Here is a 134,767-nt window from a genome sequence, read left to right on the forward strand (position 1 = left end):
TATGCATTGATTTTAACTAAGAAGAATATAAGATTTATGAAAGTATTATTGGCAAGAAAGAAAAGAAAAGAGAGAGCTCTGTTCTAGTCAATAAAATATGCTTTCTTTGAGATGCAGAGACAACTTCTCATCAAATAAAATCAATGAAATAGTCACACATTGGGGGGACTGTATTTTTTGCTGTTCTTATTCTCTGCCATGTTAAAGGACTTTATTCTTTGTATTGTTCATTTTGGGTTTTTTAAAACTCCTACAGGATTGATAAGAAAATGGCATAAAACATGAAGAATTTTTTGTCAAAATGTAAAACTAGAAAATGTGACTTGTTATACTTTAATGTAATTTACATTCCTGTTTCTAAAATGGATCCACCATGTTCTCATTTATTTAAAAAAAAAAACAGGTCAACTTGTTACAGATAACTGCACTGCTTGTAACACATGGCAGGTTCTGCCTTCTAACAGCTAAGTGAACCACCTTCCAAAAGGAAAACCTTTGCAATTAAAGCCAGTCGGAACTGTTTTTTCTCATTACTTTCTGGGTGTCTGGACTTGATTTGCATTCGTTCATTGTATTCAAGGGTGCTCTACTGCTCTTATTAGAAAAAATTAATAAACTGTGGCATTACTTGTTTACTGCACAGAAATGAAATGCAAGTGGGGCTAATTAGTCATTAGCATTGTATGCAAGGAAGGGAGTTATTAAAAACATAAGTGAAAATTTAATTGAAGAAGAAATTACTGATACAGAAGGCAACAATCTCAATTATTTTGTATGCCTTAATTAGGGGTTCTAGCAGAGGGAAGCCTATAAAACCAGTCTCTGGTAATGGTATATTCATGGACTCAGATGCAAATACTCAGGCAGTATGTTTCTGAACTGTGCTAATAAATAGAATTTTTTAACTAAAAGTAAGAATCTCCTATTCAATTTCAGGGACCTTATCACACATGGGGGGGGGGGTGCAGCTCAGATCCGCAGTCACTCCTGTTCTAGCAATGCAAAGCGTGATGTTTTTCCACACCAGATCCAGAGTCAGTCCTCTCTAGCAATGCGGACTGAGGTTAAAACGTGATGTTTTTCCACACCTGGTTGCCTTGCTGTTGTCCTTCCAAAGTGAGGGAGAAGAGAAGTCAGTTTGATTCCAAGCAAGTCACGTGATGCGGATTCAAGGAAAGGGGAGTGAGTGCACATTGTATTACCACACCAGAGCATACTTTGAGGGTTCAACTATTCGAATCGGCACCCTTGGGCATGCTCAGTGGGGCTCTGGACGCTGTCCTCCTTCCCTGCCCCCTCCTTAGCTGTCATCCTTCATCGGGGGTCTAGGAGAAGGCAGGGGATGATGAGATAGCTCACTGGGGGTCCCTGGGGCCAGGATCAGGATTCAGGAGCAGCAGGGATGATGGGTTAGGTGGCAGAGGGGGCGAGATGGGGATGCAGGAGCAGTCAGAGAATGATGGGTTAGGTGGAGAGGGGGCGAGGTGGGGATGCAGGAGCAGTCAGGGGATGATGGGTTAGGTGGAGAGGGGCGAGATGGGGATGCAGGAGCAGTCAGAGGATGATGGGTTAGGTGTCAGGGTGAAGGAGTGGAGCAGATGGGGGTCTAGGAGGATGCAGGGGATGCAGGGGATGATGGGATCGGCTGGTTGGCAGAAAGGAGGAGATGGCATGAAAGAGGAGGAGGGGGATGACGTAGCAGGATGCAGGGGCCAAGGGGGGTGGCATTGGTGTGCTTTTCCACACCAGAACAAATTGCAGTGCAATCGAAGGCAACCTGGAAGCAAATTCTACTGAAGTCACTTTTTTCCTGTTTTTACCAAAATTAGGGGTGACTTCAGAAACACTGCTGAAGCACTTCGCAAGGGGCTCCCATAGAAATCAATGGTGTCTGATAAAACAGTCCCTTTATGACATGAAACCGCATCATTGGAAGTGCAATCACTTCAGAAGTGAGCTGGAACTGAGCCACAAAACCACCCAAAAGCTCCGTGTGATATACTCCCTGGTCACCAAAGACCAGGCAAACTGCATTAAACTCTGGAAATAAACAGAGCTTGGGCAGCATTTCCATATTTCTTCTTCGTGGTCTCTGCGAATCATACAAATGGGTTTTACTGCGCCTGCGCAGTGCTGCTCGGATACTTCTGGAATCACTGGGCAAAGTAGACTTTGCAACTTATGGCAACTTTTTGGCGGTAACCCCGCCCACCCTTTATAAAGCCCCTGCCTTCCCGCTCTTTCCTCAGTTCCTTTTTTCCGCCGCGTTTGTGCTCTTGGAACTTCGCTTGCTCTCGTTGATTGAATTGCTGGACTTGAGACCTCCCCTTCGATTGACCATTCGGACTGTTAGACTTCGCCTCTCTCTAATCCCTCTGGACTTGTTGCTGGTGCTTAACTGCTCCTCAGGCTTCGGAAGCCGTTTGCTACGACGATGTCTCCCCCGTTCAAAAAGTGTGACGTCTGCGGGGGCAAGGTTCCGGTTCAAGACCCACACTCTTCGTGCCTGTTATGTCTGGGAAAGGACCACGACGTCAAATCTTGCACCCTCTGCAGATCCATGACTTCACAAGCGAGAAAAAACCGTGAGTCCCACTTAACATCCGCGATTGCACAGGGCAAGTTTCGGGTGGAAGACCCCCGTCCGTCGTCGGCTCCATCGGTGTCTGCATCCGCTATGGCCTCCTCCGGGCCCCGGGATAGCCCGGCTAGCGCAGCCTCGGCTCCCCCCGTGGTGCCTGGTTCTTCTCATGATGTGGCCCGTGACCCAGATCAGTCCAGAGCCACCGACAAGCCTTCAAAGCGCCCCCACAAACAGTCGGGGACAGAGGGCTCGACACCAGCCGCTCCAGCCAAAGCACCCTCCGTCGTCTCCTCCGTTTCCTCAAAATCGAGGCATGAGACGGACCCATCGACCGCTTCGGGCTCGAAGCCGTCCAAGGCGTCTAAAAAGGGTGCTAAGGAGTCCAAATTGAAGGAAGCTGTTCTTGATACCACCCCCGACCAGTCCGGATCCATACCGAAGAAGGGTGATGGAGCCGCTGTAGCGAGACCGTCGGGCTCTTCCACCATCTCGGAGTTGGAGGTGAATCCATTCTTTCCTCCAGAAACCCCGAGAGCCCCAAAGAGGAAGGCTAAGACACCTGACCCTTCCAAGTCGACAGAACAGGCCGTAGCTACACCAAAGAAGTCCAAGCCATCGGGAGACTCAGCTTCTTCCAAGGCCCCCAAGGACCCGGACCATCCTTCCTCCTCTAAACGTCATCGGTCCCCAGACCGGCAGGCCTCTGAGGCAGACAAGAGGAACCGATCCCCAAGAAGGGTTGTCCACCCCGAGGCAACTCCAACTCCGTTGGAACTTGCCACACAGCCCTTTCAAGAACCAGGTCGAGGGCCACCATCGGAACGGGATCGTTCTCCCACTCCAGTACCAACCCGGCCCCTTCAGGGTCACTCGGAGGATGATCTCGATGAGGAGGACAGCCCCGATATCTTCTACGACTCGGAGTCGGGTCATTATTATATGGCTGTGACAAGGGACACGGCTTTCAAGAGGTTTAAGGACAGGCGCCACTTGCGTGCAACCTGTGAGCACCCGGTACCGACCACATCGTCCAGACCCTCCAAGTCTGTCCCAAGGGATCCTCCAGCATCCTCTGACCCTAGGGCCCGAGCAGCTGTCCCATCTCGAGCTCCTATGGAAGAAGCAGTCCTACCGAGCCATTCGGATCTGGATTCGGACACGGAGACGGTTCTTTCATCGGATAGCCCCTCAGTTGGTGACGTCTCGGTGCATGACTCCCCCCAAGACATGCATCACCCCGAACCGGCCTCTCCCACTGATGACCTCAAGACATTCAGTGAACACATCATTAAGATGTCTAGGGCTCTAGACATCGAGTTACAGTATCCTGAGGACGCAGCCAAGGATCCAGTAGAACGCCGGGTCCAGGACCGGGTCCCAACCCCTCCCTCCATCCCGCTTCTTCCATCCTTGGAATCCATCCTCAAAAGGTCTTGGGACTCCCCCACATCCTTGGTGGGAACCTCTAGGAAAGTTGAGACCCTGTACAGAGTCGCTCCATCAAGCTGCCCTTGGCTGTCCTCCCACCCGAGACAGAATTCAGCTATTGTTGAGGGGGCCCAGCTGAATTCAACCCACAAACAGGCCACTTGAAGGACGCCTACTTTCACGTTGCAATTCGAGAGGCCCACAGGAGATTCCTCACCTTCGCCGTTGGCTCCGACGCCTACCACTACAATGTCCTGCCGTTCGGGCTGGCGACGGCACTGAGGGTCTTCACCAAGTGTCTGGCACAGGTGGTCGCCTATCTGCACCAAAGAGGCTACAACGTATTTCCATACCTGGACGATTGACTCCTAGCGGCCTCCTCCCGAGAAGAGCTGCTTCAGACCATCGACTTCACAATCACACTCCTCAGATCCCTCGGCCTGGTGATCAACCTCGACAAGTCTCGACTCAATCCTTCCAAGCAGGTCCGGTTCATTGGCGCCGTCCTAGACTCCGACGCTTGCACCGCGTTCCTCCCTCGGAACCGTTTCCAGGCACTCGGGTGGGCTCTGCACCCTCTCCTAAGCTACAGAAGGGTCAGAGCCAGGGACATCCAAGTGGCTCTGGGTCACATGGCATCTACAACTTTCGTGACACCGTGGGCAAGGCTTTGGCTCCGACCACTGCAGAGATGGTACCTCTCGGTCTTCGATCCAATGACAGACTCGCCGCTCAGGTGGCTTACCATCCCGAGACCCGTCGCGTCTTCTCTCAGATGGTGGCTCGACCCCCAAAACGTCTGCGCCAGCTTACCTTTCTCCCCGCCGCAGCCGCAACTCACGATGACAACCGACGCTTCCTTGGACGGTTGGGGCGCTCACCTGCTCAAGTTGGTCATCAGGGAGAAGTGGTCCAGGACGGAGCAATTGCTCCACATCAATGCCCTCGAGATGCTGGCTGTAGAAAAGGCCCTGCGGGCATTCGAGTCAGTGTTGACCGGTCAGGTGGTACTTCTCAGGACGGACAACACGACGGTCCTCTTTTACATAAACAAACAGGGAGGCACCAGGTCAACGACATTGTTGGACATCTCGATGCGGATATGGGACTGGTGCATTCCAAGGCAAATCCATCTCCAGGCGATCCACCTCCCCGGAGAGGACAACTACCTGGCAGACCGGCTCAGCAGGGCCCCGTCGGTGTCACACGAGTGGAGGCTTCATCCGGAGGCTGTCAAAGATCTATTCGACCGGTGGGGACCCCCCCGGATCGACCTTTTCGCGACCGAGACCAACGCTCACTGCCTCCAATTCTGCTCCAGGACGCGCTGCACGAGATCCCTAGGAGACGCATTCGGCTTCAGATGGTCCGGAGACATGCTGTATGCCTTTCCCCCATTTCCGCTGATCGTCCGCATGGTTTCCAAGATGACCTCAGACCGCTCGGACGCGATCCTCATCACCCCGTGGTGGCCCAGACAGCCGTGGTTCCCATCTCTACTGAACCTGTCGGAGAGGACGTTCTTCCGGATCGAGTTCCGACCAGACCTACTCACGATCCAGGACGGTCGGGTCCGTCATCCAGACATAGAGAACCTACCTCTGGTGGCATGGAGGCTCCGTCCTTAGCGATGCTACCCGACTCTGTGAAGACGGTGATCCTGGCTACCCACAAACCGTCCACCCAACAGTCTTACGCCTCAAAATGGAAAAGGTTTTGCCGTTTCCTGTCTGACGAGAATATTGGCCGGGACCAGATTTCGACCCCGGTCGTGTTGCGTTTTCTCATGGCACTGTTGGAGGACAGGCTCAGCCTCACCTCCATCAAGTGCTACCTTTCTGCCATCTGCTCTCAGTTTCAATTGGGGGGCAAACCTTCTTTCTTCAGGGATCCTTTGGTTAAGGCTTTTTTAAGGGGATGCAACAATCTCTACCCCCCGGTCTCGGTACCGACCCCGGCTTGGAGGTTGGACGCCGTACTGACAGCTTTACAATCCAAGCCCTTTGAACCCATGGCCACAGCGGACTTGAGACTATTGACATGGAAGACTGCCTTCCTTGTGGCCATCACGTCGGCCCGTCATGCGGGCGAACTTTGTGCCTTGCGGAGAGACCAACCCTTCTTGAGATTCCATAAGGACAAGGTGGTTCTCCGTACCGATATCACCTTCTTGCCTAAGGTGGTATCGGCCTTTCATATGTGTCAGGACATTGTGCTGCCTACCCTGGCCTCGAACCCGACCACGGAGGTCGAACGGACGTTGCACACTTTGGACGTTAGGAGGTCCTTGGCCTTCTATTTGGACAGAACTGCGGGTTCGAGCCGTTCCGAGAAACTGTTCCAGTGTTACTCGGAACCTAAGAGGGGACTGCCCGTTTCGGCGCAGAGGTTTTCTAAATGGGTGGCTGGTACCATCCACCTCTGCTATGAGCTGTTGGGCAAACCTCCTCCCACCAGGGTACGGTCGCATGCAACTAGGGCGGTAGCAGCATCCTCCGCTTTTTTGACTGGGGTGCCTCTGGAGGATGTCTGCAAGGCTGCTGTCTGGTCTCAGCCAATGACATTTATCAAGCATTACAGGCTGGACACCAGGGCCAGACAGGATGCAGCTTTTGGTAGAGCAGTTTTGGTTTCAGGGTTGCATTGAAATGTGCTTCTAATGCCATGTTAAACTGTGTTGTGTTACATGCATCTTTTTCTGCTCTCAATATCTTGGTTAATCTACACTGAACAGATAATTCCATTCTTGTTCCATGTTCCATGGTACATTGGAGTTGCAGCTCCTAAGGTACTGCTGTCTATGTTGGACAAAAATATTTGACAAGACTGATGCTTAGGGTGGTTTCTGTTTTTATTGTTCACAATAAACCACTTTGCTTAGTTTACCTGGTGTCAGGACACTCCCTCCGCCGCTTACCTAAGCTTGTCAGTCTAAACCCATTTGTATGATTCGCAGAGACCACGAAGAAGAAGGACAGGTTGCTTACCTGTAACAGTATTTCTTCGAGTGGTCATCTGCGAATACATACAAATCCCGCCCATCCTCCCCTCAGTGTCCTGCTCTGGATTGGCTCATTCTTCGCTTACTTAGCGGAAAAAATATGGAACTGAGGAAAGAGCGGGAAGGCAGGGGCTTTATAAAGGGTGGGCGGGGTTACCGCCAAAAAGTTGCCATAAGTTGCAAAGTCTACTTTGCCCAGTGATTCCAGAAGTATCCGAGCAGCACTGCGCAGGCGGAGTAAAACCCATTTGTATGTATTCGCAGATGACCACTCGAAGAAATACTGTTACAGGTAAGCAACCTGTCCATTCGAAAGCCCTGTGTTCCTATCACCATGTCACTGTTTAATTCTCTTTGAAGGAATCCAAATGTTTTGCTTAATGGGATGGGGAAGGTGCAGCCTATAGGGTTCATGCGGTTCTCAAACTTCTATTTGTGGCCCTTTGGGCACCCTGGGCCTCTGTTGTTTCCTCACACCATTTAGATATGATGAACAGGGCTACAGTCCATGAAAATGACTGTATAATAAATCTATTAAATCTTTAAGGAATAACCAGACTTGTGTTGTTATTCTTTTATTACACCTTCACCATTTTAGTCACCCTTCTTTGGAGCGTGTCCAAAGGAGTGTGACTAAAATGGTGACGGGTCTGGAAACTATGCCCTATGAGGTATGTTCAGCTTGGAGAAGCAAAGGTTAAGCGGTGATACCATAGTCTTATTTACATATTTGAAGGGATGCTATATTGAGGAAGGAGCAAGCTTGTTTCCTGATGCTCCAGAGAATAGGACCCAGAACAATGGATACAAGCTACAGGAAAAGAGATTCCACCTCAACATTAGGAGGAACTTCCTGACAGTATGAGCTATTAGACAGTGGAACGGACTCCCTCAGAGTGTGGCAGAGTCTCCTTCCTTAGAGGTCTTTAAGCAGAGGCTGGATGAACATCTGTTGGGGATGCTTTGATTGAGAGTTCCTGCATGGCAGGGGGTTAGACTGGATGGCTCTTGTGGACTCTTCCAACTCTATGATTCTGTGACTTTGTCAAGTCTGTAGTCTGTATTCAGTGGGTCTCTCTCTGAGGTGCATCAGAATCAGAGCTTGGCAACATTACTCTTTTTAAAACTGTAACTTCAGAATCCGAGGGAAGAGTACAGCTTGAACATGCAGGGTAGGAAGTTATAGAAGCTAGTCTGAAAAAAGAACTTTTACAAGCATAATCTCTTACTTTTTCTTTCTTTAGATATGTTTCTCAAGCCTCTTTACCTACTTTTCACCTTTCCTTTAGCCTCCTTGACTCTGGGCCCAAAGTCCCTGGGCTACCCTAAATCCCAGGACCTAGTACAACAGATTAATTTAGCCATTTTGACTTCTAGGTAGAGTTCAGGCTTAATTTGCTCTGGGACTCATTTATTTGTCTTTTTGGTGGCTCATGGTATCCATAGATGGCATACAACAAGAAATAGACTTCCAATGGAAATTGAGGAATACCTTCAAAGCAACCTATTTGGGAAAAAGACATGCCCGGGTCTCAAGGCAAGCTTGGAAGATGGGTAGAAACAGAAGCTTAGGGGCAAAAAAGACCAGCAATAAGAGCCAGCTTGGGGGTGGTGCGGGGGCGTGGGGACTGCATGCCGCACGCCCCAACTCCATCCTCAATCTGGCCTCACGCCTCATGCCCAGCCAGATGGGGGGCAGCATGGGAATGCTCCTGCGGTTCAGCAACCAGACGTTGCACGTCGCAAGAATGGAGAAGAGCTGCAAAAGAGGCACCCTTTCCTCAGTGCTAAAAGGACGTCTGTCTTTGGCCTTAGATCTAGCCCCTGCCCCACTAGACTTAGTGGCTATGAGCTGCCACTGGATCTAGATATTCTTTTAATAACATGCAAGGTACATCATAATATCCAGTCTTAGCTGCTGTGATTATCTACTGTGATCATTCTACAGCAGGTAGGCAAGCTGATGTGGAACACTGTTTTTCTGGATTGGAAACATGACAAAATGTCCTCTCTCAGGTTTCCAATACTGGCAGTAGAGAGGTTGCAGTACCTTCCGCCACTGTCTGACATTTAAAAAAAAAAGCCCAAAAAACGGTTTACAAAACCAGAAGAGCACTTTCAGCTATTTTGTCATATTGTTTCCTTCTTATTTGGTCCATCCTGCCCCTTAGTTTCCCAGGAGTAGTAAACACAGGATTAACTTTTAATTTCTGTTATTTCGGAGGTCTTATTTTCTTTCAAAAAAAGATGTTGTTACTACAAATTAAACTGAGGACCTTATCATACTGAGGTTATTGGAGCTAAGATCAGGGGTGAGTGCGGGTCGAATGATTCGAATTGACGTTATAACGTGGCTGTTTTATCACACCTGGTTGCTGTTCAGTTGCCCTTCCAAACTGAGGGGGAATCAAATCCAAGGAAGTCATGTGATGCAGATTCAGGCAAAGCAGAGTGAGTGCACATTGTATTTCCACACATACCATGGGGGATTCAACAATTCGAATTGGGCCCCTTGTACATGCTCAGTGGGGCCCTGAAGGCATCCTGAACCTTTGCACTTCCGGGGTGAAGAAGGGAGCCTGGCTCCACTTTCACGGGAGTGACAGCTATTTTCCCTCCACTTTCACAGGAATGACAGCTATTTCCCCTCCACGTCTATATCTATCCTCTTGTCATTCCCCTCATCTATTTCAGCAACATATATCTATATCTATCCTCTTGTCACATCATCCCCTGCATCCCCCTAGACCCCGATCTGCTCCCTTCCTTCACCCTGACACCTAACCCACCATCCCCTGACTGCTCCTGCATCCCCATCTCGCCCCCTCTCCCACCTAACCCATCATCCCCTGGCCCCAGCAACCTATCCCATCACCCCCTGACTGCTTCTGCCTCCCGATCCTGGCCCCAGTGACCTATCCCATCATCCCCTGACTGCCTCTGCCTCCCGATCCTGGCCCCAGCGACCTATCCCATCACCCCCTGACTGCCTCTGCCTCCCGATCCTGGCCCCAGCGACCTATCCCATCACCCCGACTGCCTCTGCCTCCCGATCCTAGCCCCAGTGACCTATCCCATCATCCCCTGACTGCCTCTGCCTCCTGATCCTGGCCCCAGCAACCTATCCCATCATCCCCTAACTGCCTCTGCCTCCCGATCCTGGCCCCAGCGACCTATCCCATCATCCCCTAACTGCCTCTGCCTCCCGATCCTGGCCCCAGCGACCTATCCCATCACCCCCTGACTGCCTTTGCCTCCCGATCATGGCCCCAGCGACCTATCCCATCACCCCCTGACTGATGTGTATGTATGTATGTGAGTGTGTGTGTGTGAGAGAGAGAGAGGCAGGGAGGGAGGGAGAGAGAGAGCGCTGGCTGGCCAGGCTGCTCTGCAGAAGATGCAGTGGGGAAGGAGAGGGAAGGAGAGAGAGAGCTCCAATGGAGCCCCGGTTGCCCTGAAAGCAAAAAGGACCACCGGAAGCAAATGGGGCAAAATGCCAGCAGGGCATCATGGAAGATTTGCAACCCGGGGGTTCAAGAGCCTCAGCAGATTGGAATTCCACACCAGACCAATCTGCAATGAGTTTGAACCCAGCCTCAATGCGAATCCTGTCAATACACTTATTTAGCGCACTCGCCAAAATGAGGAGCCAGGAAGGATTCAGTTCGGAAGCCCTGCAGAAGCCCCATGGAAGGGGCTCCCATTGAAAGCAACCAGGTGTGAAAATACATGAACGTTGTAAAGTGAATCCACATCACTCAATTCGCACTCACCCTAGTTCTGAGCTCAAAAAACCCAGTGTGATAAGGTCCTGAGAATGTACATAAGCATTGGTGATTTGATGTAAAGTCCTTCACTTCTTTGTGAAGTGCAGTTTGCAGTGCAGATTGTGTATCAATGCATCCACTTGGGAAATGTCTAGTTAAATTTATGTCTCGTTCCATCAAAAGAGGCAACACCTATATGGTCAGTATTTTATAGCACAAATGTTTCCATCACACAGATCATGTGGTCACTCATTTAATATACTAGCAACAAGGTCATGGAATTTTCACCAACGCTCCTGGGGAAGCAACAGAGGCCCACATACAGGCCCAGTTAAGAAGAACGACTGTGTGGTGTTTTTATAAGTGGAAATGAAAACAGAAGCAGAGGAGCTACAGCCATTGACTTTATTGGTTGAGAACACGATTGGCAAGTGCTCAGGAGATAGGAAGCAAGGATGGCTTTCTGAAGAACTCAAACTTTATGCCTACAGCATTCTTAACATTAGTTGGCTTCATAAAATATACTGGGCTAAATCCAGTTGCTATTCCCAAATAGAATAAACACATTGAATGAATAGCTCTTGTTAAACTAGCACGTGTTCAAGTTGATTCAATTTAATTTATCCAGTTCAGTTATCTATTGATTCCATGGGTCTACTCTAGGTAGAACTAACAATTTGACTTACCCTCATTGTCTTGTTCGTTCTGAATTTATTTTTATTTTTTTAGTTCCTTGGGACACCATACCTTGTGATCTCATCCACTGCTTTGTTTTTACTTTATTTGCTAACTCTGGGGCAGGTGTACATCTCCAAATGTCTTTGAAAAAAGCCTTAAACACAATGGAGCTCGGCTCTTAACTGAGGTCTGCAAGGCCTACACTAAGATAAATATAAAAGAATATCAACAAGACATTCTGATGTTATCTACATCTGAAGAGAACTCTATACCTTTAGCATAATTTAATCAGGAGAATCTGCTTAAATGCAAACTAGTTCCCCAGGAGGAATAAAAGAAAACATATCTTATGTAAACCAAGAGGTATTGCAACATACTTGAAAGTCAACAAACTCCTTTGCAGTAAAGAAAGAGAATGTTTCCAAATCAAGAGCCCTCACCAGTGCTCTTCTAGTTCCTGAAAATCCATTCAACAAAATCTCTCCAAGAATTTCACACATTAACAAAAAAACAAAATAAAAACCTAGACTGAGTTTGATTATTCAACAGAACATTGCATAACTTCCTTACAGAAGCTGTAACATCAAAGACATCTTGTTTGGGGGAGAGCAATTTGTGCCCACCAAAAATGTTGTTGCCCTGTACCTCCCATCAACCTTGGCTAGTATAAAGAATGGTAAGGGAACGTGGCAACTACAGTTCAGTATTGGGGAGGAGGAGTTGTTGATCCCTGTTTTAGGAGTTGTCCACATGGGCCAAATGGCCTGGCTCCCCACCTCCCCATTGTCTAGTTTAGATAATGCGGGCTGAAACCTGTTGTGAGATCAAGCCCAATCCCACGAGTTCAGACATGAATGCAGAGGATCAGTCGGTGAAATACATAGTGTTGTTTTTGCATAGTTTCCAAGAAACTCCATAGCAAAACCAGGCTGTTTGGACAGACTCTCCCCCCCCCCCTTTTTTTTTTTTTTTTTTGTTCCTTAGCAGTGATGCCCAGCGATCCAACTGACAAGCCCCTCAGTCACTCATCTAATGCAGAAACAGGTTTCTGGAGGGTTTCTCAGATTCATTGCCGAGTGTTACAGGCAAAGAGAGGTGAGCCAGTCCTGGGTCAGTGCAAGGATGAGTGTGTGTGAACACCCACCCATCCCTGTGCCACCCCTGGGACTAAACTGGGTGAGCACTGAAGCAAGGATAGCAAGGGCTGAGGCTGTGCTATCCTTGTCCGTCTGCTCAGGCCCTTAGTGTTCTAACAAATCTAGTAGCTGTCAAGTTAATAGCTGTGCTGAACAAAGATAAAGTTCAACTGCATATGTGGATTTTGATTTCAAAGAATATTTCCTCTAAAATATTTGTTGTGACTCTATGTATCACCTTAGCTCCCTGTATTTTCTTCCTTTTTCTAGTTTTCTCCACATCTGAATGTATTCATGAAATTATTTTGATATATTTTCCCAAAACTATCATTATTTTACTCTCTCTCTCTCTCTCTCTCTCTCTCTCTCTCTCTCTCTCTTTCTCTCTCTCATATAGTGCTTCACATATTTACTTGGAAGTAAGAACCTCTACAAACCATGCCAGCATGTGATGCTGGTCTGTAGAGGCTCTTACTTCCAAAAAAGCCACCACCACTGTGGCTAGGGCACCCTTCCCACAGCATGAACGGAGCTGCTTTTGGAGGCTTCTTTTTGCACCGCTTAAAGGCCAGATCAGGCCCACAGCATGTAGTTGCTGTGGCCCCAATCCAACAAGGAGAGGGGCAGCATGGAGCCACCTCTTAGGTGCGGTCTGTTGAGACCCTGAGTTACATTGCTTCTCAATAGAACTTTCTCCCTAAAATGTATCACAAACATTTAATCTTGCAATCATAGGCAGCAGTTCCAATATACAGCCATCAGGGATTGTGTCATGCTGAAATCAATGTAACTTAATTGAGTTACTTATTAAGTTATTCAGCAACTTATTATTATTTTATTTATTTATATCCCACCTTTCTCCCAATATAAGAACCGAAGGTGGCTAACAACAAATTTAAAACAATACAAGAATAATACAAAAGCATTAAAATGTAGATATAAAGTTTAAAAACAATTAAACAATTTAAAAAGTTAAACTTATAAACTGCACATTAAAATATTAAAATGTATTAAAAACCATATACAGCATTGACAGTACAGCATTTAAAAGCCCAAAATGGTTTTTATTTGTTTATTTTGTATTTGTTTTGTAAAATGTATCCAAACTGACTGACATTTTAAAACTATAATTTGGAAGTGTTGTATTTTACTAAATAAAAAGGGCAATATTTCCAGAGAAAATAATTTCAGTGTTAAGCCTCTGCTACAGTCCCATGGTGTTAATGGACAGATATCAAACAGAAAGTTCAAGACCAAGGACTTACACAGAGGCATTAATTTTCATCCACAACCATCATTGAAATGTAGTCTTTATAGCGAACAGTATTAGTTTCTGGGTCTACAGCAGCAGAGAGCATTTCCTCCATTTCCTCCTGTGTGAATGGCTCACCTGCAACAAAAATAACAACATTTGAAATGTTCTGATCTTTCTCCTTCATAAGTATCTCAAGCTTTCTTTTTCTGAATTTTTTCAAATTGAACTAAGCATGTAATTACACAGGCATGGTAAAACACAGCCTTGAGTATTTTTAAAAATTTACTTATATCCTGACATATGGATGGCACTGTCACCTGCTTTCTTTTGCAGTTTTCTATTGGTTTTTCATTTTAGCAACCAACAATTTTATTTGACAATTACACTTATTTTTAAGACAGTTGGCTCTAAAAGAGCCTGTTGTAATAAAAAAATATATACTTTCCTGGTGATGAAAAGACAGAAAGGAAGCCTCTCTCTAAAGGGAATTGCAGAGCCTAACAAGCAACCACTGAGAAGACCCTCTCTCAAGTCTTCATCAAATGTGGCAATGAGCGAAGAGGGAAAAGTGTCACCAGAGATCGTACGGCCTTGGTAGGCCTCTGTGTGAGAACACATTCCTTCAGATAGCCTGGACCCAAACCATGTATAGGTCTAGGGGTGTAGCTACTGTGGGGATGAAACGAAAGCACTACTCCACTATTAGAATTTTGTCCCCCCAAATGAAATTTTCCTACAATCCCCAAAATTCTAGCATTGCAGTATAACTGAGGACTTGGAAATACAGTTTAGGTGTCCAAAGAAAGGGGCACAAGCAAAATGACCAAGGAACACAACAACTATAAGAGTTCTAGGAATTAACAATTTTCAGCATCACACGCTCTATAATGCTGGAAGGAAAATTGCATGGAGAGTAGAATTCTTACTGGAGCAGCAATGACCTCATTTTGCTCCACCATAGCTATACTCCTGTATAGGTAACTTGTTCCCAGAAATGATTGGCAGCCAATACAAATGTTGTATTAAGGATGTCAAGTGTTCCAGTCTCATTGCAGCTCTTGGGGCTTTTCAAAGGCAGCCTCACACAGAATGTGGAAACTGTAATCTAAATGAGATCTAATTAAGGCATGTGTCACCATGGCTAGATCAGATATCTCCAGGCATAGCTAGAATACTCACCTTCACTATACAAATACACTTATGGCCATCACATATGCCTGTGCATACAGACTCAAGGATCAACCAAGAATATGCCCAAAATGTGACTTTGAGTTTTAAATGTAAGTGTACCCCTTCCAGCACAGGCTTAATGTTTGTCCTGTTATGTCTTCTGGCTAACTAGCAGCACCCCTATCTCATATGGAGTAAGCTTTAGTTTCTTTGCCCTTATCCATCCCATTCAGAAACAAAACATACCCTATGGATTTATGTGGAAAAGAGAAGTAGAATTGGGTGTCATCAGTATACTGGTAGCACTGGACCCCAAACCTCTAGATAAACCCTCCCAGTGGTTTCATGTGTATGTTAAATGTAAATAGGGTGAAAAAAATTGAGCAGCACTATCTTCTGAGTACACTCGTCCCTCCACATTTGCTGGAGTTAGGGCACAGGACCCCAGGGAATGTGAAAAAAATGCAAATAACAAAAACACTATGTTTTTACCTGAGAAAACACCTCTCTAGGAATCTCTAGGTCCTCCAGTTCAACTCTGTGGTCAACATCTGCCAGACACTGACCACAGAATTGCACTGGAGGTGCTACAAATGCCTAGTGGAGTGTTCTCTCTAGGGATCTCTGGCCCCTTCAGTGCGACTTTTGGTTAAAGTTGACCATAGAGTTGCACTGGAGGACATAGACATTCCTAGACAGAACATATTGATAAAATCCATGAATAATCAAATCTGCAAAAGTCAAAGCTGCAAATATGGAGGGACAAGTGTATATTCTTGCAGGAAAGAACGGAACTACTGAAGAAGAACGCCTCCCTGTCCCATCCCATCAAGCAGGATATTATGGTCAATAATAGCAGATGTTGGTAAAAGGTCCAGCAGAACCAACAGAGATTCATTCCCCCTGCCCACTTCTCAACACAAGTCATCTAACAATGTTAGCAAAACAAACTTTGCCCCTTAACCAGGCTTGAAATAAAAATTAAATTATAACCTTCTCATCCAGAAGCTTCTGAGGATGGAACACAATGTGTTCCTTGATCCTCACTGTACAAGTGAGAATAATGCAGATTTTTCCTACTCTCCTGCAATTTTCCTGCAGTAGGATTCTAGGCTACATATGCATTCTATTGTAACAAAGAAAAAAAAGGAGGGGGTAGTTGAATGTCATCACATTATAACATAAGGGGCAAAGCAGGCCAGCAGCTTGAAGCAGCTTTTGGCTGCTCCAGCTCTGGTCAGCCCCTGATCAGCACAGGATCGCAGCAACTGGATGTGGTGGTACCAGGGCCAGCCACTATTGCAGCCCAAAATGACTGCTGGCAAGCTTCTGGCCAGCTTCAGGCCACTCTGGGGGCATGTGTCATTTGCACATCCCACCCCTGAAGTGGCTGGATGCTGCTCTTTCCTGCTCGTCTGTTTCAGGTCAGAGATCTGGAGGTTTTAATCTTCTTTAATACTGAATTGTGTCACCTTTACTCTTTAAGGTTTTTTGAATTGTTTTATTCGTTTTTAGTATTCTATCACTGTTCTAATATTCTTTTGTAAGCTACTTTGGGAATGGTCTGAAGAGCAAGAATGGTCTGATTTCTACAAAAAACAAAATCAATATATAGGGTGTATTCACTAGTGATCAGGGCTCTTTCTACAGTGGCAAACATGGGGGTTTGCTACCATGTAATAAACCAGTCATGTAGTTCTATTTAAAAAATTAAGACTGAAACCGATTCCAGCAGTTATTATGAAAAACTGACCAGCTTGTATAACAGGAATTTTTTTCCATGAGGTATTTCACTTGTACCTTCCCATGTGAAACAACCTTAAATGCAGAAGCTTGCCATCCAAAAGCGCCCCTACAATTGTATTTTCAGTCTACAAAAAGACTTCCTCACTATGAAAAAGGAAGAGCATAAGGGATTGAAGATCACCTGGCTTCTTGGCATTCAGTATCATGAAACAGTGCTTGTAAAGGCATTTTTTGTTGAAAATCTCTGAAATGTATTGTAATCAAAAGAATATGCATCTCAAAAACTGAAATGCACAATAATGGCTTCAAAGAAGCAAACATACCACTATAACTTATGTACAACAAAGTCATTTAAATTAGAAGTGACCACGAATGTGTCTGGCAATACTTTCAAAGATCACCTCATCTGCTGTACCCAAGTGTAAGAAGGCATGCAGAATGTAGCCTGTATTAATTATACTACGCATTCCATATCAGCAGTTGCTACTGTTATTAGAGAGTCACTTTGAGAAGAGAAAGGAAAGTGGTGAACTACGAACTATCCCACACTTCCCAAGTGATCTGCTGAGATGTTCCATTCCTCCAGCTGTTGCTGTCTCCTTTGAATTTGGGTTGGCAACTTAGGAGCTAGTAATATTTAAGAGGCTAGATTTATTCTAGGGCAGTGGTTCCCACCCTTTAGTCCCCCATTTTTTTTGGAGATCCAAAAAGCTTTAGCCATCTTGGTCAGCAGTCAAAATTAAGGGAGCTGATGTCCAAAACATCTGGAGGACAAAGGGCTGGAACCACTGTTCTAAGGCCTCTAGTTGCCAATTGCTGCTTCAGGTCTCAGCAACTTCCAAGGAGTGGGAGATTGAACTGAGCCCCCACAAGACCCTTAAGTGCTACACCCCACAATGTCACTCCTGTGCTTACCATAAAACTATATCTATATGCATATCTCCACACACACACACACACACACACACACACACACACACATCCCCTAATAGCACCCTTCCCAAGGCTTTGGAGCAACTAACCAAATTTCAGGTGTTTTGCCCCAGACTAGCTCTTTAAAGCCTCTATATACTTTTTAGCGCAAGAAAAGATAATGACAGCCAAAATTCACAAAAACATGGCAATATGGCTAACAACGCTACCACCCTCAAGGCTTTGGGGTGTTACTGGCCATTTGGGAGAAGCATCCTCCCCAAAGTTTGGGTTGTGAGTATGAAAACCCTTGGGGTCTGAAAAAATGGCATTGTTGAATAGATGTGGCTCATGACGGCACTTTGCCCACTCTCGCCCTATTTATGCTAATTGTCACACACATATACTTAAAATAGTATACAATGGCTATCTTATCAAATGTATAGCTAATTTTAGTACATATATTTTACCTTCTTCAGTCATATACTTCACCAACTCATCTTTAGTAAGATGGCCACATTTATTCTGATCTAAAACCTAAAAAAGGAAACACATAACATGCACTGTTTTACTTCCACTATCTCAATGCATGAAAACTATTTGCCTCCCCAAACACAATTTATATGATTCTATGATACATACCTCAAATGCACGTAAAAGAATATCTTCTGGAATTGGCCGGTATCTGAAATCATTCCGTTAATAAAATTAGTGTTACAATATGCATCTGAAAAGTTGTTCCACTACTTCAGAAACCTACTTTCCCTGCCCTGAATTGTAAAATTTAAAATTCATATTTACCTTTCCAATCAGCATAAAATCCTGGCTAGAAATACCATTTTAATGTCATGTTCTGTGAATCTGTATTGACTTAATTTATGGTTAACCCATATCTGAGAAATCCACTGACAAATAATAGCGGAAACATACGCAATTACAAATATTAAGGAGGAAAGGAAACACTTCAGTGAATGTTTAATTTAGGAACAGATTTTTTCCAAATTCCTTTGAAAAAAATATACAATATTAACAGAGAATTAAGAAACAGCTAGGTTTAAGTCCATCTAGGGCTTACAGGCTTTACCTTGTCATTCATTTTTACAGCTCAGTTTTCAAACATGTTGAATAATTCTAATAAATGTGGCCAAATTGAATTTATTTCCCCTGATGGCAGATATCACATGCCAGTCCCACATACATGAGACAAGTGGTACTCCTGGCAAGAAATGGCTTCAAGACAGAAAGTAGGTGTTGACAATCTTATGGTATCTGAAAATATGATTCTGGAGAAATGTAGACATTATTTGCAATATCCAATTTAGTTTGATAACCTTAAAAACTACACGTGCTTAGGGCAAAATTATTATTCACTTCATTTACTACTGCAAATATAAAATATAAATCTTTAAATTAAAAAAATACTGAGGGTCTCGATTTATATAATTCATACTTCATAAACTGCACTGTGGTGAACTTTTCTTTGGTCGATTTACTAATCTGTGTGAAGTGTTTTCAGCATATAATTTATGTTACATTTTAAAATGTATCTTGTATTTCCCATCTTAACCACTGCACCACTAGGGCTCCTTGGTGTCTTTGAAATCTCTATTATGCTATACAAATCTACATGCTTGATCACAGCCGCCCAAAACACAAGGGCCAAATGATTCAGCTTCTGGCCACATTGGATACACGCTAATTATATGATGCTTGTCTCCAATGTGGCCAGAAGCTATGCTAAGGCCACGCTCCATCCAGAGTCCAGTTTAAACCAGAGCAAAAAGAAGCCAGGATAATCCGGCTCCTAATGACATGGTTTGGGGCCAGTGGCTGCAGCCCTCTTTCGGAGCGAGCGGTGTGGACCTGATCCCCTCTCAACTGGAACAGCTTCAGGCAGCACCTTCTGAGCTGTCTGCTTCAACCCAGAGTCACCAAATTTGACTAAAAGAAAGACTTCAATAAGTTTTTGAACCTAATCTCACAAGTACTTTGGATATCTTCCTAACAAGCACTTCAGAATTCTATATTTTTTCCTCCAGAATACAGACTTATGAACTGATGCTGACCAAACTTGATATTTGTGTACACATGATTATGTCATGTGTAGAGTGACATTCTCAACATTTTTGTGCAAGTTTGGGAACAAATATGTTGATTTTCTTCTTTTTTGAAATTGCTGATTTTAGTCCAGTTTGATGTGAAAAGGTTTTAAGGATTAGTTGGTGTTACCTCACAAAACATTTGTTTTCTTCATACCATGAGAAAAATCATCAATATCAAGCTCAGCAATAGTGGGTAAATTTCCTACAATTGATAGATAGGCAAGTGGCAAAATCGTAATACATCTCCTTTCTAAAACAAAAACAAAAAAACTGTAGACCTTTAAATTAACATAAGACTTCTGCAAAGATATACAAAGCGCAGTCAATAAAGCAATACATATAAAATAAATACACTAGTTTTTACAGACTTGGTTTCCCTACAATCAGCATCCATTCTAGTGGTTATATAAATATAATTTGAAAACAAAAGCTACAACTTTTCATCATCATGAAACTTAGGGGCAGTACAGACGGGAGGTTCTGTGCCATCCCTGTAAGCCCCATGTCTGTGCTGCAGCACCCCCCTGCTGCAGCACAGACGTGCCTCAAAAAAAGAGCTGCGTAGAGCGGCTTCTTTTCTGTGACACCGGAAGCAGGAAGGGGCACCACCATGATGCCACTTCCTGCCAGGGATGTGACGTCTGGTTGCTGTACGGCAGTGGCGGCATCATGGCAGCCCCTGTATGGATGGGAGGCCACCATGATGCCAACGTTTGTACATATTAAGGTTCAGGAGCATGCAGTTGCTGCGTGCTCCCGAACCCTAATATCGCCACACCACAAAGCGCCCACATGTACCGGTCCTTACTTTTCAAAATGGATTTTACCTTTGCAGCTATAAATGAATCCTAATTAAAATGAACAAGACCTATATAAGTAAATTATGGCCCAGTACAGATAGGCCCTAAAGGGCGGGCTGTGGTCGCCTTTTGTTGCTGCACAGCAGCACCACAGCAACCAAATTGCATGGCGCTGCTGCGCAGCAAAAAAAAGGAGCACCAAAAAGCTGCTCTTTTTTGCACTGCTGCAAGCAGCCTGTGGCGGCACAAACACATCTCTGCTGGACTGCTCCATTTGGATGCAGCGCAGCAGCGACGTTATCGTTGCATGCGCCATCTATACAGCACTGCACAGCGATGACGCCCATGTCACATGCTAGGGTTGTGGGACATGCACATGACAAGGGCGTCATTCAGGGCCTGTCTGTACCGGGCCTACATAAATTAAAATCTCCTTTTTTCTATTACCTTCTTTCCATTAATACTCTAGTCATCATTGGAAGAAATTTTTCCAAACGAATAAACCCAGTTGGTTCTTCTTCTTCTACCTAAATAATTATAAATAACAAAAATCAGTATGTTCTATACGATATATACTCATGTATAACTAGAAATTTTAGTAAAACAATTGACCCCAAAGAGTCAATACTTTCACTCTAATTTTTTTTTAAAAAGGAACCTTATCCTGGTGAAAGGCAAGAGCGTAATCTGTCCTGGAAGCACTGATACACACACACACCCATTCTCTCATCCATCCAACCTTCAGTATGAACACAAACAGTTATACTTGTTGGAATTTTTAATGTTCTTTGGCATTCTTTTCCTTTACTTCACCCTTTAGATCCTTTATTATATATCTCTAAGCTTTACCCCCCCACCCCCCAGTTATCCATGGATCATATCAAAATCCATAATTTCTGGCCCCAAAATCTGTCCTTGACTTATAGATAAGGTCAATTTATAGTCAAGTATATACAGTAAATAACACATTAGAAAACTGAAAGAAAATCTAGTTGACTTGGAATTAGTCAATGGCTGCATGAAATATTAAAAACAAGGCAATCATCTTGTTCTCCACATAACTGTAGAGTTTCCATTAAATCATGCACAGAAATTTGTCATGTATACTATGCAATTTGACAAAAATAGGGAGTGAAGATCGTTAAGGTTATTCCTCATCCTCCTTTTTTCTCACTGGCCATAGATGTGCTTTATGCTTTTCCACAAGGATCACACAGTTGGTCCTAGAGGGCAATGATGGAAAGTCTGGGTCATTGAAGAAGACCCATGGAAAGAACATCTCAGGATGTCACGGTGTGGGCTTCATGTGCCAGGTTCTGCCTTGGTGGGATAGGGACAGACTCCCTGAGTAGTTTTAGAAGTAGAATGAGAGAATGTAGTTTTTAAAATCAGTGATGGCAAATGTATTACTCTCTAGATGTTTCTGAACTTTATTCTGAAACAGCCCTAGTCAACATAGTCACTGGTGACGGATGATTTGCGTGGCCCTGCCCACACCAGGCGCACATCCATGATGTGCGGGAGCCCGAGCACCCAAACTGCTCTGTGCGGAAGAGGCATCATAAGGCTGCATTGCAGCCCTTATGACGGCGCAAAAAAGGAACCACATAGAGCAGCTCCTTTTAGACAGCACATCTGTGCTGCAGCATGCAGATGTGGCAGCACAGATGCGGGGCAAAGAGGAGCAGCACGGAGCTGTTCATCTGTACTGCACCAATGAGAAACAAGGTGGAGAATACTTTGTCAGTAGTCAACCCTACGAGCTTGGTGTCAAGACACTGACTCCCCAGCATACTGTGTAGCATGGTTCTTAGGTGGATAAAAGATAAACCAAAATGCCCCATTTGCTAAATGAAATTCTTCTGTATCATGTTTCTAACTTTTTCTAATTTGGGGAAAAGAGGGCCAATTTCCTGTACAAAATTATAAAATAATGGAACTTATAAAATCATGTAAACATAAATTACCTCTGCAAGCAAATCATGCAGTTCCCCCTCACTTGGGCAACAGCCTAATGACCTAATGATTGTGCCAATCTCCCTGAAAGAAAATATATTTGTTAACAAATCCACAGTGTAATGCAAATGTTTTACAGCTCAGATTCTGAGCAATTCTTCTCTCTTCTTTCAGGGAGAGATTTACTGATTAAGGATGTACAAGGATATTCTCTTTAAATTCATACAGCTGTGGTTGTTAAAAAAGAGGTGCACACTTTGGGTATGGGTGTAAATCAAGTAATTTTTAAAAATAAATGGCTAACAGTACTATCCAACAAAATCAAAAAGACAAAATATTTGTTACCACAACAACTGAAAATGAAGGAAAGGATGGACATTTCTCCTTTAATTCTATTTATAAAGAAGCTATCCCAACATGCTGGCAGGGAAGTGATGAAGCTGAAACTTATTTCTACATATCGTAGGTCTGCAAGGTTACTAAAGATGATTGGATAAATTATATAACAAATAACATAATCAAATATAAGATAAATTACAACTCCAAAAGCATTACTACTGATTTTTGCCAGTAAAACTGTTGTGCCAAATAACCTTTTTGTTGATGACAAAAGGGAAGTACTTTAGTCAGACATCTTGCTACATGAAAGCACTGGCAAATCAACATATGGACAATGACATTAGCAAGAAATCTGAGTAGATAAAAATAGCAATAGGACATATCAACTTCACAGAGGCAAGTCTTTCAGATGAGGCTTTGGTTGCTTGGTTGCCTTGTCTTATTCACAAAATCTTACATATGTCCATATTATCTCCTTTACTGTACCCTGCTATGTTTTCTTCTACTTTTCCTATCTTTTTTTTTTTTTTCTGACCATAGAAAATCTGTTAAAGAGAGAAAAATGGAATAGGGGAATAATATATTTTGACAAAAAGCCATCTGGATGCACCACCCATAGAACTGCTTTATTGTTTGCCAAAAAAAAAAGTGAAAACACTAGGGATATAAATCACCACTGATCTCATTCTTATGAGTGAGCATGAAAAACTATAACATTTACCCACACCAGATGAAGTGATAAGAGGCTTTTGTACATTTTTGGAAAGCATCTAAATCTGTCAAGTGAATTTTTGCACAAACGATTTTTGATTGAATTATGATTGTTGCTGCCCTGCTATACAGACTTTTTTTTAAAAAAAATATACACATTAGCTTTGCTTGCTTAGTATGTATGTGCTTTCGCTTGACAAAAGGGGAAAGAATAATTTTGCAAAGAGGCTACTTGTGTAAAACATGAGGAAATTGACAGGAGGAGGTAAGCGTTCATCTTTTTACTTTTGCCCAAGAAACAGTCTTTTTGGAGTTGGCAATTTTTTGCCATGATGTCCCATTGTGTTAAGCAATTCCTTTTAGTCAAGGGTGAAACATGAAGCAAATATTGTTTAACACTATAAAATGCCACATATACAGTTCAGTTTACTAATTGCAACATAGTTCTATGTTTTTCACCTCATATTACCAATAGTATCATATCACATACTGCAAGGATTATCTAGAACTTTGGTTGTTCTGCATGCACCTGTTGTAAGTATCTCTGTAAAATAATTATTTTTCTTAACCATTATATATCAACCCTGGTTTCGAGCTATTAAAATTTACAGGATTGCCACTGTCTAAAACAGATGTGGAGAACTTTAGGCTCTTGGGACAAATCAGGCCCTCCAGAGGTTGCATTCCAATTCCTAAACATTTTGTACAGTTAGAGTTTTCCCCCCAATTCCAAAAGGCTGAAATACCTGTACAGCTTTGATACAGACAGCAAGAGCTTTGAGATGAAATATACTTGCATTTTTTGTCCAGTTATTTGGTCATAGACCCATCCAGCAATGGAATTCTCCCTTCTCCCCAGCTTCCTTGAAACTGAATTTGGCCTTTGGGTTGAAAGAGGCTCTCCACTATTGGCCTAAAACATCTTCCATACCTGACATCCACAGTTTTGTTGCACTCATGGTCGAAAACCTCAAAAGCATCTGTGATTTTCTTCTGAATGTCTGCTATTGCAGATTCTGCAAAAGAAAAGAAGAGTAAATTTTAGAAATCAATAATGATTTGTGTTTTTACTTTTTCTCAAAACCCACAGCAGGGCACTATCTTTATTAAGACCACCTAAATGTCACAAAATAGTGAACAATTTTTTTAGTTCACTGGAACTGCTCATCCAGTTGGATATTAAGCAAACTAAGGAATTGTTATGCAATTTATATTAATTCTAATTCTCTTCTTAATAATAATAATAATAATTTGTTTTATTTATATACCGCTATTCCAAAGATCATAGCAATGAACAGCGAGTAAGCTAATTAGCAAGTAAGCTAATGTGCCCCCAACAGTCTGGGTTCTCATTTTAGCGACCTCAGAAGGATGAAAGCCTGAATCGAGCTTGGGCCCTTTTGCTGGTCTTGAACTGGCAACCTTGTGGTTTTGAGTGAATGGCTGCAGTACAGGCATTTAACCACTGCGCCACCAGGGCAGCCTTGATCAGAACTATGTGTCAGGGGTGCAAAGATTTTATTTAATTCTTTCCCCCCATCAAGATCCCAGTCTAAACTGCTGGATCTCACACCAGCTATTTCTAATGCAATAGAACCAAATATACTTAGAGAAGACCCAATGAAATCAGTGAGACTCAAGTCATTCATCACGCTAATGCTCATATTTAGCCTGGAGAAGAGAAGATTAAAAGGTGGTATGATAGCCCTGTTGAAATATTTGAAGGGATGTCGTATTGAGGATGGAGCAAGCTTGTTTTCTGCATCTCCAGCGAACATGACCTGGAGCAATGGATGCAAGCTACAGGAAAAGAGATTCCACCTAAACATTAGAAGGAACTTCCTGACAGCAAGGGCTGTTCGACACACGCCCTCAAAGAGTAATGGAGTCTCCTTCCTTGGAAGTCGTTAAACAGAGGCTGGATGGCCATCTGTCGGAAGTGCCTTGATTGAGAGTTCCTGAATGACAGGGGGTTGAACTGGATGGCCCTTGTGGTCTCTTCCAATTCTACGATTCTATGGTTCTAAACATGACACAAATCTGAATCCAAAAGAATGGGTTTCTGACCACTGCAAATGGAAGACACAGCTTCAAAACCCTCAACTCTGAAGCTTATCACACCCATTTTTTCCACCGTTATGGGCACGGGAAGCGGACGCTTGGGGCCACACAAGTCTGAGGAAAAACGCATTTTACCGCACCTCTTCAGACGCTCCTCAGCACTGAATGGGGACAGCTTGGCACTGGGCAATGGAATGGAGCCATTTTGAGAACACTTTGAGGTGCGGCCCCGAGCGGCCCCTTCCTGTGCCCATAAGTTTCCAGGCTGTGATGAGGCAAAGGGTTATTCACCCCCACAGCTAAATATATTAACAGTGTTGCCTTTAGTCTGCCCCTTAATATCCTTTCTCCAAGACTTAGAATACCTTAAATCCCCGCACAGGAATGTATTGATTTGAAAGAAGTGAGTCTGGCTGTATCCTTCTTGATAAAATCCTGATTCTTCCAGATCTTTTATTCACAACATCTTTCACTTTCCACTTTAAGGGTAATTTTGTCATTGACGTGAAATGTACTTGGTTATTTTTTAAAGATCCAAATCATGCCTGTTATATTAATATTTTGTAAAGTTTGCTACTTATACAGTTTGTCAGCAGCTCCCAGATCTTTGTGGAATTTTGATTATATTTTGTATGCTATAGATGTCTCCTAATGAAGCAGAAAGACAAGAATTTGGAAAGAAGCTTTTCTGGCCATTAACATCTGTATAGAATAACTATGAGGCAATTCAATTCTATACCACACTTCTCAAAGCTGTGTTTGTTCTAAAAATTCTTTAAAATACTAATGATTAGCTTAATGAAGGGAAAATAAGCAATTATACAAGCACAGCAATAATAATTAGTACTTTTTTAAAGAAAGGGCTTGTTTTTCTACATTCATGTATATCATTATAATCTGTGTGAATGTACATTCACATCCCTTGTTGACTTATACTGACCCTATGTATTTCATAGGGTTTTCTTAGGCAGGGAATACACAGAAGTGATTTTGCCATTCTCTTACCCTGAAATATAGCCTACAGTTATCTTATGGCAACAGGAGATGTAGTTACAAGACATTGCTATGATAGTCTTCCATCCAGCTCCCCCAAATCCACCTCTTGTCAAGTGCAGCCCTCCAAAAGCCAGATATTTCCTGGTCGATGGAGAACACGGGGAGCAGCAGACAAGTGCCAAGCTCTGTTCCTATAGCTGGATGCACAATGACAGGCATCTGCAGGATCCTCAAAGGTCTCTACAGATGTTATTACAGTATTATTATTCTGCATCCAGCTGTAAGAAAAGGGCTGAATGTTTCTCGTTCTCTGCTCACTACTGACTAGGAAATCCTGGGTTTGCAGGGTTGCAGCTAAGAAAAGGTGGAAGGGTGGGAGATTTTGGTTCTTGCATCATTGATAGAGAATTTCAACCTCTGCAATGACTAAAAAAGTGAGTTACAAAGACATAGGTCTGATATGCACCACTGCACTCCAACAACAGGATTCCAACCTATATTTCCTAGATTATATCATTAGATTATATGGATTACATGTTCTAGATTGTATAGTTTCTAAACAGACATTTTTAGCACTACTTGCTCCATTATGCAGATGAATCACATCAATTTCAAATGCTGCCAATTCATTTCACCAATATTTTTTAAAGCTGACATTCTTTGATGAGATCAGGAATCTAAAGCCGGTTAACTGTATACACCATGTGGCTCTCAAAGGGCCATGCCGTCCTTCAACAACCGACTGTATTTACAATTTTGTTTACAGTAATTTTAAAAGGCTCCTCATGCCCTCTAGTGTAGATATTGAGCAATGTGCATGTTTTGCCCTCCGCCCATGAGCTCAAATGTGCTATTAACAGTGTAGCGGGGGAGACCTGTGATAACCCTGTTGCTTTAAACACCTGACAGAGCTCAACAGCTCAACTAAAACATGGGCGTTATTGAGTCGAAAGGACAAAACTACTTTTGAAAAGTTGGAATATGTGATGAGTAAAGAAGATAATTACAAAAAACTTAGAAACTATATTAGCAGTTTGAAGATGATGACTTGTATTCCTTATTTAGGTAAGATGAACATCTTATCTTTCTAGTTATACAAATAATAATACCTTTATGGTACATGTGTACAAGAGAAACACTTTTATTTAAATCCCCTTTTCTCAAGAAAATGAATGTTTTATCAAAATAACTTCCTCTTTAACAAAAGTATCTTATAATGTCAAACATTGTGTTCTTTAGAGTGCAGTCTGTTTGATAGTTGTAAGCCGCCCGGATTCCCAGTGATTGGGCGGCATATAAATAAATCCTATTATTATTATTATTATTATTATTATTATTATTATGTGGAAGGCCCCACTGCTGCATGTAGCCTCTCTGCATATTAACAGCATTGTCCAATTCCTTTTAAACCTCAGTCTGCTACCATGGTCCTGAGACACTCTCTCCCAGGGATTCATACTGTGTGTGACCATAATATTGGATCCACTTGTGTATTATGCGACATTTAGGATCCATAGACTAATGTGAGAAAGCAGTAAAGCACTTAAGAACTGTTGGCTTTAACATTTTTAATGGATATTATTTTAAACAATAATGAAAAGATGGACACATTTCAATTGTACATACCTTATATACTTGACTATAAGTCAACCTCATGTACATGTCAAGGGCAGGATGGAGGGGGGCAAAATTATAGATTTTGATATGACCCATAGTAGGGTTGCCATAATTCTCTACTATAAACCAGAACAAAAGGTAGGACAAAATTTAGACCAAAATGTAGGACAATTGTAGGATGAAATTTAGCCCAAAATGTAGGACATTTAAGGTCTTCCGTTTTTCTTAAATGTCCTACATTTTGGGCTAAATTTTATCCTACAATTGCCTAATGCACTAAATAATATACTAATTTAATACAAAGAATCAGAGTTGTGTTGTCAGAACTGTACAGGCAGCTGTTCAATCAATTTTTCCATTAAAGCTATTTTCCACAACTTTTCTATTCATTTTGTTATTGACATTTTGAGGTCAATTTCCATTTAGATGCTAACCTGATTCTAACCATTAGCCAAAAGAATGTTAACAGTTCTTTGTCATGTACTTCTTTGTTAGGTCTGTCATAAACTGACAAAAATGCAAGTGGAATGGTTAGTTGTTGTTACATAGTGTTCACATATCTCCAAACCTTTCTGCTCCAAAACTGTGTACTATTTTATGGCCCAATCGTAAGTGTTAAAAGTGACCAATCTCTTATTATTACTCCAACTGCATGGGTTTGCTGTCTGAAATATCTAACTTTTCCAAAGGCTTGTATGAGAGCCAAGGTTAGATAAAGAGTAAGGCAGGGACATAGCCAGGATTTTAGGAAGGGGGGGGGGGTCCAGACTAAGTGCCACCATTATAATGGGGCTTGGGCGCAGCAGCACGCACCATTCATTTTTCTAATGGAAGGGGGGGTCCAGACCCCAAGGACCCTGAGTAAGGCAATGCACATTTGAAAGAAGGAGAAGGCAAGCAAAAGAGAAAAGGAGGGGGGGAGAAATGGACAACAGAAAGTGCTAATGATTGGCTGGGTGTTACCAACGGAATCAAAACAAAGAAAATAAAGGGCCCATTCACATTACAAAAAAAAAATCGGTTCTGAAACCGATTCAATCACGTGAAGTTCCTACTCACCCCGAATCTCACACAAGCGAATCCGGGGCTTGCACACCCGTTCCGTGGTAAATGGCCCCTAGCGCGGTGTTTTTGAAATCGGCGCAAATACCGTTTCTTTTGGAAAACCCCGGGTCCTGGGAATGAGAACTTGGCCTCGATCACGATCGAGGCAAATTGAGGGAGGGATTTAGGTCAGAGGGTGGGCAAAGGGCAAGGCATTTCCTCCCCTCATCGGAGGGGAGGGGGAGGAGGAATGAGCCCTGGGAAGAAGGGAGCAAGGGAAGGCATTCTTTAGGAGCCTCTTTTCCCTGCATCCCCTGCCCAAAGCCCTCTGTCGCTGGGCATTCCTTCCCTTGCAGGAGGAAAAAATTCAGGTCACGAACGGAGCTCATGTCAGGCAAACCCCCCCCCCCCTTTTCAAATTCAAACAATTTTTTTGGAGCAAATATGCGCATTGAATACATTATGTTTGTATTCCAGAGGCAGATGGAGCTGGGCTTGCACTTTATATCCTTGGATCTCCTTGCCTTCTGCAGAGGGGGAAGCTACAAATGTTGCAAACAATCAATGTTACATTTTTAACAATTTTTTTGGAGCAATGGTTTGTCTTCTTGAGCAGATACAGCAAGGGAAGCAAAGGGAAAGCTAATGTTGCTTTTAAAAGCATAAAAAAAATGCATGGCAATCCCATCCTTTGCCTGGGACAGGGGCAGATCTGACCCAAAAGCCCACAGGTTTATAAAAAAAGAGAGAGAGAGAGAGGCATCTCTCTCCCTGCTTCAGCCGCTGAAACCCCTGTGCCTGGCTCTTTAAAAAGGGAGGACACTTTCCCCGATGCCCTGCAAACGTCACCATGACGATAGCTTGATTGGCAGCAGCCACCTCGCCAGCAGACACAGAATGCATTCGATTTCTAATTTGCAGGTCAAAATGCATTCGATTTCAAATTTGTAGTGGGCACTTGCTAACGGAGCGATTCGGGGGAGGGGCATCCGGATCAGCCCAGTTCCTTCCACGTCTTTTAGACCAGTATGAATGGGGCCATAGGATTGTTGTTGCATTTAATAATACTATTTTTAATTTATAAATTCACACTGAGGTTTTACTTTTGAAAGGCAGTATAAAAGATTTTAATAAAAAATAAAAAAGAACAGGTAATAATGGAGGGAGCTCTTGCTGTACTTTCTAACTGGGGGAGCCTTAGGGGTTGTCTGCATAAGTGAAAAGAAGCAGAGGCACTTTCGAAACTTAGCTGTTCAAACAATGCATATGGTCAAAACAGGAGGAAACCAAGTCATGCTTCAGGGCTAAACACCAGAGCAAAATAACTACCTGGTTTGCTCTGGTTCAAAATAGAAAGTGCAAAGTATTGCACCATCGCGGACTGCTCACCAATGTGGAGATGGGGGAAAGGTCCACATGGAGAAAGTGGTCAGAAGCAGGTGTCCTAGGCTAGTGAGCCATAGACACTATTGCTGACCATATATTATTTTTGCCTGCCCATGAATTGACCACACAAGTGCATAAGTGGTGAGCAGCACCACTGACCCATTGCACACCCCATGAAACAAAACAACAACAAAACAATACCAACAGTACAATGGATTTAATTTAAAAATTAACAAAATGGCTGGTCCAACAGGGGGCAATGTGGGCAAGGGGGAGAAAGGTGATATGTAGGGCGGGGGAGCTCCATGATCATGGTGTGCCAATGTATCACTGGGCACACTGGTGTGCCATATGAGCAGCCAATAAATTGTGTGACAAAATGGCCAATTATGTGGCCAGTCCAATGAGCTAGCGTCTGAATAGGACAAGGAAAATAATTAGTTGCTGCCGGTGGTGTGTTCATACATTTGTGCAGATGCATTTGGGGCAGAACAGAAAAAAATATTGGCATGGCACAGCTTTTAGCTGTGAATGCTCCATTTCAGTGGGTCTGTCTTGCAATGGGAGGGGGCAGTGCAGACTGCCCATCAATGTTTGGCCCATTCTGGGAGCTGGGAGCGTGGTCAGCAGGTTCTCCCTGAGAATTTGAAAACCGAAGAGGTAAGCTGGCTTTTCTTGCTCTGTCTATTCCTGGCCTCCGAAGAACAATCTGGCATTCGGAAGAAAGAATAGTAAACCTGTGTGTTAACCTGCAAGGTGATGATGGTGAGAAGAAATTGGAACTGAGTAAAAGGGGGTGAGATGGGAAGGTTTTCATCCTTTGAGGAAAGAGGACCAGAGGAAGCTTAGATAACAATACCAGAATAAAAGATGAAAAAGAAAGGAAGTAAAGGTAACAGCAGAAAACAATAGAACAGAGTCTCAAAAGGGGTCATAATTTGTACATAACTGCAATACAGAATATCTATTAAAAGCAACAGCACACAAAAACTGAGGTTTGAATACTTGCATTTTAAAAAAATTATAGAAACTCACTTGAAAACAATACTGCCTGGTAAGCTCTCTCTACAAAGGAGTACAGGTGCCATTATTGCAAAGGTGGCCTCTAAGGTTATTTACTCAGTTGTAAAATTCTATTGATTCAGGGTCTTACTTTCAGGTAAGTGAATTTATGACTGTGACATAAACCTGTATCTACCAATGACAAGAGCTCTATGCACCTCTATACAGTCAGGGTGTTTCTTTAACTACCAGAATTTCCTTTTGCTTCAAATGAAAGGTGCAGCTTTGAACATGGAAAGAAATGCACACAAGAAACTATCTTCACTGAAATGCACATAGAGTCTCTTATGCATTGGAGACCTTGTTAGTAGCTACTAGACAGAATCAGAGAGTTGGAAGAGACCTCAAGGGCCATCCAGTCCAACCCCCTGCCATGCAGGAATTCACAATCAACGCACCACCGACAGATGGCCATCCAACCTCTGTTCAGACATCTCCAAAGAAGGAGACTCGACCACACCCCGAGGCAGCATGTTAGTTAAAGATTTGTTAAGATTAATGTAATATGCTTATGCTATCCATACATAAACATAAAGCAGAACATATCTGAATTCAAAATACAATTTACAGTATTGCTACTACAGTCCCTGATTATTTTATAAAGGACACATGACTATGGTGGGTCCAGGGGTCACCTTTCTACCCCTGGGACCATCTAGGGCCACAGCAAATGATAAAAATGCCAAAAAGCCCAAAGAGAAGCCTCTGAAATTGCTCAATAATTTTGATGATAAACAGTGAAGGAGGTCGTGCAATTACTTTAGGGGATTTATAAAGTTCTAACCCTTTCCTAAATTAGGGTATCAACGATTTGCTGCAAAGTTGTTATTTTTTCTGATATTTTTCTACGATGTTGTCCCACGTCACTGTAACAGAAAAAAAACAGGCTTGTGTTGTTATGTGCCTTCAAGTCGTTTCCGATTTATGGTAACCCTAAGGCAAACCTATCACAGGTTTCCTTGGCAAGAATTGTTCTGAGAGGGGTTTAACCTTTGCCTCCCACAGAGGCTGAGAGAGTGTGACTTGCCCAAGGACTTGCCCAGTGGGTTTCCATGGCTGAGTAAGTGAGGATTCAAACTCTAGTTTTCAGAATTGAAGTCCAATGATCAAACTACTATCAGGGACATAGCCAGGATTTTAGGAAGGGGGGGCAGACTAAGTGCCAGCATTATAATGGGGCTTGGGTGCGGTGGCGCAGCAGCACACACCATTCATTTTTCTAATGGAAAGGGGGGTCCGGACCCCAAGAACCCCCCCCCCCTTGGCTACATCCCTGCTGCTATACCATGCTGGCTCTCCAAAACAGTCTTAGGAGTTTATCACACTGGGCTAATTTTAGCATTAAAGAAGAAATCCTGGCCATCTGTAGTTTTGTGAGGCATCAGTATTCTTTGACAGAGAAGGTTAAGACCCTGTAAAACTACAAATCCCAGGAGAGAGGGGGGGGAGAGAGAGAGAGAGAGAAACTCTGATGCCTCAACAAACTACCATTCCCAGAATTCCATAGCATTGAGTCATGGCAGTTAAATCAGGGTCAAACTGGATTATTTCTGCAGTGTGGAGGTAACCTGTGTTCACCAGGTACCAATCAGAAGGCTTTTAAGTAAGTGCCAAAACCCACTGCAGAAATAATTTAGTTTGAGGCTGCTTTAACTGCCCTGGCTGTGCTGGGGAATTTTGGGAACTATAATTTGGTGAGACATTTAGCCTCCTCTGTCAGAGAGAGCTCTGGTGGTGCCACAACAAGCTACAGTTCCCAGGATTCCCTAGCACTGAGCCAGGGCAGTCAAAGCAGTCTCAAACTGGGTTATTTCTGCAGTGTGTTTTGGACCTATATGACACACCCATACGCACCAGAGTGGGAACACACAGGGTGGGAATGATTGAGTTGTTCTGGAAAGCTCTGGGAGGCCTGTTCTTACCCGCAGCAGTTGCTTCTTTCTCCTCGGCTGCCATGCCGTTGCTGCAGGGGTCGCCATGGAGACGCCAAGCAATGGCGAGGCCTACCCAGACAGTGCTAGAGTTTTTCCCTCTCAGTACCTGGCTTGGCCTTAGCCACTGGGCCTGACCCAGCTTGCAGATCTTTCTTTCCTTGGCTGCATTCACACTGGAGAAATAACCCATTGGCACCAGTTTAACTCTTTGTCTGACTCTTTGCTATGGAATTCTGGGAGTTGGAGTTTGTTGTGGGGCCCAGAGCAGAGCTCTACTCTGCTCTGGGCCCCACAACAAACTCCAACTCCCAGAATTCCATAGCCTTGAACCGGAAAGAGTTAAACCGGTGCCAAACCGGGTTATCTCTCCAGTGTGGATGCAGCCCTTGTAGGCGTCCGAGGGAATTTTCCTGCGGTGTTTTGTTAGAAGGGAGCATTGAAACCAAGGGAGAGAGGAATCCCAGGCAACAACAAATAGATAACAGTCTGTTGAGAGATCTTGTAATACCTTTGAGACTCGCTGAAAAAAAGTTGGCAGCATGAGCTTTCCTAGAGACTGAAAAATTCTACTTCCTCAGATGCATCTTTCTTTCAGTGAGTCTCAAAGGTGCTACAAGATCTCTCTACATACTGATTCTACAGACTAACATGGCTATATCTTTGAATTTTAAAATTTTAAAATGCATGTGTGTGGAGGGTGACCAAACACGTCCTTCTTCTTCCAGGGCCTGTCTTCCATTTCTACCTTCTGGCCAGGAGGAATTCCCAAACGCCCTTTATTTTCAGCATGACGGAGAAGCATGACATTTATATTTACAGCTTTGAGCTTTATATTTGGCAACGTCCTCTGTTTATCTTGAAGGTCCTCCATCTTGCGGTGCCATGTCCTTCTTTGTGGTTAGAAGACATATGTTCATTCTGCACACTCTGGACATCCATTTACTATGCTGGATGGAAAATAAAGTCTCTACTTTCCATCTTATTTGAGTCTCAGTCTCTGAGGTCCTCTAAGATCTGCTACAACTAGACAAGTCCTCCTTTTTTAGGGTCTATCCTCCATTTCAACTTTCTGTCCAGGATGAATTCCAAAATGCTCTCCATTTTGAACATGATGGAGAAACATGACATTTATATTTGTAGGAGTGTTTTAACTTTTTATTTGGTCAGGTCCTACATTTTTCTTGAATAATCTCCATTTTGAGGTGCTTCCTTCATGGTGAAGACATCTGGTCACCGTGTGTGTGTGTGTGTGTGTGTGTGTGTGTGTGTGTGTGTGTGATAGAGCTCTGTGCCTTCAAATCATTTTAGACTTATGGCGACTCTAAAGTGAAGCTATTATGGAGTTACCTGGGCAAGTTTCTTCAGAGGGGGCTTGCTTTTGCCATCCTCTGAGGCTGAGAGAGTGTGACATGCCAAGTCAGGATTTGAACCCTGGTCTCCAGAGTCGTAATCCAGTGTTCAAACCACTACACCACACCTGCTAGCTATTGTTACTCTCTCCAGGTAGAATTCAAAGTCATAGACCTGTTAGTCTGGATCAGTGTAAAAAGGGGCTCCCTTGTAGCATCTTTGAGACTAACAGAGAAAGAAAGTTATTGGCAGCATAACCTTTCATAGACTTAAGTCTATGCACGGAATGAAGTTTCCACGGCTGAGCCAGGATTTGAACCCTGGTCTCCAGCATCCTAGTCCAATGCTCAAACCACTACACCAGGCTGGCTCTCTACGTGTGTGTGTGTGTGTGTGTGTGTGTGTGTGCCTTAAAGCCGGCTGTCGATGAATCCTGACCCCATTAATGTTATAGGGGTTTCTTAGACAAGGGCTACTCAGATGTGGTTGTGCCAGTGTCTTCCTCTGAAATGTAGCCTTCAGCTTCTGGTATTTGTTGGAGGTACCCCATCCAAGTACTAACCAGGGCTGGCCTTGCTTAGCTTTATGTACATTTCAGTACATTTCTGACTTACAGTGACCCTTTCATGGGGTTTTCTTCACAGAATTTGTTCAGAAAGTGTTTGGTCTTGCCCTCCTCAGACTGAGAGAGTGTGACTTGCTGAAGGTCACCCAGTGAGTTTCCTTGACTGAACAGGTATTTGAACCATGGTCCCCAGAATTAGTGGGGTGAATTTATAGGCATTTGTAATTATTTTGTTCTGAACCATAATACTCTTGGGAATAAGTCTTACTGACACAAAACACTTACATTTTTGCAATCACAGCTTTAACCTGATGTCAAAATATAAAAAGAGCTATGCTGGGTTAATCCAAAATTCCCCTGAGGATCAGCCATAAAACCCTTGGTCACCTTGGACAAGTCACATGCTCTCAGCCTCAGGGGAAGGCAATGGCAAATGTCCTCTGAACCAACCTTGCCCAGAAGACCCCATGATAGGTTCGCCATAAGGTTACCATAAATCGGAAACAACTTGAAGACACACAGCAACAACAACCTTCTTCTCACAGCACAGTGGAGGATTCTCTATTGCAAGATGCAATTGCAACTACCAAACTGAAATTCAACAAGTTCAGAATTCTGGATTAACCCAGCATAGCTCTTTTTATATTTTGACATCAGGTTAAAGCTGAGATTGTTGTTGCTGTGTGTCTTCAAGTCATTTCGACTTATGGTGGCCCTATGTGGAACCTGGATGCAGAGAAGGGGCATTGTATTCTCACAACCTGTTGTGCACTGCCATCTTATAAATCCCTTCATTGAAATGCAGAATACAAATCTTCAAAACAAGTTAAATAAAGTAAGTGAAGAAAGTGACCATATTTTACCTCAGCTAAATATACAACAACCTGGAATGACTAGCAACATTTAAAAAATATTTTTTTAAAAAAAAAGATCATCTGAAAAGAATATGGCCTTTGAACTTTGTAACACTGAAGAAATGTAGATCTAATACCAAAATTATGCCTACTCAAGAATAGCTGACAAATTATTATCCACTTCCCCACTTTCCCAAGCAGTGAGTTCCCAGAACAGTACTACCAGGTGTGGTTTCTTTTCAGTGAGAATGTCCTGGTGGTATACATTGTTTTTGTATTTTTATTTTAAAATATACATGTAATGTACAAATGGAAACAAGTACAGTATTGGAAATGAATAGCAGAAACCCAGAGATCAAATTAGGCTGTTCCTCTTCTATTCCCAGTTTCAGCTACATCCATGGATTCTGGAAAACAGAGGTTTTCTTTCCCTGCCTATTACAAATGCAAAAGTGTTGTTTCTTATGCATTCCTCTCCATGGCACAGGATTCTGCCCCATCCCCTCAGACAATTGCACATATTCAAGAAATCTCCACAGTCATTAAGAAGCATTAAGAATCTTTTGTTGAAGAATCTAGCTATTCATTAGTAGTGATCAAGCCATTCAGATTCACAACTCTCCTTGCCTTCAGAAGAAATTTGCTATCAAGCTGAAATAGCTGTTCTGAGAGCTGAAATGGGCAGTGGCTACAGGCTTCCCAAAGAGAAAATAAGTAGACAAATTAACAAAACATTTAAAAGCATTAAAAGCATATATTGCTGTTATGTGGCTTCAAGAGAGCCAGCATGGTGTAGTGGTTTAAGTGTTGGGCTGGGACACTGGGAGACCAAGTTTGGAATCCTTGCTTGGCCATGGAAACTTACAGGCTGAGTTGGGCAAGATCTTGGGGACACTCTTCCTTCCTTCCACTCTTCTGAGGAAGGCAAAGGCAAACCCTCTCTGAACAAATCTTGCCAAGAAAACTCCCCTGACAGGTTTGCCTTAGGGTTGCCATAAGTTGGAAACAACACTGGGAGACCAGGGCGTGAATACCTATTTGCCCATGGAAACTCACTGAGTGACCTTGGGCACATTCTCTCAGCCTCAGAGGAAGGCAAAGGCAAACCCTCTATGAACCTATCTTGCTACGATAACCTTGTGACAGGTTTGCCATAGGGTCCTGGTAAATTGGAAACAACTTGAAGGCACATAATAGTCACACATGTCTTCAAATTGACCCTGGCATGGTATAGACCACCCCTTTGGGGCAGCCTGCACCTACCTCTTTCCCCGGAGGATTGGGGAAAGTGTTCAAATGGTTACACTATGCTGCTTTGCTATTGTTACTCTCTCCAGGTTGAATTCAAAGTCATAGAGACCTGTTAGCCTGGATCAGTATGCAAAGGGGCCTGGTGGCATCTTTAAGACTAACAGAAAGAAAGAAGCTGGTAGTATAAGCTTTAGTAAACTTAAGTCTTCTTCCTCAGATGCATGAATGAAGTGACAGATTAGATTAGACCTAAGGAATCAGTTGCTAAATGGTGAGTCTTGAGACAGCGTGGTGTAGTGGTCTGAGCATTGGACTAGGACACTGAGCCCAAAGTTCGAATCCCTGCTCAGCCATATAAACACACTGGGTGACCTTGGGCAAATCACACTGTCTCCACCTCAGAGAATGACAAAGACAAATCACCTCTGAAAAAGCTTCCCTTGAAAACCCTATATAGGTTTGCCATAGGGTACCATAAGTAGAACTTGAAGTCACACAACTAAAAATCATCACTTATAGAAATCCCATTGATTCAATGGGGCCAGTGTAGCTGAGACTAGCAACTGAATGTAGGCACTGGAATTGTAAAACTTTAAAAGACAAAAACCATGTCTTTGCCTAAAGCTATTGTTTCACTCAGAGATACTGGCACATTTACATTAAAATAACATTCCTTTCAGACTCCTAGCTGCTTTTTCGCTTCTCACAAAAAATTATAATGTCTTTAATTGACCATTCTGCTCCTCAGTGACAGGTTTAGATTGAAAATGCCAAGAATTTCACTTTTTACCGTGTGTTTCTTCTTCCAGAAATAATATTCTAGTTCACCAAAGTATATAACAAATTCTAAAAAGCCTCTAGAAATATTTTATTTCTAGTTATCTGAAATCCATGGTGTCCTTATTATAGCGAGTGGCAAGTCATGCTCTCAGCCTCAGGGGAAGGCAATGACAAAACTCCAAGATAGGTTTGCTTTAGGGTTGCCATAAGTCTAAAATGACTTGAAGGCACATGGCAACAACAATAAATGATGATGGAGATTACCGCACTGGGGTAAAAACGTACCCCAATGCGTTCTCACGGGTGCGAGCACAGAGTGTGATGGGAACCCAATGGGGCCCAGAACGCTAGTTTACTGCTCGGCAGAACGCCGCTGTCGCCGCCGGGCATTCCCATCGGGTTCTCAATGTGTTCCAGGAGATGCCATTTCTGGGGTCAGTTTCAAAGCGTTCCCAGAAATGGCGTCTCATGGAACACATTGGGAACCCGATGGGAACGCCCGGCGGCAACGGCAGCGTTCCGCCATGCAGTAAACTAGTGTTCTGGGCCCCATCGGGTTCCCATCGCGCTCCATGCTCGCGGCCGTGAGAACACATTGGGGAACGTTTTTACCCCAGTGCGGTAATCTCCGATGATGATGATACCAAAGTAGGCTTTGCTCCTCTTTCTCTTGCAGCAGAAATTAATCCCAAATCTGTAGTTGTTTCCACTGCTTAGCAAAGAACCTGTAGGCACATTTTAAAGAAGATGAAACGACCAAATTGTTCTCCTTGTGAAAGTTGGAGGAAAAGGTTTTCCTTTCTTCCCTTTGCTACTCATGACTGCTTCCTTTGTCAATCTACTGAGTGTGTGTGCTGGTGTCTTCAAATCTGGCAACCTCATTCATTTCATAAGGTTTACTTAGACAAGGAATAATCTGAGGTGGTTTTGTCAGTTTGTTGCTCTGAAATATAGCCTAGAGCATTGGGAATTTGTTGGTGACTTCTCATCCAAGTACTAACTAGGGCTGACCCTGTTTAGTTTCCAAGATCAGACAGGATCTGGTGCCTTCTGGTGCCTTTAGTGTATCTAGGCCCCTCAATCTAAACTGCAGATCTATGTCCAGTCATATCAGTCTCCTAGTCTCTTGGTTTGGAAGGAGCAATCTATGCAAGCTTATGGCCAGTCCCATTTTTATTATCCCAATGATTGGGGATGTACAAAGGCATACATGTGGGGCAAAGGTGATGGTGAGGCAATATACTCAATTGCTGAGAACTGTGGGGTCCATTTACTAGGATATTAATCACTTCTTGGAAGTTCTGGGATACACAAACATTTTCACAAACTAGCAGCAGTATTTCATAGTCCAAGCTCATGAGTAAGTGTTTGCCTGTCTGCCAATATTCCCTTGAGCATTGCCAGCACTCCCTACAACTGCAAATCTGGGTAGAAGCTAGGCAGTGATGGGCCTTCAGAAAGATTGCCCACTCTTGCTCAGCTTCTCACTGTAGGCCCCTGATAAACTTTGAAAATTCACAAAAGATGCAATTCAAAAACCAATGATCTAGATCAGTTCAATGCAGGGTGCCCAACGTCACCCACGTGGGTTTCCATGGCTGAGCAGGGATTCAAACCCTGGTCTCCAGTCCTAGTCCAACACTTAAGCCAGTATACCATGATTTACTTTCTATTAATATGTCTAATTCTGAGATCAGCAAACTTCAGCCATGTATAACTCTCAGCCTAATTTTTCTTCAAAAAACAAACACTTAACAGCTTCATCCTCACTTCAAAAGCTTATTGGAAGCAGAAGTTTTAAATCCATGGAAATGCAATCTTCCTCTCCCCAACAGCTTGTGAAAGATCAGGAGGAGGGGAAAAGGAGTGGCAGAAAGAAAACAAGAGAGAAAAGTAGCTTGCAGAAGGAAAGAAAAGGAGCAATCCTGCTCATTACTGAATCTGGTTTCATCTACTGATGGCTTCCAATTGCCTTCTACCAGCATGAGGTCCCTGACAGATTACATCTGATTACCACCACCTCTAGTCTAATTCCTTCAAGCCAATAGTTCCCAAACGTTGATTTGGATGTCAGCTCCCAAACTTAGTCCCAGCAATTTTTAACCAACAGAAATTCTGGGAGCTGAAGTCCAAAACATCTGGAGAACCAAAGTCTGGGAACCACTGCTTTAAGGGATATATAAACTAATGGCCAATCATCATGTTTTGTGGTAATTAATTCTGAAAGCTAGTTAGGGACTGGATAAAGTTGTACTGTACTTTCTCCTGGTTCTCATGCTGGTCCATTTTGTTAGAAAACCCAAAAGGCTATTTTCAAATTTTAATATTTCCCCTAATTATTGTCAACCCAACACAGCAAGTATGCAGTTTTGTGTAAATGTATCGGGGAGCAGATGCTCTTAAAAACAATTGGATTTCTGAGTAGATGGGATCAGACTCTATACTGAATTTTCTGCTTGACACAAAAGATAATCAGTCACTATAGCAGCAGAAGTTTGAACCTACCTCTTCTGGAGTCCCCCCCCCCCCAGGCATTTTTCTGCCTTCATCACCTGCCACTCCTTTGCAATACTAGAGAGTATAACAATGAGCACATCCTATTTGTATACTGATAATATGGAGAGTTTCCATGTAGTCTGAAAAACTTAGTCAAATCACATTCCTGTCTTAGTCATCACACACAGACAGACACACAAATGTATAGAAGTTGAGGCCCAATGTTTTTCCCCCTGATGATTACTGGAATATCATATGTCAATAGGAACTACAGACTTACTGTTTACAAAGCCCCTGGAAGCCTCTTTTTGCTGTTGTTGAGAGCCTTCAAGTCATTTCTGATTTATGGGGAATATAAGGTGAAGGGAGGGGGTTTCCTTGGCATGATTTGTTGAGAGGGGTTTGCCTTTGCCTTCCTCTGAGGCTCAGAGTATGTGATTTGTCCAAGGTAGTGGCTGAGTAGGGATTTCCATGGCTGAGTGGGGATTTGAACCCTGAGTAGTCCAGTACTCAAACCACTATACCACACTGGCTCTCAAGCTCCCCTCTTACAAAGTCTTTTTAAAAGTCTACCCACTCATCCTTTTCCTTCTTGTCCTGTCTGGTTTTTTTTAGCAGCATCAGCATTGGAAGGATGGTGCAACAGCTGCAAAACAACAACAGACTTTTGGTGTCAGGTTACAGCAGTGTATCTGCAGTAAATGAGGCAGTAAAGCTCAGAAGGAATGTCATTCCACTGTAGGCGATATTACTATAGCTGTGTGTCTATATTTGTTGTTGTGTGGCTTCAAGTCGTTTCCAACTTATGGTGACCCAAAGGCCACCCTATCATGGGCTTTTCTTAGCAAGTTTCTTCAGAGGGGGTTTGTCATTGCCACCCTCTGAAGCTGAGAGAGAGTGTGACTTGCCTAAAATCACCCAGTGGTTTTACATGTCAAGTCAGTATTCACACCCTAGTCTCCAGAATCAAATCACTACACCACACTACTAAGCAGCTACTTCCTCCAGAATCCTTTACTGAGTATGTATGAACAGCAAAACAGCATGAAAATAGGAAAGCAGATAAGCACGCCCCACCAACTATGCCCCCACATCATGTTAAAAAAATCAGAGCTTGGCCACTAAAACAGAAATTAGAAGTGGAGAGTGGGTAAAGAAAAAAACATGATTCCTGGATGCATTTTGGAAAAAAAAACCTTTCAAATGTTCTATAGAAAGTTAAAAAGTGTTTTGTTTTGTTTTTGTTTTTGTTTTTTTACTTATGCAAGGCTTATCTGATCAAGTTGTTTCATTTCACATGTGTGTATTGTTAGTTTTGGATTTAAAAAAGTTTGCTGAAAGATGTTAAACAGTTTTTCTTTTTGTGGGTGTGTGGTGTAGGAGCCTATTCTTTCCATGTTATTTCAGTCAACTTTTCTGCTAAAGAACTTATACCCAGAAATACATTTACTTCATTAACTGAAGTATACCCTGTACATACCTAAAGTGCACCTATAGGTTGTCAAGTGAAGATCAAGAGACTTTGCATCATGAAAACCTCTGGATGACCTTGGGCACTTTACATGCTCTCAGCCTCAGGAGAAGGTAATTGCAAATCGGCTCTGAACAAACCTTGCCAAGAAAATGATAGGGTTACCTTAGGGCTGTTGTAAGGCAGAAACGACTTGAAGGCACACAACAACAAACTCATATAGAAAAATATAATTATGGTGCTCAAATGGACAAATAACCTCCCTTTCCTTTCCTGCCTGGTATAGCAAGCGGGACTCTAGTTGTACTTCAGTAAAGCCAAAGAGAGAGGCAGATGAGTGAACTGTTCTATAATTTCTTGTTGTCCTTGAGCTGTTCATGCAGTGTTAGGCAATCTGATGTTTTGGACTACATTTCCCAAATCCCTGAACAAATCTTGCTGGTAGGCAATGATGGGAGTTGCAGCCAATAAAATCTCAAGGCCCCAAGCTTGCCTACTTGTGTCCTAAAGCCATAGGCAGAGACACTGAATCTGTGCCAACCTGGCAACCTCGTTTGTGGGAGCAGCAATGTATCTGGGTAATTGCTATGCTTGTAAAAAGAAAAAGAACAAAGCAGGAAAAAAATGTTGGCACGATCTGGTCTATGAGAGGCATATTACCCATATGTAAAGGATCCCAGTTCATTTTCGTAAAGGTCCTTTGGTTCCATATTCATGCATGTGTAAACACTGCAATGGTCTATTTGAAGAAAAAGGAAGTCTGTTCAAATCTTCTATATACCCACTCAGCAACCATTCTGTGGCTACTACAAATTAACCTTTCCCTGAAGCAATAACATACACCAAGTGGAGAGGAAAACCTGCTTGTGGGTAACAAAGGGATGTGCCTACCTTCTTCCTGTAATGGTTTTGTATGTTTCCTACATTTATGTAGACGTGAATGGAAAGAGGAAAGAACACAAGGTTAATTTAAATCTTCATGGGATCTTCCACTGGATCATTCTGGATGATATTTAGTACACTAACATATGGTATAAGTGTTGTAAACTTCCACAGAAACTTTAATCTAGCAGAACACTAATCACAGTCAGTACACTATGAAATGTTAAACTTTTTGGATATCCTTTTCCAACATCTCTGAAGGATCTTATCTTCAAATATGAGCCTACGTTGACTCTTGAGATCTTTGGAAGAGTCCTTTTTGTCAGCACCACTACCTTCCAAGGCAGGTTTGGTGGGAACAACGGAGGGGGCCTTTTCAGTGGGTGCTCCCAGGCTTTAGGCTAGGATGACCCCCTACCTCTAGTCCTTCCATTGCCAGGAGAAAGCTTTTCATTTTTGACAGGTGTTTGGAAACTGACTGGTAGAGTTTCTAATAGTGAGCTCTTTTGCTATCTTATCTTTATGCATTTAATGAATTTGTTCTAATTGGTTTTAATTTCAATGCATAATTGAATTCTATTTTTAAAATTTCCTTTTGTATGTTTTTATTTATGACTCTATAGAAGATTTAACTGTGTGTTTTAGCTTCTGTAGGTTGGTCTGAGTCTCAGTACAGCAGAAAAAAGCAGAATAGAAATGAATTAATAATAGTAACGCTAACCTGAGATGGAGCAATTAAAAATAGTATTTTACCACCTTCTGTAGCTGCCTGAGTGAGGCCTATGAGTGTACAGTCTATGTGCTTATAGATTCGGGATCACTTTTTTATAGTACTATTTAAAAGACCATCTATTTGCCACATTTCTAAGTCTGCTTTCTTAAATTATGACCTTTTTTCACATTTCCTGTGACAAAAATAATTAAAAATCTACATGAACCTGATTTTAATACAGAAATTTCTTTCTTCATAGGCATCTTTTAAAATGAAACAGCACCAACTTTAAAAGTGTAATTTTTACAGAGCCTTTAAAATGTATTATACGCTTTTGTTATATATTTTCGAATAAAAATATATTAGATTTTCTTGGGGAGAAAGTCACCATTTTAGACTGTTGCAAAAATAATAATAATCTTGTATCACCTTAAAGAGTGACAGTCTAAATCCTTCATCAGAGGCTGCAATGTGTAATTTTATGATGATGTAGCTACATCTCTGACATGTTATGTAACCTTTTTAATGCATGAGCATGTGCTATCTGATTGTGCTACAGCACCCATAGAGCTATGTCCCCATAGTGCAATGGGACCATTGCACAATGGCCGTGCTGCTAACTCTGCTTGCACAATGTTCGTGATGGTGTAACTACAGCTTTCTCCACACATGAGCATAAGAACACTGCACAATGGTGCAGTTCAACTTGTTAGTTGCTTTGTTGCTTCATGACTGTTAGTTGCTTGTTGTTGTTGTTAACTTCCATCAAGTCAATCAACTTCCACTTATGACAACCCTATGAATGAGAGACTGTCAAGTCTTCCTGCTATTGTGCTATCATCTGCAGCTCTGCTCAGGTCACGCAGACCCAGGGCCATGGTTTCCTCGACTGAGTCTATCCATCTGGAATGCAGTTTTCCTCTTTTCCTGCTTCCTTCTATCTTACCAAGTATTACTTTATTTTCTAGTAAATCATGTATTCTTGTGATATGTCGAAAGTACAAAAGTCCCAGTTTAGTCATCTAAGGCGCAGTCCAGACCAGCACTTTGCGCCAGCCTGGCCACGTACTAGGGTTGCGCGAGGGCAGAGCAACCGCATGCCCCCAACCCTAGTACATGGCGGTGGTGGCATAATAATGGCGGTGCCCTGTGTACATGGGTGCTGCCATTGTTACGTAAAAGCCGCACGACTTTTCACGGGTTCTTTATCAACAAGAAAGAAGTCACGGTTTGGTGGCTGCGGCTTCGCTCCAGAGGAAAAACGGGTGCCTGCAGGTTTTCCGGCAGTCTGTACTGCACCTTAGTTCCTAGGGAGCGTTCAGGCTTGATTTGCTCTAGGACCCATTGATTTGTAATTTCAGCAGTCCATTGTATCTGCAGTCCAGAGTTCGTCTAGCTCCCAGTCAACTAGGCTGGCATCTTCAGAGGTTGGTAGCATGGAAGTTCACTTCCATGCCACCACCCTTTGAAGATGCCAGCCACAGATGCAGGTGAAATGTCAGGAATAAATTTGTTCCAAAACATGGCCATATAGCCTGGAAAACCCACAGAAAACTGTGGCGGGATACAGACCGCCCAAAAAGGGCAGTCTGCCAGCACCTCCTTTTCCACCAGCGGGAAGTCGCAGCGGATAAACCATGCAGTTTCCCACTGCAAAAAAGAACCCACAAAAAACAGGTTTTCTGGCACGTTTGTGGCATCACAAGTGCACCACAACATGCAGACGCCAAGCGCCCGTCGTGTCAAAATGGTGGCGCCCGTGTGTACAGGGCACTGCCATTTTGATGTACGGAATATGTATTAGGGTTAGGGAGCATCTGCATGGTGCGTGCTCCTTAACCCTACTACCGCTGCCACCACGCCACATTTTGCCCGTCTGTACCAGACCTGTGGACGCCAGCCGTAAAAGTCTTCAACTTCACATCTAACACACCTTATTTGGCATAAGCTTTTGTGGATCCCAACCCACAAGATTATGTTATTTTTATAGTGAAATCATTGCTAATTCCAGGCAAAGATCTCCAGAGAAGTTATCTCATATATGGGGTATCTTTTCCAAAAAGCCAAAACGTCATCATTATATATTTAATTTCTGATGGTGTGGATAGTGAACACTCCTGTACAAACCACAGACTTTGGATAGCCTTGTGTAATTGAGGTGTTTTTGAGATACATGACTGATGAGTTATTTAATTCTGGGTAACAGTCAGCCCTGTCAGAGGACCAACTAAATTCCATGGGATTAGGATTTCACCTCCACTAATTCATCTAGTCTGATCCTTTGCCCAAAGGCAGGCTATTTACACTATCTATGCCCACCCTTGCCTTGAAACATCCAAGGAAAGCAATTCCCTATCTCTCCTTTACCTCCAGTATAACCTTACTTGAATCCCATTATGTCAGAGGGAAAACTTCAAAGTAAGTTCCTGAAACTTGAAATATAAATACAAGTATTTGATTTACATACAAGAGTAAATCCAACATTTTTATTCTTAGCAGAATTTGCTCTATTTCCATGGGGGCCTTTTATTTTATCTATTTTACTTCTATGCTACAAAGCTAGAAAGAGAAAAGGCACCAGAAATCAAAATGGGTTTGCTTTTTCAAATGCACAGAATTTTAGGTCACATGCTTGCTGTTTAAGCATGATGTCCTTTATAGGGGATTATGCTGATATGGGGAGTGTGATGAATTTTTTGGGTTGTTCATCAGTTATGAAACTGCTTTGAAAAAGTATGAGATGATGGAATAAATGCTTAAAACAGAAAAGCAATGTATTGACTGCACTTATTCCCCTGAACAGATTGCCCTTAAGTTTCCAGGCAAAAGCCTGCAGAGACTCCTGAAGTATCTATTCAATTAGTAAAGTTAGGGTTTACCAAATTGTATATTTTGCTTATTTTTGCTTATTAATAATTTTAGGGGGAAACTGTATTTGGTTCATATGTTTAAATATTTTCACTTGATATCCTTCAGTATGGTACAGATCATACATTGTTGTTATCCACTCTCAAGTCGATCTTGACCCATGGTGACCCTGTATATGAGACATCTCCAGGACTCCTTATGCTCCACTGCTCTGCTCAGATCCTGCAAATTCATACCTATGACCTCAATAGAGTCTATCTAGCAGGGCCTTCCTCTCTTACTGCTTCTCTCTACCTTTCCGACCATTATTTCCCAGTGAATTGTGCCTCCTCGTGATGTGGCCAAAGTACAACAGCCTCAGTCTAGTCATTTTGGCTTCCAGAGAGATTTCTGGTTTGATCTGCTCTCGGACCCATTTGTTTGACTTCTTGGCTGTCCATGGTAACCTTAGCATTCTTCTCTGGCACCACATCTCAAATGAATTAATTCTCTTCCTATCTGCTTTCTTAACTGTCCAGCCCTCACATCCATACATGGTAACAGGGAACACAATGGCTTGTATGATTCTAACTTTCGTGCTCAGTTGTATGCCTTTACATTTTAGGATATTTTCTAGTTTTCTCATAGCTGCCCTGCCCATTCTTAGTCTTCTTATGATTTCTTGCCTGCAGTCCCCACTCTAATCAATATGTGATCCCAGGTTTGAACATTTTTTTTACTGTTTCTATTTCCTCATTGTCTAGGTTGAATCTGTAAATTTTCTGTGCTCATTATTTTTGTTTTCTTTATGTTCAGCAATAAGCCTGCCTTTGCACTTTCCTCCTTGAGTAGTTGTTCTGTGATGTTTTCAGCTAGTAGTATGGTGCCTTCTGCGTATCCTAGATTGTCAATATTAATTCCTCCTATTTTCATTCTCCCTTCTGTGACAGATCATACTACACTGGGTTAATTTCTGATATGCTTGTGTGATAATGTTGTTCCTTCACTTCCTTGGTGAATGAAAGCCATGGAGGCAAACCTACCTCTCTGTTCTAGGCACATTGGATGGAATTCAGAGAAAATCAAGCACAATAAAAAACACAAATACTATACATGTTCATCGAGAAGAAATCCCCACTCTGTTCCAATGTAGTTTCTCTCAGGGAAATGTATAGAGAATTGTATCCAGTTCCCGTTGTAACCAATATGAGTCACGATTTATGGCTTGTTGATTTCAATAGGAACAAAAGTGTATGTCAAAACAAGACAAAGTCACATACATAGAATTTTATGACACTGTTATTATATTTCATGCAAGTGAGCACATTAAAAGTCATTTCTATTTACAGCATTGCTGGCAACGGTTTTTCAGTGAAGGGCTTCCACACAGGGACACCTTTGAATAGGTAGGGCCACCCTTATTTTCTCACTTTCCCCTTCCCTTCTCACCAAATGGGTTGCCAAGAAAGGAAGGATTACTTTTGCCAGGGAGGTCTCTAATTATTGCATTCAAAATCTGAATTAAGAAATTAAGTTAAAATGTATAGGTTCTGCTCTACCCACCCACACTTACTCTAGAAGAAGAATCACTCTCACCTTTCCAAGTGCAGACTATTGGGCACACCTCCCTGTGAAAATATAATAATGCCCAAGGGTGATACAGTCTTCAAAGAAGTCTGAGCTTTGTGTCGCAAATAGAATAAAGTTGTGTAATTAATGATGATAAAAACTGAACACAAAGGTCATTACAGTACTGCCAAGAAAGATCTGGAATAATAAGGTGTTACATTGAGAGGAAGCGACAAGAGTGCAAATACAGATAAATGTATTTGGTTTGTATTACAAGACTGGCATAGTTTGACATAATGCTAGTGGTGTGAAAATCCCCATTAGCACAGTTCCAGTGGATGACACACTTGCACACAATGTACACAATGCAAAAATATGCCAAAATATTTTGGATACTTCCCTTGTGCTATCTCAAAAATACCTAGTACAGTGAATCTTCTTCCAAAGTGATGACCATATAGAAGGTAAAATACCTTTAACAAACTTTATTAGTGAAATGGGTGTCATGTCTGTGGCAGTATTGGGGACAAAAATAGGACAAGGAATCTTGAAGAGGATCCCTGGGGACACAAGGCATCCTTATTCATGGAGGACCATCTATTAGAAAGTTCTTCTTCCTCCTCATTCTCAAAATGACAGACTCCGAGTCCTGTTCAGATGGACTCTCAAATGCTCCCAGCAGACATTAGTAGTAGAGAACAGCATACAGGCAAAAGACTCTCAGTTTAATGGTGTCCCTTATATAAAATGGCAAAATCAAGTTTTGTTGTTTGGATTTTATATAAAGTATATATTTAAATATTTTAAGACTATGGTTGGTTGAATCCATAAATAAAGAATCTGTAAATACAGAGGGCTGACTGTAAGTGCATTTAAGCTGCTAATTCCTTTGCATCTCTTGAATGTGTATGAGCCATATGATTTTTACAGTGATAAACATTTGACACTGTACTGTTTTTATGATGCAGTTCTTAAATGATTCATATTACTGCCTACCATCAGGAAGTTATAAAACAAAGGAGGATATAATTTAAATTGAGATGAGCACAGTGCAGAGACGTTGTTGCACCTCAACTCTCGTCAGCTCTAGCCAGCATTCCTAATGGAAAATGGAGAAGAACACTGAGAGTTACAGTCCACAAACATCTGTAGTGCTACACTTTGCCACTCTTGATTTGACTGTATCTCCTGTGGTCTTCCATGAGTATAAATGAATCAGAGCATATAGGTTACTCCATAGAAGGTGCTGTCTGAATATGGCATGGTATCTTAAAAAGTGTTTATTCAGCCATATGTTATATGGGTTGAGAATTAAGCATGAATTTATCTGTATGCAAAGACACTTCAAGTGATTTAATTTTTCTGGATTACTTCACCTCAGTATCAATTATTAGCACACTACTAATCTTGCTGCATCACAGTGCACTGGGTTAGACTATTGAATTCACTATCACATAATGTAGTGATGGTTATCCATTCAGATGAAGCCATCAGTGCATTTTGTAATTATATATGTCGTTGTTGTTATTAATTGCCCTCAACTCAACACCGACTCGTGGCAATTCTCATCCACAGATGAGACATCTCCAAGACCCACTGTCTTCACATTCTCTGAAAATTGAGGCCCATGACCTCATGTAGTGAGTCTATCCATCTGGCATGCAGTCCTCCTCTTTCTACTGCCTTTTACTTTTTCCTAGCATTATTGTCTTTTCTAGTGAGTTATGCTTTATAAGGTGATCAAAGTATGACAGTCTTAGGTTCATCATCTTGGCTTCAAGGGAGAGTTCTGGCTTGATCTATTTTCGGACCCATTTGTTTGTCTTTTTGGCCATCCAAGGTATCCTTAGCAGTCTTCTCCAGCATCACATCTCAAACAAGCTGATTTTCTTTCTTTCAAACTGCTTTTTTCACTGTCCAGTTCCCCACATCACTACATGTTAATGGGGAATACAATGCCTTAGACAATTCTAACTTCAGTGCACAGTTGTATATTTTTATACTTCAGGATATAACTAGTTCTTTCACTGCTGCCCTTCCCATTCCTATTCTTCTTTGCATTTCCTGACTGCAGTCACTGTTGTCAATGTTTGAGCCAAGGTACAGGAACTCTTTAACTATTATGATTTCATCATTGCTTAGGCTAAACTTATTTAGATTCTCTGTAGTCATTATTTTTGTTTATGTTCAGCAGTAAGCTTGCCTTTGCACTTTCTTCGTTTACCTTCCTTAGTAATTGCTCCAAGTGTGATGTTTTCCACTACTACTAGTAGTAAGATTGTTGTTATTCCTTCCTCCTATCTTTACTCCTCCTTCTGAGTCTAGACCTGCTCTTTGTATATTTTCTGCATACGGGTTGAACAGATAGAATGCAGCCCTTTGCCAATTGGGAACTATTCTGTTTCTAGATATTCTCCAAGTAGCTTCTTCTCCAAAATACAGATTTCTCATCAGGACTATCAAATGTAATGGCACTCCCATGTCTTTAAGTGTGTTCTATAGTTTTTCATGATCTATGTAATCAAAGGCTTTGCTATAGTCTATGAAGCACACGCTGATCTTCTGGAATTCTTTGGTGCACTCCATTAACCATTCTGTGTTTGCAATATGATCCTTAGTGCCTCTTCCTTTCTTGAACGTTGCTTGCACCTTTGGGATTTCTCTCTCCATATATGATTGGAGTCTGTGCTGCAGAATTTTGAGCATGGTTTTGCTTTTGCTGCAGTCCTATAGTTGCTGCAGTCTTTTGTGTCTCCTTTTTTGTGGATTGGAATATATGTTTGTATGTGTGTACACACACACACATACATTTAACCTCCAGACCCAGAGGCAAATATGCTTCTGTATCCTAACTGCTGCTGTTTGTGTGACCTAGCATACCAGCATGGTTTTCTTGTGAAATGGCTGTTGTAAGTAGACCAAATTAAGCCCAATTTAATGAGGCACAGTGGATGTACATCAAGAGAAAATATTATTCACTGTAAAGAAATGGGCCGCGAGCCACAATGTCTATGCATAACATATACTCTGAAAGAGAGGTTACTATTTCTCCATAATATGGAGGAACAGAATGGTTCCCCATTGGCAAGGAGGTCAGAACCATGCATTTTATCCCACTGTTTAATGTATAAGCAGAACATGTCAAATGGAAAGAAGTATTAGTCTCAGGAGAAGCAGGCATGAACATTAGAGGAAGAAATGTCAATAATTTAAGATGTTCAGATGGCACCATATTACTTGCACAAAACAGAAAAGACTTGAAATGACTACTTCTGCAAGTTAATGAAGAAAATACAAAAGCAGGACTGTTGTTTTTAACTGTCCTTGAGTCAATTCCAACTCATGGCGACCCTGTGGAGGAGACATCTCCAAAAATCCCTATCCTCCTTTGCTGTGTTTAAATCCTGTACACTCAGGCCCATGATCTACCTGATTGAGACCATCAACCTGGCATGTGGTCTTCCTCTCTTTCTACCACTATCCACCTTTCCTAGCATCATTGTCTTTTATAGTGAACCATGGCTTCTCATGATGTGGCCAAAGTATGACAGCCTGTTTAGTCATCTTGGTTTCCAGGGAGAGTTCAGGCTTGATCTGTTCAAGGACCCATTTGTTTGTCTTTTTAATGGTGTTCTCAGCACTTTTTTTCCAGCACCACATCTCAAATGAGTATACTTTCTTCTTATCCACTTTCTTCACTGTCCAGTTCTCATATCTGTACATACTGATAGGGAATACAGTGTCTTGGACGGTCCTAACTTTAGTACACTGTTGTATATCTTTCCACTTTAGGATTTCAACTAGTTCTTTCATTGCCGTCCTTCTAATTCCTTGTCTTCTTCTGATTTCTTGACTACTTACTCTGCTCTGGTCAATATTTGATCCAATGAATGGGAAATCTTAAACTATTTCAATTTACTCATTATCTAGATTGAATTTATGTAGATCTTCCATGGTCATTATTATTTTTTTCTTTATGTTCAGGCTTGCCTTTGCATTTTCTTCTTTAATTTTCCTTAGTAATTGCTCCAAGTCTATGGTGTTTTCCACTAGTATTATGGTGTCGCCTACGTATCTTAGATTGTGCATTTAGAGACATCTAAAACCATGGGCCCTTTCCCCTGGCTGCCCATGTAAGGTTTATTTTGTATCCCAGTGTTGGCTTCTTGTACTATTTGCCTTGTTCTCTGTATAGCTTTCTTTCCTTATTTTTGATGAAAGAATGTTTAACAGTGCTTGCCTATGCATACATAAACATACATATCTTCCAATGAAATCAGCAAGGATTTAAACATTTTAGATGCACAGCATCAGACTGCACACAATAGACATGAGAAGTTGAAGTCCCAAAGTGCAATTTTTGAAAAGGTTGTACACTGTTTCAGGATATTTAATAATCTAGATTCTTGCAGGCTGAATTGTAGTTTGGCATCTTAATCCCCATACTTTTTTGAGCTGTGTGCTAAGAGAGAAAATGCATAGGTGTAAAAGGAGAATGTGATCTGCAGGGGAATCAAGAAACCCTTACTTGTTCCCCTGTGATGTGCTTCAGTACATTACACTTTGTTGTCATTGTGTGTCTTTGTTTTTAGTTTAAGCCCGTTACTGGGTTTTCTTGGCAACATTTGTTCAGAAGGGTTTGGTACTGCCATCATCAGAGCCAGAGAGAGTGGGACTTTTCCAAGGTCTGACAGTGGGTTTCTGTGGCTGAGCCAGGAATTCAAACTCTAGTCTCCAGAATCATTACTGTTCCTTCTTCCCTCTTAGTACACCGCTGTGATCGCTGGAATAGCGGTATAGAAATAAAATTTTATTATTATTATTATTATTATTATTATTATTATTATTATAGAACAAGACCATGATGACCTCTTGGCCATACAAGCTCTTTGCCTTGCACTTTAGTTGATAATTCAAAGATATAGCCGTGTGTCTGTAGAATCAGTTGTAGAGAGATCTTGTTGCACCTTTGAGACTCACTGAAAGAAAGAAGGTGGCAGCAGGAGCTTTTGTTGGCTAAAATCTACTTCCTCAGATGCATTTAGTTGATATTTGGTCTGTAGTCCATTCTAAAGTAACGCTCCTAAGAAATATTAGAATGTAACCTATTTCCAGGTGTGCAAAGAAACCCTGCCAAGAAAAACCCACAATAGGTTTGCCTTAGGGTCGCAATAAGTCTAAAAGGCACACAACAACAACAATAGAATTCAAAGACATGGCTGTGTTAGTCTGGAAAACCAGTATGGAAAGGGGATCTTGTAGCACCTTTCAGACTAAGGTCCAAAGCACACTGCAGAAATAATCCAGTCTGAATCACAGAATCCTAGATGGAAGAGACCGCAACAAGGGCCGTCCAGTCCAACCCCATTCTGCCATGCAGGAAACCTCAGTCAAAGCATCCCCATTGACAGAGGGCCATCCTGTTTGAGATGGCTTTAACTGCCTTGGCTCAATGCAAGGGAATTCTGGGAACTGTTCCACTTAAGTCCAAAACCACACTGCAGAAATAATCCAGTTTGAGACCGCTTTAATTTCCATGGTTCAATGCTCGGGAATCCTGGGAAACTGTAGTTTTGTGTGAGACTGAGCCTTCTCTATCAGAGAGCTCTGGTGCCACAATAGGCTGCAGTTTCCCAGGTTTCCCTAGCACTGAGCCTGGGCAGTTAGAGCGGTCTCGAACTGGATTATTTCTGCATTGTGTCTTGGACCTCGGTCTCAAAAGTGCTGCAGGACCCCCTTTTCCGTCACAAGAGGCCTCTTACTTATAAAATATGCTTAGACTTGAATGCCTGCACTGGGACTAGGAGAGTCAAGCCTTCTGCTGCGCACCCTGGCAATGTTCGCTGCGCATTTACGGTAACGCTGGTAATTACGGTAGCGCTGGCGGGGGAGGGGAGCGAAGAGGGAGCGCGAGCGAGGGCTTAGAGCAAAGGGGGCGGGGCGAACCCATATAAGGCGCGCGGAGGGGCGGGGCCGCCGCCTGTGCTGCGTCGCCTTGCGTGCTCGATCCCGCCCGGCGCGCGCCCGTCCCTGCCTCCTCCTCGCGAGCCTTGGTGGAAGAAGAAGGATTTGGCGCCAGGCGGGTCCCATTTTCCTCTCTCTCTCTCTGCAGCCGCAGCGCTCCGTCCAGACCGCGACCGCGCCGCATCGAGCCTTCGTCGTCGTCGCCGCCGCCGCCATGAGCTGCTCGCCGGTGAGCGTGAAGAAGCTGAAGGTGTCGGAGCTCCGCGAGGAGCTGAAGAAGCGGCGCCTCTCCGACAAGGGCCTCAAGGCCGAGCTGATGGAGCGCCTCCAGACCGCGCTCGACCAAGAGGCCGGCGGCGGGGGCGGCGGGGAGCCCGGGAACGGCACCGCAGAGGAGATGGCGGAGGCCGCCTCGGAGCAGCAGCAGGCGCAGCAGCAGCAGCAGCAGGCGCAACAGCAGCTCCTGTCCCCGGCTTCCGGCGGAGGCCCCGACCAGGCCGATGACGAGGAGGCCGACTTCGGCGCCGGCCCCGGGGACGAGGAGGAGGACGAAGAGGACGAGGAGGCCATGGAGCTGGGCGAGGAGAACGGCGAGGGCGCCGCGGGGGCCGCCCGCAAGGAGGCCGCCGAAGACCTCGAGGAGGAGGAGGAGGAGGACGACGACGAGAACGGAGACGACCAGGGCTTCCAGGAGGGCGAGGACGACGAGGAAGAGGCGCCCGCCGCCTCCGCCGCGCCCTCCGCCTCCTCCTCGGCCGGCGGCGGGGGCAACGCTAACGGCCACGGAGCCCAGGCCTCCAAGGAAGCGCCCGCCAAAGGAGGAAGCGCCGCCTCCGCCGAGGCCTCCGCATCCGCCCCGGCCTCCTCGGCCCAGACCGGCGGGAAGCAGAGCTCTCCCGCCCAGCAGAAGCCCGGAGGGGCCCCTCGTCCCGGGGGTGAGTGGTGCGAGTGTGCCTGGGGCCCGGATGGGCGGCGGTTGGGGCCTCGGGAGGCTTCGGGGGCGAGGCTTCGGGGCCAGCCGCCATTTTAGAGCTTTAATTTTCCCCAGAGGAGGGGGAGGGGGAGGGAGGGAGGGGGCTGGAGGCCTCGCGCGGCGCCTGCTTCCGAGGGGGGGGAGGGAGGGAGGGGCCCTGGCGCCACCAGCGGAGGGGAGGGCGGGGCGGGGGCGGCGCCGCGCAGGAGCCGCTGGGGCGCGCTGTGGAACCTCGAGGAAGGGACGTTGGCGCTGCCGCTTGCGTCACTTCCGCCCACCCCAGTTCAAAGGCCTCAGCAGGAGGCGGGGGAGGCCCGCGCCTTCAGCTCGGAGCACAGGCTTCGGCAGGCTGCGCGTCCCCAGGGCCCTCACGAAGATGCACCCAACCGCCCTTGCTTATTCCTCCCGTCCGGATGCAGCCCAAGTTACAATGTTGCCCTGAGAGCAGGATTCCTGTGGATGGGCTCCTCTCAATTGCGCGCGCGCGCGCGTGTGTGTGTGTGTATATATATATACTGTATATACACACACACACACACACACACACACAATATACAACGTAGAGACCCCTGTCAAGAGAAACACTGCCCTCGAGGGACTGGGAAAGGGTTAATTATGGGTTTCATTAGATTGTAATGTTTTTATTTTCTTTGATTGTTTGCTTAGTAATTTTGTAAACCGCTTTAACTTGTTTTTGAAAGGCAGTATATAAATAAATTTTATTAGTATTATTATATATGTGTATACATACAGATTTTATGCCTATATGCACACACATACATATATAAAATGCAATTTGGAGACACCTATCAACAAATACTGCTCTCAATACACAGTATATATATTTGTGTACACACACACACACATATATATATATATATACACACATACATATATACACATACAGTGTAAAATACGTTTTAGAGACACCTATCAACAAATACTGCTCTCAGAGGCAATACACACACATACATATTTAATGCAACTTAGAGACACCTATCAACAGGCTCTCAAGGACTATATATGTGTACACACACACATATATATATATACATAAGAGACACCTATCAACAGAAATACTGCTCTCAAGGGCTATATATATATATATATATACACACACACACACAGTCAGCCCTTCTTATACACGGATTTCTTATACACAGATACAAGCATACACAGTTTTAAAATGTTCAAAAAAAAGTATAAATTTCAAATATCAACCCTTGAGTTTCCATTTTTTATAAGGGACACCATTTTGCTATATCATTATATTTAATGGGACTTAAGCATCCACAGATTTTGTTATCCATGGGGGATCTTGGAACCAAACCCCAGCGTATAACAAGGGTCCGCTGTTTGTGTGTGTGTATGCAAGTGTATATATATATTTGTGTATATATACACACACAAAGAGAGACACACATAAGTATGTATATATGTTTCATATAAGATAATTTGTAAATAATGACTGTATTGTAATTTATACACTGTTTTTCTTCCTATGGAAACATTAAGAAGTTAAAACTGAGCAAAAACCGGGTGAGAAAAAGAGAGGTGTGAAAAGGCCCCGTGAGGACCACGGCCGAGGCTATTTTGAGTACATCGAAGAGAATAAATACAGCAGGTAAAGAGATTGGCGTTCAGATTTTATTGTGATACATATATATTTTGTGAAAAGATTCTGTTGGTGAGTTGGATTCAAGTGACTCTCTCTGTTGGCCAGGGCCAAATCTCCGCAGCCTCCCGTGGAAGAAGAGGACGAGCATTTTGACGACACGGTGGTTTGCCTTGATACTTGTGAGTAAAAAAATAATATCTTATTGTCTCTCCCCATGTGCTTCTGTAAGACTACAGAGGTGTGTGGAACAGCAGCCTATGATACTGCCACACCAGAGGTACAGTTGCAGCTGTAGTTGATCTAATTGGTCTTTCAGTATCTTAGCCCATTTTTAATCACAGTAAATTAGAGCGTACAGCTCTGTTCATAACTGTAGTGCAAAAGGCAAACCATAAGGTCAGGGATTTACAGTGTCAGACCATACTTTCAGTTGGTACTGTTCCTAAAGCTCTAAATGCAGAACATCCTGTATTTTTTTAAATGTCATAGGGTAATGCTATATGTTGGCTAAGATGAGTTTTGTAAAATAGATTCCAGTTCTTGCCTCACAAATATTTGAAAAGCAAAAATTAGTTGAATTCAAACATATTGAAGAGGAAGGATGTTAAAAAGCATGTTTGGGAAGTTGTTGGTTGCCTTGAACTAAATGGGCCTTACAGGTAATGGGTGAGGACACAATGGCCAGAACTCTCTTGGTGTGTTACACCAGTGAAGGCAAGGCGGAAAAGGCCACAGCTGCAGTAGCTCTGAAGAAATGGTGGAAGCGTTGGAGAACTAAATTGTTTGGAAGCAACAGATTTTGTCATTCCTTTCCTCACCACAGTTGCGCAACTGCTAGGGAACTTCACTGGCAGGGTTCCCCTATAATGCAAAGATTTTAAATTCAGAGCTTTACATGGAAATTTTTGCTAGAATTCTGCTTAAGAAGCAAAAACTCCATAGGATACTGTTAAGCCCCTAGATCCAGTTTTTACCAAATAGATTTGATGTGTTGATCGGTGGAATTTGCATAAGAGTTGACTTTCTGAGTTTCTGTTGATTTAGTAGGTATGCCTTACTTAGGACTAACAGTGGATTTTAGGCCAATATAAATGAAAATTTAAGCCTTTAGTAACCTTAAACATTTTTTCCCAGATGACAATGCTATGAAATAAAACTTCAATGTAGCAAATCGGCTGGCTATTATGATGGCATGGATATTTATTTGAAGCTTCAGATTCTGCTGTCTGGTCAAAAAGTCTTTTCATGTGGGCTTAAATATAGTTAATTCGATAGCCTTAAATCCAAAATAAGAGGACATACAAGGTGTGAAGAGGGGGAAATATGTCATCCCATGTTATTTAACATTGTTAAAAATGGGATAGTTCAATGGGCAAGTGGGAGTGGAAAGTTCCACTGCTTTACATCACACAGTATGCAGATGTAATGTTACTGCTTTGCACAGGGGGTGAGTGGTATAGTTCAGTTTTATTGGTTAAAGCCATAGAAAGCAGTAGATACTGGTTTTAGAAAGAGGTATAGTAAAAGTTATTAAACTATGTTCATTGAATCAGCACTGCAGTAAGTTATTTATTTAGGCTGTAGTTAGAATTCTAGACTTAAACCTCTTGAGAAGAAGGTCAAAACCTCAGTAAACCATGAAACCCACTTGGATGATTATATAGCAGATGTACTCTTAGTTTGATTTCCCTCATAGGGAGTTTGTTAGGAGGATAAAATGGGAAGGAGGAGAATTGGGATATACATCAGTTACTGAACAAAAAAACAAAAAAAGTCTAATTAATCTGTATTTTCAGTTTTTAAAGTTGGGCTTTGTTATTTTAAGGAGTTGAGTGCAAATTCATCAGGCTGAATTGAGACAGAAAAAGTTCTTAAATAAGTTTTTCTGAGTTTCAGTCTAGTTCTAGTACATTTGCATTGCAATTGGATCTGACTGTAAGTCTTCTCATACAGATCCCTTTGGTTTGCCAGAATATTTTGCAGTTCAGTCCTATGTGTGTTGTTGGTAAATAAATCCCATGGAGTCCCATTCAGGTTTACTTTGAAGTATGCCCGCCATGTCATGTTGAAACTGCTCTTTTTTTTAGTCACACTTGGCAATAAGGCATGTTGGCTTTGGAGTGGTTTTTCTGAATGCTTAAATGCTTATTTGCCAGACAGCAGGAAAAAGTAGCTTTACAAGTTAGATGCCAGACTGTTAGTTTTAAACTCATATGCAGTGTCCACCTGCCCGCAGAATGGATTCACTGTCCCTCTGCACTCAAGCCTACTGTTGCAGGTTGAGGAAACCTCTTGTCAGTGGAGAAGGTAGGAAAGGGAGAAAAATACATTTGTCCCTCCATATTCGCTAGGACTAGGGGCACAAGACCCCTGTGAATATGGAAAAACTGCAAATAACAATAACACCATGTTTTTACCTTAGAAGAGACCTCTAGGAATCTCTAGGTCCTCCAGTGCAACTCTGTGGTCAACATCTGCCAGACACTGACCATAGAGTTGCACTGGAGGCACTACAAAGGCCTAGTAGAGTATTCTCTCTGGGGATCTCTAGGTCTGTCAGGGCAACTTTTAGTTAAAGTTGACTATAGATGGGCCTAGATATTCCGAGAGTGAACATATTAATCCAATCCGTGAATAATCAAAGCGGCAAATATGGAGGGATGAGTGTACTTTTTTTTTTTTTACAAATAGAAGCCAAATAACAATTGTGTGGTGGTGCTTTCAAAAACCCAGTGAGATATTTACTGCTCCTAGTCTGGTACAGTTTACTTTTCTTATCCACAGCATAATGTTCCTCAGTAGAGGATTTGTCCTATGTTTATCATTAATTTTATCTGGACTTTTACATATAGCGATAATGTCTCAGACATAGAGGCTCTTAGTGTATGGTACCTGCTTGTGCCAAGACACTTCATTTTGAAAAACTTTCATAGGCTTCAGTGTATTATTATATGATGCATGTTACACACTAGTTTATGATTTTGTGGATTTTTTGCAGAGCATCTGACCACATACCATATTTTACGGTAGAGGTGGCTAGCAAGAGTTGCATACAGATCTACCTTATACCCCAATCAATGTTTTCTGTCTAGTATATTTAAAGCATTTCCACTTACAAACAAAAATAATTCTAGGCAAGTGCATTCATCCCTCCACATTTGTGGCTTTGATTTTTGCAGATTTGATTATTCATGGATTTTATTAATATGTTATTTCTAGGAATAGCTAGTTCCTCCAGCGCAACTCTTTGATCAATTTTAACCAAAAGTCACACTGAAGAAGCTAGAGAGAACACTCCACTAGGCATCTAACTCCTCCAGTGCTATTCTATGGTCAGTGTCTGACCACAGAGTTTGCACTGGAGGACCTAGCGATTCCTAGAGAGGTGTTCTCTCAGGTTAAAACAGTGTAAATATATATGTATACCTAGTTCTTATAGATGCTCCCTATTTTTGTAGTAAAGAATGTATTGGAGCAGGCTTCAACAGTGGAGGTTTCATCTCTTTTTTTCCAACAGACAACTGTGATCTACACTTTAAAATTTCAAGAGACCGTTTTAGTGCTTCCTCATTGACTATGGAGAGTTTTGCCTTTCTTTGGGCTGGAGGGAGAGCATCCTATGGAGTTTCCAAAGGAAAAGTCTGTTTTGAGATGAAGGTAAGCCATGGCTTTAATGGCTGTAGTAGTTCCCCAGGTGTGTCTTTGAAAGTTGATGGTGAAAAACAGTTTCCAAATATTATAGTAGACTAGAAAGTATTACTTTCAGTATAGAGTAGAAGTTTCATAGCATCTGATTAATATATTGGTGTCGCACTGGCTAAATGCCTGTACTACAGCCACTCACATACCATAAGGTTGTGAGTTCAATACCAGCAAAAGGGCTCAAGCTCGACTCAGGCTTGCATCCTCCTGAGGTCGCTAAAATGAGTACCCAGATTGTTGGGGGCAATTAATTTACATTTTGTAAACCTCTTAGGGAGTGCTTAAGTGCACTGATAAGTGGTATAGAAATGTACTTGCTATTGCTATATGTAAGAAGGCTGATTATTAGGAAGTTACTTAAATGCTTAAAGAACTGATGTCTTGTTTGAGTTTTGTAAATCTTTCAGGTAGTCATAAAATAATTGTTAATATTCCTGAATAAGATTCCTGAGTAAAATGTGTTGTTTATTTCTTTTATTTTTATCCTGCCTTTCTCTCAAACTCGGACCCAAGGCGGTGAACATATATAACATATATGTTACTGTAGAAAACATTTTGTTTTGGATCCTTATGTTGCCAGAAGAACACCTCCTGTGTTAAAAAAAATGGAGTCATCTGTAGGCCTAAGAGGCTTTAAGGATCTCAGAGGTGAATAAAATTTACTGTACTGGGAAGGACATGGCTGTTTCTGGAATCAAACCAACTCACGTTTTCTTGCCCGTCTCACTTGTGATCCGGTTCTTCTGATATAGGAAATCAATTCACCTTTTAATCTTTACAGCCAAGCTTGGTTTTTACAAACAGTAGTTGCTTAAAACTATTGCAAGACTTGCATTTTATTGCTATAGCTGTGCCTACTGCTAAAAATATTTTTGAATAATAGGTAACTGAAAAGATACCTGTCAAGCATCTCTATACAAAAGATATTGATATACATGAAGTGAGAGTTGGCTGGTCACTGAACACAAGTGGGATGTTGCTGGGTAAGGAGTGTTTTTTTCTTCCTATGAAAGTGGTGGATCCAGCTCTGGATGCATAACAAACAAAATATGAGATTGTGATTTTCTGTGGTTAATTTTTCAAACAACTGCTCTTGCTTTCTGGATGACTGTTGTCATTAAGAGAGAAGCAGTTCATATAAAGTAACTGATCAGTTAAAATTAGCCCTTTTAGAATATCTATATATGTATATATTCATGGGTTAAGTGTCTGCATAAGAATGCAGTTGTATATGGAGAAAAAAGTTTCTTGGAACGGTCACCGATTCTTTAAGAAATATTTTTTAGAGATTTAAGTGATTCTCACCATTGTCATATTGCCTTTAATCTCACATTTTCACCTGTTTGAGGAGCCCAGCTCAAGGAAACATGGGTGGCATAGGTACTAGAAGCAATGTTAGCTTTGTGTGGCTAACTGAAGCACAGTGGGTCAAACGCTGCAGTCATGCAGGAACAACCCATCTGAACTGGAAGGAGGTAATGGGACTAACATCGATTGATTGGGGGAGGAAACAGTTGTTTGCTGAAGTCCCACATGTGTATTCTTTACTCTTTCTTTGTCAATTTGCTAGTGTGCCCACTATGCTAGAGTACTGAGAATACGTGGGTAAATGGAATAGTGTGCCACACAAGCTTCAGTGTACTTTCAGTTTGAACAATCAACTGTTAATGTTTATCAGGTGAAGAAGAATTTTCTTACGGATACTCCCTGAAAGGAATAAAAGCGTGCAACTGTGAGATGGAAGATTTTGGTGAGAAATTCGATGAAAATGATGTAATCGGATGTTTTGCTGTAAGTCTTCATTTATTTTCTTATTTGGGTTGTGAAATTTTAATACTAACTTTTTTACGCCTTCAGTTTTAGTGGTAAAACAGCCATCGCATTATATTGTCACCTTTGCTTGATTCTCAAACTATAAGTCTTTAAATTGCCATAACAGATCTAGTCTTCAGGATTTGTTTCTGATATGTGAATTGCCTAAGTGTTATTATGTTAGTACAAAACAGATTTCTGTTACAGAATTTTGATGGTGATGAAGTGGAACTCTCTTACTCAAAGAATGGACAAGAACTTGGAGTTGCTTTCAAGATCAGTAAGGAAGTTCTTTCTGGAAGACCTCTTTTCCCACATGTTCTCTGCCATAACTGTGCAGTTGAATTCAATTTTGGCCAGAAAGATGAGCCCTACTTCCCCATACCAGAGGGGTATACTTTTATCCAGAATGTGCCCCTCGAAGATAGATTTAGGGGACCGAAGGGGCCAGAACAGAAGAAGGAGTGTGAAGTAAGTATTGATCAACTCATAATAAAGTATGCTAATCTGAGTATTAGAGATGTGAAGCTCCACAATAAAAACAGAAAAATTGGGAATTCTCTCCCCCCCCAAAAAAAAAACAACAACACTTGGAATATTTTATTTTGGAATTATTAAAATATTTCAGATACCTTCAGCCGTATTTCTAAAAACTGCTAGGTGGACATTTAGGTAAAACCATCTGCAGTATCTCCTATCACTGCAAAGGTTTTTGGTTTTGTCCCCCCCCCCCCCCCCCCCCCCAATTTTTAGGGAATGAGTGCTTCATGTCAGCTTGGTAATGTGGAAAGTTGGAAGAGAAATAAATTTCATTCTATTTTCCCCCGTTTCGTTGTTTGCTTGGCCCGCTTCTTGTCCAGTGGCAGAACAAAATTAAGTTTCTTGCAATTCAGGTCTTAACCATTCAGAGTCTTGTAGATCATTTATTACAAAAAATAAAAGCTAAAAAAATAAACTGAATCATGTTAATCATGATACTTTTATGCCAGGCCAAGTTATACCATAATGCATTTAAAACAATAAAAGTAAGAAGGTACTCTTACTAATTTTGCCTCCCCCATTTTTCTATATTTCTGGTTTTCTTTTACCTCAGAATTTCCAGAAATGTTACATCTCCACGATGAATGCTAACTTGCCATAGTATTTGTTCAACCTCGAAATGTGGCTTGCAGTTTGAGTCACTTATAAAAGTAACACAAATGTAGCACATTCTTGTCTACTTGACATTTTCAGTATAAAGGTTTTTTTAAAAGGTCCTTGTTGTGCCTTAATTCCCTTTAGGTGGTAATGATGATTGGCTTGCCTGGAGCTGGGAAGACTACTTGGGTCACCAAACATGCAGCTGAAAACCCTGGGAAGTACAACATCCTTGGAACAAATACAATCATGGATAAAATGATGGTATGTCCTGACTACTGCAATAAGTTAACATTACATCCTCATTCTGTAGTGTTTGCCATAGTGTTCATTGCAGGCTTACAGTATATTTGGGAAATTTTGATCCATCTTACATCCATATCAATAAAAGTTACCAACTTCTGCTTAATTTAAGGCTGTTATAGGCTCTTAGAACTGCCAAAGAGAAATTATCTGAACTGCTGTTAATGAAGTTGGTTAAAGGATTGATTCTGTTTGAACTCAGACTGTACTTCACTTCTGATCATTCAGTTAAACTACAGTTGTTACACAGCAGCCTGATAATTAAAACTATCAGGTTGATTAGTTCTAGGCTGTTCTGGTGATACAGTCTGTATGGAATTCCAACAGTAAGCTATGTTCATGGTGAATGTTACAACAGATGCTTATAGGAATGTGAAAAAGAGCTGATCTTTTAATGCCAGGTTAAACTGGGCAGGTCGGTCTCTTCTAAGACCAAGGTTGGCTAAAATAGCTTCACTTTAGGAGTTTACAGTTCTTGAACTTAAAGAAATTATGTTATTGATCAAAACTAGGGTGAATGATAGGAATGAATGCTGGATAACTTCTTTTAAATAGGTTGCAGGTTTTAAGCGGCAGATGGCAGATACTGGAAAACTTAACACACTGCTGCAGAGAGCGCCACAATGTCTTGGCAAGTTCATTGAAATTGCAGCTCGTAAGAAACGGAACTTCATTCTGGATCAGGTATGGGGACCAGAGTTCATTGTCTTACAAAATACAATTAAGTTGCAGTTTATATAAGGGATGGGTATTATAAAGTTTAATGGGGGATACAATATGTATTTGAGGAATAAAGTTGAAATTATAGCAATTCTGCTCAAGTTCATAGTTCATAGTATACTTGAAACTGGGGAGAATGGTTACCTTAGAATTTAGGGCCTAACATGTACATAACTTCCTTCAACTTGTAATCTTCATTGCATTATACATGTGGAGGTGAAAATCTAAGCACACTAATTTAATTTAGCTCTAACAATGACAGCTACGTGTAGTAAGTTACTGCATTTTTTTCAGACAAATGTGTCTGCAGCTGCGCAGAGGAGAAAAATGTGCCTGTTTGCAGGCTTCCAGCGCAAAGCAGTTGTTGTTTGCCCAAAAGATGAAGACTACAAGCAAAGAACACAAAAGAAGGCAGAGGTGGAGGGAAAAGATCTTCCAGAGCATGCAGTGCTCAAAATGAAAGGCATGGAACATAATCTATACTGTGTTCTAGGATGTTGAGTATCTGTTTAAAGGAATAATGTAAAATCTAAAGATTCAAAATTTCTTGCCTTAAAACAGTTAATGCCTCTTTAAAACAAAAAAAAACTGGAAGACTTCTGTAACTTTGTAAGACAACACTATATTGTGTTCCCTCTGCTGCAGTCCTTAACACTACTCAGTCATGATACGCTTCATGCAGATGCACAAAGCTGTCTTGGCATAAAGTGCCCTAGAAAAGAAAGCTAAACATGTTCACCAAACATGTGTTCCCATTACAACTTGATAGGGAGAATATATCTTCAAGAATCTTGCTCTTAATTATCCTGAGTGATTACTTGTCTTACATTCCTTTTATATAGGAGAGGAACTTTGGCTTATTCTGATGGGTTTAGATGTAAATACTGAATATTCAGGACTCTCTATCTTGTAGGAAATTTTACTCTGCCAGAGGTGTCAGAATGCTTTGATGAAATAATCTACGTAGAGTTGCAGAAAGAGGAAGCCCAGAAGCTTCTGGAGCAATACAAAGAAGAAAGCAAGAAAGCCCTTCCTCCAGAAAAAAAACAGAACACTGGCTCAAAGAAAAGTAATAAAAAAAGTGGTAAAAACCAGTTTAACAGAGGTGGACAAAGAGGACGTGGTGGATTTAACATGCGTGGCAACTTCAGAGGAGGAGGTAGACTGGCTGGCTAAACTTTGCCTCTTCCATATTTTCAAGTTTTGTGGGGAAGGAACAAGGAGTCTGAAATCCCTATTGCCCAAAAATGATCTATATTGAGAGTATAATTGGAAATATTTAACTTTCAAGCCAGGGGGAGAAAACTAGTCAGTGGAGTGTTGATTAGGTAACGTTTTAAGCCATAATTTTGTTGGATAAGAGGTAGTCCGTTTTAAAAAGGAAATGGGCATTATAGCTGTAACAGTTGTAAAAAGTGAGATTTGATGCCTGAACCAAAGCTTGTGGGGAGGGGAGGGTTTGGCTGAATAGGTTTACACAGCAGGGTAAGTACATTGCAGGCTTGTTGTTTACTGAGTTCTTAACTCTGTTTTGGGATCCGTTGCATGTGGCTTTTTCATTGCCTTAAAAATGACTTGAATTTAGCTGTTTACCATTTAGTAAAGAAAATGTTCTTGGACACAGAGTGAGTAGGGAAGGTCACTGATTTATGAGTGAGACCAGGTTAATTAAAGGTTAATTAAAACAGCAATAACTTTATTTTTCTTCAGTCCCTGGAAATCGTGGTGGATATAATAGAAGAGGTGGTAACATGCCCCAGCGTGGAGGAGGTGGCAGTGGTGGAGCAATAGGTTATCCATATCCTCGTGGACCTGTTTTTCCAGCCAGAGGTGGTGGTGGTGGTGGTGGTTATACAAACAGAGGAAATTACAACAGAGGTGGGATGCCTAACAGAGGGAATTACAACCAGGTATATATTACTGTTGCCATCACATTTCTGTCTGAATATTGACTTTTTGTTCTGTTTTATAGCAAGTAATCCTGGTATGAAAACAGCACTGTAAACTGAAACATGTTGATTAGATACTTTGAATTATTGTTTCGTTAGTCTTACGAGGTTGCCTGTTTTCTACTGAATCTGTTTAGCAACAGCAGTGGTACAAAATTAGGATCATTGTCGCTAAAGTGTGGGCTGCACAGAAACCCCATTGGAATCCCCTCCCCCAATTATTTGCCTGCCAGTAAAGATTCCCAGATGATAATTCTGAACATGTTGAGATTGTAGGACTGTAAAACTCCCCATCTTGAAAAAGAACGAGAAATAGATGTCCTCTAATTTCTGTTTTGATTTAGGGAGGGGATTTCTATGCCTAATGCAAACTGCAAAATGTTGTAGAGGTTAAAAATTGGCCCCAAACTTTCCAAAGTTATTCATGCCTACTTGCACTGAAGTAAATAATGGAATTCTAGAATCTTGTACACGTGATACATGGCCTGTTTGAATTTTACATGCAGTCTGTCAGTGTTTAATTCTTTCACATGGATGATTGTTTTCTCTAACCTCTTTGTCACTCAGGAACTGTGTGTGTGTGAATTTACCATGTGTGAATTGCCCCTTTATGTTGCCTGTAGACTTAGGCAACCTGTAGTCGGTAAGGTTTTCTTAGGCAAGGAACACCCAGGTTTTGCCAGTTTGTTTCTCTGAAATAATAGCATACAGCATCTGGTCATTCGTAATCTCCCATTAACCAGAGCTGGCCTGCTTCACTTCTAAGATTGGATGAGATCAGGAACATTAAAACTAATAAGTCATTTTAGCAAGAAGTTTTGAGGGAAATGGGTTTTACTTTGTACAGTTTAGATTCTTCTGTTTGAATGATGGCTTGGCCATTGGATGTAAACACCAGCTATTGACTTTCAATAGTTGGCAGATTAGTGAAATAGACTCCACCAATGAACTGAGTAATTTGTCACTGTATAGATAGTGCCATGGATATGTTTTGAACCAGCATTTGGCCAAATGCTTAACAAGGAATCTTTTGGGTTTCTGTTGTAGAACTTCAGAGGAAGGGGAAACAATCGTGGCTACAAAAACCAATCTCAGGGCTACAACCAGTGGCAGCAGGGTGTAAGTAACCTTTTTCAATTTGTAGGAAGTCAGAAATAATCTCAAGCATGTCTTGTTGGTTGGCAGTGTTTTTGCAGTATATTCAAGTAAATCCTCACACAAGTGTATAAAAGTTTTAAAGTATATAATATAAAACTTATATCCAGTATCAATACTGCAGAAACAAAGAACAATATAGTCCTCCCTCCATATTTGCAAGGATTAGGGGAATTAGACCCCCGTGAATAGGGGAAAATCGCGAATAATTCCATCCCCCACTTAGAAGCCAGTTAACGGGAAGGGTGAGCGGGGGAAGAGGAGCAGCATTGCACGCTCCTTTGTTCCACTCTCCTGTCCCTTTAATTGCCTCCCTGCCCCTTCTCCTTGGGAAACCCAAGGAAAGGATCCTGGAGAAGCGTCAGGGACAAGACACCTCCTGCCTTCCTCTCCCTGGGCTTCCCAAGGAGAGATCACACAGGGAAAGCGAGGAGGAACGGCCACATTAACAGCCTTGACCTCGTGAATAATTGAAACTATGAATCTCAAGGCAGTGGATAGGGAGAGTCTACTGTACTGTTTTCCCCTCTCCAAGTATCCCTTGGCACAGGTTGGAAGGAGATCTTTGAAGGATTTGCCACCCCTCTAGAGCAGAGTTTTTGCAGTGGGGTAATTGGCAATGAAGACCACTGCTTATCCTGATTCTGTTTAAGAATTTACCACATTGGATCCTAACTATAGTTGTTCACATAACTAGATGTAACATGTAGTGTATTAGCCCTTGTTGCATTCATGAGAAGCACTTTGTAATCCCTTCTGTATTAACAGTTTTCCATGGTGTTTTACACTGTATTAACTACCTTTATCTTTGTTCTTTTGTAGCAATTCTGGGGTCAGAAGCCATGGAGTCAGCATTTTCACCAAGGATACTATTGAATTCCCAAATAAAATGAACTGATCCATATTTCTTCAAAACCTTCACAAGAAATCGACTGTTTTCTTTAGTAGGCTAACTTTTTAAACATTCCACAAGAGGAAGTGCCTGCAGGTTCCTTTTTTAGAAGCTTTGTGGGTTTTGATTTTTTTTTTTGTACATTTTTAATTGCAGTTTTAAAGTGAATCTTAAGAGAACCTCAGCGTTGTGCACGATAAGAGAATGTGTCAGTATTTCAGGGTTCTACATTTTATCTGTAAAATGTGATTTTTTTTACCACAACAAAAGTAAAATGTTGCTTTGTATCTGGTGTCCTCTTATTAAAGGTTTTCTTTTCTCTTTTTTCTCCTCCCCTTCCAAATTTCTAAGAAACAGTCGAGAGTCATCAACACAGTACAGTTAGCAACCAGGCTTTTTGTAGCCCCCCCATTAATATTAATACTGTGTAAATAATGCTCATTACACTCCATCTTCCACTCCATCCTCTCTATGCAGTTTCTAGGTATGGAAGAGGGAAAGAAATCGGAATAGTTTTTGGCAATAAACTAGGGTGTATTTTTGTTTTTTTTAATTTGGCAAATGGTTTTTGAGGGGGCAAAGCAAACCTAAAGCTAAATAGTGAAGGTGGAGTGCACGTAAAACCTGGTTGCATTTGTCTGTAGAGGCTCAACTTGTGAAGGTACACACCATCAACTTTTTCCATTTGTTCTGCATTTTGATTCTGAAAAAGCTGGCTCTGCCCATTTCTTATTAAACAAACTTGTTGTAAATCCAGTTGTCTAATGGGATCTATATGAAGTTAGCTGTGTGTCTGTAACCCTTTCCCCACAAATACTGTGTATTTAGTGTGCTTGTAGTAGTAAACCACCATTTTGTAAACAAATGAAAATGTGATTCACCCATTTTATATCTAATTTTTAATCATGTTAGTTCTCAGATGGGTGTGTCTCCTTAGCCTGCTGATTTACTTCTCTAAAGAAAGTAGGTGGAGAAATTAACTTTAGCCGTTTGTTTGCAATAAAATAAAATCATTTTACTCTTTGTTCTGGGATTCTCACCACATTGGTCTAAATCCCTTAATTTCTGAGGCAGGAAATACAGATACACCAAGGTGTGTATATACCTAACATACATATTTTCACACAACAGAAAGTTGGTTCAGTGTGTTAGCAATGTCCAATCTGGAACTGTATGCTTTCTACCTTCCCAAGAACACAGCGAGCCTTATCCAAATGAAGTAAATTTATTTTATTGTACAAAACTTGATGCAAATATACTTATCAATTAGTATTCCAGCAACCTTGTATGGATGGCTGCATACTAAAGCTGAAATTAATGGGGGTCAGCCTATTGCACTGTGAATGGGCCAAAATGGCTTGCATCAGAACCTCAGTTACAACTTTAAGGGGTGCCAACTGGCAAGTTGGCACTTGTAGACCTGTTACTTTTTTGCTCTTCAACTCAGAAATCATTGTTGGTTGCTTCTGGGTTGGGATGTGGAAAACCACTAGACTGAGATGTGTGGACTGCAGTTCCAAAAGGGGTGCAGCACTGTATCACAGAGCTCTGCTAGAAACTCTACCCATAGAAACTCTGAATACCTGTTTTCTCTGCATTCTGTCTCAAATTGGTAACATTGATTTTACTCATGGTTGCCTTTCTGAGGGACTGCAGAGGAAAACCGGTGTTCAGATTTTACTGTGAGTGACCCCACCATGCAGTTGGTCACTGCTGATGTGGCAGGTTGGGTTCTTTACAGATATAAGATATGGGTAGTTGCAGAGTTGGCAAAACCACATTGCCTAAGAAAACCCTATGAAAATGATGGGGTTGCTGTAACTTAGTGGTAACTTGAAGGCACACACTTAAGTCTTAGTTGAGCAGTAGGTAGTGGGTACAATCCCACTGTATTTTGAGCGCAAAGCAGGACATTTGAGCTGAAGTTCCCATAATCCATTAGCATTGGCTGTACTGGTTGAGACTTTGGGGAGCTGATGTCTGCAACATCTGGGAAAACTGGTTCCTCACTTGGTGTTTTGATTATTCAAAAGCAGATTATGAGTGATTATGCACTAACAAAAACGTAACATTTTTCTAGGTTCTCAAAGAGGCACAGTACTCACAGGTTTTAACTGGTTCCAACTATTGGGAGCCCTCTTAGTGTGAGGTTGGCATATGGCTCTATTGTGTTGGTGTAAGCTACTTTTTCAAGCAGGCCATGGTGGCAGGGAGAATGGAGCCTTTCAAAGCAGTGGCAACTTTGGAGCTGCACAAAATAGTTGCATCTTATGAAAGACATAGCTTTGTTTGCTGCCCTCCCTGCCCCATCTTTGCAGTGTTTTCCAGCCTTCATTGCCCCGCAACTTTCCACTGGTGTAGTTTAGACATACTGGCCTTATTTTCAATTAGTGTAATTTAGGCATCTTGTGTATTTTTCCATTCTGATCTGCTCCAAATGGAAAGGATTCTTGTCCTGCCAGGCTTCCTGCAGGAACCTGATTGAACAGCAAGTTGGTGTGGCTGGTCAGATCTGGCATGAAGGAGGAAATTTGCACACTAAGAGGTTTTGCTAATTCTTGAGAGGTCAAATATACGTTTAATTTTAATAACTTTTTATCCTTCACATTTGTTTCTATTAGTATTTTCCTGATGGCAGTGTGAGTCTTCCCAGCATAGAATGAGTTAGGCAAACCTCAAATTACTTCTATAGGTGATATTTAAATGATGCATTTTGGTCTTATGTGCCTTCAAGTCATTTCTGACATCTGGCAACCCTATCACAGGATTTTCTTGGTAAGATTTTTCAGAGTTTGACTTGCCCAGGGTCACCAAATGGGTTTAGTCCAGTCCACAATTTGCAAAAAATGAGTGGCAGCTGGAGTGCAGCTTGAGTCTCCCTTAACCGGAATTCCAAAATACACAAAATTAGCCACATGTGTGGCTGAGATAGTGACTGCTTCCTATGGTTCAATGTAGGCAAACTTGGTTTCATGCACAATTATTGAAAATATGTATAAAATTACCTTCAGTTTATGTGTATAAAGTATATGCAAAACAAATGTATTTCATGTTTAGACATGGCTCCCATCACTCAGATATGTATGTAGAAATACAGTGTGCCCTTGTTTTATGCGGGGGATCTGTCCTGGACCCTGCTGCGGAAAACAAAGCACGTATGCTCAAGCCCCATTACAAGTAATGGTTGCGCTTGCAGTGGCACGTGCACCATTGTTTCTTCCAGTGCGTAGCGCTGGAAGAAGCAGCACTGTACTCCAAAATCACTGCCTGCACTGTACTCCAAAATCCAAAAAACACATACAAAATACTTTTGGTCCCAAGCATTTCAGATAAGGGAGACTCAACTTGAGTAAGACAAATGCTCTCATATTACATTTAATAAGTTGGTCTGGAAAAAGTAGAATTGAAGCAATGTAGTTGTCTCAACAGCATGTGATCCAGGCCCTTGAGATACGGCAAAATCTGAACTTTAAACACAGTTATCAAGATGCTAAGGGTGCTTGGTCTTTTGCTGGGTTTTCCAAATGGGACAACAATAAATACCCTGCTATTACATCATGTAATTAAACATGGAAATGGTTGTCTTAAAAATAAATCAGTATATACCTGTCTGAACCATTTGAGCAAACTGGATACCCAAGATCATTGAAGCTTTCTGCTTAAATAATGGGACTATCAGTTTTCATCCATGCTTGCAAAATTACAATACTAGATACATCTTAGTTGTAATATTTACATATTAAGTATTGGATAGAACTCTCCCTGTCCTATAGAGGCAACACCCAGTATACTGATGTCTAAATCAAATTGTTAGTTCCCACCACACTAGACCTCTTCAAGCACGTGGAAGTTGGTAAAGTCATTTATATCCCAGGTTTACCTACGCTCCCATTGATTGAATAGGTCTACACACTACTCTAGCTATGACTAACAATTCCAATAAAACTGTTACCATAGCAACTGCTGAATTTCAGTAGTTACCCAGTTTGGCTTCTTGGGTTTTTTCCTCCATTGTACACCTGTTCTCAACTGTTGGGAACCTGGAGATGATCCTAAGTCTCACATGTATTATGTATTTTTTTTTTAAATGAGGAATTGGCCATTGTTTTTAGCAATGCTTGGGAGAGTTCCAGATGCAATTGTTACAGTACCTAGTAGAATCTCATTTTATTACTTGCATCCTCCCACTTACTGTTTTAAGACTAGCTGAATGCAGATTCCTTAGCTTTACATTAATCACTTTTTCCTTGCATATTGCATCTTTGCTTTGTTTACTCTTTTGCTTGATGATGAGTTCTGAAGGACTCAAATGCTTGCACAGTATTTTGTGACCTTTGTTTACTTAATAAAGCTATTGCCCTAATACAGATTTTGAATTTAAAATCTCTTTTGATAAGCACTGCTCTTTAGTTTCCTTGGCTACAAAGTTAGAAAATATTCAAAGTTTATGATGCATTGCCATGGATAGTGGTTAATTTATGTGAAAGATAACAGAAAAGACAAGTGTCTGAGCTTTTTTGTTTTCATCAACTCCTGTGGTGGTCATAGAAGCTTAAGGAAAGCCATTATTCTTTTAGAAAATGTGTGATCTTGTAGGCACAGTAATGTTCAGGGTAATTATATTAAGGTGGGGGTGTTTTGCATCAAAATATGGCATGAGCTTTAAGGGACCTAGTCTGCTTCACAATTATAAAAATCAAAAGGTGACTGGCTCCACGGAAGCTTATGTCACCATAAACATTAGGTTGCTATCCTGTTCAGCAGTTATGAGATAGTAATCTGGACTGATAACCTAAGCATTCACATTTATGGTCATTAACCACTGAACACGACCCCCAATACCTTTTCAGTCTGGTAATCTCCCAACCAAAGGGTTCCCAGGGCACTGGGAAATGAAGTACAGTGGTCTGGTTGCAGGGCACATTAAAGGCAAGCAGTGTGGGCTGAAGAAATCAGCATAGATCTGGGGAAAATAAGTACAATTTAGGAAATTGAAATTCCCCGTGCAAACACGTGCATCTTTAGTGCAAGCTCCCTGTACATGGTCACTTCTGACCAAGTCTCCTTTTGATTTATGGTAACTAAGGCAAACCTGTCATGGGGTTTTTCTGGCAAGAAGGGGTTTCCCTAAGTGGAGCTATGAACCCTGGTCTTCCACAGTCCTAGTCCACTCAGACCACTACACCATGTTGTGCAGTCAACCATTATCTTTCAGTTTTTTCTGCTTCTCAACCAGTTTGTTGAAAGTTTGCCTTGCAAGAGTATTCTTTTATGAATGAATGAATGAATCTTTATTTGTATACCGCTATTCCAATGATTTAGTTATTCGATCCAAGAAGCAATTGCTAGATCAAAAACTAGCAGCTTTTTACATGCTTTGAAAGCCACTGTAGTCTTTCACCAAATCCCTCTGATACAGCCCTATTAGATACCAACTGTTTCTAGTCTCATGCAGCACCTAGTTGACATAGAGCTGGTAGGTGAGGTGGCTGGGCTAAACAGGCAGGAGTGTAACTGATGTTACTACTGTACCTTTAACAAAGTACAGTATTCAACAAGAGTAGAAATAGTAGATAGACTAGGAGGTAATTTTGAATGAGGCTATGAGGATAAGAAAAAAACCCAAACATCATCATACCCAAGTCCTGTGGAAATGCTTGTTGTGTACACTGCTGTGCAATCTTCATGTTTGTTTGAAAGCAAGTCCCACTAAGTCAGAGCAATGTTAAAACTTTAGTTAATGAAGATTAACTCCCAAATAAGTGCACATTACTTTTTGATCCATATTTTTAAAAAGGAGGTTCAGGACAGACAGAATGTAGGAGAAATTCCTGGAAGACATGATTATCAGTAGCTTCCATTTGTGTCTCCTATATTATGTTCCCTCTAGTATCAAAGACAGTATGCCTCTGCCAATTACTGGGGAGTATGGGGGAACTACTGTACTCATGTCCTCCTTGTGGGCTTCACATAATCCAATATTAGAGTACTGGACAAGATATGCTTTGTTCTAAACTACTTTGGCTCTCATGTAAAAGGCCAGGCACTTAAGAGTCTGCTTACAAACAGCCGATGTGATCATTATGTTAATACATCATCAAGGGATTCAACAAGGATTTGTTCACAAATATCTTGTCTTCTTAAAATAAGAGTTTTTTATATTTTCAACTATACTGAAAACATGAAATACAATATAGGGAACAATCTCACCAGTTAAATTCATGTTCTGATAAACTACAGAAAACAATATAAAACTATAAGTAAATCTAGAGTGTATTAATTACAAGCTGTTTAGGTCCAAAGGCAACTCGTGCAAACAAATAAATGGTTGCCTTTTTCTGTTAAAGTGCTGAGGCAACTCCCCCAGAAGAATCATAGAATCATAGAGTTGGAAGAGACCACTAGGGCCATCCAGTCCAACCCCCTGCCATGCAGGAAATCCATATCAAAGCATCCCTGACAGATGGCCATCCAGCCTCTGTTTAAAGACCTCCAAGGAAGGAGACTCTATCACCTTCCGAGGAAGTGCATTCCACTGTCGAACAGCCCTTACTGTCAGGAAGTTCCTCCTAATGTTCAGGTGGAATCTCTTTTCCTGTAGCTTGCATCCATTGTTCCGGGTCCTGTTCTCTGGAGCAGCAGAAAACAAGCTTGCTCCCTCCTCAATATGACATCCTTTCAAATATTTAAACAGGGCTATCATATCACCTCTTAACCTTCTTTTCTCCAGGCTAAACATCCCCAGCAACCTCAGTCGTTCCTCATAGGGCATGGTTTCCAGATCCTTCACCATGTCTCTTTGATAATTGTTACAGTAAGAACACAAAGGAAGGTGCCCCCTGTAGTTTCCTTGAGTTGGAGTTATGGCATCATCTTAGTTCAGGATCCTGTTTCATGCCCACCTTGATGCTCTAGCATGTCAAATTCTACTACAGATGGAAAATTCCTATTTAAATATACTTATGCAGAAGCAGCATAGGCAATAGCAAGGAAATTTATAAAATGTTTTTAAAACCCTGAATAAGTGGAAAGTCTTTAATATATGGCAATGATTCAACATTTTTATGTTGTTGCAAAGTCTATATGCCACTTGGCACATATTTCACATATGGTCAAGCAATTTTACATTATTTCAGTGCAGAAAATTCATGCTCCCATGATTCCTCTGGCGGGGAGATTATTGTCGGGGGGGGGGGGGTATTATTCTCTTTCACAGGGGCCATGGAAAAAAAACTAGTAATAGTACTGGAGGATCACCTGACAAAGTGCATGCAAAATAAGCACACATATGACATGAGGCAACTCTCCTATTTAGCTAAAAGGTTATGCCTACTGTATATACTCATGTATAAGTCTAGAAATCTTAGTCAAAAAATTGACCCCAAAAACCTAGGTTGACTTATCCACAGGTCAATGTAAATACTATACTTTAACTCTTATTAAAGAGAGAACCATCCCTGGTGAAACGCAAGAGTGCAATCTGTCCTGGAAGCACTGACCTCTCTCTGCTTTCTCTTCCATCCATCTTTCAGTGTGAGCCAAAAGCATTATGCCTGCCAGAATTTTGTAGGTTCTTTGGCATTGTTTTCCTTTGCTTCATCATTTAGATCCTTTGTTACATGTCCCTAAGTTTTACCCTCGACCTATCCACGGGTCATATCAAAATCCATAATTTTGCCCACAAAACCTGCCATCAACTTATACATGAGGTCGACTTATAGTCGAGTATATACGGTAGATCTATCCCACTGCAATCACTGTAACCTGCACTAATCCTTTATGTGTCTACTCAGAAGCAAGGCCCATCATGTTTAATGAGGAATACTTCCTGGTTACAGCAAAGGATGACAACATTTAATACTTAATTTCTTGCCTTTCAATGTACTGCAGTCAAAGTCTTATCACTGAAGAACTCTCCCCAACTCAAAGTATTTTTAGCTTAAGGCCAGTTTATGCTATTCATTCTGAAGAAGAAATTTGACCAATCTGAAGCAGATCACTTTTGCCCCTTTAAAAGCGGCTGCATACAAATCAAAGGTGAAACATGAAGAAAAGTAAAATACAAACTGGGACTTGGACAGCCCACTGTGCTAGGAGGACCTGTTACATGACACTTCGCAGCTAATAGGTCCTATGGTTTCACAGATTTGGTTTTATAGTATACCTATAATCATCACAAATTCTTAAGCATTCTTATGAGAACTATGAACGGCTTTCTTCAGTACTTTTCACTGTCTTCTTCTCTGGATCAAACTGAGTGCTTTCATACAAAATCTTGTTTTTTATCCCTTCTTGAATCATGCGTTGCTGAATTCGTAATTTTGCATTACTGTACCTACAATAGATCCTTAAGAAAGAAAAACAAAAACTTGAATGATTCCCTCACCCACATTACAGAGTAATAATTCTAATACTCATCCAGATTTTATCATATCAAACGAAATAGTACATCAGACAACAGAAATGTTTTACATTTTTTCCAGCTAATGGGACTACCTGAATAGGTTTGTGTATGTTTGTCTCTGTATATCTGTACTGTGAGAACTGAAAAACAGTCCTTCCATCTCATATATCTTCCAGTTGGCACAAAAGTATGTTGTGGAGACTGCTCTCAACATCCCCACTCTACAGCTGAAGGGGCATTAAAAAAAAAACCCTACTGTTTTCCATGCTACTTCCACCCACTGCAAAAACTGACATTAAAAGAAAAGAAAGCACATCTGTGTAAAACTCTGGAAATAAGAAAATTAGAAACAAGATATATTTGGGGGGGAGAAGAAAATTTTATAATTTGTATCAAGGGATTTGTTGTAAACCTGAGTAAATGAATATATTGGCCACCTATGCAATTTTTTGAAAAACACATCAGATAACAAAATACTGGACTTCTAGAGGCAGTGCATGTGTATGCTTAGGAAAAGCCTAGCATGTTATAGAATCTAAAATACATTTTCAGCATGTGTGTGGCTGCAAGAGTAGGATAGTATTCAAACTTATAAGTTGCCTCATAGTTACAGAAACGTAATACACACCAACATCCCAGTGTTGTCAAGATAAAACCTCCCATTCCAAAGTCACAGGATCGTCTCACTCTGCCTGAGTGGAGGAAAAGAGGAGCTTATTTATATTCAAGAAGGCAGACAAATACATCAATTAAGAATACAGCAAAAACACAAAACAAATATTTTTAAATGCCAATTTCCACAGTTAAACCCAGCTTTGGATATTCTATAGGACACATTATGGTTATACAGAGTAATTGTGTTAAACCACAGAATGGCAGACTGTGAATAATTTGACAAGCACACTCACATCAGATAAAGTTGAGAAAATGGAATAAAGGGTAAACACAGGTAAACCTGTTTTTACTAACTTGCAAAAATATAGGCTCAGTAGCCAATATGGGGGCAACAGATATGACTTCCGTTGACTAAAGTTAAGCAATGTTAGTTGCTGATTTTAGTTGACAAGATCAAAAATAATCCAACGGTTCAGAAGTTCAAGAACTGTTACAAATTTTGTGTACGTCTTTGCTAGGAAGAGAGAAAGAAGCAGGCAGCACTTTGAACTGTTGGTCAATTGCTAAGTGTATTACAGTGGTCCATAGTTCTCAGAAGAGAATGGAACCATAGGAAGGGACAATGGAAATGCATAAAGTAATATACGCAAGACACACCAATAGTTTTACATGGGCCCTTACTTACTAGTTGCCAAAAAGTGTCCAAGGCCCACCGTGACACCACCCAAAGATCCATAGAGCACTGATTCTCGAGCACAAGGGACATTTTTGACGTCAAGTATTCCCAGCAGCTTAAAAGACTTGAAAGAAATTAAATATATCACATAAGCACAGTTTCAGAAAGTAACATATTTTTATTAACTAGTTTTCAAGCCAACAAACAGGACCAAGTACCAAATCAACAAGGCACCAGACTCATTACAAGAAAGGATTCCTGCCCATTTAGTAACTGTGAAGAAACAATGTGGCTTCCCCTTCTGAGCTAAAAGGATAGAAAATATATACTTGAAAAAGTGTCTAATTAATTATCATAGGGAATTAGTTTATCTTGTTAATCATTATAATAACATACTAAATTTTTAAGAGAAACACTTTTGCCATGCTATCCTGTTAGTTAAAGTTCTTCTTGTGGTTTGATGGCATTTTATGGTCACTAGCAATGGATACATCTCAATAGGCAAAATGCCCATCAGATCACCTCAGTCATTTGGACAGTCACTTTGCAGGCTAGAAAGGGATAGTAAAAGAAAAAAAGATCACTGTGGAGTACAGAGCCATGGACAGCTGTATACAACTATGTTTGGACAGCAGAGACATGTCCTTCTTGATTCTGCTGATCTCTCAATGACCCATGAAGCCATCAATTCATCAAGCTTCTGGGTCATCTTACTGGACTGGGAAACACCATATTTTGGTGTTTCTCACACATCTACAGAATGTCCCTATGTGCCAGCTCACAGTTACAGGAGGATTGGGGTGTCGTGCCATCACCTAGTTGTTTCTTCTTTTGTAACGTTTTGGGTCTTGTACTAGTGTCTGGATTGTGTGATGCATTGAATGAATGAATACAGCAAAACGACACCAACATGACAGAAATGTCAGTGGCTAAGGAGTTCATTATATCAAGGAATGGGTATATGGCTGGTTCTCAAAAGGGTTATACTCCACTCTCTTAGGGCTCAGATTTGTACATTGAGCTTCTCCTAGAACTGGTGTTGCTCCCAGATAACAAAGTGGCAGTATTGCCAGGACTACCGGTATCTTTTGTCTCTGTAAATTAGTATCTTGAACACTGCCTTTTCCTGGAGGTGAAAAATTAGGCTTCAGATTATTTATGTTGTGATAACTGCCACACTTTTGGAAAGATACGACAGCCAACGTGAACAAATCTGGTCAGGAAAAACCTGCAATAGGGTTACCTTAGGTTTGGCATAAGTCTGAAATCACTTAAGGCACACAGCTAACAACAAGGAAACCACAACTGCCTCATCAGGCATCTTTTGCACTGTCTTAATTGGCTCTCAGTTAGTTCCCAGGCCTCTGTCAAAGTGTTGGTTTTAATTTAACTTAATTTGTGATACTAGGAACAAAGTATCCCAAAATCCAGGAAATAAAATCTGTCTCCATTAGCAATGCATTGTTCCCAGTGCCACGTATCCAGGAGGGACCATTTGCATAGCTATCCCTCCAAAGAACACCACCAACACCTTGAGAAAATGCAAGCCTGCGGCTAACAGTCATTTTATAATTGTTTTCCTCCTGTACGGTTCTTAATACCTTTGTCTGATGGAAAAGCCAGTGGAGCTTCAGAATATTACATCTTGTACTTTGTGCATTTTGTAGTGGCCTATATATTTTTGCCCCTGGTTTCCACTCTATTAAATGCATCTGAGGAAGTAGACTGGAGTCTAGGAAAGCTCATGCTTTTGTGGATTCTGGATGTAAACATGTAGTACACATAAACATGTAAAATGTGTTTTGCAAAACGTTTTCTTGACCTTTTAGGTCTACCAAAAAAGACTACAATTGTACCTATTCTAAAATTGTGGAAACTAAAGACCACTTTTCAATCTTGTATTGAGAATTTTGGTCCTTCTTTCTTCCATGTTCTTCTCCAATGTTGCTGGGCGACTGCAGGAAATTCTGTTAGCAACTGTGGACAAGATAATGATTTATTGACGGTTTGACAAGTACTGCCACCATTTGAGGTACAAAACTGGAATAGGTATGTGGAATCAGAAACAAAATTCAATTATTAGTCTCAGCTAGAGAGTACACACCCATTAAATGTACATGTGTCTATGTGTGAGAGAGCTGGCGTGGCAGAGTGGTGTGAGTGTTGGACTACAACTTCGGGGACCAGGATCCGATTCCCAATTCGGCCATGAAACCCACTGGGTGACAATGGGCAAGTCACACTCTCTCAGCCTCAGAGGAAGGCAATGGCAAACCTCCTCTGAACAAACTGTGCTATGGCCACATTCCCATTTACAGATTAATCGGTGTGCAATCCAAATTGATGGATCAGTTTGACAGTGGAGCATGGTTCCCATTACATTTGCTCCGACTGCATTTTTTCCCTCCAAAATAATTCACTCGTGGTTCCCATTCACAAATGAATCAATTCAAAATGATTCGTTTCCAGTCGGCCAAAGGGGAAATCTGAATCGATTCTGATCCGCCTGTGGTTCACTCTTGCGCAGAATTGATTTATCAAGAAAGAAGCGGGGAAAAATCAGCGTCAAAAAGACATGGTTGACATGGGTCTAGCGCATGCTCCCCTTCTTAGAATGGCTTCAGCAATTTGGATTAAGTGGGAACCAGGGTCCTCTGAACTGGTTCAGACCGATTCATCATCTGGTTTAAAAGGTAGTGGGAATGAGGGCTATGAAAACCCTTTGACAGGTTCATTTCAGGGTCACTATAAGTGGGAAAGGGCTTGAAGGCACACCACAAGAAGAGCGCGTGTGTGAATGTGCCTTCAAGTCCCCTGCTGTCTTTAGGCACCCCATGAATGTCATGGGTTTTCCTTAGGCATGGAGTATTCAAGAAGTGGTTTTGCCATTGACATCCTTCGAGATGCAGCTGACAGCACCTTTGGCGTCTCCCAACCAAGCACTTACCAGGGCTGGCCCTGCTTAGCTCCTAAGGGATCTGGTGACGTGACTTTAGGGTGGCACTCAGGCCACCCTAAAGGTGGACCTGAACCCTGGTCCTTAGAGCTGTCATCCAAAGGTCATCCACTACCCCTCGCCTTAAGAGTCTGGAATGGTAGGTTGCATCTGCACTGGGGTAATAATGCGTTTTGGGAGCGGTTTAACTGCCACGGCTCCATGCTATGGCATTCTGGGAACTGTCCTTGGTTGTGGCACCAGAGTCATTCCCCTGCGGAGACCCCACAGCCCCGCTTACCTTCTCGGGCTCCTCCTGCTCGCCTTCTCCCCCGGCCGCCATGACAGAGCCTGCCTTCTCCTTCTGTCCACAAAGCCCTACCATAGAGATGAAAGCCTGAGCTGCGCAGAGGGGCCCCGACAGGGAGAGAGAAAGAAGTGGCCGCTCTAGCCGTCCACGTCTCCTTTCCTTAAAATGGCTCCTCCTTCGTCTCTATGATGCGTGCGCACAGAGAGAGAAGGAGAAGGCTGGCGGGCGCCATTTTAGGTCCGCACCGCAGAGGAGATTCTGTTGCAAGCGAGGATCCTTTGTTCGGCGAGATGGGTCACGGAGCAGGGCGCGCTCCCGCACGCGCACGCGCTTCCTCGCGCTCTCTCTGCCCCTCCCTTCCCAGTGGATGTGTGCTTGCGTGCACGCGCGCTCGCTAGGTCTCTTCTTTTCCCGCTTTAGGGCGGCCTCGCGCACAACGGCTTTGTGGGCTCGCTCCCGCTCCCTCTTCCCGCCACAACTGTTAATCACTTTTACCTCAGGAGTAGTCTCCCCGCTCTGGGGATACACACACACACACACACACACACACACATATATATATATATACACACATTTTCAGATATATATATATATATATATACACATTTTCAGATATATATATATATATATATATAAAAGAGTAACAAAAACATATATTATAGTAATATATATATATGTATGTATCTGTTACTGTTATTTCCTTCACACAGCTTTCCTCATATATATATATATATATATATATGAAATAATAACTATAATATAATAAAATATAATAATACAATATATATATATATATATATATATACTGTTATTATTTCTTTCACACAGCTTTCCTATAGGAAATAATAACTATAATATAATAAAATATAATAATACAGTAATGCACACTATATAATAATAATATTTCCTTCACACAACTTTCCTCACAAATAAATCGATGTGTTTAACCGACGCAGCTTGCTTGTTAACATGTTGTTCCCGGCCTCCATGAGGAGAGGCGGGTGAGAAATAATGTATTATTTTCAATTATTATTATTTTGTTACTGTTATTGTTATTTCCTTCGCACAGCTTTCCTCACGATATTCCCTCGCCAAATACACACACACACACACACACATACAGAGTGGGGGAATATTGTTAGGAAATAATAATAGTAACAACAACAATAAAAGATAATACATTATTTATGGCAGTTATGAGGATTGGAATTTTAGATGAGTCAGGAGGAGGAAGATTAAGGAAAATTGAGTTATGAAAGGAGAAGGTAAACAGAGGGAGAGAAGGAAAGAGTAGACTGAAGAAGGGATCCTCCAAGACGAAGAGAGGAGAGACATTTTCCTTAGATAAAAGAATCACATTCTATTTGATACTCTCCACCTCATATATTCTACTTATATAACTTGCATGTATGTTTTATGTTCTTTGTGTTTGCTGATTGGAATGATATGTATTTTAATTAATAAATTTTTTTTTAAAAAAATATTAAATAATACATTATTTCTTACCCGCCACCTGCCCTCATGGATGGGGGTGGGGGAAAACAACAGTTAACAACCAAGTATAAGTTAAAACACATCAGTTTTAAAAGGAGGAATAAGATACGTATTAAAAACAATCCACATTTGAAATTCATCATTTAAAATTCAGAATTTTAAAACTATCTAGATAAGCCTGCTTAAACAGACTGGTCTTTAATGTTCTTTTAAACTTGGGCAACTTAAAAATACATGTACTCCTATAAGTGTGAATTCATGCTGAAAATGGAGGACATTTTGGCATTCCTGGACAGAAAGTTGATAATAATATTAATAACAATAACATTATTATTATTAATTTCTCACCCGCCTCTTCATGGATGGAGGCGGGGAACAACAGCAATTAACAAACAAGTGTCAGTTAAAAAACATCAGTTAAAATAACTGCCACAAATGTGGAGGGCAGACTATAATTTACTAAATGCATTTTAAGAACACATTGATGGCATAGCTGTATAATGATTAAAAGAGTTTCAGTGTTCTTTAAAGTATTAGATTCAACAGAATAGCATTAAGCTTCTAAGAAAATATTTAAAGGATAGTACAAATTGAGTATCCTTTATCCAAAATGCTTGGCGCCAGAGGTGCTTCAGATTTGGGATTTTTTCAGATTTTGAAATGTTTGCAAATAGATAATGAGATATCTTTTGAAAAGGGACCCAGTCTAAACGTGAAATTCATTTATGTTTCATATACGCCTCAGACACATAGCCTGAATGTAATTTTATACAATATTTTAAAATAATTTTATGCATGAAACAAAGTTTGTGTACATTGGACCATCAGAAAGCAAAGGTATTACAGTCTGAGCCACTCATGTAAAAGGTTTTGGATTTTGGAGGGTTTTGGTTTTTGGATAAGGAATGTTCAACCTGTATCTTGTAAGTCAGCATTTGCAGTCCTCAATAACTTGTTTTGAAAAGCAGGGTAAATGAGTTTACATGATTAAAATGTGTATGTAATAAACTGTTACTTGTGCAATCTATTTCTTACAGATAACTTTAACAAATTTACTGAAGGTTACTCAAGACATTTCTTTGATAATTTTCAATTTCTCTGTGTCTACTGTTAATGAATAGATTTAGCTCCATCTGCCATCTAGCGGTTGCATATGAATTTGCCTTGGATTTCAAGAAATGTAGTTTGTCCCATTGCGTAAATTCTCTGTCCTGACGTTGATTAATGTAACCATTGGTTAAAATGATTTAGAAGTGAGCCTGCTGTAGAAGCACATTTATAATGCTTTGGGCAAACGTACAGTATTCTCCCTAGAGATGAGAAATAGTATGTTAAAATCAAGCTATAACATAAAGAGGAAAATTAGCAAATCATTTTTTAAACTAAAGTGATTGGCTTAAATTGGAATTTCAGAATTAACAGAATTCAAGAATTAAATTATTCATTGTATTATTAACTAACTGTAAGACAAACATTATTGAGAACCTAACAAATTTTACATTTCCCATCAGATTGTTTACACAAAGCCCAAGTATGCTGGATTTTTGTAAAATGACTTTGTTTTTGTAAATCCTTCAAGATGAGGGAATTAGAAGGTTTAGCTCACAAGATCCAACAACTTACAGTGGAACCTCGCCATACGCGGGGGATCCGTTCCGGATCCTGCCGCGTATGGCGATTTCCGCCTATGCTCGAGCCCCATTGTAAACGATGGGGCTCGTGCACGGCGGCGCGGAGGTGCGCGGGGTGCAATGGGACGCGCCGCCCCTTCCGTCCCGCGCGCGCGCCGCGGCTGTGGCACGCCCGCCTATGGCGAGGTTCCACTGTACTTTACTTCATGACTAGACTGTGATATTTTAGTTAATTCCAAGGTTAAAATATTTTAAAGCAGTAAGTAGTAAAGGCAGAAAAAGAAAGACATGCTAAGACTTAAATCCATTAGATGAACTGAATCCATGGAATCTAGTGTTGACTCAGCTACAAGTAAATTTCCATAGGTTCAGTTGGCCTACTATAGTTGGATTTTGGCCTAAAACATTTACAGCCATATTATTCATTTTAGGACATCATTTCAATAAGAGTTAATACTGAACTTTTAAATATACATGTATTAGGAATGATGTTACATTGAATACAGTGGGACATTTTCAGAAATAAATTGTTTTGAATTACAAATCTGCAACTATTTATATGGATCAACGTTCTTGTATTCACAGAACTGTAATCAGTAGGTTTACAATGCTTATCACTTGTTGGACAGGTAGGATATGTGTGAATAGAGTCGTCAACCCCTCCCCCTTGCAAAAACACACAAGTGATTTATGCTATCAGAATTGGCAGTGTTGATTGTGTCTGAGCTATGTGTAGTTTAGTGCTGGATGCAGAGCTTTTCTGCTGCAAACAATTTTTCTGCTGCTTTTCAAGCTGATTTTTTTGGCAGAACCTGTGGATTTCAAATATTTTTCTGGTCAGGGTGGAGCATCCATGGATAGCCTCACCCCATTATTGTCAATGGTGGTGCATGCATGGGGCTGCACCAGCGTGGTCATGTGCATGTTGCTCATCCATTGGCAATAATGGGACTTGCGGTCTTGTGCTTTTTAGTATCAGGGAAGGAGCTGGAATGAAACCCCTGCCAATATAGAGGGCCAACTGTAGTAAAAATTAAACTTGGTAAGAGTTACTTGATTATGTCCCACAACTTAGTGATAAATAAAAAATAATTTCAAACAATTGTGTTATCATACAAGCAATTATTTCTGACCTGTCTCTAAAACTGTTTTGAAGGTACTTGTATCATCATCATCATCATCACCACCTCCTCCTCCTTCTCCTTCTCCTCCTCCATTGTTAGTTGCCACTATGTACCTACCCCTTGTTTAAAGTTTAAAGCAATGGCAAGGATATTTTTGTTAGGAGTTACATTCATTGGGGTAATATGTTGAAGAAATAGGAAGGCATATGTTCAAGCTAGCACTGAGCAAGACCACTTTATTTATATTCCAAGTGGCTCATAAATTATTTTTAAAAAGCAGTATTATTGTATTAAAAGATTATTAAATTGCTTATTATTATACAACACCTGAATTAAAAACATTTTTAAAAACAGTATCTGTATTTTCTTTTGCCATACTTGCCCAAGAAGAAGAGACAGATTTGTAGATTGTAAACCTGAGGGCAGGGAACCGTCTAATTAAACAGATTGTATGTACAGTGCTGTGTAAATTTACAGCGCTTTATAAATAAAGGTTAATAATAATAATTATTATAATTTCTGAAATAATCATTTCCAGAGTATTTTTAAATTAGTCCAAAGGGCACAGGTTTGGCCAATCCTTGCTTAAGGCATAGATTAAGAGACACATTTTCAGATATATATATATATTTTAATTGCTAGGAAAAATGCAGATGTTGGAAGGAAGGAGTTAATACCACAAAAAGGGATCAAGATGGGCAAAGGACAGATACGTGAATGTGATACCTTGGATTACTAAGGTCCCAGCTAAATGATTATTAAGAGTGCTAAACATATAGTAAAGTAACACAGTTCTTCTGGCAGGTATAGAGATTGGATAGGGACTTGGAAGAACTAAAGGAATAAAGATATTTGAAAAAGTAAGTTGAGATGGATTCAGTAAGAAATAGCAAGTCAATGAAAGCAGTGTAGCAATGCATGCAGAGATATGAGCAAAGTGTGATACATTAAAAGAGGTAGAAAAATTTAAATAGGAAAAAAGTAAGACTAAGAAGCAAACTAGAAAAAAATATGAAAATTACAGTAGTCCATCTGCAAAAGAGTAGAAAAATAAACCATTGTATTTGCTAACAAAAATGGGAGGGTGATTTTAGCAAGATTTAAGTGTCAAAATGAGTGTTTGGGAAGCAATCTGAATAAAAGAGCATCAGAATTATCAAAAAACATTAAGTTTCTATACCTGGGAAGAAGGAAAAAGTGATGAAATACCTACAAAAAGAGAGATAAGAAACATGACTCATTTGAAGGACACAAAATTAAGATACCAAGACCTTGTGAGCTATTTAAAATACTAGACGGGGAAGATAATGAAGGCAGAAGTAGCAAAGCAGGATTGCAGGTTGTCTCAGCACAGCTGAGCTACTGAATACTAAATGTGTAACAAGATCAAGGAAATGACATGCACTCATGGAAGGAGGGAAATTTCATTTGAAAAGGGGGAAAAAATGAATAACTTCAAAGAAACAAAAACCTGACAAAAACATGGAGGAAATGGACCATAAGGTCCTTCACTTTAATTATCTCAGAGTCCCTAAATTCAGTGTAAAACCTTCGTATTCAGCTTGACTTTGTATAAATAGTATGGGATCTGTGATCTAATTGGAGCAGGAAAGAAGGTTGTGATTAATATTAGGACAAGGAAGCTGGTGGTTGCATTGGCCTTCAAGATCAGGAGGATGTACTTAAAATCAAATAAAGATACTTGGTGACTGTTAGGGATTTTTTTGTTTTTGTTAGGACCACAAAGAACATACTAGTTTATTTTTCTTCATGCACATGAGAGTTTTCTTTACCTACAGGTGTGGGTGGAAAGGGAGAGATTCTTTAATTTCAGAGCTTTTGAAAACCTTTCATTATGATCCTGACAGAGTTTTAAGATCCTTAGGGAAGGACTTCATAGGCACATTTTCTAAGGATATAGATGAAAGCCTTTGTGAGAGATTAGGGGCCATTACAGACGGCCCTAAAAGGGCAATCAATCTGGTGTTCTTCCGGCCCAAAAAGGAGCAGCAAAATGCTACCCCTTTTTGGGGCGGTTAAGGAGAGGCTTTCCTGCCACGGCTCCAGCCTTTCGGCACTCCTGCAGAGTGTGGCATATAAACGCTGCTGAAGTGCTGTGATGCCGCCCACCATCTGGTCAGCATGACGCCAGCTTGGAGGCTGCGTTGGGATGTGCATCATCAAAACACCATACCCCCACGCCGCCCCCAAGCCGGCGTATTGTGCCAGTCTGTTTTGCCAGCTGATTGCCCTGTTCTCCTGCTAGCAAGTAAATGGGTCAATGTAAGTACACTCGGCCCTCGGGTTACGAAATTAATCCGTTCCGCCGCCATTTTCGTAACCCGGAAGGCTTCGTAAGCCGAGAAAGCCATAGGCGCTAATGGAGAGAAGCCGCGATTTGGTGCGAAATAGCGCCGAAAAGCACCAAAAGGTTATTCGTAACCCGGAATAACCTTCGTAACCCGGAAATACTTTTTTTTTTTTTCGTAACCCGGAAATTTCATATCCCGGCGCATTCGTATCCCGGGGTAAGAGTGTACTGTACTTTAACTCTATGAAAAAAGGAACCATGCCCCTGGTGAAAGGTGAGCGATTCACATCTTCTCAGAGCACCTAAAAAGAGCATTAACTCCTTCTACTATCTCAGCCTTTAGTTATGCTTGTCAACCGTTTTAAAGATCTTTAGCATCATTTTCCTTTGCTTCATCCTTCAGATCCTTTGTTACATGCTGCTAAGTTCTACCCTCAACTTATCCACAGGTCATATCAAAGTCCATAATTCTGGTCCCAAAACCTGCCCTTGACTTATACATGAGGTCAACTAATAGTCAAATATATACAGTACTTTACTCCTCTCTTATTGTTCAACCAGCATTTTCAGTCTCTTTCTCGTCTAGTCCCTCTTAAATTTTTAAATTCTTTCTTTACATGTAGGTTTCCTCCAAACACAAGCTTGATCTCTCCGATTCTTGAGTTTACTCCTGCCTATCTCCTCTACCTTCCTTGTGCTCTTGTTCGGGCCACAGGTTACATACTATGTCTCCCCTGACTCCATGAGCAGGTCCAGTAGAAATGGCAGAGGAGAGATACCCCCACATCAGTTCATATGCCACCTGTGCAGTGAAATTGACATTGACATTGACAAGAACATAACATGTGCTTGTTTCTATAAAAATTATCTTTAATAAATGGATGGATTCAAGTTTATAGTAGTTTGACATGTCAAGGTAACAAAAGTCAAAGTTCTCTGGCTATTTCATACAAATACTATGCATTACAGTAAACTTTGTTATACAAAGAAGTGTCAGTGAAAATTCAGTATCTGTAACAACCTAAAAGTGAAAATTCCCATCTTTTGTGATTAGTATTGTATTGCATGTTTTAAAGAGGAAACCCACTGCATTCGTAACATAAAACCATCATCCTGTTTACTGATGCACACTGACAATTTGTAGCACTTGTTTTTGGCTTCCTGAAGAAGAGTGACATCTCGATAAAAATGGCTTTAATAAGACAACATACAAAATGACTACAGTAATCTATTTTAAAAGAAAAAAATAACCAAATATTAGAAATGACAAAACCCTGAATGTACTACTTCTACCTGCTTGTTGTTAAAACTCAGGTATTTAGTATTCTAGCTTCGAACATTGTTCAAGTTTTCTAATGCACACTATGGCCTCTGGCAGGCAATGTACTCCTTACTGAGTACTAGTGCTGGTGAAAAGTAACTTGAACTATTGCTATGAGAGAGGCTTTGGCAAAGTTGTTTTTTTTTAAGGAATTGGACTGCGAGTGTAGCACATATGGTAAGATACAAAAATACCATCACACCACTTCAAGGTATTATATATATATATATATATATATATATATATATATATAAACTTAAGGGTTCAGATGTTAAGTTTGTTCAGTGAAATACAACTACAAATATGGATTAAAATGAAATAATGGAAAATTCTGATCAAACTGGAAGTAGTCATTTATTTAAATAGTTTTTACTTATTGTGCTGTGAATTGTGTTGAATTACATGTGTGCATGATTATAAAAGGATGGACGTGTTGTGTAGTGTTGTGAATATTAACTGAAAGCCAATTGTGTTATAAAAATGATATGGAAATCAAGCTAGTTCCTAAAGTTTGTCCAAACAATTTAGGATAAGCTGCAGAATTCTCCCCAGTTCAAGAATCTTATGAAGATGCAGTAGCTTCATTGAGTATCCACAAAGGCTCCTCATTCACTCTGAAAGAGATGCTAATTTCATATGCGCCAATCTACCTTTTCACTGAAACAAACAGAGAACTTTTCACAGGGAAGAATGTGTCTACAGCAGCACACATAGGCCCAGGACTGGAACCAGTATTCATTAATAGCTTCAGACCCCAGCTGAAAAATCCTATTTCCACTTTAGCTGTAGTGCAAAGAAGCCACCTCTACCATTCTATTTTTGTTCCGCTCGGAAACACCCCATTTGTATGATTTAGCGTTCAAACAGAAAAGGGTACAATTCTCAGAATGCTTATTATCAGTTAAAGAACTAGCAATTTAAGGCTGAACACTAGGAATCGTTTGGAACTAACAACACAGGTTATGCTAATGACAAAATAAAAATGGTTCTGGCACTGTTAATGCAACATAGTTTTAAAGAAGATTAAAGGCTAAGGAAAGTTAAAATATGGAACAATCTCAGTACTTCACATTTTTGAGAATAATTATTTTGACTTAACAGAATATTATATACCTGAGTATACAGTACTTTGCAACAAGTGATGTCTCCCACGAAGAGGAGCACAAAACAAATTTAAGTAGGGAACTGAAGTGGTTAGAAAAATGACTAGTGCCATTCTTATTGAAAAATAACAAAAGCATTTTGCCACTTTGGGAGAAAATGTTTGTATATCAGTATGCTAAATCATAATGCCAATTTATGAAAAATAAAGTTTTCTGATTTGTCAAAAAATAACGTCCAATTCTGCCCATTCCATGTGTATATTCTAACTGGAACAGTTTATTCAGCAAATCCAGCAATATAAATAACACATGCAAGTGTTATTTATATCTTCATTTATGTAGACCTCTTCACTTATGTGTAAAACTTCACTTTATACATAATTTCCTATTGGCCTCTTTTCACTGAATTGGAAGATTTTTAAGGCAACACATATAATAAAATCTGAATTGAATTTCAATTTGCTATAACTGCTCCCGTACTCACCCCTTGATGAGAGATGCTAGCAAAAGAGAAGACGCTACGTACAATGTATATGGAATTCCTCTATTATCACTCATGCAATACATATTGCTGTTCTAGATTAACACAATTAAAGAAAAAGTGGCACATAGAAAACCCTTGAGGCAACTTAAGTCACCTAAAGTACTGAAAGATTCTGCTGGAAACACAATGAATTGGCAAGAACCTTTCTATTTGTTGCAGTTTAACAATCTGGTTGTGGAGAAAAGAAATCGCAGCAGAGCTGCCATTCCTCTTCACTCAAGTAGTTTTACTCCTGAACAGCAATTAACTGCTGATTGAACTGGCTGCAGAAGTCAAATGGCCGAATCAATTTTAACCAAGAGCCTATTGTTACTATGTCTACATTATATTGTGTAATGCTGCAGGAAAACTGATTATGTATTCCATCAGCATTTATCCTATAGTTCTACATTTAAGTGACATGGAGCAGGCTCTGTTATCTGATCATAGTTTTAAAAAACCTGTTGATATTCCAAGTGATCTTATCTCCAAGTGAGACCAAAAAAGAAAGGGGAAAGGCTGCAATCTGAAGCCAACAAATAGGCTTCAAGTGTGAGGATTCTGATTTGTTCTTCACAAGCATACTGTATATAATCTGTTTCCTAGACCAGATTTCTTTGTATTGATCATTATGGCTTGAATTCTATTGTTAAACTCTAACTAGACTAGACTCAACAAGGTTTACCTATTTGTTGGCTCCGTGTCAAATTGATTTAGTGGGTCTACTCTAGTTAGGACTAACAGATTTCAGGCCTATGTACCCTGTTTACATACAGTACTCATCAGTTCCGTGTTCCGCTATTAGCAATAGTTGGAAGTGAAATATTCTAACCTACTGAGTTCCAAGGCAGTATCATTGAAAACAGACCATTAGTTCACCTCCACTGGTACTGATGAAGGCCTGATAGAGCTGATTAATACTTTGTACTTCAATGGCAGATATCGCTGTGGGACTTGTAAACAGCAGCACACAATATTGTAAACAGTTTTTCTTCTGCTCAGTTGGTCCAAGTTTGTCAATTAGATGAAAATGAAGACAGCAACTCCATCTTAAATTCTTCCCAGAAACCCTTTTCACTGCATATAAAATCCTGAGCAAAAAAACATGGTTTTGAGCTGGAGAACCACTTGCATACCAAAGACATATTCAAATGTCCACACTCTGAAGTTCAGCAACAACGTCAGTTACTTTCAAAACTTTCAAAGCCTTTAATGTAACAGTACTTTGGCCCAAACCTATATTTTAGCATGATGTCCAGTTCGTGCCCCTGATGTGGAACTTGGCAGGGAAGTTGATGCTGCAGCATCTTCTGCTTCTTCCAGTTCTTCCTGAAGCTCTTGGCTTACACTAGACTGAAGGGCTGCAGGTGTAAGCCACTCTTTCGGTAGGCAACTTTGGAGAAAGGGAATGCAGGAACTGAAATAGGCAAGGCGATTCACCCAACGAGGAATCTCTTTTCCACATAGAATCTAAATGAAATTCCACAGAATAGCCAAGTTTTATTTTACATAGATTATTGGCAGAAATATGCATCACTGAAGTGAAGTACTCAATATTCCAATATAGAAAAACCATTGATCATGTCTGCCATTCAGAAATGAAGTCAGCAATGAATGCAGTTAATGTTGACATAATAGCCAACATTCCATTCTGACTGTTAACAAAATGAGACACCCTAAACTGATTTTTTACTCCCAACTAAAACTGTAAGTCAGTAAGAGCTATACAATGATAAAGAACAGTAGAATACTCATCATATAGTATGTTATTAATGTTGCTTTCTATGTTCAACCCAACAAATGAAAAACAGATTGCTTACCTGTAACTGATGTTCTTTGAGTGATCATCTGTGCATTTATACATATCGTTTTGAACTTGCAAACCTTCAGTGCTGGCTCTGTCCCTCCTGTCTAGCGCTCTGTCATCTCTTCCTTTAGTCCTACTTGGCCAACACAATGGTAAGAAGCAAAAACCCACTAGATGTGCTGACAAAGGGAGGAAGGGTGGGCTGTGTGAATATACAGATGAACACTCAAAGAACATCAATTACAGGTGACCAACCTGCCTTTCTTCTTTGTGGTCTCTTGTGCATTACACATAAGGGTTTCAATTAGTAAGCAACTCACCTATTATAGTGGGAGGCACGTCATGAAAAATATTATGGAAAGGACTGCTCTCCCACATGCTGCATCCCACTGTGCTCTAGCAACCAGTCTATAATACTGAATGAATGTGGAAGGCTGCATTCATGTTGTAGTCCTGAAGAGCTCCTCCAGTGGAACATCCTGTAGGCACACTGATGAAGCTGCAAGAGCTCTAGTGGAAATTGCTCCTTATCACATCCTCAAGAGTAAGGTTAGCCAACTGGTAGGCCAAAGTGATAATCCAAATCACCCACTTAGTGAAGGGATATCCATTGTCCCTTCTTAGGACCAAAGAAACACATATATATCTTTCAAAAGAGCTTTGTACAGGTGATGCAAAAAGCCAGAACTCTTTGCCCATCCAAGCAATGATTAGGAGATCACAGGCGGGATTAGGATAGATCAGATTTCTAGATCAGAGGAGGGATTAGGGATGAATGTTGGCAAAATGATATCTTGTGTTTAATGAAGAGTTCAAGAGGAGTTGCTGTGTAGTCTCTTTTGTTCTTTGGATTTGTCCTGCAAACTGGCAGCAGTGATCACCCCATCCTATGCAGGAGGCATCTGTAGTGACCATGTTAGGTTGAGATGGTAAGAATGGCTTCCCTGACATGGGTGTGACCACCAGTGCAAGCTGTCTTGTACCCATAGGAGTATGGAGAGATGCTCATTCATGTCCATGTTGAGCATGTCTACCTACTAAAGGAAAAACAACTGCAATGGCCTGATGCACAGCTAGAAGAGAAGCAATGATGTAGTCATGGAGGCCATGCAGCCTAGACTGTGGTTGTAATACTTTGAAATGCCTTTTTCCCCCCTGGCAGAATAGCCTCTTTCCTTCAGAAAGATAGTAGGGTCAAGTGTGATTTCTCTGGACTGACCCAAAAGTCCAAATTGAAGAGTAGATGCAGTGTTGAACAGATGACAACTTGGAGATTTTTTCTGGAGTCAGGTGACTAACAGCCAGTTATCTATGCAGGAAAAGACAAGGATGTGTTGCTGCCACAGCTGTGCTATGCCCATTGCCATAACGTTTGTAAAGACTCTTAGCATTGTTGAGAGTCTAAAAGGAAGGTTGAACTGATAATGGTGATGTTTCTGACTGATCTGGCTGCTGAGATCCTAAACCATACATTTACTCCAGGCAAGAGATACCAAAACAGAAAAGGGCTTTATGTACACCGGAAGGATAACTTTGTATCTTTAGACCAGGGGTAGGCAACCTGCGGCCCGCGGGCCGGATGCGGCCCGGTGTGGCCTTGGGACTGGCCCCAGCCCGGTCCTGCCGCTGATTGCCGCCGGGGCCTTTGGCCTCTCGCGTGCAGGGGCAAGGGGGGCAATTGTCTATAGATGCCTCAGAAATATGCATTTATATTAAAATTTTTTAAAAAATCAGCAAAATTTTTTGCGTGTCCTCCACTTTTTTTAAAAAAAGTATCCACCATTTGAAAATGTTGTCCTACATTTGTCTCGGTTTATTTATTTATTTAAATTTTTAAATTTTTTTAATTATTTATTTTTTGGCTTCGGCCCCCCAGTTGTCTGAGGGACAGCAACCTGGCCCCCGGCTCAAAAAGGTTGCCTACCCCTGCTTTAGACTGACTATAAGCATCACAATGGAAGTTTACAAAGTAACCATTATTTTCCTTAATATTATAATTCAAATTGCTGTACCTCTCCTACTTTTTTTGTTTTCTGTCTCAACGCCTCCCACTCTGCAGCCTTTCTAAACATTAAAAGATCGGATTGGCTGCCTTGTCTCTAACATCCTGCAGCAAATTGACCCTTTCATCACAATTTTAATCCCTCACCCTTCTTCAAGATTCTGAAATCCCTAAAAAGAATCCTATGTTCTTTTCAGGCTCAGGGATCTCCTCACTTGCTCCTTTGGCAGGAAAGGTATTGATCTGGAGAATGGCATCCGATGTAGGCATGATTTGGAAATTATTTAGGTGTATGACATGGACTATGACTCTGGAGACCAGGGTTTGAATCCCTGCTCAGCCATGGAAACCCATTGTGGGTGATCTTGGGCAAGCCACACATTCTTAGCCTCAGAAAATCCGGTGATAAGTTCACCCTAGGGTCGCTATAAGTTGCAGAATGGCTTGAAGGCAAACAACAACAATAACAAGGAATTCTATCCAGTAGCCTTCCTTTATAATTCAAAGGACCCATTGGATACAAACTTTTGCTGTGCTTGTGGTGATGTGAATCAATGGCCATCCAGTATTGAGCTCCATGGTGGATGAGTCAAGGTCAACACTTTCTGCCGGTGCCCTAGCAGCAAAAGCATTTGCTTTGAGGACAAAGAGGATGTGTTGTCTTGGCTGATGTTGATGGGGTATTTCAAGACCCTGAGGTGGCGTCTTGACCTTTGGTGGAAAAGTTTTCATCAGTATGGTTTCGAAGTTATCTAGGATGTGACTCCAAATTTCAATGGATTTTCATTCATTGGCCAATTTGTAATTTGAATACAATTTTTCATGGTTTTGGAGTTAAACAGTCAGAACTTGTCAAAGGGCATATCTCCCACCTTTTACAGTTTCTTCTTGCTTAGGGCTATTGAATGCAGCCATGTGTGTCTACAGAAAACTCTGCTGGTCACCAGAGCCCTGGAAAAACATTTGGCTGATGTAATTTGGTATCAAACCACATAATTTAGTCTCAAACCATGTTGCCTGCCTTTCCAAAAAATACTTGGGCTACCTCTTTCTTGTATTGGGAAAAAATGGCTTATTAGGGTGGCTGCTTTGTCCCACACCTGATACCAGGCCACACATGCTTGATATCATCAGGTAAAGGGCTGCCAAGGCATAAGCCTTGAGCCCCATGCTACCCAGTTTCCTGCCTTCCTTTTCAGGTGGAGCCAATGAGGTTTTTTTTTTCTGATGAGGAGGCCACAATTATTGAGTTGACCTCAGGATGTTAAAACAGGAAGCTGCAGTCACCATCCTGGATCCTATAAAGGTTTACCAGTCATCAAGATACCAGCTGGAGGGAGGTAGGTTTCCCCAAAAGGACTTCACTAAGCTCATAAGAGAAGGCAGGAAGGGCAAAACAACTGGACCACTGGGCACAGTCTTTGTTACTGAGAAGCTTGGGTCATTTTCAGGTGAAAGATCTTGCTTATAGATGATCTGGAGACTTTTGGTCATCTGACTGAGGAGGTTAGTATGTACCTTATAATCTACTATTGATGAGGATGAAGTTTGGTCTTCAAGCAAGGCATCTGGGCAGGAAGAGCAGATCTGAACCATAGGTGTTCAAGGAAGAGTCAAACTTGTAACCAGAATCAACTTCTGACAGAATGAACTGATGTTCAGCCCCTCCAACATAAGCCATGGTCTTGATGCTGTCTGTAAAAGGTATGGGACACTTCAAGAGATCTAGAAAAGTACCAGCTCTGATGGTACTCATGATGATGATTGTTCAAACAATACTGAACATCCTCTCTGGTATGAGGTCAATAGTATGACTACATCTTGTATTCCCATTGGGTGACTGATCAGTGTTAATGGTTGATGAAGTGAAGAAAAAGAGAGCCATCTTAGTGAGTGAAACCACTTTATAAAAGAAGAGCACTGAATGTGGCTGCATTTGACAGCAAGGTCCTGTTGCACGGAGGGGTCAGCTATGGGGAACTGATGGGAACCTCTCTAGGAGCAGCACTTCTCCAACTTCTCATTCTGAGACAGAGTTGGCAACCTTACATCTAGCACAGTCTTCTGGGGTCCTGGTAGGAGCTTGGCATCGAACAACTGAGAAGGAGGGATGTCTAGGGTCAGTGGTAAAGTATGACTCTGGATGTCAGAGGCAGTGGATGCAATAGAGTGCATCTGCTTTTTCAACTTCTGTGGATCATCGTTACACAATCTCTTTGATTTCCCAACTTTTCCTATTGTCAAGGTGCGTGAACGGACTGTTCCCTTGGCAAAGTAACAATTGATACTATGGTGGTGGGATCCATCAGCGTTGCTACCAAAGTCATGGTACAGGTGTTGATATCATGAATTGCGGAAAGAGGCACAGTACCATGTCTAGCTGAAGATGTGGCCATGAGAACATTCTGCTCTATCACACTAGAGGGCAAACAAGATTTAAACGAGAATTAAACTAGAGAAAACCAGGAAATGTCATGTGATCAGGCATTTCCTGGTTTTCTCTAGTTTAACTCTCATTTAAATCCTGTTTGCCCTCTAGTGTGATAGAGAAGATAGAAGACTCCCCAGTTCTTACTGTCCTGTCATCGGGATGGAAGAATCTACTGACTTGAGTTTTCTCCCACAGAAGTAGGCATAATTGGGCAGCTCTAGCCTGCACTGTAAAATCCAGGCAAATCTGACAAGTATTGACATTGTGCAAAAATCACAGGCAGGTTAAACGCTTAGGGTGTTTGTCTGAAAGGGACACTTCTCTGTTGCACTTCAAACATCACTTAAGAGTGGCTGTGAGGCCATGGGCCTTGGCAGCTGCTAACCAAAAGAAAATGCCAGGAATGTTTCACAAAGAATGAACTCTTTGAAAAGAAAAGAAAAAAAAGCTATAAAGAGAAAGAGAAATGCAGACAGAAAGGAATCAGGATAATGCAGTGGCACTCAAAACTTTTTAGCCTTGGGACCCCGCTTTACATCTACATGCAGATGTCTCCCCAACAACGTAGTATATGTTTTTTGTGGGTTTTTTGGGTTAGGAGGCCATGTTCTAGAAGAGTTTATTTCTTGACGTTTTGCTAGCAGCTGTGGCTGGCATCTTCAGAAAAGCCTTCAACTTCACAGTGTAGTATATGAATAAAAATATTTTGCTTATTTAGTGTGTATATTTCCATTCACACAATCATATAAATATTTTAATATTTTATAAGGAAATCACATCATTCAAATTAGAACAGTTTCATTTCGGTAAATCCAGTATCTAACTCAACGCATGGACTCAGGGCCTCCAAGTCTCGAGTCTCCTTTGAGCAAATCTTGCCGCTCCTGCCTTGGGTTTCTGTCCTACAGTTTTGAGAACCAGTGGGATAAGGTACAGGAGAAAATCTGAGTTACAGAGGAAGGTGCTACCACTGTGGTGTACAAAACAGAACTCAGGGATGTGATGCTAGAACATGCATGTTAGAGATGAAGGGAGGAGCTTCTGCTGGAAGTTTCAGCTTTCCAGAACATTCCAAATAGTGGCTCTGCACAGGTGCATATCCATATATGTGTTGCACAAAGACCACAAAGATTTTCTCTTACATTTAAAGCATAGCTTTACAAAATATAGCCTGGTATACTACTGTTCAATTATATGGATGGAAAATACTGGATAGAATGTTAAGGTGTTTGGTTACACTGAAAAAAGAATGACTGACTGAATTCACTGGACTACTGGGTAACTATAAGTTGATTTCATGGATAAGTCGACCCAAATTTTCAGGGTAACTATTTAGACTAAAATTTCTCAACACAATTGAGTATATACGGTAGGTTAAAATCTCAGTGATTTCCTCCCAAGTGGTTTAAATGAAGCTTGTTGCCATTACTGTATAAAATATCTGATGTTATAAAAGAATGTAACATAACAGCTACTGATCCTGACATGTACATTTATTACAGCAATTGTCAATATCGCCTCATGGCATACCAATCATACTTGCCTCTGATAAAGCTGAAGAAAAGTGATTGCAGTTTTTGTGCATTAAGTGATAGGCATTTCCTTTAAATTCTTTTCCAAGTTCTTCTATAATTTTTTCTATATCTTCCTCCATGAAGTCAGTACTTCCAAGAACAACGGCTTCTCTAAAATAAAACAGCAAAACAAAAAATCAGACTGAACACATTCTTGCTTTGCCTTTACTCTCACTTCGCCTTCACTCTCCAAAAACCATCCATAGTATTTAAAATACAGTACAGCTGCCAGTATATTAAAAAACCACAGATCTATAAGTATGGCGCCCAAAACAGAAACCATAGGAAAACTGAAGGCTGCTGGAAGAAAAAAAAAAAACCTCTGGATGCATTTTTGGAAGAAGCTTTCACATACTGGTAATCTCTAGAAAAGTAAAAATGTTTTTATTCACTTATGCAACACTTATCTCATCTAGTTATTTTACCTCACAGGTGCATATTGTTAGTTTTGAATAAAACTTTTCCTGAAACTTGTTGGACGGCTCTATTTTGGGGTGAAGGAATATCTCCCTGTTCTTTCCATGTTATTTCTGCCTCTGGTACCAAAATTTCTGTTAAAGTAATAATGCCCGGGAATAAATCTACTTCATTACCATTGGTATTCCTGTATTATTGTCATTTCTCTTATTCTTTCTGAACTTCAACCACACTATTGCCTTCTGTTCCACTGTGACTTCCTTGCTCTTGTTCAAGAGTCTTCCCTGAACACCCAGCTGATTTATGTGATTCCTCTCTCTGCCATAACTCACCCATGCAGCAGAGTCCATTGAACATTTCTATAGCATTTTCAGGACATGGAAGAACTGCTGTGGAGTGAAGAAGTCAGAGAAGTCCACCTCCACCAACCCAAGTTCCAGGGTGGTATCTTGATCTGACCTGGATCATTTAAGTTACCTAGTACTACAAACAGCATCTGATCATTCTATATAGAGATTAGGAGCGACTGAACATCAACAATCTAAGATAGACATATGACACTATATTTATTATTGGAAAGAATCACAGATTTGGAATAATACTAAAGAAAAGCAAAGAAGAAAGTGTAAAGGCAGCCCTAATAAAGAAAACCAAAATAATAAACCATGGAGGGTTTACATAAATTCAACCTAGATAACAAGGAAATAGAAATAGTTAAAGATTTTCCATACCTTGGATCAAACATTGATCAGAATGGAGATTGCAGTCAAGAAATCAGAAGAAGATTAGGAATGGGAAAGGCAGCTATGAAAGTGCTAGACAAAATCCTAAAGTGTAAAGAACACTAAAGTCAGAATTGAAGAAGCCATTGTATTCCCCATTACCATGTACAGATGCAAGAGCTGGACAGCGAAGAAAGCAGATAGGAAGAAAATTGATTCATTTGAGCTGGAGAAGAGTGTTGAGGATACTGTGGATGGCCAAAAGGACAAACAATTGGGTCCTAGAACAAATTAAGCCTGAACTCTCCCTGGAAGCCAAGACGACTCAAGTGAGGCTGTTGTACTTTGGCCATATAATGAGAAGGCATGACTCATTAGAAAAGACAATGATACTGGGGAAGGTAGATGGCAATAGAAAGAGAGGAAGACTGCATGCCAGATGGATAGACTCAATCAGGAAGACCACAGGCCAGAGCCTACAGGATCTGAGCAGAGAGGTAGAGGACAGGGAGCTTTGAGATGTCCCATTCATAGGGTGGCCATGAGTTGAGGTCAACTCAACGGCAATTAACAGACAAAACAGGTATTTTTTTTAAAAAAAAGGAACGGTAGATCAAAACATCCTAAATAAAATTAGCAGGAGCAGGTGGCAGTGAGTAGATGTCTGAAACCTAATGATACAAATTTCAATCACATTAATAACCAAAAATGGCTTACTTAAATTTAAATGTTTCTCCTAATTCAGATGCATTTCCTGGAGAAATTTCAAATATTCCTGAAAAGGGGTATGGATGGCCACCATAAGCAAATTCTGAAAGACAAATTCATAGTATTATGTGCAATGCATAAAATAAGCTGGATGTCAATAACTCTCCCTATTTTTGTAAATTTACAGGCATTCTTGGAAGCAATCTCTTGCAGATCAACTATTCTGGACTACTTTCTATTCATAATTTCTGCCACACACCCCAACTTGTTATAAATTTATACACAATGTTTACATTACAATTAGATACTAATAATTTAACTTTCTATTTAAGGTTGGACACAGTGGCTCAGTGGTTAAAACATTGACTCTGATGCTTGCAAGATCAGCAGTACAGCAGTCTGGGGCCTAAGTGCTGTAGGATGGAGTGAGCTCCTGCCACTAGTCCCAGCTTCTGTCAATCAGCAGATAGAAAGCATGTAAAAGTGCAAGTAGACAAATAGGTACCACGTCGGTGGGAAGGTCACAGTGTTCCTTGTGGTCATACTGGCCACATGATCATAGAGTTGTCTTGATAAACACTGGCTCTTTGGCTTAGTAACGGAGATGAGTACTGCCCCCTACAGTTGGACACGACTTGATAACCTTGTCAAAGGAGATACCTTTACCTTTTAAGGTTAGAATCCCACTGGAACACTAAATACTGTAACTATCCCAGTGCAGGCCATAGTGGCAGGTCAGAAAAGGCTGAGGAGCCATAATGGAATCAAGGCACGGGAGAAACAGGTTGTTTCTCTGCTTTCCCTTGCCAATCCTGGAAAAATTACAACTGCTAGCACAATGCACCCACAGGATTCCATCCTAGAATGCCATGTAAATCAGTATGTGTAAGGGCATTTGTACTGAAACCATGGATGGATTGTACATAGTGACAAATAAGTGCATATATCCCACACTAGTAAAGTGTGCATATATCCCCTTTTGAATTTGGTGCAAGAGGCTATTCTCTAGTCACTTGCCCTCTATCGAAAACATTCCCCTTTCACAGAGACCATGAGGGAGGTAAGTAGACAGCCTCACTCTGCCTTGCAAATTGCATATGAGAGAGGCACAGGAATGATATCACTGTTCCTCTGATTCTGTGTAGAAAATTGCAGGGGTGCAGAGAGGGATTCCCCACTACCAAATGGCTATGGCAGCAGTACCAGCAGTGATCCACATGGGTTTTGCTGCTCTGGGGACAGGGAGATGCACAGAGCATTGCATTCCACACATCTAAAGTGGGATCTTGGTCTATGAGAACAACAAGAGCACTCACAATTTGATTTTGTTGTCAAACAAGAGGTAATGAAATATAGTTTGCAACAAACTATTGCAAATACTTCAAAGTATATCTTTTAATGTTTATATAAATTTAAAATGTGTTACACACCTCTGCCGTATATTTCTATTCCTGAATGGAATACTCCAATCCCAAGAGAAGATGTGTATTCATTCATCCAGTACTAAAAAAAGAGAGAGCAAACAGGAAGTTTTACTAATGAATTATGAGTGAAATATCATATCATCAAGACAATTTTCTGGCTTGGATGCAAGGATCTGTAAGCAGATAAAGGTGATTTTTGCCAACTTCCCCTATAGCGCTTTACATATCTTACAAATCTGCTAGTGGGTGCCCTATGGGTGCCCAGAAGACTATAGGGGGTGGGGCGAATAACCCCTTGCCCTTTCTGGGAATGGAAGAGCCTTTCTAGATCTGAGCCTATGTATTTATGAAGTTCAAGCACACTTTGCATAGTCAGTGATGGATTTTTCATTACATAGTTGGACGTATATTCAAGCATATAATCAACAAGATTTGCATTTAACATACTCAAAGAACTACAGATCACCAGAATAATCAGTAAATAGCAAAAAACTAGAGCTATTAAAATAAGTCCATTTCTGTGTCTGCTTCCATTTCAGTTCCAGTTTCTAAAGCCAGACTCTTAGACAGCAATGTGTATAAAATGACTATATTAATATTTTTCAGGAAAGGTTTATGCAACCTATTTGCAATAAATTCTACATGCAATGGATGGATGCAACATGGATCCACAAAACCTCACAATGGAAACAGAAGGGGAGAACAGAGCAAACAAATCCTCTCATAGACCTTTCATAAATAGCCCCACAAGAGCATGGAAACTCCACGTCCACACAAACTGAACCTTGAGGGATTAGATACTGGGAATGATCATCACTTTCTTGCCTTTCTCGTGAGCGGATTATGTTTAACTCACAATCTAAAGCAGGGGTGAGAATTGTGTACCCCTTTAGATGTTGTTGGGATAGCAACACCTAGCACTCCGCATCACAAGCTGTGCTGGCTAGGCAACAACAGTCCAACAACAGAAGGAGGCTGACACAAGTTCCATCCTTACTCTAAACAAAATGCTCACCTTCTAGACCTCACTCAGCAAGTAAGGCACAATCCAGACTGGCCAGGCCACATACTAGGGTTGCCCAGGGACAGAGTGTCCGCACGCCCCCCACCCAAGTACATGGCAGCGCTGTAATTATGGCAGCCTCCCATCTACATGGGGGCCACCATGACTCCAAATGGTGTGGGCGTGCGTGACGTCTCTGCGTATGGCGGCCTGGCTGCGGTGCGAGGAGTTCCGAAATAGGTGTGCGCCTCTTTCCTGCAGCAAAATGGGCAGCCCCTTTCTCCCATGGCTGCGGCTCCTGGGGTGTCCAGGGGCATGAAGCCCCAAGGATACCCCTTTTCTGTGCCACTGAGAAGCGGCATTTTGCAAAATGCCGCTTCTCTGTGGTCTGGAAAAACTCCGAATTGGGGCCGCAGGGCTGCCGGTGAGGTTGCCCTGCCCCCAACCCGGAGTTAAAAGGGGTGGGTGCAGGCCGCCCCAAAGGGGCAGTATGTACCGCACCTAAGTTATGCCATTTATTATTTTTACTTTCACAAAGACAACATTTGTTGCTCTAAAAAATGCTCAAACAACACAATACGTTCATGGCCCCTGCTTTGAAAAAGTGTTATCCTTGTTCGAGGAAGTACCTGTATATACTCGACTATAAGTCAACCTCATGTATAAGTCGAGGGCAGGTTTTGGGGCCAAAATTATGGATTTTGATATGACCCTTGGATAAGTCCAGGGTGAAATTTAAGGACATGCAACAAAGGATCTAAATGATGAAGCAAAGGAAAACAATGCCAAAGAACCCACAAAATTCTGGCAGGCATAACGGTTTAGGCTCACACTAAATGCTGGGTGGAAGAGAGAACAGAGGGAGGTCAGTGCTTCTAGGACAGATTGCACCCTTGCCTTTCACCAGGGGATGGTTCCCTTTTTAATAAGAGTTAAAGTATAGTATTTACATTGACCCGTGGATAAGTCAACCTAGGTTTTTGGGGGCAATTTTTTGACTAAAATTTCTAGACTGATACATGAGTATATACAGTAGTTGAAGTTCACAGTTAAACAGTCTGAGTCAAACTCAGTTCATCAACTTCTACATGCCACCTTTCTTGGAGGTGTAAAAACTTCCTTGTCACATTAATACCTTGTTATTGCAACATTTATTTGGAACCCAGTTATTGTGACTGAAGTTCAGGCTGAAAAGCAAGTCAGATGTTTTAGGTTTGGGGCTGACTGGGGCCAAGGGACCCCATTATTGTACCAGTTGCAGTGGTTTGTTTGTACAAGTGTGTACAAGTCAAAATCCTGATTATTATCACTTTGCAACTTGCAGCCAAGCTCTGAAGAAACATCTTTTCTGATGTGACTCTGCCTACCCATTAGGATCAGCAACTTCTGAAGTATAGCTGATGGTAAAGCACAAAAAGACTTTTTCTGACCCTTGACAACATGGCCATGACTTATTATGTCCACAGACATCCATTCTTTCCCCCATTCGGTTTAAGATTTACAATGAATGTGGTGCAAAAAGCTGTCTGGAGATTTGGTTTGAAATGTCATCACGCTCAACTGTATTGCTCCATGCGGCTTTATTGGAAAAAAATGTCAGACCAGACTATTCGTGTCTATTTTCAGTTTTAAAAATTATAGAGTTGATATTTTTGTATACATATTTTGGATTTTTTTCAGATTTTGGAATACTGTATTTGCATATACATACATAATAATGTATCACATCTAAACACAACATTCATTTGTGTTTCTTATACACATAGCCTGAAGGTAATTTTATACCAGAGCCAGCATGGTGTAGTGGATTGGACTAGGGCTCTGGAGACCAGAGGTTTTCTGAGGTTTGATTCCCTGCTCAGCCTTGGAAACCCACTGGGTGACCTTGGGCGAGTCGCACACTCTCAGCCCCAGAAAACCCCATTTGGTTTTGCCTTTGGGTTGCCATAAGTCAAAAATGACTTAAAGACATACAACAACAAATTTTATGCAATATTTTATAATAATTTTGTGTCTGAAACAACATTTCTGTATACTGAACCACGAGAAAGCAAAGGTGCCAGTATCTCAGCCACCCATGAAAAACATTTTGATTTTTGAAGTATTTTGGAATTCGAAATAAGGGAGGCTCAACCTGTATTATTGTTAGTAGTAATAGTAGTAGCAGTAGTTGTTGTAGTATCACTGTTACTACTACACATAGAACTGGTAGGAAAGATGGGATATACATTTTGCAAGTATACATACTTTGGCGCGTTACAGAGTGCCTAAGAAGGGTGCTCTGCCGCTGCCGCCACCGCTTGCTACGTCCAGGAACCGCAGCGGCCAAACCGCGCGTTCCCGGGCGCAGCAAGAAAGAAGCGCTGAAATTGTGCTTCTTTCTGTGACCTGGAAGTGGCGCCGCGAGGCACTAGTCGTGCACTCGCAGTGTCACTTCCGTTGCGCGACGTCCAGACGCTATGCATGCATGTCAAGATGGCGGCCCCCGTGTGGACGGGCGCCGCCATTTTGTACGGACGTGGTCCATATTAGGGTTGAGGGGCGTCCAGAAGGGACACCTCTTCTCAACCCTAACATGCCCCTTCCTAACCCTAATACGCCCCTTTGGCGCGTCTGTTACGCGCCATACTCTCTACCTAGCAGGAAGTTGTTGTTTCAGTGAAGAAAAATTGAAAGTGAAAATTAAAAGAAAGCAATATTACATGCACATAATCTTTAATGCTATGGGAAAGAAAGTGACTGCTATTTCAGTTGTAATAGCTTATATATCACTGTTATCACAGACCCAGGAGCAGGCTCCTTTCAAGTAAATTATAACAAAAAGAAAGCAGTTAAACTAAAATATTGTTTAGACAATTTATCATGAAAATCAGTAAGAGAGAAGTCTTTTCTAATGGAAAGTAAAGAGAATCTGCTGACTTCAGCAATAGTTCACAGCAGGACTTACAAACCTCCATACTTGTCTACACAAATGCCTATGATTGATAAATAAAATTATGTTGTAATACAGTCCCTTGCTTGCAACATTCTAAGAACATTGTAAGGACTAGAAGGTGATAATGATAATGAAAACAACTCTGAACTGTTTTGAAGTATCCATGGAATTGAAGCCGAATTTACTGACGTGCTTTTCATTCTTCCAGTAAGAGGGGATTAGTCCCATTTCCACTCCCTTCCACCAAGAGGTGGAATAATTACAAATTGGCTTCCTTACCTGGAGTCAAAATTTTACTCATTTGATGCCATGAAACAAAATACCTTAAGCCACAGGACTTTTAGGGCCTATATTTTATTAGCAGTGGTTGCCAAACCTTTTTGGGCTGCCTCCTCCTTTCCTCTTAAGTGACAACCCCAGGAGCTCCTCTACAAACATGTACTTCTTGATATTAGGTCTTCTGTTCTACTGCACATTCAAAAAACCCAATGCCATTTGCTGCTCCCTTTGCCACTTAGTCACCATAGGAGCAGCCATGCTGGCCTTGTAGCAAAGACATCACTAGGATGTATGGGGGGGCCTGGCCGTACCGGATGAAACCACAAGCAGAATGACACCACTCTAGCAATGCCACTGTTGCTTCCTAAACATCTGCCTTTTGGAAGAAACAAGGTGTAGCAGTAATGTACCTTTGTAAGACACAAGTAGCTCAGTGGAAGAGAAGGTATAGCCAGAAAGTGGGGCAATGAGACCTCTCCTTTCTCTACCCACTGAACTTCAAAGACTCTCTGGGAGACAAGGAGGACACAGGGCAGGACTTTCTGGGTTCCTCTGTCCTCCTGGTATGGCCTGGTCCCATCCGTGAGAGAGGGAGAAGCAGGCAGGAGAACCAGGGAGTGAGTGAGTGTGAGGATGGCTGTTGTCTGCCATTGACACAAGAGCCTCTAGCTTTGGGAATTTTTCGTCCTCTTAACTCCCAAAGCAGAAGGCTGTTGTGTCAGGTCTGCTTCCTGCTTTGGGAGGCAGAGGTTGCTGTCTCCCATCTACACACCAGCCTCCTCCTTTGGGAATTAAGAGGGGGAAGAATCCCTGGATTCCTCCTGTACCCCACTCATGAAACTGGAGTTTCCTGTGTGAATGGGAGACAGCAGCCTCCAGATTCCGGAGTTATGATGACGAAGACATTGTTTAGGAGTTGTTTAGATCACAACTATTGACAGTACATTCAGTGATATACAGAATTATTAAGGTGTAACATCCGTACAAAAACCTTACTAATGATTCTGTATGGTCTGGTAGGAATCTGGCTACTGAAGAGGGGAAAAAACCCTGCTTTCTCAGCCCCTCATCTAGAGCACCCTTGTATAGAAAGATAGGGTTGAAGTTGTCTAGACAAGTGAAAACAGGATATTTAGCACTTTATTTTAACCATCAGAATACTTTACAATTTAACAGCAGTTTATGTCTAAAACTATTTTGTTCTCAAGAATCATAATTATTTCCTTTCCATAAGATTTCTCTGGTAGTAGAACTGAACAAGGGATTTTAAATATTATATTGTTGTTGTGTGCCTTCAAGTCATTTTGACTTATGGTGGCCCTAAGGTGAAGCTATCAGGGTTTTTTTTTAGGGTGAGAATGTGTGACTTGCTGAAGGTCACCCAGTAGTGTGGGGAATTGAACCCTGATCTCCAGAGTTGTAGTCCCGCTACTCAAACCACTGCACATGTTGGCATGTTGTATTGATTGTAAAAGGCATTCTTTTTTAACCTTTTAAAACTTTTATTAAGTGTATATATAAAACTAATATGTAGTCTTCATTCAAGTAGTTTAAAAAACAAAAAAAAAATCTTGCACTGAGTAATTTGTTAGAGTATTTTCTGACCCCATGGGAATTCCAATACATTGCAGGGTAGGAAAACTACACATGTCTACAGTAATATTTGTAGGTATTCCAAGGATATTCCACAATATCCAAATGCCAAGAGCCAGAAAGCACATGCCCATTTGAGACTGAACCAGTTGTTAGCCCCACAAGACTGTAACCAATACAATTCCTGTCTTAAAAGTTTTTGCCTGCCAAAACCCAATCCTGTTTTTGCTTGCCAAAACCCAAAATTGTAGTTTTTGATCCTCATTTGTGAACAATCAAGAACATAAATGTTACTTTCCAATGGTCTATCACTGGCCTGTGGGTGCCAATGCACTTACAAAACCAATATAATACAGTTTGGTTTACAAATGGAAGAAGATGCTTCTGATACCACCTTACAGCAATGCACAACACCTGAGGCTCGCTGTTGCTTATGCACATCGTGCTGAACCACAGTGTAGTATTAGGTCTGAAAAAGACCTAAATAAAAAGTCAAGCGAAACAAACACTCAGCTCTTGGCTGTACTTTTTGTACTCTGAGACTCCTTCAAAACAAGGTCAGTAAGCTTGGCTACTACTCCTGAGATGACAGAAGGCTTGTGCTTAAATGACCTGGGTGTATCACATTAAATTGTAACTTTGGAAGTGCTTCATGCTTCCTCACTGCAAAATATAGTGATTTCATTAGCTGTATAAAATACATGAATCTGGATTAAAAGGAATGGTAACTGTAGGGCAGATAGAAAAAAAGATGATGCATGTTTTGGACATGTTAAGCACGTATGTATTAAATCCTTATAAACCTGTCATGCTACAAGTTGTCAACAAGCAGGTTATTTCTGCTGGAAAAAAGGAAACAACACACCCACGCTCACTGCAAACAGTAGGTATGCCCCAGTTCTACCATCACACAAATAACTAAGGAGGTACTGTTGATCTAGGATATGCTAGCCAAAATTAGGGGACGCATTAGGTGTTGAGTCTAAATTAACTTCCTTGTTGCTTTCTTTAAAAAGGCTCCCCCCACCAGGCGCCCAGTAAACAACAGGATGGTTTTGAAATTATTATTATTTTTTAAAGCAAACTGTGTTTTCCAGTGGCTTCGAGGGTGACTTGCTTTTTGCAGGGTTGGGAGCATGGGTGGGCAAATGGTTCAGGATGGGAGGAAACCCACCCTGGTTCAAATTTTAAAAGTTTTAAAAACATAGTTTCCCTAGAGTGGGCCCTCCACGTTTGTTGGGGTTAGGGATACAGGACCCCCATGAAAGTGGAAATAACACAAATAAAAAACCACTTTTTAAAAACCCAAGATAAACCTCTTTAGGAGTCTCTAAGTCCTCCAGAGCAACTCTATGGTCAACAAGTGCTGGAAGGTGACCACAGAATTGTGCCAGAGAACCTGCAGATGCCTAAAGCGTTATCTCCAAGAATCTCCAAGTCCTCCAGCACAGTCTCTGGCTAAAGCTGCCCATATACTGTAGTCATGCTGGAGGACCTAGAGATTCCTAGAGATAACATATTAATCAAACCCATTAATAATCAAATCTTCAAAAGTCAAAACCAAAAATGTGGAGGGCTGACAGTTGTGTACACACAAACTGGATGGCCATCTGTTGGGAGTGCTTTGACTGTGTATACCTACATGGCAGGGGGCTGGGCTGTCCGAGCCTTGTGGTCTCTTCCAACTTTCTACATCAGTTAGACATTTGTATTTCTGTGGGTGAGAGCAGCATGCTTTGAGTGTCAGGTTGCAACTTCAGAGACCAGGGCTTGATTGCCACCTCAGCTATGAAACCCACTAGATGACCTTGGACAAGTCTGTTACTCTAAATGTGTGGGGTTTGCAACTGTCCACTGACAGTTGTGATATATGTTTAATTAATTTGGGAATGTTTAGCTTAGCTTTGTGAGAGGAGGTAACACATTCAGGAATGGAACATCTGATATAGTGGAAATAACTGACAGAGACTCCAAGAATGGGGAACTACATGAATATTTATCAAAAGAAAGATACAGTAAAACAACACACAAACTAGAGTACCTGTAACTCTCTCACACACACAGCATACAGAGCTAACTGAATATAGAAAAATGAAAAGAGACAGTAGAGTCTGAGGGATGGATAATGGGGTATATCTACTGGTCTTGAAGATATAGTCCATGGAAAGCAAGAGTGGCTTAAACCATGAAGCTTGAGCACACGGTTTAGGGATGCAGACAGGAACAGGACAAAAGAATGGCAACTCAGACTGAAGCCTGAGGGCAAAAGTCACCTTGCAAAAAATATATATAATAATAATAAAATAAGGGGGGGGGGGGGAGAGACTGAAACAAAAAGGCTAAGTTTTGGGATGCTATTTATACTTTTAAGCTTACCCCAAACCATAGAGGTTCCATGGTAAACCAAAAGCTTGATTCTCCCTCAATGGAACCTGAGAAGGTTTCCGAAGTGGAAAGTTTGTTTTGATACTTGGGAGATGAGAAGGGTTGATACTGATTGATGATGCTTCATGGACTTTACAACGCCTAGACAACATCTGGAGTACCAGGAATAAGAGGGCCAGAAGGAGCGTTTAGGAATATACAAGAGATGAAAAGGGGATTCCCATCTTTTTTGATCTGGCAGAACTGGCTTTTAGTTTCCGTCAGAAATGCAGAGTGGAGGATCTGGTGTGTTGGCGGTCTTCTATCCACACACCCTTCCAAATGGTTGAATCTAGAGGTCATTCACACTTCCTATTCCAGTGCTATATATGCCATCGCAACACATCTGCTCATGCTGGTACCTAATGTTATATCAAACTATAGCTGGACTACTAAATATATTAAGGGATGTTCGGATGTTTACAAGTCATATGCTCTCAACCTCAGGGGATGGCAATGGCAAACCTCCTCTGAACAAGTCTTGCTTAGAAAAACCCATGATAGGTTTGCCTTAAGGCTGCCATAAGTCAGAAACAATTTGAAGCCACACAAGAACAACAACAGTTCCTGTGGGTAAGTTACTAACTTGAATCCAGATGTTGGACTCCAGTTCCCAGCAGCCCTAGCCAGCAAAGCCAATGAAGAAAAATTCTGGGAGGCACAACCCAACAATAACTGGAGGGCTGTATGATTCCCACTCATGCACTAAAAAGCTGAAACTTCCCACAGAAAAAGCTAGATGGTTGGTAAGCAAGTGAACTTTAAGTACAAGTCAGTTTGTGCACAGTCCTGTTTCCAGCTTGAGTGGGAATCATACAGCCCTCCAGTTATTGTTGGGTTGTGCCTCCCAGAATTTTTCTTCATTGGCTTTGCTGGCTAGGGCTGCTGGGAACTGGAGTCCAACATCTGGATTCAAGTTAGTAACTTACCCACAGGAACTGTTGTTGTTCTTGTGTGGCTTCAAATTGTTTCTGACTTATGGCAGCCTTAAGGCAAACCTATCATGGGTTTTTCTAAGCAAGACTTGTTCAGAGGAGGTTTGCCATTGCCATCCCCTGAGGTTGAGAGCATATGACTTGTAAACATCCGAACATCCCTTAATATATTTAGTAGTCCAGCTATAGTTTGATATAACATTAGGCACCAGCATGAGCAGATGTGTTGCGATGGCATATATAGCACTGGAATAGGAAGTGTGAATGACCTCTAGACTCAACCATTTGGAAGGGTGTGTGGATAGAAGACCGCCAACACACCAGATCCTCCACTCTGCATTTCTGACGGAAACTAAAAGCCAGTTCTGCCAGATCAAAAAAGATGGGAATCCCCTTTTCATCTCTTATATATTCCTAAACGCTCCTTCTGGCCCTCTTATTCCTGGTACTCCAGATGTTGTCTAGGTGTTGTAAAGTCCATGAAGCATCATCAATCAGTATCAACCCTTCTCATCTCCCAAGTATCAAAACAAACTTTCCACTTCGGAAACCTTCTCAGGTTCCATTGAGGGAGAATCAAGCTTTTGGTTTACCATGGAACCTCTATGGTTTGGGGTAAGCTTAAAAATATAAATAGCATCCCAAAACTTAGCCTTTTTGTTTCAGTCTCTCCCCCCACCTTATTTTATTATTTTATTATATATATATATATATATATGTGTGTGTGTGTGTGTGTGTGTGTGTGTGTGTATGTATGTATATATATATTTTGCAAGGTGACTTTTGCCCTCATGGTTTAAGCCACTCTTGCTTTCCATGGACTATATCAGGGGTAGGCAACCTTTTTGAGCCGGGGGCCGGGTTGCTGTCCCTCAGACAACTGGGGGGCCGAAGCCAAAAAATAAATAATTAAATTTTTAATAAATAAATAAATAAATAAATAAATAAATAAACAGGGACAAATGTGGTACAGAATTTTCAAATAGAGGACACTTTTTTTAAAATGGAGGACACGAGAAAAAATTTGCTGATTTTTTAAAAAATGTTAATATAAATGCATGCTTCTGAGGCCTCTATAGACAATTGCCCGCCGCTTGCCCCCCCTTGCCCGCCTCCTCCTGATAGGCCAAAGGCCCCATGCCCTCATGCGAGAGGCCAAAGGCTCCGGCGGCAATCGGCGGCAGGACTGGGCTGGGGCCAGTCCCAAGGCCTTGCCGGACCGCATCCGGCCCGCGGGCCGTAGGTTGCCTACCCCTGCTCTAAGGTGCCCCACTATCTAATACCTCTTACTCTCAGAAAGTTCTTCATCATCTCTTTTCCTGTAGCTGGAATCCTGTGTATTCTCTGGAGCAGCAGAAAACAAGCTTGCTATATCCTCAATATGGCATCCTTTCAAATATTTAAACATGGCTACCATGTCTCTTAACCTTCTCTTCTCCAGGTTAAACATACCCAGCCTCCTAAAACACTCTTCATAGGGCATAGTTTCCAGACCTTTTACCATTTTGGCCATCCAAGTCATTTATAAAGATGCTGAATCACACAATGCCATAGGATGTTGCCGTGGTGGTTGAAGTGGAATATAGCACTACAATTGTGTAGTGTGAACACATCCCTGATCCTTGCTTGTCCTCAACTGAGAGATAATCTGTAGATCACTGGTAGCCTACATCTCCATTCATGAAAGAGTGACAACCACTGTATTTCTGAATAAAGAAGCAAGGTAAATTCTGAATGTGACCTAAGGCCAAAACTGACAACCATTAAACAAAACCACAAAAACAGGAATTTCCTTCTCTTTAACAACGCATGTCCTTTGTTATGTAGAATAAAGAAGTTGATCAAGTGGTTCTGTAAATATGAAACAATATGAAGGGTAAAGGGATGAGAAGGTTTTCTTGTCAGAAAGAAGCAACAGATCACTTTAGCAGAGACTGTCAGCAAACTCCAAGTTTGTTTGTTTCTCACTTGTGTTGCACCACAAGAATTACAGGCTGCCCATTAACTTGTCTTATGTAGTAAGTTAACTGAAGAAATAAAGGTACAGACACTGTCTCAAGGGCCAGGATGAAGCAACCTCATTATCTCATTTTAATCCAATTTCAGGCCATGTGTGGTGTTGAAAGAGATGGTTCTCCTTGACCCCTTCCCCCAACTTCTGAGCTCATCTATACAGTTTTACTGGCTCTGCTCTGTGAGTGAGGTGCTGGAGTCATGATAAAACAGAAGTCTTGTTCCTATCTGCATGATTGGATTCAGAAAAAGATAAGGAGGGTGTTACTTCTTAATCTTTATGATATCTGAGCTGTGGGGACTGCAGAGAACTACCTATGCTCTTTATCACCTAAAACACTAGGTGAGATCATCAAGGGACTTGTGAGATGGGGACTTCAGGATCTGTACTATTGGTATGCTGATACTCAGGTCTATTTTTCTATATCATCTAATTCAAATCTGTAGGTAATGACTCAATACTTCAGTATGCAAAGGGATCCTGTAGCACCTTTGAGACTAACTGAAAGAAATAAGCTGGTAGCATGAGCTTTCCTTAAGCCTACTTCCTCGGATGCATGGACTCAGTACAGTTAGCCCTCCACATTTGTGTCTTTGACTTTTGCTGCTTTGATTATTTGAGGATTTGATTAATATGATTTCTTTAAGAATCACTAGGCCCCCAAGTGCAACTCTGCTGACCACAGAGTTGTGGAGGACCTGGGGATTCCTAGAGAGGTGTCCTCTCAGGTTAAAAACACAGTATTTTTACTTGCAGTTTTCCCACTTTCACAGGGGTCTTTTACCCATAACCACAGTGAATGTGTAGGGACCACTGTACTTGGAATAGATGATGGTCTACATTAAGGCCAAAAAACTGAGGTTGAAGGCAGAGTCCCTGTGGATAGCTGGTTCTCATGCCTAGGAATGGGGTTTCAGTTTGTTTCTAAACAGGACTATACCTCCCCTGAAAGAACAGCTGTATAACCTGTGAGTACTCCTTGATCCATTCTTATCACTTGCTGGCCAACAGCCCTTCCTGGATAGCATAGTCCAGGAAGATACTCCAGGAAACCCCATCACCACCCGCTCCATATGTGTGTTGTGTACCAACTTACACCAACCCTAAGGTGAACATATCATGGAGTTTTCTTGGCAAGATTTGTTTAGAGGAGGTTTGCCATTGCCTTCCCCTGAGGATGAGAGCATGTGACTTGCCCAAGGTCACCCCAATGGGTTTTATGGCCAAGCAAGAATCGAACCCTGGTCTCCAGAGTTGTAGTCCAATGCTCAAACCACTATGCCATGCTCTCACCAGATAGGGTTACTATAATGTAAAAGCATACCACAGTTAACAAAACCTCTGTGAAGTCTTTTTACACCCACTCAGCCTGCTTTTTAACTCCTCATCCCCAGGAATTTTTTTAGCAGTAACAACATTTGGAGGAGAGAGTGGAAAGGAGAAACACAGCTTTTGGGTGTCGATCTCCTGTAAACAATGTGATAAAACATGATCTGGGAAAGAAGGGTAGCCAATCCTACTGTAGCTGTATGTGTCCACCTGAAACAGGTAAGGCAAACAACAGCTAACTCAGAATCCCTTACTGAGTATGTGTGAACAGCAAAACAGAGAGAAAAACAGAGAGTAGAAAAGCCTAGCTCACCAGCTATTCCCAGTATATTTTTAAAAAAGAACAGATCTGTAAGTTTGGCCGCCAAAATGGAAGTCATAAGAAAACTAAAGGAGAAAAAAATCATCCCTGGATGCATTTTTGGAAAAAGCTTTCACATGATCTCTAGAAGATTCAAAATGATTTTATTTCATTTGAAGTTCTTTATTTTTTATTACTTAAAAAGGAAACAAGCATAAATAACAGAGATATTACATCATCTTATATAAAATTCATTATATATACATCACTGTGTATAATTAATTGAATCTTCTGTTCGTCAAAATGATTTTATTTACTTATGCAAGGATTACCTCACCTAGTTGTTTTATCTTACATGTGGATATTATCTTATCTCACACATGCATATTTGAATAAGCAGCTTCTTGAAAAATGTTGAATGGCTGGCTCCTGAGGGCCAGAATGGTGTAGTGCTTTGAGTGTTAGACTACAACACTGAAAGACCAGGGTTCAAATCCTACCTCAGCCATGGAAACCCACTGGGTGACCTTGGGGAATTCACACTCTCTCAGCCTCAGAGGATGGCAATGACAAATGCCTTCTGAATAAATGTGCCAGGAAAACCCTATGATAGGTTTACCTTAGGGTTGCCATAAATTGGAATTGGCTTAAAGGCACACAACAACAGAAAACTATGCCTGTTCTTTCCACATTTTTTCTGCCCCTGGACCAAATTTTATGTAGAACGAATGCTCAGGAACACACCTCTTTCATTAAATTAAGAATGTGAGGCTACTCCTAAAGACATCCTACACATTACAATTAGTACACAATATGACAGTACAGGTGACAGACATTCCTGTGAAGCACCCTGCTTGTGGGAGGCGCTCTACGCATGGAGCTATAGCTGATGCAAACATCATATTGTCTGGAATATAGTGCATTTGGAAGGCTTCACAAAAGAGTCTGGAGTAACAAACACTTGAGGCGAAGCACAAAAATCAGTGTGTATAGAGTCATTGTACTGTCCATTCTCCTCTATGGGTCTGAAACATGGGTCACCTATTGCCAACACCTTCGACTCCTTGAACGCTTTCATCAGCGCTGTTTACGGACAATTCTAAATATACACTGGACTGATTATGTGACAAATGTTGCTGTCCTTGAGCAAGCAGGGATCACCAGCATTGAGGCCATGCTACTGATGACACAGCTGCGCTGGGCAGGACACATTTCTAGGATGAAGGACCAGCGCTTCCCAAAAATAGTATTCTACGGTGAACTTGCCACGGGTCAGCGGAAGAGGGGCGCCCCAAAGAAGAGATACAAGGACTCCCTGAAACAACATCTCAGGCTTGGCCAAATTGATCACCAACAATGGTCTGCCCTGGCCCCGCATCGGGAGGCATGGAGACGCACTATCTACGATGCTGCAGCCTTTTTCAAAAACTCATGCTGAACAAGTCTTGAAGAGAAACGGCAACGCAGAAAGAACCACAACTTGGAAACATCACCCAAAGAGACATTCTGCTGTACTTTCTGCAACCGGACTTGTTTATCTCAGATTGGCCTTTTTAGTCATCAACACGCTTGTAGAAAGCACAGGATGAGTCCTTCCTGAATCTTCGTTCGTGAAGCAAAGCCAGAAAGAGAGATTGTCTGGAATCAGCTCCAAATCTGTTTTTCCAGGCATTTTCAAATGGTTTAGGACACATTTAGTAGTGTGGCTACCAATTTTATGCATCTTTTCGCCTCTTTTGGAGTTTAATGTGCTTTCAGTAGGTTTTAACATTTATTTTAAACTGCTCTGTTACTACAAGATAAATAGCCTTGTAGAAATATTTTCAGTAAATAAAATTCGGCACAATTGAATTTGTCTATTTCTGTTGACACCTTATTGTTTAAAGATATAGAAAAGCAGGTGCTGGTATACATCTTTTCAATAAAATACCCTATTATTGTCTGCCAATAAATATATTATAGCCAAGTTTTACCTATTCACATTTTCACATCTGCACTGCAGAATTAATGCAATTTGACACTGCTTTCACTGTCAGGGCTCAATGCAACAGAATTGTGGGATTTGTAGTTTTGTGATTTATTTACGCTTCTCTATCAGGAGCTCTGGTGCCCCAACAAACTACAAGTCCCATCCCAAGATTCCATAGGATGGAGCCATGACAGTTAAAATGGTGCCAAAGTGCATTAATTCTACAGTGTGCCAGTAGCCATAGCTAACAATAGATTATTTAGTAAATTATACCCCATCCTTTTTTTCTCAGAGTTCAATGTGGAGCAAATTGTTCTCTCTTATGAGCTATATTATGCTTCGGCTGATACCCCAATTGCGCCCCTGTCTGGACCGAAAGGACCTTGAAACTGTAGTACATGCATTGGTAACCTCTCGTTTAGATTTCTGTAATGCGCTCTACATGGGGCTACCTTTGTACCAAGTTCGGAAGCTTCAGTTAGTTCAAAATGCTGCAGCCAGATTGATCACGGGGACACCTAGATCGGACCATATTACACCGGTATTAAAATCTTTACACTGGCTGCCAATTAGCTTCCGAGCCCAATACAAAGTGTTGGTTATCACCTTTAAAGCCCTAAATGGCTTGGGCCCGAGTTACTTGAGGGAACGCCTCTCCCTACACAATCCGCCCCGCACTCTCAGAACAACTGGGAAGCTCCTACTTGAACATCCCCAAGTGAGATTAATAGCCACTCACCAAAGAGCGTTTACAACTATGGCCCCAACGCTTTGGAATAATCTCCCAGAAGAGATTAGACTCACTTCCACTCTAGACGCCTTTAAAAAGGCGCTGAAAACCCATCTCTTCCAGAAAGCATACCCCTCTGACCCTTTAGAAGGGAAATCACCCCAAATATATATCTACCTCAGGACGTTTTTTAAATTGTATTTGTAAATCGTGTGTTTTTTAGATATGTTATTTTATGAGCTGATTTTAAATTATTGTAATTAAGATGTATCATTGATTTGATACTGGCTGATCCGTGGGGAGAGGCGGGAAAATATAAATAAAATTTTTATTATTTATTTATTTATTAGCTGGCCCCAGGGATGTAGCCAGGATTTTAGGAAGGCTGGGGTCCAGACTAAGTGCCACCATTACATTGGGGCTTGGGTGCGGCGGCGCAGCAGCACACACCATTCGTTTTCTAATGGAAGGGGGGGTCCAGACCCCAAGAAACCCCCCCCTTGTCTACGTCCCTGCTGGCCCCACGTCACCCAGGGAACTTCAAGGCGAACTGGGGTTTTAAATGTGGTTTACCCACTCCTAATCTGACAGTCTTAATCACAACACCACAGTGGCACTCCCCAAATGTTAGGGAACAGTTGTGAAACAACCAAGAAAAAAACAGATATGGTTTGAGTGTTGCATCCTGGGTGTAGTTTGTTGGCTGTCAGAGTAAAAGATTGCAAAATTTTAGGCTAAAGGAGCAAGATGTAAAATATCTCAAGAGCTTTTCCCACATAGGAAATTACGATTTAGGTTTTAAAGACCATCTGCCTAGAGAAGTTGTTGTTACTGTGTGTGTTAAAGCAATTCTAAGGTGAACCTATAATGGAGTTTTCTTGGCAAGACGTGTTTAGAAGGGGGTTGCATTGCCTTCCTCTGAGGCTGAGTGTGACTTCCCCAGTCACACAGTGGCTTTCCATGGTTAGAATTATAGAGTTGGAAAAGACCACAAGGGCCATCCAGTCCAACTCCCTGCCATGCAGGAAATCTCAATCAAAGCATCCCCACTGACAGTTGGTCATCCAGCCTCTGTTTAAAGACCTCCAAGGAATGAGACTCCACTACACTCCGAGGGAATGTGTCCCACTGTCAAACAGTCCTTACTGTCAGGAAGCTCCTCCTAATGTTCAGGTGGAATCTCTTTTCCTGTATCTTGAATCCATTGTTCCATGTCTATTCTCTGGAGCAGCAGAAAACAAGCTTGCTCCATCTTCAATATGACACCCCTTCAAATATTTAAACAGGGCTATCATATCACCTCTTAACTTTCTTTTCTCCAGGCTCAGTGAAGCTGAACAGGATTTGAACCCTGGTCTCCTAGAAACTTAAGTCTGACACTCAAATTACTACCACACTTTTGCCCCAAGAGAGGTACTGACCTAAAAAGCCATTTCCACAGAGATCAAAGCAGTTTTACCCGTTTTGCCTTCTCAGGCACAAAAGTGTAAGGCTCTTGTAGAAGTTTTAGGACTGGCATCTACCTTACTCAGACACATGCACAGGATGAACATAAAATTAACATTGTAAAACAGCAGAAAACAACTTCATTAAGTCTGAGGGCCAACATTCTGCCCCCAAAATTCAGCAGGAGCTACACAGATTCCCAAAAATTGTGTGTGGGGGGGGGGGGGGGGGAATCAAAGGAAACTTCAATGTGTTATCTCCCAAAGTGAAAATTACTTTTTAAAATGTTAAACAGTACTGGAGATTCTGCCACTTACTTAAAAGGTGAATTGCCATTCCTGGAAGCTTCCAGAAGAAGCACTTTACTCAACTTTGAGGTTAGGAAAAGGGGGGTTGGGGGGAGACTGGGGGGGTTGTTGGACCCTCGAAGTCCGTACCTTGCCCACCCCTGTCCTAAAGTGGGTCCACTGGTAGCCATTTGGATGTTACACAACTGTTACAAGGACTTCTGAATACATTTTGTCCCAAAGATGGTTTTCTACCAGGCTGCTCTTTAAAGCCACCAGTAGAGAGCCAGGCTGCATCTGCATTGCAGAAATAATCCAGGTTGACCCCATTTTAAATATGTACAGAGATCTTGTAGCACCTTTGAAACTGTAACTGAAAGAAAGAAGTTGGCAGCATGAGCTTTCCTAGACTAAAGTCTGCTTCTTCAGGTGGATTTGCATTCCTCAGATGCACTCCACCAAATGCATCTGAGGAAGTAGACTGAAGTCTAGGAAAGCTCATGCTGCCAACTTATTTTTTTCTGTTAGTCGCAAAGGTGCTACAAGATCTCTCAATATACTGCTTCTACAGACTAACACAGCTGTATCTTTGAATTCTTCCATTTTAAGTGCTGTGGCTTCATCCTACGCAGTCCTGGGGTTTGTAGTTTTGTGAGACATTGAGCCTTTTCTGTCAGAGAGTTCCAGCACAACAGGATTCCATAGCACTGAGCCATGGCAGTTGAAGTGAGGGCAACCTGGATTATTTCTGCAATGTGGAATTGTGGTTTGAGCACTGCACTGTAGATCAGAGTTTTAATTCCTGCTCAGCCATGGAGCCCATTGAGTGACCTTGGGCAAGTCACAATCTCTCAGCCTCAGAAGATGGCAAGGACAAACTCTCTGGGAAGAAACTTGCCAAGAGATACCCATGACAGAGTCACTGAGCTGGAGAATACTTTAAGGCACCTTTACCAAGATGAAGAGGGCAACTTTCGGGGGGGGGGGGGCAACCAGCCTCCTCCTTTGGTTGCAGCAACCTAACGAGAACTTGCACCCACAATGTGGAAACAATCCAGTTCGACACACTTCAACTGCCAGGAATTCTGGGATCGCAGAACCCTAGAGTTGGAAGAGACTGCAAGGGCCACCCAGCTCAGCCCCATTCTGCCATGCAGGAACTCTCAATCAAAGCATCCCCATTGACAGATGGCCATCCAGCCTCTGTTTAAATAATGATTAGATATTTGAATTAAATGTTTTATGTCATATTGAGAAGGGAGCGAGCTTGTTTTCTGCTGCTCCAGAGACTAGGACCCGGAGCAATGGATGCAAGCTCCAGGAAGAGAGATGTTTGAAAGTGGAACACACTTCCTCAGAGTGTAGTGGAGTCTCCTTCCTTGGAGGTCTTCAAACGGAGGCTGGATGGCCATCTGTCAGGGATGCTTTGATTAAGAGTTCCTGCATGGCAGAATGGGGCTGGACTGGATGGCCCTTGCGGTCTCTTCCAACTCTACGATTCTATGAAAGACCTCCAAAGGAGGAGACTCCGCCAGTCTTCAAGGCTAAGTGTCCCACTGCTGAGCATCCCTTACTGTCAGGAATGGAATCTCTTTCCCTGTAGCATCCATTGCTCTGGGTCCTGTTCTCTGGAGCAGCAGAAAACAAGCTTGCTCCCTCCTCAATACGACGTCCCTTCAAAAACGTTAACCATACTGGAGAAATAACCCGGTTTGGCAGCGCTTTAACTCTTTGTCTGGCTCTTTGCTATGGAATTCTGGGAGTTGGAGTTTGTTGTGGGGCCCAGAGCGGAAGCAAAGAGCCAAAGAGTTAAAGCGCTGCCAAACCGGGTTATTCCTCCAATGTAGATGCGACCTAGGCTAGTCTTGGAGCTGGGAAGAAACCCATGAAGATGGCGCCGTGGCTGTTGAGTCCCTCCTCCACTCACTCACCATGTCGTAGACGTTGAGGACCACCACCTGGGCCGCCATCCTCCGGGGAGTGCTGGGCTTAGGCTCTGGCGGGAGGGACCCCGGGGGGAGGAGGACGACGACGCCCCTCGCCAGGCCTCTCGCTCGAGGGAGCCATGGAGCCCAGCTCGCCCTGGAGACGCCTCCTCAGGCTGAAAAGGCCTCCCCTGAGCAGGAGCCGACCGCCTTCCTTCCTTCCCTCCTCCTTCCCTCCCTTCCTTGACTACGACAGGATTCCAAGCGCCATCCCACTCCATACACACTTTCCCTGGCGAACGTCCTGAGGCGGTGGACTACAGCCCCCGTCATGCACCGCGCGCGGCGGCCATTTTGTCACTCAGTGGCAGCGGCAGCAGCAGGCCCCTCGCCCTCTAGAAAGCAACAGCAACATAGCAGCCTCCATGTATATCATAATAATAAATTAATATAATATAATAATATTATTATTATTATATATAATAATATAATATTATAATAAATTAATACAATAATAATAATTTAATATAATAATAAATTGTTAATAATAAATATAATAATAATACTTATATTTATACCCCGCTTTTTCTGTAAGAAAACAACCAATTAAAACATCCCCACACAATATCACATCAACATTAACAACATCATTACATTTTTTTTTAATTGAATTTTTTAAATTTCTAATTAGTAATAAATTATATACCGCTTCATACCACTCTCAGCAGCGATATCTCCCTGGGAAACAACTACTAACTACTAGGTGGAGGGAGCTTGTGGAAAAGCACTCCCTCAGCGACACTCAGTGTGAGCAGCGTTACCCTTCCGCTCCCCCCTTCTTTGCTCTTCATTGTAATAATAATAATAATAACAGCAAAGGGGAAAAAATGGAATGCATAGATATAGGATGGGGGATACCTGGCTTAGCAAGACTACATGCAAAAGGGATCTAGGAGTCCTAGCAGACCACAAGTTAAACATGGGTCAACAGTATGACGCTGCAGCTAAAAAGGCCAATGCAATTCTAGGCTGCATCAATAGAAGTATAGTGTCTAGATCAGTGGTTCTCAACCTTCTTAATGCCATGACCCTTTAATACATTTCCTCTTGTTGTAGTGACCCCCCCAAAAAAAGAAATTATTTTTGTTGCTACTTCATAATATGTATTTTCCAATGGTCTTAGACGAACCCCTGTAAAAGGGTCATTGAACCCCCAAAGGGGTCACGACCCACAGGTTGACAGCCGCTGGTCTAGATCAAGGGACATAATAGTGCCACTCTATTCTGCCTTGGTCAGGCCCCACCTGGAATACTGTATCTGGTTCTGGGCACCACAATTCAAAAAGGACATTGAGAAACTGGAGCATGTCCAAAAGAGTTCAACTAAAATGGTGAAGGGCCTGGAAACCATGCCTTATGAGGAGCGACTTAGGGAGCTGGGGATGTTTAGCCTGGAGAAGAGAAGATTAAGAGGTGATATGATAGCCCTCTAAGTAGTTGAAGGGGTGTCACATTGAGAAGGGAGTAAGCTTATTTTTTGCTGCTCCATATAATAGGACCTGGAACAATGGATGCAAGCTGCAGGAAAAGAAATTCCACCTCAACATTAGGAGTTGACTCTATCATCAACTTTAACCAAAGGTTGCACTGAAGGAACCTATAGAGATTCCAAGAGGAAGCTCTCAGGTCAGAATGCACAGGGAAGCCATTGAAATCCATAAACACATGGATGACTTCAACAGGAAAAAAGATGCGAGCCACAGATGCTGGCAAAACGTCAGGAATAAACTCTTCTAGAACATGGCCCTATAGACCGAAAAACCCACAAAAAACATGGATGCCGTCCATTAAAACCTTTGACTTCACAAAGAAAGACTCTTAAAAATAAACAAAGGGGGTGTTCCCATTGGCTTATATTCCGTGCTACAAATCGAATCCAAGGTACATCGTTCCTATTAGAAACAGAATTAACTCTAGAACAGTTCTAGAGCAACCCACAATCGTTCCCACTAAAATGCGAATCGTAAAGCGGATTTTAATTTAATCCGTGTTATAGGCATATAACCCATGTTAAAAAAATAGAAGGGTCGAACCTACATTTTTTCCTTGATCCGAGACAGGAATCGGATTATTGAAGTAGGAACGATCAGCCTCAGAAATCGGGTTAGCTGGATGGGAGGAGTGGAGCGCGATTGGCTGACTCGGAGGAGTCTCCCTTTCTTGTCCCCATCCGTCGTGGCCGTCGCCATCTTTGCTTCCCTCACCCCTTTGTCCGCTGATAAGGATTTTTTTATTTTCTAATTTAATGGTTTACAGGCGCTTAATCTCTTCAGCGCTTTAAGCGCCTAAAGTCCCGGCCACTCAAGCGCCTGCATCTGCCAAAGGACTCTTAAAGTAGGGTTGCCATAAGTCTGGACCTCCTAACCTGGACAAATGTAGGAAAAATGTAAGACACAATTTTCAAATGTAGGGCACATTTTTAAAAATTTGAGGACATGCACAAAAAATTGATGTTTTTGAAAAATGTTACTATAAATGCAAGTTTCTTAAGCATGATCAAAATGGAGGACATTTGGGCATTATTCCTAGACCCATGACGTGCCAACTTCTCCTTCCCTCCTTGCCATCTCAGACCCAAGGCAGTGCTGCCTTCGGTTTGGGAAGGCATGGAGGGAAAGAGAAACGGCCCGTGCCAACTTCTCCTTCCCTTCTTGCCATCTCAGACCCAAGGCAGCGCTGCCTTCGTTTGGGAAGGCAAGGAGGGAAAGAGAAACGGCCCGTGCCAACTTCTCCTTCCCTCCTTGCCATCTCAGACCCAAGGCAGCGCTGCCTTCGGTTTGGGAAGGCAAGGAGGGAAAGAGAAACGGCCCGTGCCAACTTCTCCTTCCCTCCTTGCCATCTCAGACCCAAGGCAGCGCTGCCTTCAGTTTGGGAAGGCAAGGAGGGAAAGAGAAACCACCCGGGCCAACTTCTCCTTCCCTCCTTGCCATCTCAGACCCAAGGCAGCGCTGCCTTCGGTTTGGGAAGGCAAGGAGGGAAAGAGAAACGGCCCGTGCCAACTTCTCCTTCCCTCCTTGGCAGCGCTGCCTTCGGTTTGGGAAGGCAAGGAGGGAGGGAGAAACGGCCCGTGCCAACTTCTCCTTCCCTACTTGCCATCTCAGACCCAAGGCAGCGCTGCCTTCGGTTTGGGAAGGCAAGGAGGGAAAGAGAAACGGCCCGTGCCAACTTCTCCTTCCCTCCTTGCCATCTCAGACCCAAGGCAGCGCTGCCTTTGGTTTGGGAAGGCAAGGAGGGAAAGAGAAACGGCCCGTGCCAACTTCTCCTTCCCTCCTTGGCAGCGCTGCCTTCGGTTTGGGAAGGCAAGGAGGGAAGGAGAAACGGCCCGTGCCAACTTCTCCTTCCCTACTTGCCATCTCAGACCCAAGGCAGCGCTGCCTTCGGTTTGGGAAGGCAAGGAGGGAAAGAGAAACGGCCCATGCCAACTTCTCCTTCCCTCCTTGGCAGCGCTGCCTTCGGTTTGGGAAGGCAAGGAGGGAAAGAGAAACGGCCCGTGCCAACTTCTCCTTCCCTCCTTGGCAGCGCTGCCTTCGGTTTGGGAAGGCAAGGAGGGAAGGAGAAACGGCCCGTGCCAACTTCTCCTTCCCTACTTGCCATCTCAGACCCAAGGCAGCGCTGCCTTCGGTTTGGGAAGGCAAGGAGGGAAAGAGAAACGGCCCGTGCCAACTTCTCCTTCCCTACTTGCCATCTCAGACCCAAGGCAGCGCTGCCTTTGGTTTGGGAAGGCAAGGAGGGAAAGAGAAACGGCCCGTGCCAACTTCTCCTTCCCTCCTTGGCAGCGCTGCCTTCGGTTTGGGAAGGCAAGGAGGGAAGGAGAAACGGCCCGTGCCAACTTCTCCTTCCCTACTTGCCATCTCAGACCCAAGGCAGCGCTGCCTTCGGTTTGGGAAGGCAAGGAGGGAAAGAGAAATGGCCCGTGCCAACTTCTCCTTCCCTCCTTGGCAGCGCTGCCTTCGGTTTGGGAAGGCAAGGAGGGAAAGAGAAACGGCCCGTGCCAACTTCTCCTTCCCTCCTTGCCATCTCAGACCCAAGGCAGCGCTGCCTTCGGTTTGAGAAGGCAAGGAGGGAAAGAGAAACGGCCCGTGCCAACTTCTCCTTCCCTCCTTGGCAGCGCTGCCTTCGGTTTGGGAAGGCAAGGAGGGAAGGAGAAACGGCCCGTGCCAACTTCTCCTTCCCTCCTTGCCATCTCAGACCCAAGGCAACGCTGCCTCCCCCAGCCTGGGGTCTTTCTTCCAAGGCAAGTGCTTTGGGGAGGCAGTTTTCTCTCCCTCAACCATCTTTCCCCACGAATAATTGCAGGATTCATAGGCACTTTAAGCGCCTCCTCATTGGCTCTTTTATAACAAACCGTGAAATTTAAAAGTGACGTTATAATGACGTTGCTTTGATTGACAGCACCAAAATGGTGAGTGGAAACGAAATAAGGCTAAAACCGGTTTATATATACACCGTTTTATTTGAATAGGAACGAAAGAGGATCACTTAAAGCGAATCAGTTGGTAAATGAGAACGAAGAAAAAAAAGTGATTCGGAACGCGGGATAAGACCAGGGTTATTTTGAATTGATTTAACTGATACCGGTGTATTTTAAAGCGTTGTAAATCGCAAGTGGGAACACCCCCTATGTTTGTTTTCCAGTCCTGAAAAACACCAACATCAAAACTCAGCAAATGCAAATGGAAACCACCCAGGGTCTGAGGAGTTTCCCAGCAGACAATGGATAATTAATTAAATAAGACACCCTGAGGCCTTGCCATTCAACCACAGAACAATACACAGATTAACATGCAAATTACCGCCTCTCAACCAAAAATATATATACCCTACTCTCTTCCATTCCAGCATTCCCAGAAGATGCCAGCCACAGCTGCTGGCAAAACATCAGGAGCAAACTCTTCTGGACTGGAACAGACTTTTCTATACCACTTACCAGTGCACTTAGCACTCCTTAAGCCAGTGGTTCTCAACCTTCCTAATGTCACAACCCTTTAATACATTTCCTCTTGTTGTGGTGACCCCAACCTTAAAATTATTTTCATTGCTACTTCATAATATGTGTTTTCCAATGGTTTTTGCGACCTATATAAAAGGGTTGTTCGACCCCCCCAAAGGGGTCATGATCCACAGGTTGAAAACTGCTGCCCTAAGCAGTTTACAATGTGTAAACTAATTGCCCCCAACAAACAGTACTTTAAAGCAGTGATGGTCAAACTTTCATTCTCTAGCTGCTTTGGACTCCAGCTCCCAGAACTCCTGGGTGTTGGCCAAGCTGGCTGGGGCTTCTCTTGGAGTTGGACTCCAAAACCCCTGAAGGAGCAAAGCTGGGGAAACCACTGTTTTAATCATAAAATCCTACTAGATTACCGCACTACACTTTGATAGAATCATAGAATCATAGAATCGTAGAGTTGGAAGAGACCACTAGGGCCATCCAGTCCAACCCCCTGCCATGCAGGAAATCCAAATCAAAGCATCCCTGACAGATGGCCATCCAGCCTCTGTTTAAAGACCTCCAAGGAAGGAGACTCTATCACCTTCCGAGGAAGTGCATTCCACTGTCGAACAGCCCTTACTGTCAGGAAGTTCCTCCTAATGTTCAGGTGGAATCTCTTTTCCTGTAGCTTGCATCCATTGTTCCGGGTCCTGTTCTCTGGAGCAGCAGAAAACAAGCTTGCTCCCTCCTCAATATGACATCCTTTCAAATATTTAAACAGGGCTATCATATCACCTCTTAACCTTCTTTTTTCCAGGCTAAACATCCCCAGCTCCCTAAGTTGTTCCTCATAGGGCATGGTTTCCAGACCCTTCACCATTTTTGTCGCCCTCCTTTGGACACGCTCCAGTTTCTCAATGTCCTTTCTGAATTGTGGCGCCCAGAACTGGACACAATATTCTAGGTGGGGCCTGACCAAAGCAGAATACAGTGGCACTATTACTTCTCTTGATCTAGACACTATACTTCTATTGATGCAGCCTAAAATAGCATTGGCCTTTTTAGCTGCCACATCACACTGTTCACTCATGTTCAACTTGTGGTCTACTTGGACTCCTAGATCCCTTTCACACGTAGTTTCATTCAGCCAGGTGTCACCCATCCTATATCTGTGCATTTTATTTTTCCACCCTAAGTGCAATACCTTACATTTCTCTGTGTTGATTTTCATTTTGTTAGCTTTGGCCCAGCTTTCTAGTCTATTCAGGTCATTTTGAATCTTGATCCTGTCCTCTGGGGTATTAGCTATTCCCCCTAATTTGGTGTCATCTGCAAATTTGATAAGTATGCTCCCAATTCTGTCATCCAGGTCATTGATAAAGATGTTGAATAGCACTGGACCCAGGACAGAGCCCTGTGGGACCCCACTGGTCACTTCTCTCCAGGATGAAAAGGAGATGCTCTGGAGCATTGAGAAACTGGAGCGTGTCCAAAGGAGGGTGACAAAAAGATGCACTTTAAGATGCTCTGGCTGCCTCCTGTTGCATTTTGGGATTTGCAGTTTAAGGAGGGGGCATTTAGAATCCTCAGACAGAGAGCTCTTAGGCATCACTGAACTACAAACCCCAGAATGCAATGGGAGGCAGCCAGAGCAGTAAAAGTGGAATAGCAGCACTACAAGCATGTAGTGCGGAAATGCAGTTGGAGTTGGAAGACACCCTAAGGGCCATCCAGTCCAATTCCCTTCTGCCATGCAGGAACTCTCAATCAAAGCATCCCGACAGATGGCCATCCAGCCTCTGCTTAAAGACCTCCAAAGAAGGAGACTCCACCTCTCTCTGAGGAAGTGTGTTCCATGTCCTAAACTGTCCTCCTAAACTGTTCCTTTAAAGGCTGTCTCCGCCATGTATGCCCACTGGGTGACCTTAATCAAGTCACACTCTCTCAGCCTCAGAGGATGGTGGCAGCAAACACCCTCTGAAGTGACTTGCCAAGAAAATATTGCCCAAAGGTCACTGTAAGTTGGGAATGACTCAAAGGCACACAACAGCAACAACAACCTCTGCAAATAATCTGGTTTAGCACCAACTGAACTGACATGGCTAATTTTTCACAAAATAGGTCCTTGGATTTTGTTGCTTTTTTCTGGCTGTTGTTGCTTTTGTGTCTTCTTGTTCCATTCTTTTAGGGACTGTTTGTAGCAATCTCTTGGGTTTGCATTAGGGTATTTTTTAAAAAACTATGAATATGATTTGCAAAAGTGATTTTCTGGTTTGAAGGGTAAATTTACCTAATTTCTTTTTTATTTTTTTCTTAGGAATTATAATATTATAGTACATAAGTGGAATTTCAATGAGGCACTGATGCATTGTAATTCTAAGAAAATTTTAAGACTGTTTTGTTCTGATTTTGTTGTTAACAGAGGTCAACTTCAACCTCTGGTGACCTGTGAAAAATGGCATCTCCAAGATTCCTTATCCTCAATGGACCTGCTCAATTCCGGCAGTCTTAGGGTTGTGCACTCTTTGATTAAGTCTGTCCATCTGGCTATGTAGTCTTCTCTCTTTCTACTCCTCCCACCTTTCTTAGCATTATTGTATTTTCTGATGATTAATGCCTTCTTATGATGTGGCTGAAGCGTGACAAACTCAGTTTAGTCATCTTTGGAAAAATCAGCTCAAGCTGGTCTAGGACCCATTTATTTTTTCTTTTTGCTGTCTACTGTATTCTCAGCACTCTTCCACAGCACCATATCACAAATTAATTTTTTCTCTTTTTGTCCTTTTTCTTAACTGTCCAGCTCTCGCAGAAGTCTTTTACTATTTCTACATCCTCATTGTCTAGGTTGAACTTGTTAAAATCCTCCATGGTCATTATTTTTGCTTTCTTTATGTTCAACATCAATGATTTGGATGATTATCAATGACTTGGATGACAGAATTAAGGGCATACTTATCAAATTTGCAGATGACACCAAATTAGGAGGAGTGGCTAATATCCCAGAGGACAGGATCAAAATTCAAAATGACCTCAATAGACTAAAAAGCTGGGCCAAAGCTAACAAAATGAAATTCAACACAGAAAAATGTAAGGTTAGGGCAGAAAAATGAAATGATGCATAGATACAGGATGGGAGACATCTGGCCTAAGGAGACTACATACAAGTATAGTGTCTAGATCAAGGGAAGTAATAGTCCCACTCTATTCTGCTTTGGTCAGGCCCCACCTGGAATATTGTGTCCAGTTCTGAGCACCACAGTTTAAAAAGGATGTTGAGAAACTGGAGTGTGTCCAAAGGAGGGCGACTAAAATGGTGAAGGGTCTGGAAACCATGATGTTTATCACACTATACTCTTAAAGTGCTACTATTCCACTTTGACTCCTCTAGCTGCCTCCTGTTGCATTCTGGGATTTGCAGTTTTAAGGAGGAGTATTTAGAATTCTCAGGCAGAGTTCTCTGCCTGAGAATTCTAAATACTCCTCCTTAAAACTGCAAATCCCAGAATGCAACAGGAGGCAGCTAGAAGAGTCAAAGTGGAATAGTAGCACTTTAAGAGTATAGTGTGATAAACATCCATGTCCTATGAGGAACCATTTAGGGAGCTGGGGATGTTTAGCCTGGAGAAGGGAAGGTTAAGAGGTGATATGATAGCCCTGTTTAAATATTTGAAGGGATGTCATATTGAGGAGGGATCAAGCTTGTTTTCTGCTGCTCCAGAGAACAGGACCCGGAACAATGGATGCAAGCTACAGGAAAAGAGATTCCACCTGAACATTAGGAGGAACTTCCTGACAGTAAGGGCTGTTTGAAAGTGGAACACACTCCCTCGGAGGGTAGTAGAGTCTCCTTCCCTGGAGGGCTTTAAACAGAGTCTGGATGACCATCTGCTTTAATTGTGATTTCCTGCATGGCAGGGGGTTGGACTGGATGGCCCTTGTGGTCTCTTCCAACTCTATGATTCTATAACCTTAAGCCCACCTTTGCACTTTCTTCCTTGATCTTCCTTAGCAGCTGTTCCAGGTCTGTGATGTTTTCTCTAATAGTATAGTGTTGTCTGCATAACTTAGATGGTTGATGTTCGTTCCTCCTATTTTTACTCCTTCTTCTGTTTCGAAGCCTGCTCTTCTTACAATACATTCTGCATATAAGTTGAACGGTTAGGGCGATAGGATGCAGCTGAAAGGAGTTGAAGGCACACAACAACAACAACAACAACAACAACAACAACAGAAGAGGAAGAGGGGGAAGGGGGGAGGAGAAAGGAGGAGGAGAATAGGAGAAAGTAGATAAAAAAGAAGAGGAGGAAGAGGGGAGGAAGAAGACGAGGAGGAGGAGGAGGGAAGGAAGAAGAGGAGGAGGAAGAAGAAAATGAGAGGAAGAAGAGGGGAGGAAGAAGGAGGAAGAGGGGAAGAAGAAGGAGGAGGAAGAAGAAGAGGGGAGGAAGAGAAATAAGAAGGGCCCAGCCAGTCAGCAGCAAATCCCAACTCCCAGGACTCGGGGCAGGGGAGCGCACACACACCAGAGAGAGAAAGAGAGAGAGAGGCTGCATCCACACATTTGGCACCTCTTTCACTCTTTTCTGGCTCTAGGCTATGGAATTCTGGGAGTTGGATTATGTTGTCAGGCCCAGAGTGGAAGAGGAGGAGGAGGAAGAAGAAGAAGAGGAAGAAGTTGGGAGGGAGAAGAGGAGGAGGAGGAAGAATAAGAGGGGATCCAATTCAGATCCAAAGGTCTTCTCGTGTCTGTGTGTGTGTGTGCGTGCCCAGTCCCACAACAAACTCCAACTCCAGGAGGGGCAGGCAGGGGAGCACACAGACGTGCACGTGCCAGAGAGAGAGAGAGAGACTGAGGCTGCATCTACACTGGAGAAATCACCCGGTTTGGCACTGCTTTTAAGCATCCTGGCTCAAGACTATGGCATTCTGGGAGTTGGAGTTTGTTGTGGGCCAACTCCCAGAATTCCTTAGCCTAGAGCCAGGAAAGACTGAAAGCAGTTCCAAATCAGGTGATTTCTCCAGTGTAGATACAACCTAAGTCTCTCTGTCTCCTTCTCTTTGGGGCCCCCTTGACCCAGCCTAGTTACAGGCCTGCTACCCACACGATCACTTCCCACACCTCTGAGGAAAGGCTACGCGAATGGGAAAATGGCGCCAGGAATGGCAGGAAAGAGAACAAAGCAGGTGACACCCCCAGACCAGACCCTTTAACATTGGCCCTCCCATCTCAAAATACCTGAATCTGACACCCGACGTTCCCATTAATTTACCCCAGATCAGAAACGGCCCCTGGCAAAAGAACTGCTGGAAAAGTGGTGTCAGGATAACCCAGGTTATCCACTGCTGTTTCGGGTTTTCACTAGAGAAATCGATCAAAGTAGGATCGAACGCGAGTTCAAATGGGAACGATTTTCCTTAAACTAGGGTCGAACGCGAGTTCAAATGGGAATGATGTTCCTATAATCCGATTCTTTATTCGCTTTATAGCCCAGTGGGAATGGGGCTATATAGGCACACAAACACCTTAAGTAACTCTTGTCCTCTGTCCGTTCCCCCCTCCACCCCACCCCACCATTTGAGAGCAATTGGACTAATGAATTGTATGTATTTGGCATTTGGCATAAATGTATTTGGCATAAATGCTTGTGGACTCCAAATTATTTCTTCAGATGCATGAAGTGCAGTTAGTTCAGAGGAAGTTTGCTTTCACCTTCCCCAGAGGCTGAGAGCATGTGAGGTGCCCAAGATTACTCAGTGGGTTTCATGGCCAAACTGGGAATTGGACCCTGGTCTCCAGAGTCAGAGTCCAGTGCTCAAACCACTATGGCACGATAGTCATTGTTAAATGTTTACACGCATGGAGAGGAGGGGAGGAGGAAAGGTACCAACAGCTGATTTTCTTAAAAGTGATCACTGAACAATCATTTGTACCGATAAACAGATTAACACATGAATAGTGACAGAAAGAGTATTTGTTCAGTCTGAGGTCCAAAACACACTGCAGAAACAATCCAGTTTGAGGCCACTTTAACTGCCCTGGCTCAATGCTAGGGAATTCTGGAATTGTAGTTTTGTGAGATATTTAGCCTTCTCAATAAACTACAATTTCCAGAATTCCCCAGCACTAAGCCAGGGCAGTTAGAGCTGTCTCAAACTGGATTATTTTTGCAGTGCATTTTGAACCTAAGCCCCAGTGTGAACTCTAGTAGATATAACAAAATCCACAAAACAGTTATATCTTGGCAGTGGGACCAATTAAAATGCACAAAATACATCAGCAAGCTTTCAAAATTTCAGTGGCATCTTCATCAGGCCAAGATGATAAAAACCATACAGGAGAAGAAAAGTGATGTTAGAATTGCAGGGCAGAATTATGGACAAACATTTAAAAGGCGGAAATTAAAGTTAACAAAATATCAGACCATAATCCAATTTATCTAGAATTTAATACTTCAAGAGGAGAATACATTTGGAAATTAAACGAATATTTAATCAAAGATGAAACTGTTATGAAACAAACAAAAGAACAATTGAAATTCTTTTTTAATGAAACTATGACGGAAGACGTAAGCATAAATACAATTTGGGACACATCAAAGGTGGTAATCAGAGAATTTTTGATGAAAAAGAGTAGTGAGAAAAAGAAAAAACAGAATAAACAATTACAAGAGATATCTGGAAAAATACAGGAAAAAGAAAACTCCAGAATAAAAAAAAAACACAAAAAAACCCAAATGGTAAAATTCAGAAAGAAATTTATTTTCTCCAGAAACAACTCGATCAATCAATGTCAGAAGAAACTACAAAAAAGCTAAAGTATACAAAACAAAAGTATTTTGAATTCGGCAACAAAGCAGGAAAATTCCTAGCATATAAAGTTAAGAAAATGAAGGAGGGAAAATTAATCACGGAGCTACAGGATACATACGGGCTGAGCCAAAATAAAAGAAATCACACATAAATATTTCATGAACCTATACAAAGAAACTAAGGGAAGACAGGACCATAAGATGAAAATTGAGGAATATCTGGAGAAAGTGGTCTTGACCAATGTAAAAGAAGAAACTAAGGAAATATTAAATAAGGAAATTACTAAACAAGAAATCAGAGATGCAATTAGATGAGGTAAAAATGGGAAATCCCCCGGCCCTGATGGCTATATGATGATTTACTATAACCTGTTCGTGGAAGAAATTATTGACCCCCTCCATAAATTATTTAATGAGATTAAAAATGGGGAGGTGCCAAACTCATGGAAAGAAGCAGACATAATACTAATACCAAAAGAAGATAAATATCCAACCAACCTGCAAAATTATCAACCTATCTCACTTTTAAATTTGGATTACAAATTATTTACAAGTATCTTAGCTGAAAGAATGAAATTATTTTTACAAAATTGGATCAAAGAAGACCAGTGTGGTTTCTTACCAAAAAGGCATGCCAAACAAAATATAAGAACAGTAATAGATATAATTGAATATTACGATAAAAACCTGGGCTCGGAGTTTGCTTTGTTGTTCCTGGACGCAGAAAAGGCGTTCGATAACATTAATTGGCAATATATGATAGAATTAATGCACAAATTAGAATTGGGAGATGATTGGATAAATTAGATAGAAAAAATTTATATGGAACAAAATGCAAAAATTATTGTTAATGGATGTAAAATGGAAAGCTGTAGAATTGAAAAAGGAACCAGGCAGGGTTGTCCTCTATCACCATTACTATTTATAATGTGTATTGAAATCCTGTGCAACAGAATAAGAGAAGAGAAGAAGATAAAAGGAACTCGAATAAAAGGGAAGGGATATAAGATCAAGGCTTATGCCGATGATTTAGTGATTCTGATGGAGGACCCCCTGCTTTGAACAGAAAAAACATTTCAAATTATAGATGAATTCGGAGAATGTGCTGGGTTCAGGATCAACAAAGCAAAATCCGCCCTAATTGCGTGTAATATGACAAAGAAGAATCAAACCCAGTTACAGGAAAAATCGGGAATACAAATTCAGAAAAAAGTCAAATATTTAGGAATATATATTACCAAAAAGAATAGTGATCTTTACGATAACAATTATAAGAAATTGTGGCAAGAAGTCAAAAAAGACTTAGAAAAATGGTCATATTTGCAAACATCTTTTTGAGTAGAATTGCAATCATCAAAATGTGTGTATTATATCTCCCCATATAATCCGCCTCGCACACTCAGAACTTCCGGGACTAAATTGTTGGAGGTCCCTAGGTCTAACTTTGTACAGACCTCACAGAGGGCTTTTGCTATTGCTGCCCCTTCACTCTGGAATAAGCTCCCTGCAGAGCTTCGCTCCGCCGCCTCATTAGCTGTCTTCAAGAAACAACTGAAAACGTATCTATTCCGGCTGGCCTTCC

The 134,767-nt window shown here is 41.8% G+C and overlaps 4 protein-coding genes across 4 annotated transcripts; 1 reads left to right on the forward strand and 3 right to left on the reverse strand.

The window, feature by feature from the left end:
* Nucleotides 1-13,601: 13,601 nt before the first annotated feature.
* Nucleotides 13,602-33,912, reverse strand: DRC8 (dynein regulatory complex subunit 8). Its single transcript, XM_089529799.1, has 7 exons — nucleotides 33,674-33,912; nucleotides 24,517-24,601; nucleotides 22,547-22,619; nucleotides 21,027-21,106; nucleotides 18,320-18,362; nucleotides 18,148-18,214; nucleotides 13,602-13,984 (listed from the first exon to the last, which is right to left on the reverse strand). Exons 1-7 carry the CDS (start codon nucleotides 33,873-33,875, stop codon nucleotides 13,869-13,871), a joined length of 666 nt encoding a protein of 221 aa, XP_089385925.1. The 5' UTR covers nucleotides 33,876-33,912; the 3' UTR covers nucleotides 13,602-13,868.
* A 20,574-nt stretch (nucleotides 33,913-54,486) lies between these two features.
* HNRNPU (heterogeneous nuclear ribonucleoprotein U) lies at nucleotides 54,487-69,439 on the forward strand. Its single transcript, XM_089529801.1, has 14 exons — nucleotides 54,487-55,361; nucleotides 56,915-57,023; nucleotides 57,123-57,196; nucleotides 60,535-60,674; nucleotides 61,603-61,702; nucleotides 62,398-62,510; nucleotides 62,739-63,002; nucleotides 63,813-63,932; nucleotides 64,527-64,655; nucleotides 64,986-65,154; nucleotides 65,605-65,850; nucleotides 66,402-66,601; nucleotides 67,688-67,759; nucleotides 68,618-69,439. Exons 1-14 carry the CDS (start codon nucleotides 54,641-54,643, stop codon nucleotides 68,669-68,671), a joined length of 2,511 nt encoding a protein of 836 aa, XP_089385927.1. The 5' UTR covers nucleotides 54,487-54,640; the 3' UTR covers nucleotides 68,672-69,439.
* A 3,316-nt stretch (nucleotides 69,440-72,755) lies between these two features.
* On the reverse strand, nucleotides 72,756-82,129 carry COX20 (cytochrome c oxidase assembly factor COX20). Its single transcript, XM_089529802.1, has 4 exons — nucleotides 81,619-82,129; nucleotides 78,392-78,506; nucleotides 77,720-77,783; nucleotides 72,756-77,034 (listed from the first exon to the last, which is right to left on the reverse strand). The coding sequence occupies exons 1-4, from the start codon at nucleotides 81,700-81,702 to the stop codon at nucleotides 76,890-76,892; spliced, it is 408 nt and encodes a 135-aa protein (XP_089385928.1). The 5' UTR covers nucleotides 81,703-82,129; the 3' UTR covers nucleotides 72,756-76,889.
* Nucleotides 82,130-89,033: 6,904 nt separating this feature from the next.
* DESI2 (desumoylating isopeptidase 2) lies at nucleotides 89,034-121,689 on the reverse strand. The gene is made up of 5 exons (XM_089529803.1): nucleotides 121,396-121,689; nucleotides 102,226-102,298; nucleotides 100,805-100,898; nucleotides 98,918-99,059; nucleotides 89,034-92,604 (listed from the first exon to the last, which is right to left on the reverse strand). Exons 1-5 carry the CDS (start codon nucleotides 121,432-121,434, stop codon nucleotides 92,371-92,373), a joined length of 582 nt encoding a protein of 193 aa, XP_089385929.1. The 5' UTR covers nucleotides 121,435-121,689; the 3' UTR covers nucleotides 89,034-92,370.
* Nucleotides 121,690-134,767: the final 13,078 nt, after the last annotated feature.

This window comes from Sceloporus occidentalis, unplaced genomic scaffold, assembly GCF_023333645.1.
Source record: "Sceloporus occidentalis isolate IW3139 unplaced genomic scaffold, rSceOcc1.0.p SCAF_6, whole genome shotgun sequence".
NCBI classification, from domain to species: Eukaryota; Metazoa; Chordata; class Lepidosauria; order Squamata; family Phrynosomatidae; genus Sceloporus; species Sceloporus occidentalis.

Bases quoted from the DNA above. Each gene is read 5' to 3' on its own strand.
- DRC8 (XM_089529799.1), bottom strand. From the start codon at position 33,875: ATGGGTTATTTCTCCAGTGTGAATGCAGCCAAGGAAAGAAAGATCTGC. The intron at 21,107-22,546 runs GTAATTTATGTT...ATAATTATTTAG, and splicing joins TGCATGATTTGCTTGCAGAG to GTAGAAGAAGAAGAACCAAC. The intron at 18,363-21,026 runs GTAATAGAAAAA...GAATGATTTCAG, and splicing joins AGAGTATTAATGGAAAGAAG to ATACCGGCCAATTCCAGAAG.
- DESI2 (XM_089529803.1), bottom strand. From the start codon at position 121,434: ATGGCGGCCCAGGTGGTGGTCCTCAACGTCTACGACATG. The intron at 100,899-102,225 runs GTGTGTAACACA...TTTGTCTTTCAG, and splicing joins AATAGAAATATACGGCAGAG to AATTTGCTTATGGTGGCCAT. The intron at 92,605-98,917 runs GCAAGTATGATT...AATTTCATTTAG, and splicing joins TTTCTTCAGCTTTATCAGAG to ATTCTATGTGGAAAAGAGAT.
- HNRNPU (XM_089529801.1), top strand. From the start codon at position 54,641: ATGAGCTGCTCGCCGGTGAGCGTGAAGAAGCTGAAGGTGTCGGAGCTC. The intron at 64,656-64,985 runs GTATGGGGACCA...CATTTTTTTCAG, and splicing joins GGAACTTCATTCTGGATCAG to ACAAATGTGTCTGCAGCTGC. The intron at 66,602-67,687 runs GTATATATTACT...TTTCTGTTGTAG, and splicing joins ACAGAGGGAATTACAACCAG to AACTTCAGAGGAAGGGGAAA.
- COX20 (XM_089529802.1), bottom strand. From the start codon at position 81,702: ATGGTAGGGCTTTGTGGACAGAAGGAGAAGGCAGGCTCTGTCATGGCG. The intron at 78,507-81,618 runs GTAAGCGGGGCT...ATTTCTTTCAAG, and splicing joins AGCAGGAGGAGCCCGAGAAG to TCTTTTAAGCTGCTGGGAAT. The intron at 77,784-78,391 runs GTAAGTAAGGGC...TCCTCCACTCAG, and splicing joins TGGACACTTTTTGGCAACTA to GCAGAGTGAGACGATCCTGT.